The sequence below is a fragment of the Netta rufina genome, assembly GCF_964035555.1.
Source record: "Netta rufina genome assembly, chromosome: 1".
Taxonomy (NCBI): Eukaryota; Metazoa; Chordata; class Aves; order Anseriformes; family Anatidae; genus Netta; species Netta rufina.
This window is the reverse complement of record NC_140123.1, coordinates 11,276,925-11,421,103: the sequence shown is the minus strand read 5'-3', so window position 1 is coordinate 11,421,103 and position 144,179 is coordinate 11,276,925. Positions and strand designations below refer to the sequence as shown.

The 144,179-nt window shown below is 39.1% G+C and overlaps 1 protein-coding gene across 1 annotated transcript; it reads left to right on the top strand.

Annotated features, from left to right (window-relative positions):
• Positions 1-56,328: 56,328 nt before the first annotated feature.
• On the top strand, positions 56,329-121,120 carry SLC36A4 (solute carrier family 36 member 4; the record flags this gene model as incomplete). Its single annotated transcript, XM_084306119.1, has 10 exons — positions 56,329-56,447; positions 57,172-57,262; positions 58,484-58,572; positions 59,505-59,600; positions 61,959-62,043; positions 69,207-69,434; positions 70,590-70,688; positions 81,849-82,018; positions 86,904-87,073; positions 120,819-121,120. The coding sequence occupies exons 1-10, from the start codon at positions 56,335-56,337 to the stop codon at positions 121,118-121,120; spliced, it is 1,443 nt and encodes a 480-aa protein (XP_084162245.1). The 5' UTR covers positions 56,329-56,334.
• Positions 121,121-144,179: the final 23,059 nt, after the last annotated feature.

Here is a 144,179-nt window from a genome sequence, read left to right as displayed (position 1 = left end):
AGCTATTTTATTAGGCTTATGTAGCAAGATTTTGGTAGCAGGAGGCTGCAGGGGTGGCCTCTGTGAGCAGAGCCCAGCAGCTGCCCCAGGTCAGATCAGAGCCAGATCCAGACATCTCCAAAAGGGACCCACTGCTGGCCGGAGCCGAGCCATGAGAGATGCTTTGTGAGCCTCTGGGAGAGCAGAGTTAAGGAAGGGGAAATCTGCTGTGCTACAGCAGCTGGGAGAGAGGGGTGAGAGCTGAGAGAGAAGCAGCCCTGCAGCCCCCAAGGTGAGTGCAGCAGGAGGGCAGGAGGTGCTGCAGGCACAAGGCAGCACAAGTTCCCCTGCGGCCCCTGGAGAGGCCCCTGGTGGAGCAGGCTGTCCCCCTGCAGCCCATGGGTCCCACATGGAGCAGATCTCCACGCTGCAGCCCCCCCATGGGTGGAGGAGCCCCCGGTGGGGCAGGTGGATGTGGCCTGGAGGAGGCTGCGGCCCATAGAGAGCCCCTGCAGGAGCAGGCCCCGGGCCGGAGCTGCAGCCCATGGAGAGGAGCCCACACAGGAGCAGGGGGTCTGGGGGGAGCTGCTGCCCATATGGGGGACCCGTGCTGGAGCAGTTTGCTCCTGGGTGATGGACCCTGTGGGACGGAGCCGTGTGGGAGCAGTTCCTGAAGAGCTGCAGCCTGTGGCAGTCCCCACAGGCTCAGTTCGGGGAGGATGGCATCCCGTGGGAGGGACCCCATGGGGAGCAGGGGCAGAGAGGGACTGTGGAAGAGGGTGAATGGTGGGAATGTGTTTTTAGTTTGGTTTTTGTTTCTCTCTGCTCTAGTTTGTTAGTAATAGGTCATAAATTATATTAATGTCCCTGTGCTGTCTATTTTGCCCATAACAATAATTGCTGAGTGATCTCCCTGTCCTTTCCTCAGGCCATGAGCCTTTTTCATTGCATTTTCTCCCCCTGTACTTTTCGAGGGGAGAATGAGAGAGTGGCATGGTGGAGCTGAGCTGGCCATCAGTGTGAAATCACCACAGCTATATATATACACACACACACTATAGTATATATATATATATACACTATATATATATGCAATTAAATATTTTAAATTCATCTTTAAATTAAGTTGAAAAGAAAAAAAAAAAAAAGATTTAGAAGACTTATTTTCTTTTGTACTCTAAACCCATGTACTGACCTTCATTTCTCCAGTGCAGACAAATATTTTGGATGATGCTCATGTAACATATAACAAGTTAAACAAGTAGACCTTAAGCTTTGCTCCAGTTATCAAAGAAGCATACAGATGTTGGTGAGTAACCAGTTTCTAGATGAGATTTTCAGATGAACTGTCCATCAGAGAGCACTGACATTGTCAGGAAATGATGCGTGAAGTCTATGACACTGCCACTTCCACCTGTCCCCCAACCTGTTGGTGGCATGTGTGTCTATCCATGTGCTGTTTGGTAACGAGCCAAAGTTAAGAACCATAAATCATTCTGTTGCCGCAGCAGTGACAGGTGCAGGATAACAGATGCAGTCGCCAATATATTAGGAGAATGCCATGATTTATTTGCATTAAGGCAGTCTGGGGTTAGCAATCTGTGTGAAACTAGATAACCATATGGTGCATGGCTGCTGGAGGGGAATACTTGCCTGTAATAAAGTACCCTATTAAAATGCAGGCTCCAATATTTAGCCTTAGCAAGTGTCTCTTGACACCTGTGTCAGCTCCTTGAAATGCTTGAAGACTACATGATGTGAGTTAAAGTGCAGAAGTCACTAATCTTGTGACAGCGAGCTTGGCAATTGGGTGCAAGTGTCCAATATAGTGAAGTGTTTAAACATGCAAATTCTCCCGCTGGCCACTAACTAAATTGTGCATGTACTTAACAACCTAACTGAATAAGGATCTACAGAAAGATCTTTTCTGATGAAACACGGTTGTTGTACTTCTTAGTCATTAGCAAAGATGCTGCTGCTGAGCATATGGGCAAAGGCAGAACAGCTCTGTGATTAAGAATACAGAAATAAAAATTACCAAAAGTGTGGTACACACAAAAACATCAGAGAGATTGACGAGTTCAGATCAGGGAGAGTGCGTCATCTCCATTAAAGATTTCTCAAAGTCCTGAAGTTATTGGTCTAATAGCAGTGCTTCCAACACATATCTCAAGTCAGGGAAATCATGAAAATGCAGTGATGGTATTTAAGGATGGTTAAAAGTGTTATTTATGTAACTACAGGCCCATTATTATGGTCTCAGAAGTATGAGAAATTTAAGGACCTATTGTCAGGGAACAGGGAAGGCTGGCAGTTCCTGAAGGAGCTGGAAAGGATGGGTGGAGGCTCAGGCAAGGCTGATCAGGGCAATTAAGGCCTATTAGTGCCCTCAGGACACTGACATCTTAATGGAAAAAGAAACCTGAGAGAATGAAAAAATGGAGAATGAGATAAATTGCAGCTCGGGTTTACTGAATGTAAATTGCTTTTAAATAACCTGACTGTTCTTTGCTAGCTGATTTTCTAGATAAAAGAAATGCCACAGATGTCATCTGTCTGGTCTTCCATACCATGTGGGAAATTGCAGAGGATGGAAATTACCAGAGGAAATTTCAGGTGAATAAGGAATTAGTTAGAGAATAAACAGCAGTAAGTACTTCTGAAAGGGAATGCACTGTCTAGAGGAAAGTAGCCTAGTGACTGATTTTAAAAATATTTTCACTTCATTTGGGGATTAAATGTGGAAATGTGGTGACAAAACCTACCTATGATATTGTGTTATGAGAAGTGATCAATATAAAGGAGTCAGAAGACATAAAACAAGAAGCAAGTGGATGATCTTTATATTCAAAGTACTAGAAGTGGGGGAAAAAAATCAACAGCCTAAAATGCCAAGTCATGTATTTAAAGAATAATAAAAAGATTTTCTGCTGTTACCCAAGAGTACATCACGTGAAAACAACTTAGAAGAAGGGGTTTAGCAGACTACTTTTTCACAGAAAGACTATGAATAACCAAAGAAATGCAATTCTAAAAATATAATTCTAGGATGTAAGGCCTTAATTGCCTTAATTACCCTGATCAGCCTTAGTAGATAAAGATGTAGTGTCTTTAGTAGATAAAGTAACAAATAAAAATGCCTTGTACATGTGTAGCGTCCTAACTGTTGGATGAACTGCTCTTCAAGGAATCTCTCTCTCAACTATAGTGGGAATTTAGACTTTATAGATGGATAAAACAGGTGAAATAAATCACACTCATAATAATTATTTGGGAATCAGAAATGCTCCATTCACATCAAACGTATAAAAGAACAGGAACAGAACCTGACTGGATACTGCTCCACATATCTTCCAGCAGATTCCCTCCTCTGCTTTCACCAAGTTCCTAAATTTCATGAAATAAAATAAACTGGCATCATAGTGATCTAATTTTAGGACCTATTTATTCATATGGATTGTCAAAAGGATGGATTTAACAAAAAAAAAGACCATATGACATACTCTTTGCATCTGTACCTGACAGACTGCAGTGGGAAGCTGGTATCAACACTCTTTATCGTTGATAAAGAACTTGAGGCACAGAGGAAGAATATCTTGCCCCAAACCACAGGACGGGGAGATGTGCAGACAGAAAAGACCCCAGCAGTCCTGAATCAAGGTATAGTGCCTTGTCTACTGCTGCATGCTGCTTCCCACTGTAGCCTTGGTAAAGTACAGTAGAGGCTGGAGATGATATTAAAAATATTGCAGTTTTACAAGCATGCTTAATAAAGAAAGACTCTTTCCACATTCTTCATCGCCCAAATATGCCATAAGGAATTATTCTAAAACCATGTGCTTAAGGGATTTTGGGTAATAAAACAGTTTGCAGAGAAGAAGGGTAGCACTCCTGAGACAGTGGTGATCCCCCAGGTATCCTCCAGGCTGCTAGATGAAAGCGAGAGAGGCAGAGAAGCCATGTTTTTGAAAGTAGAAATATCTGTCTTAGAGATAAAGACACAGCATCTTGTGGATGAAATGCAAAAAGAAGAGACAACAAGAATCAAGATCTTTTAGGCTTGGTAGCCATTAATTCAGAGGAAATCATTACAAACTTAAAATACGGAAGCCCTAGGCACCCTATGCACGAGTAATAAATCACCAAAGTGAATGATTACCTCACTGTTCTATCCAACACCGTTCACGTGGATGTTTTATGAAGAGTATGTCTGGACGTGACTGAGGATATGATGATATAAAGAACTGAGGGGCATCAGCTCGTGTGGGAACAGACATTTCAGGCAAGGCAAAAAACCTACAAAGGGTGAAGAGGGAAAGAATGCCAGAAAAGGTGGTTCACACAGTGTTGGCAATGGCTTCTCATAAGAAATCCAATACAACAGCCACGACTGTGGTCCAGAACAGGGAGCGCAAAGCCAGGAGGATGTCAGCGCTTTGGATACAGGGGTATGAAGCTCTGCCCTAGCAGGTAAGAAGGTGACTGGCCATCCAGAAAAATGGCTGGCAGACTGCAGCATTGCAAGGGACAGGCTGTGGAGTTGCAACCAGAGAGCCCTTGGTGTTGCACAAGCTGTGGCATTCCTGTGAGTGGGGCAGCAGCAGAACAGTGAACCCCTTCTTGCCCTGACTCTTTCTGCTTGCTACGGTCAGGGAGAGACCTGGGCTGCTTTCCCTGACAATGATGCCTGAGCACCAAGAGAGGATGTTTCAGCCACCTCCTCTCTCTGCTCATCTCCCTTCCCATCTGCCTTGGCTTTTGGAAAACCATTTCTTCTCCTACAGCCTCCCTAAGGGGCACTGATGTTTTGCTCCCTACCTCACAGAAGAGCTTTTTATGTTAGCACGTGCTCAAAACTTTGTGGTTAAGGAATTGTTGCATTAGAAGACGCTCTTGCCTTGTTGTGTCTTGTGATGAGTAAAAATAGGGCTCTCCTTCTGCAGTCGCTACTGACAGAGCTGTGGGAGCTACAGACCTGCATTCAGGATTTACGTGAAATCTCTAGGTTGGAGGGTATGATTTGGTAAAAATAAGCAAACAAAAAAAGCCTGGGCCTATTTGTCTCATCACATTCATCAGGTGCTGGTAGCTGCAATTCTGCACACGTATCCCAAGTCCCCAGCTTCCAAACAGGTCATCCAGAGGGTAGAAGCAACTCACCAAGTCTCTGGCATATGATTACAAAGTCTTTTAAGGTGTGCAAGTGAGAAAATAGTGAAGAACATTGTCCTTTTAATATGACAGGAAACATAAAGGAGCTCACGGTATGAATGACAAGCAGTTGGCGTCGCACAGGTGTTGTTCTGGTATTCATAGATTCACAGACTTTAAGGCCAGAAAGGAGTCTTAAGTCATTTTTATTGACTCATTGCCTGCTGGAGGTTAATACGTTTCACCCAGAGAAGTGAGCAATTTCTTCTTTCAGGCTACAATGAATGCCATTGAAATACCTTTGCTCGCTATAGTTCAGGTGCTGCTAAAGCTATTTTTCTTGCACCAAGTTTCTCAGAGATCCTTCTGTTTATAATTCCTACAGGCAGCTAAAAGCACTAGTGAAATATGTTTGACCTTCTGATCCTTTGGCCACCTGGGCTTTTTTCAGATCTCACAAACGTTCAATCTCCTCTTGTTAGGACAATTTAAAAAAAAAATATATAAATGTTTCTCATTGCACTAACACAGTGTTCATTAAATTTCCACTGTTGTTTTTAATTAGGCCACAGAATTGCGTTACTGGCTCTGATTTCACATGCCATGGGAATCTACACAATGTTTGAATCTCAGTGGCATCCCATTAGCCATCACCGTTTTGGCTTGCCTTAATTGTGCTCACCTTCAGGGACAGCATATAAAAGTGATCATCAAATATTCTTCTGTCTCCAGTCAAGCTGACTAATGAGGGGCTCCTTGGCTGTCCATTTATTTTACAGTTAGTGCTGACCCCAAATGGCTCTTTCATTGCTGCATAGCTAGGCACAAAGTGCCTGCTTTTGGAAAGAGTCCAGTTTCCCTGAAATAATGATGGGCAGCAGAGATTTAGCATTTACTGCTTTTTTTTTTTTTTTTTCCTCAGTAATCTTTTTCTTTCAATGTCTCTGTTAATGACTGTCATCCTCTTATATTCCTTTTGTGTGTGTGTGTGTGTGTGTGTGTGTGAACTTGGATATGTTTTTGTTTTTTCCATCTCGCAGCATTCTTATAATCATCTCATTAATAGGACTACTTATGGTTAACATAAGGACAATTTTCAGGATGCAACACACTTTGTCTCTTAGGAGAACACAAATTCCTATGCACACCTTCGTTACACAAGACTTTTGATGTCAGTACATAGGAGCGTGTACAGCAGAAACACATGATTCAAGTCACAGCAGAGTGGTTTGGATGCCTGTAAAACTGCATGGGTATGAAGCTGGTTGTGTGACTGGCTTGAAGGGTGACATCTGTCAAGTTCTGCATCTTTACCAGCATTTGGAGGAGGTGATGGAATGTCCCCTCTTGACAGATTTACAGACGCCACCAAACTGGGGTAAGTGGCAAAGGCAAACATTTTTTTTAAGGAGAATTAAAGTGCAGGAGGACATCACTGGGATTCTTTTGAAACTATGAAATACTCCCAACAAGAGAGACTCTGGCAAATTGTTACAATGACAGAGTGCTCACTGTTCAGGGTGTGTGTATGTGTGTGTGTGTGCACATGCATGTACGTGTTTGTGAGCCTGTATACATATGCATACATAGGAGAAAAATTGAGATGGAATCGTCAACTCTACCCTTTTACTCGTGAGAAAGCCGGTGTACAAAACTACAGTGAAGCAACCAGTAATTTCAGTGCTGTAAAAAATCTCTGAAGTATTTGATAGTACCTTAAAAAATAAAAGCGTCATACCCAACCATGACCTTTGTGTTTTCACTGATTAGAATATATCTGTCTTACAGGCACCACTGACCTCTGCTAATGGCTAATTTTCTATGTGCTTCAAAAAAAGTTTTTTTACATTGCCAGCCACTCAGGGCTGTAAGGACCTCAGTGACTTTGCAGCCGGTCCTTGCTTTGGCTGTTCTGACCAGTTATATGGCACCAGCCTTGCCTACCCTGTTCTGCTGTTTGCAGTTGAAGATTGACCATCCTGCTGCTGATCACTGTGGTCCTCAGTGGCAACTCTTCTCTACTATTGAAGCAAACTCTTTCCTGTCTTTGAAACATTTTTTTTTTTCGTATGTGGTTGGAAATATGCAGTGCTTTCTTTCACATCTTACCACATGCGAAGACCTTCTGCATATTTTAGATCAATTAAGCAGTGAACGCTCTGTTATTCAGTGATCTGAGTTCTCTTTAATGTGTGTTACACAGCCAGAAGTAAATGAATGTTATTAAAATTGCTACAATAGCACTAAAAAAATAAAACAATGCAACCATAAGTCAGACCTTGTCCACCTGGATTGCTACATAGTTTTAAATTATCACATGTATTATCAAATATTTTTTTTTCTTTCTCTGCAGGACTTCAACATCAGCAATACAATATCACAAAATCACAGAACGCCTGAGGTTGGAAGGGACTTCTGGAGGTCATCTGGCCAAGCAGGGACACCCAGAGCAGGCTGCCCAGCACCACGTCCAGGTGGCTTTTGAAGATCTCTAAGGAGGAGACCCCACATCCTCCCTGGGCAACCTGTGCACATGTTCTGCCACAGCAGTGTTGCCTGGTGCTCAGAGGGAGTCTCCTGTGTGCCTGGTTGTGCCCATTGTCTCCTGTTCCATTGCTGGGCATCACCAACAGAGCCTGGCTCTGTCCTCTTTGTACTCTCCCTCCAGGTATTTGTAGACATTGATGAGCATCAATCTTCTCCAGGCAGATCCGTCCCAGCTCTCTCAGCTTTCCCTCACAGGAGAGGTGCTCCAGACCCTTCATCTTCTTGGTGGCCCTGCACTGGACTCTTTCCAGTATGTCCCTGTCTCTCTTGTACTGGGTGGCTCAGAGCTGAAGATAGTACTCCAGGTGCAACCTCACCTTGATTTTCCCTCATTCAGTGAGTGATCCTTATTCCCTATTACTGTAAAACATGAAAAACCTGCTCTAAAAAGAAAAACCATTAGTTTCCTTTTGAGATTTTCCGTGTTGCATTTTACATGTATACTGCTTCATGTCATTCAGTCATTTCCAAATGTCCATGTGTTTTTTTAGACACAAAAGTCTTAGGAAGGTGGAGTGCTGTTTGCATTTTCCCGAATGAGAACTGAGGACCAGAGAGGAGAGAAGGGGCCTGGTGAAACAAGGGACCCAGGTAGGACTTTCTGAACACCTCCGGCAAGCCTTATCAACACAGCCCTCTGCCTTTGAACAAACCACCAGGACAGGCTCAAGAGTTGTTTCTCCAACACCCAACTTATTTTAGACCTTTTCTTCAGCATGAAAACAAATCCCAGCCTTACTGGGGGAAGCCCAGCCCAGGTGGCTGGCATGGCAGGAGAATGATTGTGTAGAGGCAGGGATAGACTGCAGCTGGACAGGGCAATAGTGGGCTGCCTTGCCTTGAGCTCACCCTTCCCTGGCACTTCCCTACTAACAGTGGTCACCTCTCTCCTTTTCCCACATCTCTCCCTCTCTCACTATTCATTTAACAGTAGCATTTTCCCAAGAAATAAATGCTTACGGATGTATATTGTTCTCTTCCGTTTTTCTCCACTCTGACTTTGTTTTCTCATTTTCTCTCCCTCCATGCAGTAGCATGCACCGAGTTGAAGAACTATGCCCAGGTCCTTCAGTGCCATGTTTTCTGTCTCACTGGTCACATTCACAAGTGGTTCATAGCTATAAATGAGGCCACAAATTTCAGTGAGCTTAGCATCTCTCTCTATGACATCTCAGCCCCTGATTAAGATTGTAATAACACAGTCCTTAAGCCACAAGTCATTGCACAGCCTTTCTTTTGTAGCCTTACCCTGCTTTTGTCATGTGGTTCATGTAATCTCTTGGGAACTCTGTCACTCCCTTTACCATCATAGTCAAAAAACTCCCAGTTAAAGTACCCTATCATTCCATTCACAACATCAGCAGCTGTTTAGAAATATTTGGAATCTTTGGAAAATATTTGCAGTATTTAATGCAACTGGGAATCAGAAGGTACCAATGTTGCCATTTTACCTCTACAATCTTCTAACAAGTGGTCCATGAACCAAGGCTTGAGAAACTCTTTCACTTTTTTACTTATGACGTTATCAGCTTTTTATTTGGAAAGACTCTTAATATGCTCCTGAAAGTGGCAAAAATAATTATTCTTTTGAATAATAATTAATGAAGAATCTCTCATAAGATTAAAAAACAGAGATTCCCTTGCTTAGCCTGACTCTTCTTGCAGTGCTCCATGCGTTGGCTCTTCAAATCCACCAACATAGCTATACCCACATGGTGCTTATATATAACAGAGCAGATTTTCAAGTACTTTTCCAAGGCTGCATGAGACCAGCAGCTGTCACGGTGATGTTTAAGAACCCATCTAAAGGACTGAGGCTTCCGAAAAAGTTTAATCAGTTTAATTGCTCCTCTCATCTTAAAAGAGAAAGCAGAATAATGCTGCCAGAGCATTCTGTAATGGATTCACTGAAATCAAGATTGAGTGGGGAAAGCTGCATTTGAGGAGCAGCTTCTCCCCCATGCTGTGCTAAGTGTTTGTGCAGAATGAAGGGAAATATAAACTGTTGGGTTTGATGGGCTTGAAGCAATTGAGCTAATGTCTAAACAAAGTTATGTCGTTTTTTTCCCCTCTCCATGTCTGTTCTTTTGCTTTAAGATCTTTTCATGTTGCCTTTTGCTTATTTATTGATGCCGTGTTTTCAGCAAATCTGAATCCCTACACAAGACAAAAGGAAATAAAATTGACTACTATGGTACAGTAAACAGCTTGATAGGACAAGCTATCATAAGCTTACCTCAAGGGAAATAAAATAGGTAATATCTGGCCTGTTAAAGCCTCTCAGAAGGGCAGCTACTTGCTTTTCAGTAGGAACTCAAAAGAGCATTTCAGACATCAAATGTGACGTTTTTAGTAGAGCTTGCACCACTGAAGCACAGCTGTGCTCAACAGGCAGAGCAGCCAGGCTTGGTTCTTTCATTAAGTCTGCTTCTTTGCACTACTTGCTGAGCAGATGAGTTGGTCAGATCAAAGGTCCATGGCGCTCAGTATCCTTCCTCATAACATTTCCAGAAGTACATCCACAGGGAGTGGAGAAAGCACATGATGATTATTTGCCGAAATATTCTTCTGGTCGACAGCAGTTTGCAGCTTGGGGACTTCCTGAGCCAGCAATGATATCTAAGTTTTAAGTCATCCTCTAAAGCTTCTTTTCCATAATTGTATCTGTCAAGTCCATGTAAGCCTTCAAAAATATTCTAGAAAGGAATTTTGCAGTGAAACATCTTTTTTTGTTTTGAACCTGCTACTTGCATTTGATATTTATTGGCTCTAATATTGTCAGAATCAAAGGACAACTGAACCCAGTTCACGACCCCCATTTTACTCATTTTGCAGAAACCTGTATCACTCGCTTTTTTTTTTTTTTTTTTTTTTTTTTTTTTTTTTTTTTGCCAGGGCCCCTCGCTACAAGAAGGACATGGAGGTGCTCAGCCGAGTCCAGAGAAGGGCGACGAAGCTGGTGAGGGGTCTGGAGAAAAGTCTTACAAGGAGCGGCTGAAGGAGCTGGGTTTGTTCAGCCTGGAGAAGAGGAGGCTCAGGGGTGACCTTATTGCTCTCTTTAAGTACATTAAAGGAGGCTGTAGCGAGGTGAGGGTTGGTCTGTTCTCCCACGTGCCTGGTGACAGGACAAGGGGGAACGGGCTAAAGTTGCTCCAGTGGTGTTTTAGGTTGGATATTAGGAAGAACTTCTTTACTGAGAGGGTTGTGATGCATTGGAAAGGGCTGCCCAGGGAAGTGGTGGAGTCACCATCCCTGGAGGTCTTTGAAGAATGTTTAGATGTTGAACTTAGCAATATGGTTTAGTGGAGGACTTGTTAGTGTTAGGTCAGAGGTTGGACTAGGTGATCTTAGAGGTCTCTTTCAACTAGATGATTCTGTGATTCTATGCAGCAGATCCAGTAGGTAGATACTGGCCACTTTTTTCTCTGAGGATTAGAAACTTTGTGAAAATAGAAAATTTCAGTTATGCAAACTGTGAGGTCACATCAAATCTGATAAATAGTTGCGACTGGGAGAGAAAAAAAAAAAAAAAAAAAAGGATAAATTCTGGAAATGCCAAAACATTTCGTTTTAACATCTTCAGAATTAAATATTGTGTATTGCTGAAATACTCTGTTTTGACATTATCTATCTGAAACCTACAAAGTTTTTTTTTTTTTTTTTTTTAAATGGCATTAAAAAAGTCCTTCTTTTTCCAAACAAGAGCTTATGAAAAGTAGATAACAAGACCTATAAAAAGACTTAATAATAATAAAAAAGAATCAAATTAAACACTTCATTTAGTACTGAATAAGATTCCCACTTAGACCAAAACTTTTTGTCCCATTTTATGTAGTAAAACCAGTTGGACAGAAATGCTGTTATATTTTGTTTCAGACTAAATTATAGTTGTGATTTTTCCATATGGCTCTGGAACAGAGAAGTTTGCCATATGTCCATCTCTATTTACAGGGCTCTCGGCGGCTTTCCTTTTTTCCCAGTAACTCTGATCCTCATTTTCAACTATCATTTTTTATATCTGATAATTTATGTGTGTGCAATGGAAGGTAAGTACATTCTGGTTTTATATTACTAATGGAGAAAGATGTGGCAAGACTGAAGAATTTGGCTTCTTTAATCTTACAAACCAAAGGTCAACAAGAAATGCAATTGGCTAGGGAGGTGATCGTCCCCCTGTACTCAGCTCTGGTGAGGCCACACCTCGAGTACTGTGTTCAGTTTTGGGCCCCTCGCTACAAGAAGGACATCGAGGTGCTTGAGCGAGTCCAGAGAAGGGCGACGAAGCTGGTGAGGGGCCTGGAGAACAAGTCCTACGAGGAGCGGCTGAGGGAGCTGGGTTTGTTCAGCCTGGAGAAGAGGAGGCTCAGGGGCGACCTTATCACTCTCTATCACTCAAGGGAGGCTGTAGCGAGGTGAGGGTTGGTCTGTTCTCCCACGTGCCTGGTGACAGGACGAGGGGGAATGGGCTTAAGTTGAGCCAGGGGAGTTTTAGGTTAGATGTTAGGAAGAACTTCTTTACTGAAAGGGTTGTGAGGCATTGGAACAGGCTGCCCAGGGAAGTGGTGGAGTCACCATCCCTGGAAGTCTTCAAAAGACGTTTAGATGTAGAGCTTAGGGATATGGTTTAGTGGGGACTGCTAGCGTTAGGTCAGAGGTTGGACTCGATGATCTTGGAGGTCTGTTCCAACCTAGAAATTCTGTGCTGTGTGCTTTACTGTGTGTAAGTAAAGAGAAGGGAGAAATATTCACTGAGTGCAGATGATTTAAACCGAAAGACAAACTTGACAAAATAAATAAAAAAGAAAAAAACAACAAACATAATATGAAATAATTTAGGTAGGAAAGTTTCTAAGTATTGGAGAAGCAAATTTATGGAAACTAAAGGGAACAGAGAGAAGTGAATTTAGGATGGAAGCTGACCAGTTTATGAAAGATTTATGATTTATGATATAGCAGCCCAAAAAGCTGTTATATAATATATAGCAGAATTAGATATATATAATGGTATATATATAACTTTATATATATATATAATATATATAAAAGCAGAATTTGGTAACTTTTTTGTGCCTTGTACCCATTTCAAGGAGGTGTAAGGGTTCAGTTCTCTCAGTGCTCAACAATTGCTACAAAGCCAGCATTGAATGGGTCAAATGATCATAGCAGTACTGCCATGCAGCATGTCAGTAATGGTATGTATGAGTATTTTGCTGAAATGTATATTTATGCTGGACTGAATCCCTGATGAATTGAATCCAGGACAAATATGAACCAGAAAAGCTGTTCTGGTCTACTTGCACACATTGGCTGATGTCCAGAAAAGATCTTCATGCAATTTTCAGTCCTTAAAACCATGTTTTCTTCTTCAGTAGTGGCAATATATAATAAATAGTAGTATCCAAAGTCTAAAAAACAGAATTATTATTATTGTTATTGTTATTGTTATTATTATTATTATTATTATTATTATTATTATATTTGCTAATTCACAGATGTGGGGTGAGTGTAACTCCTGTAGCACACAGAAACCAGCCAGGCAGGTCTCCACATGGTACAAACGAGCAGAGAAGTTGCACTCTGCACGAACAAGGTGAGGTAGCAGAAATCCATGTGCCCAGAGGGAGACGAAGCAGACGAAGAAGAAACACTTGGTACTGCTGGTTCGAGCGCCCATGAACACGTTGCTGCAAAGCAGCTCAGCTTCAACCCACCACCATCACCCCACAGCTGCTCCTAGACTGATACCAGATGGCTATCTCAATCTATAGGCAATTTTAGGTGTGTTCATACGTACACATAAGGAATGACCCTCCCGACTTGAACTTCTCTCTGATGGTGACACCCTTTGCCCTTAGGTGCAGCGTTTCTGGCGAGCTGGATTCAACATCAGCCACAAAGGACATCTGCTGACTGCACCCTGCGGGGTCTCCATTCTTAGGACCACTGTCCCACAACTGAGGCTGGGTAAGGGTGATGAATTCTGAGCCTTCACGTTTGCTCTGATTTCCACTTGATGGCAGCAGAGCCCGCAGCACGGGAACGGCGGGGGCCGCTCCGGTGGGCATCCCACAGCTCTCCTCTATTACACACGCTCAGAATTATCTTAATTTTGATACTACAGTTTTCTGTTCATTACTGATGACAGAATGGAAACAAATTAGGCCTCACAGCGATGAAATGGCTTTTAAGAAGAATAATATAGTGTAAATATATTTCAGGCTCAAGCACCAGAGTCCTGTTTCCCAGACTGGGACACACAAATATAATGCCTTTTACAGGTGATGAAATCTCCACCACTGACACATGAGACCAGATTTATGCTAACTCAAGCCCATGTTCTTAAAAAAAAAAAAATGGCTTGAGGAAATATTTCAGATTTCAGGTGAATTTTGCCTGTTTTCAGTACAAATGATATGTACAAATGATTCAGTACAAATGATTTGCTTTGAATTCCTATATGCTATTGTAAATAGAGAATAGCCAAATGTTTATCATTTCTGAGAGAATAAACAGAGAAGTGCAGAAGCAGTATTTTCTGAAAGATAATCACTGCTCTGTATGCAAGCCGGTGCTTTGATTAGGTCTATATTTGCAGGTGTTTCCTAAGAGACAAGTCAGCTTTTGGAAGAAAACATTATCTGTTGTAAACCAGAGCAGTTCTATCAGCTGCCGTGACTTTTTCAGCCCCATCTCCTGCTCAGCGCCTGCAGGTCACCCGGCAGCCGTGGCGTGGACAGAACTGACCTGGCACGCTGCAAGAGCCGCAGTGGAGGCTGCCCTTCTGCCTTTGTTCCAAGGTTTTGGTAAGAGAAGTAGTGTAAGTGTTTTCAAGTCTTGTCAGACACCCATCTGAAAATGGGACTTACATGTAAGCATTAGTGTCATCTTCTTGGAAATGTTTGCTCTTGCTAATTAGGTGCTCTCTGTTTTCTTGCCCGGCTAAAGGATAGTTTTTAAAAAGACGGACTTAGTCTTCATTGTAAATATGTCTATTCTTGTGAACTGAAAGAAAAGGACAAAATGTCAGCTGCACTGGTCTCTGCTTGACGCACTCTGATGCCACCTTTTCAGGACAGAAACATCCTGGTGGACAAAATCAGCCCTTCCCAGAAAGCCCATCTACTGCTTTCCCTGGCAAGCCAATTTTTGAAGATGTTTACTCCTTGTGAAGTTAGATTCAATATGCCTCTCTATTATCTTGCATTTCTTCAAAAACACCCAAGCCCTAGGAAATAAAGCCAAAATAAAAAGGACTTTCTTATGGAAATCAAAGAGGTAAATAGATGGGCGTATAACTCCTTGTCCAGTTATACCTCTGTTTGTAGCAGGTCTTTGGTGTTTCACCTGTTGTAGAGGCCACAGAGGGAATTAACAGGAATAGCAGTGACATTCAGGACTGTAAACTATTTGCTTTTAAGCTCTTTATTTTTTAAATTATTTTTACTTTTTTTTTTTTTTTTTTTTTTTTTTTATGTTTATTTGTGGTTTAGTAACTTCAGCACTCTGAAGGTACCTGCTGTGCTAGTCACCAGTAACTCTGAATTGCTTATTCACTCTGTTGAGACAGGGTTATGAATAGGTTTCTGTGTGAGAAAATCTGTCCGTGGTCTCTTGGACACAGTTTTTTGACCTAAAAGTATTCTATGACTGCAGCGCACGATGAATTTTTAAAATTCCATGAATCATGATTTATTTCAGTCTTTGGGGAATCTGGAAAATGTTACAAGCCTTTGGCATGACTATCATAGCTAAGAGTGTCTGAGTTTTAAACTTGCCTAGGGCTTCAGATTCTCTTAATTGAGGGCTTATTAAAGGGTTAATACATTATTAATTGCTACAAATATATTACAGCTGTAAATCGAGCACAGGCACATCAAAATTGCTTGTATCCTGTAGTCATGGACAAGCTGTTCACCTACTGGAGTCACAAAATCCCCTCCCTTTTGGCTGAAATAACCAGTTATTGGGAAATTTATTACACACGTAGTAACTTTTACAGCCGTGCTTTGCAGGCAACTTTGGTCCAGGTTTAGCTTTTAAAGCCTGAACTTTCTTGGTAACAGCTGCTGTGAAACTTTGCATGAGGAAGTATTAATACAAGAAGTATTAACAAAATTAATGTGAGACTGCAGAAGGCTGTGCTCGTTAGGCAGCTGTGCTGGCTGTAGAGTAATGGGTTTTTCTAACAAACTATCCCCTGGAGCAGTGAGAGGCGTTCACCTTTGAAGGAAAGCTGGTGGTGTGTTCCAAAGGGTTATACCTGGAAAAGACATGTTTTTCTCCTCTGCTCCACTGCCTGGCTTGGTCTGTTGTATATAAATGATTTTTTAATGCTGCTGGCTCTATTGAAGTGTTCCTCTCACATGAATATCTCTTGCTAATTGGTGAATACCATCCTATTGTTATAAGTTTAATTACGCGTTAAGGCATTTAAGAGTTTTTCCTGGGAATAATCTGACTGTTATTTAAATCAAAAGAATGATATATTAAAGCTTCCCTTTGTTATTTAGAACAGGGTGCTTTAAACATAATTATTTCTCCTTATATATTATTGCAGTCATTAATTTAATTAGACCCTTCTGTATCTTCATTCAGGCATTTATGTGATCTTTGATATTATTTATAGAGTGGCAGCAGTCAGTAGCATGGCTAGATTTTAGTTACTGTTACTCACAAAGATTTGAAATTCTGGCATGAATTGGAAATGCCGAGGCATTCAGGTTAGATGCTGCTCTTCGAATGACTAAAGAAAATCTTATATATATATTTTAAATAAATACAATAAATCCACAACTTTTTTTTCCACATTAAACACTCAGGTCTCTTAAACCTTGTACGGTGTTTTATGGTTTTCATATTTGCAAAAATATATTGAGAGGTTTTTTTGTTTGTTTGTTTTTCCCTAAATTCAGTAGAGGAATTTAAATTCAGCTCGGGAACTGGGAGAGGCTGCCCTGGATCTCTGGGTCCAAGTTCTCATAGCACAGGAAGCCATCAAGCATCATCCTGGTTGTACCTGGCAAAACCAAAGGCTCGTTTTCCTTTCCTTCCATTATTAATCCTAACTGTGGGTTTTTACAGCCTCCAACATTCTTTCAATCTGAAGACTAAAACTTATTCACAACCAGTTACAGCTACACATCCTTTCTTTACCTTAAATATTTCTTCTGCTCTGCAGTTTAACTTCTAAGCCAGCTCTGTCTTATCTCATTGTGTTAATTAAGTAAGCTGAGGGCAAAACAAATTCTCTTTCCCTCTGAGTGAACTGAACAGAAATAAGGAGTCTTGAGGAGTTGGAAGAAGAATATAGTGTATGAAAATGTGGCAATCTCAAACTATCAGTCACACAATTCAGCTTTACTGCTAGAGCAATTCAAGAATAAAAGGGGAAGAGACTCTTTACCCCCTCAGTTGCTCGATAGGACCTGTAAATGGGTGATAAATAGAGCAATACAAACACCACTGCCTAATGCAGACTGAAATCCAGACTGTATATCCCTGCTGTCTCAGGGAACAAGCAATGAAATGGGACAAGGCAAGATGAGAGTAGCTCTGAGTAATGGCAATAGTTCTTATCCAGGGCTCTGACAGGCTGTTTTCTCATAGATGGGCAAGATCTGGACCTCACTGTCTCACAAAATTATATACTTCATGGCTTTCAAAACATTACATATGACATTCAGCTTTTCAGAACCATTCAGCAAGGCAAGCCTTGTATTTTTTAAGTCTTTCTTTGCCAAGTAAGCAATTTTCTTGTCAGATGGGAGTCTTCTTCATGCACACACACTTAGAAATCCCCTGCTGTGGGGTTACTTTCTGGAAAGAATTCTTGTTCTGTTTTCAGGAATAGCCTAAGTAGCCTAAACACTTTATGACTTACTTATTGTTATGTGGGAAGTATTAATCATCTACCAATTCCAGCATATAGGGCTGAAAAGATTTTGAGGTGGCTTTACAATGAATGACTGAGATATGAGAAACACCTAAGTTACGACTAGGAAGTTTTTGAAACTAAATTTCTTTTATTTGACTGCTATATGGGTTTTTATGCTCAAAGCCAGTATTTAATAATTTCTTGGTAGATTAAATGTTGAAGCTACAATTAAACACAATATAGACTATTTTCTGCTGATTGAAAGTCCTTTGCAAAGTGACTTATCTTTATATTACTCTAGCCAGAGAAACAGAAAGACTGCAAAGAATCCCTATATCAGCCTAATTTCTTATGGAAATTCTCAGCTGGATTCCTTCAGATCAGGGTGCTCTATCTCTCCTCAGGCACACTTTTATTGATATTTTAAATGAAGCAGACACTTATTTGTCCAACTTTTAAAAACAGACCGTGTTAGTAGTTATAATAGCTTGGATAGTATTTTCTTTCTGTCCTTCCCCTCTTTTGGCATTAGATCCAATAGAATGAAACTTTACAAGTTTTCAGTTTTCTCTTTTGCACTTTTTAACTTCAAAGAAAATAGAAGGAAAACAAAACAAAACACCAAAGCTTGGCAAGAGGGAAAGAAAGTACTGTGTGCTCTTCCAGGTACAGAGATTATAAAGTTATATAAATGAAAAAGAGAACAAGGAGAAAGAAAAACATTAAGAAATCCTGCACAGCTTTATTTCACTGGATCTTTTGGCCAGAAAACCAAAAATCTTGTCTTTCCCCACCTTCCCATGAGTTAAAAATGCTGGAAAAGAGAGTAAGGAAAAAAAAAAAGGCAGATAAATTAAAAAAAATACTTGTTCAGAAACCAGATATCATAAATGAATATTATCTTTCCATGAATAGCTAGATCTCACTTATGTCATTGGAAATCAGAAGGTGCTTAACTGAAGTCTTGTACACTGCCACAAATATTTTGTAGCACAGTTAATCTTGAGATCAGAGATCATTCAGAGATATTTGTCCCATCGTCAGTGTCTGGATTTTCTGTTAGGACCTAGGCTTTGTCTGCTAGAAGTAAAAGCTGAAATTCTCAGTGTGCATCTCAGTCTTTTTTCTACCTGTTGTAACTTCCAGATTTTTGTTTCATACATAAAGGGTCTCCAATCAACACACAAGAAACAGGACTCAGAAGGAATCTCTGTCCTACTTTTAGTGAGAAAGCAGGAACCCAGGGCTTCCAATGGTCTCAAACTTTCAAAACTGGGATATCCTTCTGACCTCCAGCTGCACTCATGAAGAGCAGGAGAGCCAGAGGATAAGATCCTTTGCCACTAGGTTAAAAAAGCTACACATGTCAAGAGATGTCCTGAGAAAATTATTCTCAGGCAATTCTAATTACCTACATTTTTAGATCATTATTAGCTTTTAAATCTTAATTGGTGCCTGATGTGTCCATCATGTTGCCTGTAATATCATCATGATGACAATTTAAAAGTAACATAATGGGGCATAAAAGCCTAAGATTAGAGAATACTTAATGGTACTTACTGTATTGATCTAAAAATAAGAAATCACAAGGAAGAAATAGTACTAGATGGGCTAGTTCATAAAAGACCTGTACTATCCACCATGGATATGTCTAGCAAATTGCTGTACTTCTACAAATGGATGAAAGCAGCAGCTGGTGTACATTAGGACAGGTCCAATTACTTCAGGGGAATGAATGGAGCTTTCCAATGGCACAGAATCTGACCCTGGAAACTTCACCAAAAACAAAATGAGAGGTGATTGCTACTTAGCTTTATTCATAAATGATACATTAAATCAGTAAAAGTAAAGGGTGCTACTCTCAATGTTTTATTTAGTTTATGTAATGCTACTTTTGATCTTAGAGTCCTCTCTCCAAACATAACCAAAACAATCCTCTTTGCTCTAGAGAGCTCTACCACCTGAACAAGGAATAGGTTTGAAAATAAAAGCAGTTAAACAGTGCAGAACTCCAAAACTGAAGCTGCAACCTTAACTTGGCAGTTTTATCATGCTTTATGATTCAATTGTTGTAGATCTTGCTCCTGCATTTCTTTTTTCCAAGTACTAACTAGAGAGTACACATCAAAGATGTCCTCAGGCTGTGAATAAAGCTGAAGTCTCCAGACCTAAATCTTGATGCCATCCAGACTGAGTGGTGATATCACATCTACGTGATTAGATGAGAGTGGGCCTTGACCTTGGGCCAAGTCCACACAGCTTGAGGCAAATTCTCCATCTGCATCCACACTCCCACGCACTTGGGCACAGTCTCCTCTGAATGCTATTTGGTGCCCCTCCAGCCCTCCCTAGAGGTTGATTTTCTGTTTATACAGACACCTTTTGTGTCTGTAATGTTGTAAGAGCTGTTTCTGAGCCCACTGGTGTGTGTTTTTTTACTCTTGGGAAGACACTTGGGAGGTGTTTCGTCATTCTGCAATAGTGCTGGGCAAAGGCAGAACTGGTGTAGTCTTACCCATGCTGTGTTTTGGGAGCTGCCCTGTGAGTGAGGTCGTCCCCAGAACAGACTCGAGTCTTGCACTGGAGAGAGCTAGCTGAGATTTTTCTGAATGTTTTTGGCAGCCCAGAATTAGCTCCATAATCAGAGAAATAACACTTAAAGCTTCGAGCTGCAGGAAAGACATGAAAATAAACAGAAAGATTCAAAAAACCTCTGCACTTGAGATGCACCCAAAAATACCTGAATATGTATTTTGAGCTTAAAGGGAAGTTAAGTTATTTTGAAAGTCTGGTCTTGTGTGCTAGATAATGTGTAAGTTTTGTGTGCTGGTCTTGTGTACTAGATACTACACAAAACAAAAACTGTTGGGTATTCACACTTAGAGTGACCACTATGACATTAAAATGTACGTTTTTTGGAAACTCCAAACCTCTCATACTCAAACTGTCTTCTTATCTATTTACTTGCTCTGCCTTTTGTTATTCCAGGCACTGGTGACTGAAAACCAGAAAATTGTTATTGATCCTGGGAGAGTTAGGTCCCATCATATTCTAATGGGAACTGATTTTAAAATTGCCATTAATTGTATTTACTAATTGGGTGACTTTAGTTAAAAGTGAAATTGATATTTCTAATTGTGTTGGTTCCAGTCTTAAAATGAAGTTTCTTAAACAGTTTTGTTAGGATAATAAATGAGGAGAAGAGAACTGCAATAATTAAAAAGACAGTCACTATGTAGCAGATGAGTCTCATTATCATTCTTAGTATGAACTTGACCACATATTTGCATCTGGAAATATTGCAGCTATCTTCATTGCATTTATCTTCTGATAATCAGCAAGATAACCCTTTTCCAGAACTAATGTTGGAAGAGTTTTAACCAAAAAAGAAGTATTAAAACCAGGTTATTTGCCAAGGTAATTAGGTGCTAATGGCTGTCCATTCTGGGATGATGCTCTGTGGAAACAGCAGCAGTAGACCCATCTAGCCAAAGCCAGGTGAAAAAATAAACTATAACAAATTTGCCTGTGGTATTTGTGCTATGCAGTTTCACTGTTGCATAGCCTACAGTAATTCCAGGTTCAAATGGGCTTAACGTGCCAGAAACCTAAATCTCAAAGCACATTTTCAGGTGCCTGAAAACAGAAGCAAATAACTATTGGGATCTTCAGCTGCTCTCAAATTCCTTATGCCTCTTTATTGACATGATAGCTGCAAATAGCTGGATGATATGTAGATGTATCTGTACCATATGGAATATTTAGTGTAGTGCAAAGTATACATTATATAGTATATATAATGTAGCTATACTATACAGTGTATAACACATATATAGTATGTATTATACACATGCAAATATATGCTACATATGTATATATAAAAATATAGAATCATAGAGTGGTTTGGGTTGGAAGGGACCTTAAAGATCATCTAATTCCACCCTCCTGCAGGGACACCTTCCACTAGATCAGGTGGAAATATATATGTATATAATCTAAACTGTTATATGATCTATATATGTATATATATACAAATCTCTCTATATTATAAAAGTAAGAGAATGGTTGCTAAGACAAATAGCAATGCACTTGCATTTGAGCATGGAAGATTGACACTGAAGTTAAAAAGAAGTATTTTGCTGGTGAGGAGGGTGAAGCACTGGGTGGGCTGGCAAATTGCCTTTACTCAAAGCCTGTAAGAACGAGACAGGTGAGCCCCAGGACTATCTTCCAACTGCATGATTCTGTGTTACTATAAATGGATGCTTTTGAGTTTGATTTTATGATACTAAATTGCATACAAATCATTTTTGATCGATTTACTCTAAAATATACTGCTAAAGTACAAATGTATTGAAATAGAAATTTTGCCAAAAGTGTTCACATAAGCAAAACCAATCTTTAAAATAACCCAACAGTTTCTGACTCAAAGTTAAATTTGCTGTGTTGTGAGAATTTTTGAATGCTTGATAGGATCCATTTTTTAGTGGTTATTACTGAGGGAATATGTTATTTATGCCCTTCATTTTTGTGGATGGGTTTTCAACATCATATGGTGAATAATAACATAAATATTATTTGCAATAGGAATATTAGGTATATTTTTGTTTCTTTTTGGCACGTGTATAGCATGGTTAACCATAGGCAAGGTTGGATTATTCTTATATACATATATACATATACATACTTATATACATACAAGATAAGTACAATTTTTGTCTTTTTAACAAGTCTAAATCTGACCAGGATAGTCATATTGGTGCTTTTCCTCAATGTAATTCTTTCTTCGCTAAAGATGATCTCTTGCATCTCTTTCTATGATATTGCATACATTTTTTAGTATTATTTATTGACTTACAGAAGTGTTTGTAAGCAAACAAACATGCTGTGCTGAAGAGGGTGGGACTGTGAGACAGAAGTGAATAAAAGGTGCTCTGGAAAGAAGTACAGCTGCGAGTGGGGAGGGTAAGCAGCTCCTGCTCTCTACAGACATGAAATCTCACCCAGCTGACATTTTTATAGCTGTGCTAGGCAGACTAACATAGTTTCTGGCAATCGTTTATTGTGTAGGAGGCCACGTGCTAAAAAGGGCTGTGACGTTCAGAGGGTCTGAACAAAACAACTGACGTCGATGTTCAGGCGAGCCAAGGGAATTCTGCTGATGGATGTTGGTTCTGCCATGAGAAACTGAGCTCGCTTAATGGATGGGCTGGGAACTGATTATAGTTATGGCTCTGCAAGCCATCAGGAACCACTGCCTGCAGCTGACACAAAGAGCAGAAGGCATCACACTGACTGTGGAGTGCCCGTTGGTACAGGCTGTACTCGTGTCACAGCGCCTGGGAAATGCCAGGTATCTCAGAGGGCTTTCCAGGCCATCCCTTGCGGGCAGTCTTCCACAAAATGCCTGCTAGCTTTTTGTTTGTGCAGCGATTTGTGGTAAGAACAACTTGCAGCCTCTCGCAGTGCTCTGGGGTGCTGCAGGCAGCCCCAGGTCATCCAGGGTGAAATGCACAGGACCCTGTGGAGACGGGGCTCAGCCTTCCCACACTTGACTCTGACACTGTGAGCCTTTATTGTCGGCCAATTTCTGCCATTCATCCGCACTAGCCAGGTATTGGCTTTGGTCAATCAGACTATTTTTGTACAGCTTTTTATTACAGAATAGATATCAGAATTCTTTACGGCCTGTTAGGCTATTATGAGATATATTTAGAAACACAATTAGTGATCCTAATTCTCCATTCCTCTATCCCCAGGGAAACTCCATTGAAATTGTTTCAGGTTTAAGCCTGTGCAGCAAAATAATATGGCTTATCATATGAGAAAAACATTTTGTGAAAATAAACAGAAATTTAAATATTTCCAGTGAAAACTGCATTCTTCTTGGGTACAGAAAGAGATATGATTATGTGGCAGGTGGTGTAATAAATGCATTGTTCTCCATAAATGAGGCAAGAACAGAACAGAGTTAAGCTACATGAGTACTTGTTTCCCATTCCACATAACTGAAAAATTATATTTTAAAAATAATTTCTGTCCAACTGGTCTTTCACCTAATTTCTAAGGAGTGTTTTGACTACTTCTAACATATAAGTAGTTTCCAAACATAATGCTGAGTGCTGAGTAGCACAGTGCACCACTTCAGTCCTCTATTATCAGTAATCTCTGACTTGTCCCCTCTGCCCTCTTTAACTCCAAATTGAGTCACAGAACAGAGGCAAAAGCTAGGTTATCAGGACCGATCTACTGCAGATCTGTTGGTGGACAACAATTTCTGTCATAAACCCAAGATTTATTTGTCCCATTTAATTTGGAATGACCGTTCCTGCTATTGAGAGTAGATTGGTGGAGTAGATTTCATTTTCTGTCTCTACAAAGTGTGTGAAAGACCCACCAGGGAAACATTTTTTCCAAAAGAATTTTTCTGTGTCATTTTTACCACAATTACAGTTCCTGGAAAGTTCTTTTGGAAACACAGAAGAGGTGGGATGAGCTCCATGAAGAAAGGCAGCACAGGAGCAACCTCTTCCCTCACAGCAGAGATGTTGGAGACATTTGTGATGCCTTAGACTGGAGAGCTCAAGATGGAACTAGGGACCTCCACCTGTAAAAATTCAGGAGCACTTGGGAACTGGGAGATTATAAGTGGTGGCATTTTTTCACAAATTTTTCATATTTTGAATGATCTTGAGGTCTCTTCCAACCTAGAAATTCTGTGATTCTGTGTGTTGCATTGCTGCAAGGTTGCCGGGTAAGAGTAATATAAAACATTATCTCTGGAAAGCCAGCTGGGATTTGTCACCTATTACGAAGTCCCTTACACAGCAGTGGCATGTGAAAGCCAAGTATGTAAAAAGTCTAAAATTAGTTGATTAAAGTATCCAGCTAATATCCCAGTCATAAAGCTATGACTTGAGCTGGTCATATGGGCTGGTGTATGTGTTACGCAAATTGCAAATTAGTTGAATGTTTGAAGGATAGACAGTTCCTGTGGATCATTCCTCAATAATATTTAACTTACCTCTTGTGTTTGAAATTCAGCCGTGTAATAGCTGTTTCTTGATTACAACAGCTAGCTTATCCTTACAGGACAGACTTTAAGCATCTCCACACACAACCATACACACATCTTACATATACGAAATCTCTCACAGGACATACTGCCTGCAAACACAAATGTTAAAGTTGATAACTGATGAAAAGAACTGTTTTTAAACAACAGGGTTCTGTTTTTATTTTGTTGTGTTTTGTTTTTAATGACTACTTAAATCCACCCCTCAGCTGCTTTTCCCAGTCATCTGAGGACAACTATTTATAGTGAAGCTGACTCTGGATGTGAGGACATGAAAACTGTAGATTAATTGAAATCACATAAATGACTGAAACTAATTATTAAATGACTTAACATCCTCTCCTAGTGTGAGGATGTGCATGCCAGGAAAGCATTCGATGGAAAACTATCTTTGCCACAGAGAGTGCTGTGCCTGTCCAGGGTGGGCTAGGCTGGCCAGAGCACTGGGCAGGAGCATAAATCAAACCATAACTAATTGTACTGGGTCTGGCTGGAATGTTAACTTTCCTGGCAGCAGCCCATACAGTGCCGTACTCTGTACTTGTAGCTGGAACAGCAGTGTTATCACACCTGTGTTGTGTCTACTGCTGAGCAGCAGTGGCACAGCATTGGGCCTTTCTCTAACCCTCCTAGGGGGTGGGCAAAAAAGTGAGGAGAGAAACATCACTAGGGCAGCTGACCTAAACCAAAGAGATATTCCATACCATGTGGTGTCACACTCAGCAATAAAAGGTGGAAACAGGAAGAAGATGGGAGGGGTGGGCTCTCGTTGAGAAGACGTCGGTCCTCCTCTCGAACACCGGCTGCGTGCGTTGAGGCCTTGCTTCAAGGACGTGGTCAATCATCGCTCATTTGTGGGAAGTAGAGAGTAATTTCTTTGCTCTGCACTTCCATATAGCTTTCATTTATTTTGTTTGTTTGTTTTCCTCCCTTTTTTTCCCCTTTCCCTTTTATTTCCCCTTAGTTAAATTGTTTAGTTCATAGTAGTCTTTATTTAATTATTATAATTATTTCCCTTTAATTAAATTATCCTTATCTCAACCTGTGAGTTGTTCTTTGCTTTACTTCTCCCCCTCCTCATCTAAAGGAGGGGGAGTGAGAGAGCAGTTGTGGGGTTTAGCTGCCCAGCACGGTAAAACCACCACACTAATATAAGTGACTTTGCAAGAGTGAAGCAAACTGAGGAAGGACCATAAGTTTTGAGATGTTATATGTTTGAGAAATTGAGGCTTTCTATTGAAAATTACTAATTAGCCATGTTTCTATTTAATGATCTGTTCCAGCAGGAAGGCAAGGATAAACAAAACTTCTGCTTAAAGGTTAGAAGGGAGAAAGGTGCTACATGAATGCAGAGGGATGAGATGAATTTGTATTTCTTGCTAGCTAAAAATACTAGATTAGTCCTGGCATTCCAAACATGAGCCACTCAGAAGTACTTTGCAGGCAGTAGTACTTTGCAGTCTGAAGACAGGGAATAGTCTGTATAAATCCTTGCACTCTGCACCTGTGCATGTGGAAGGCACCCATGGAGATCCTGATATTACTGTGAGTATGTGAGAGAAAAATGCGCAAAGTTAATGGAATTCAGAGTCAGGAAAAGTTCTTTCTAGTCTGCATGCTAAATATACCATCTTCACATTTATGGAGGAGATATTTTGATTTAAAAGTAGATTCTTCTACATTTTCATGAAAAAAAATGCACAAACGCTTTTCCTTAATGAAATAATATATATATATATATATATATAAACATGTATATATATATATTTTTTTTTTCAGTACACTAAGTATGAAGCTGAAAAGATGTTATCTTACCGTGGGTATTGTTTCTTTCTCTATTTCTGCTGATTTCACTGATGTAAGAGATAAGTTCCTTTCATTGATTTATTTGATTTTAGGGATCAGATCCTTGGAAAAGTTGAGGATCCTTTTAGACACTTTTAAGTAAAAATTCTGAAGTTGTGCAATGCTTCTATGCTCTCACACATGCAGTAAGATTTCCTTCATCACTGAAGTTTGCTAAAGCCTAGTGGAGCAATCCTCCTGTGGCACTAGGGAGGAGAAGATATCTAACCAGTTTATGACTGAAAATGATGATTTTGGGAATGGCATTAAATGATAAGATTGTCCCATGATTTCAGGCAGCCCAAATGTCCTGCTGGGTCCCCTAATCCATAAATAAACAAACAAATAAATAAAAAATCTAGAATCAGGAAAAAAAACGTGTCTTCTATTGACTGAGGTAAGTTTTGTTATGTTTCGCCACCTGCATCCCGTTAGCACTTCAGAATAAACTTGCGTGTACACTGATGATACCACTGCAATTACGTTGGCTGGCTGACAAGGGAATGGGGCCCTCAGTTACTCAGTTTACTGCTGTCACCAAATGTTATCGCAGAGCAATGCTGTTAGCAGCTGTTTTCCTCCACATGAGACGTTTGCCATTGTGCTCTAATTTGTACAGTTTAACTCCTGCAATGGGAGCAATTACAGTATTTCATTAGTAGTACTCCTTAACAATCAACTCCTCCAGGAGCAGAAGATTACCAAGCAGCCATAGCTAAGATCATAAAGTCCTACCTACTTCTTTGTACAGAGAATAAACCCATCAGGGTATCACTGGAGAACTGGCCTAGCCACGAGTGAACATTAATACAAAGCATGATGAACCACAGAATAAATCTTTACCTTTAAATAAATGCAAACTCATTTTATTTAAGCAAATATCATCAGAACCTCCGATTAATTTACTTCCAAAAAAGTAACACGGGCTTTGGAAACACTGTTGGCTTATATTAAAATGTGTGCTGTTACTATCCTGCCCCATTATATCTCAGCAGTATTTGGGCTCTACCTAGGAGTACTTAAGCTTTTTTTTTTTCTCTCTGTTTAGAAATGATCTCCATATTCTGTGCCCAGCAATTCTCTGAGATAGATAAAGACATAATGGGATTTTTATTGTTTATTAAATGGTAAGCCAACCATGTCTCACAAGCCCGAGAGTGTCTGTAACATCTCTGCGAGGTGTGAGCTGGCATAATTACTTCTAATACTGAGAGCTAGCTGCTCAATGGAAACTAATTCCAAGAGTAGGCAAGGCCTGATTTTTTTTTTTTATTTTTTTTTTCAGGGCTGCTTAAAATGAACTGGAGGGATATGCATGTACGTAGCAAAAGGATCTTTCTGTGTGACAGAAGAAAATATTTTATAAGGGATATAGCTAATTAATGCTGTTACTTGTCTACATAAAAACTCTATCTACTGCTCTGACTGTCCTTAGTTTGCAATGGAGCAGCTCAAGATGCAGAAGTGTACAGGTCCTTGATGTAGATGTTCTTTGCATAATGTGTGCATCCGAAGAAGGCTTCTTTCAGCAGAATAAAGGCACTAAGAAGGGCATGTCCGTACTTCTTCACACACTGCCTACCAAACCTATATTTGTATTTGCCACAGAATCATTGCAGGTAAGCTCCGTGTTTGCAAACAACACTGATAAGAACTCTGTTTTGGTGCAAAGTCCTGTCTTTTATGGGTAAAGCCTAAATCTCTGTAACATAGCAGAGGTGGCTGATGTAGCTGTACAAGACTTAATAATTATTCTGCAGCAGAAATCAGAATTTTGTTTTAGGGCTTCTCCTTCTCACTGGGATACTTACCCAGACTTGTGGTTTAACACATCTTGTGTCTACATCAAAATCTTGAGCTCACCCGAACTTGATTTCCTGAGCTTGATTTCTGGCTGTGAAGATGCTGGGCTGGTGCTCAGGAACAGAGTTCTGGTTTCCTGCATATCGCTACATGAATATGAAAAACAGCTGATGAAACAGCAGTTAATGATGCTGAGTTCACATAAAAATCAGTTCTGGAAACCACTCTTCTGTAAGGAAAATATTTTACTACATTGCCCAAACTCTGGATCACTTGTATATGACACAAAGTCTCAGATTCTAGAGGTTTCGCAGATTTCTGCTTTTTCTTCTCAGTTTGTTAGTCTCTAGCTTTAACATCTAAAGGTTAAAGGTTTAATTTTAAGTTTATAACAAGGTTTAACACCTAAAGGTGACGATTGTTTTGCTTGCTTATTCCAGGTGGAGCCTAAACCCATGAAAGCCTATGAGCATCTCAATATTTATGCCAGAGAAACCAGGTAGTTTCCTGTGCCAACAATGCCAGTGACTCCTGGGAATGCAATGTGAATTAATTGACAAAAGGAATCAAAAAGTCTTTTGAACTAATTGCTTAGAGGTTGCTAGAAAGGATAGCAGTATAACATAGTGATATATTTCCTCTTTCTCAGTGGGAATAGCATTGCTTGTCTATATTTACACTGCAGTGCACATCAGCACAAAACCATTATCGTCACTGGAAAATCAAGTACCATTCAGACAGGCATCAACACATAACAGACTGTGTGGTTTGGAGAGAAACTCAGTGGGCTTGATGTAAAATAAGCCTGATGGGTGCATGCTAGCCTTGTGTAGACATCACGGTAAAAACACTATTTTGCTGAAAACTGCAAGGATTTTGTATTTTCAAATCATTCTGAACACAAAACTACTGCCAGGGACAATGGGACAGCTGGGGCTTAGCAGGCAATAATGCTTCAAACTGTATCTTGTCACAGCATTGATCACACCACGGCCACCACTGTAGCATGTTGTCTAGAAGAACTCATTTTCTAGGAGAACAGGTGGTTTCAGTGCAGAAAGGAAAGTTTACCACAGCCATTTTTAACAGGCTGTTGAAATTTCTTCCAAGCACCATCTTTTCCTCACACCTAGATCTGGCTTTGGATTACTACACAGATTACCGACTTGTTTTTATTAGTGGAAACCTGATTCAAGAGTCTCGGGGCTCTAAGGACATTTTATTTAGGGGACTCTTCATGGAGTATCATTTATTAAACAAATCTGGTTGGCATGTATTATAGCAGTATGCTATTTCCCCAAACTTGCCTGATTACACGTCTGTCTTGGATCAGCGATGATGATATTTATTCCAACAGGATCTCATTAGTTGCAATGCAGGAAATTATTGCTAAATTAAATGGCTCAAAATATTACTTCAGTACATATTTACTCCTAGAGCTATTTTAAAAAATAGGTGGGCTCAATAAGTATAAAATTCTTCCTGAATTAAGTGATGCACCCATATTAGTAGCTCAGTCCTTTGGGTCTTCCACTATTTAGGGTCCAACACTCAACCTATTGAAGTTGTAGGAAAGTTTCTGTTATCTTAGATGAGCTTTGGATCAGACTGCTGTTGATCCTTTAGATAATGTTATATGTAAAAGAGAGTAAGGGTTGTAAGAGACTAAGGGTTAGTTTTATCCATTTACAAAGCTACCATTGAGCGTTGAAAGCAGAAATAGATCATGCAAGATTTGCAGAATGAAAAGAATGGCTGATTTTGGAATAAAATTTAACTAGGTAACTTCTTACAGAGTTTTAGAAATTTCAAAACAGCATTTTCAGCACTTTTGGTTCTTTTCTAGCCAACTCTACTTCAGGTGGTATTTTTAAAAGGATACTTGGTGCATTGAAGTGCAAATAAATAGACGACTTTGCAAATTTCCAACTCTTCTTATGTTCATTTATAATTGTCTGTTATTAGTTATTTATACATCTATGACACAACATTCACTGCTGCAATTCTCTGGGCAATAAGCCTGTTATTTTTACTGTGTATGGTCTTTATGAGGTATATAGCCTTTGCTATTTGAATTATTTTCTGCAGAAGGACTGGTTAAATATGTTGGACACATTCGCAGAGTTATTATTTAAACATCTTTGGAATTAAATTAACTGAATTGAACTGAACTGTTGGCCTTATAAAAGAAATACATCCCCATATCCAGAACAGGGCTCCTTACTGCAGAGTACTCACTGCCAAGGGATTTCTTGTCTTTTTTGTAAAGAATATCAATACAAATAAGAAATTAAATCTAAATTTAAGTTTAACTATTTCCTTACATTCTCAGGAAAGAGGAGGACATTTACATGCAACAGCTCCAAATGTTGGTAACAATTTTGGACTCTGCGGGCAGCTTGTTTCAGCAAAAAAATCAAATTTCTGCAATCCACGATGAGAAGAAGCTCTCAAAACTCTGCATTTATGTACGTAATGATATTATTTAATTTTTCAGTCTGCGTCTTTTATGTCCCAGCAGTATGGATGTAGCCAAGGGCAATGTCTGGTGTACCACATTAAATGCATCCTCCTGCACTGGGGCCAACTTCCAAACTCTTTTTCCCTCCCAAATCAAGTGACTGTTTAATTGAGAATGGTGCATGGCCTGTGCCAAGTCCTAAATTATGTCTGGGAGTTGTTTAGGAAACTTTGAGCATAAAAATACCCCAGGCACTACCTTAACAATTAAGTAGGATAAACTATAATTTGTTAGTGCCCTGGCATTGTTTAATTTACTGTTCTTGCTCATAGTGGTACATACTGGTGATACAAAGTATCTCAGATGATATCAATTCTGAGCCATGCTTAGATGCTGAATATAATTCAGCAGTGGATTAGGTCCTACATTGGAATAAACCCCAAAAGAGTTATTTCCTATTTAAGAATGAGAAACAGTTATTTATTAGCTATCATATTCTCACATGGGATAATTCCCTGTTTTGCATTCTGCCTGCTACACTCCTCAAGAGGGCGAATGCTTACTCTTCATAGATGTCTGATGAAAGTTGCATTCATTTGGGTCATTTTCCCAAGCAGATGAGCGCCCAGATGAAGTCTGGCAGCCAGGTCCCTGTATGCATGCAGCTACTTTCCAGGAGCATCCTTCCTGTGACATCCTCACCGTGGATACGGACTCAGGTCGGGCCTCAGCCATGGCACTTACGTGTTCAGATGCTGTAGCTGCATCTCTCTCCTTGGGACAGAGCTTGTGACTGCCAGTGTTGGAGGGAAGGATGCAAAGTTGAGAATTTTTGTGCACTTAAGCTTTAACTGTAGGTGTTTTAATCCCTTAGGTATTTTTTACACTCTTCTGGAGTGAATTTTCTTGACAAGATTTCAACTTTGCATCTTAAGATGAAAAGCAAGCTTTCTTTTTCAATGGTAGCAATGCAGAGTTTGTGAACACAGCTTGCTTAGAAGGCTCAAAATCCTGGAAGCAACAGAAGAAATCTACATTTATAATATATATATATATGTATATATATTTAAATCTCCTCACTTTCCCTCTCCTGCAAAGATGTATGGAAGAAACAACAATATCTGAATAATTGGGTTTATTGACACATAGCAAAGTTCTTTATAAAATTCTGAGAAATGGGGCTATTACACTGCCCACTGAAGTTATCCTATTTCATTTAGTTATTCATCGCATGCTCATTTAGTTATAGAAAAACAATCTAATTGTCACTTCTGCTTAAAATCACTTGGCCTACAGACAAAGTACTTGTTCAGCAAATTAATTAAAAAAAAAAAAAAAATCAGAGTGAAATATTTGGTGTGTGAATGTAGCCACTAGATGGGAGGCAAGGGCTGGTTAGGAACTGGGAGCATCAGCTTGGATGTGCTTCAGGAGCTCTCATCAGCTGCCACCGCCAGCTGCAACACGCACACTAATACATCTGGGACCACTTCTGTAAGTGTACACAAGTAGCTTATTCACTGAACTGGAAAGCTTATTTATTTATTTATTTATTAATAATAATAATAATTATTCTTTAAATGAATCGGCAGTGGTGGTGATGCATTGTTGAGGCAGTAAGGTATTTCAGAAATAACTGTGATAATTCTTTGTCTCCAAATGGCTTTGCCGTAGGAAATTCTCCACTTTCATCAGCCATGCTGGTTGATGTGAACATCCTTCACATTATCTCATCTACATGATGACTATTAAAGATACATCTGCCAAAAGCTTTTACGGAGCAAGAGTGGCATTAGTCTACGTGTTAAGAGAGGAGTTCAAGTCCCTACAGCATCACAGATTTCAGTGTAGCATCAGGCAAGCTGCTTTTTTCCTTTTTTTCCTCTGTATTTCAGTTCTTCCTATGCTTCTCTATTATTTTTCCACTATCTTTTTAAGTGGCATATAATGGAATTTTCTTTCTTCCCCAGTGGAGATAGATAGTTTAGAGATTGCACTTTCATAATGCTGTAAAACACAGAAATGTCTTTGAGTAATTCATGGATGTATTCTTAATAAGAAAACATCTGATTATTTATATATTTATTTGGTGTTGTGTGGCACCTTATATTTTAACTTTAACCAGGATAAAATAAATTTGGCCCAGGCTGTTGCAGCAGATTAAAAGGCAGATTTAGTCCAAACCCTTTGCTGAAGTTTTAAATATACAGAGACAGACAGAAAGACGTGTAATCTCTGACAAATGACTTCTGTAGAGTCCCAATAGGACCTTGAAACACATTGAGTGTGCATTCACAGTCCCAATTTTGGGAATAACAGTAGTATCACAGAGACAGAAAGAGGGAACAGAAGGATCCCTCAACTCCCCCTTTGCCAACTTTGGCAGTGTCTTGACATTGGACTGGAAAGATTGAAATTTCACAGATCTTGGATTCCTGCTGTTGGAGTTATGATTTAAATACGATACATGGGCGAGAAGGGTTGTACCTTGGAGAAGCAGGAGCATGTTTCTGGCAGACCAGAAACAAACCTGGGCTTCTAAAGTTCAGTCCCCCATGATGACACAGTCTTTGGACGAGCAGTTTCCCTTTTGCTTTGGCTCTAACCTCTCTAACAGACAATGAAACATAACGCTGTAGGTTCGTTGCAGAGATTGACTACAGGCTGGTTTTTAGCGTGATGTTCTAGTTGTGTAATGTGTTAGCTATACTGCAACCATCAGGTAGGTCAACCAAATCTGAACCAGAAGGTTGGCGACCTCAAAGACATGAACTTTATTCCAAAAGAGGAGGCATTGATAACATTGTCTGCGTTTTCAAAGCTTATCTTCTGCATCATACCGAGAGTTAGAGGCTAGCCAGCTCTGGTGTAGCAGACGGACACAGAAACAAAGGTCAGAGTTTCCTGCATCCAGTTCTCCCTGCCAGTACCCAGTAACAGTGGCTGTAATGCCTCCTTTTTTTTTGGTAATAGCTTGTTCCACGGCACCTGACTTGGCAGTAGCCAGACAATGGCAGTCACTGGTGAAAATAGGTCACGGTTATTTTTATGTTGGTCTGTTCAGACAAATTAAGGTGGTATGGGAATAAAAATGTTGGCAGCAGACACTTATCAGCTGCTGGTTCTGGTAGCACAGCAGTGGGAGGCTCTGAGGAAAGCACGGATGTGATTCCTGCTGATTTCATCCGATCTGGGTCAATCTCTCCACCCCTACAGAGTTATAATTACCAGCCGTTCAATAGCATTTCACAAATGAAAGTGTTTAGCAATTTTCTCCCCTATTCAGCACAGCACTTTTGCTCTTAAGGGACAATCCCAGCCACGAAACAACCTGAGGCTCCATGAAGAAAGGCTGTCACTCCTTGGGGAACAGAGGGGGGAGAACCAAAGAAGCAAGGTCTCATTTGTATATTTGTATTCTAGGTATGCAGTAGTTTGTGGCATTTTGGCCTGAAGCCAATAAAAGGTTGATAACATGGGACAGGGAGGGCAGAATCAGAGGAGACAAAATATGGCTGGGCTAAGAGATGGTCCTGGACAAATCATTCCTATAGGGTGTAATGAAGCTGGTTTAGAAACCAGAAGGAGAAACAAAAGGGTATCTTCCTTCCTCGTAGCAGTATACGAGGGGTTTACGTGCTATTTAGTCCTCCATGAACACTTTGAATGAACCTCGGTACTGATAAGAGGGCACAAAAGGGTTTTCAATGTGGGTAAGGCTCCTGTGTTAGCGGCACAGTGGTCATGTAACAGAGTTGACTTCCTCCTCTCTGGATTTCACAGGCTCTGCAGGGGACATCAGCTCCTTTGGGACATTTCTGTATCCCATTGACCCAGCTACATGGGAGAGGAGGTGGTCACCGCACTGGTAAAGACAATGCCATGCAAGGTCAGTATTCCAGAAAACAACAATTGTTGTTAGTGCATTCTTCTGCTCCTCTGAAGGCTTTGCTTATGGGGTTTGGGACACACAGTTTTATGCAACTAATATCCAGAAGTAAGCATTACACCAAGAATTAGAGCTTTAGGTTCAAAAATATCTGTGACAGGACGTAGGAAGATTTATTTCTAATTATAGTGCAGCACTACTTTGTGAATAGAAGACACCACTTCATTGTGTTTACACTGAAAGTTGAGATGATGGCAGCTCACCTGTAACACTGGCATTTCGTGAATCAAATGGGATCGCTATAACATGAAAAGTGTGTGAATTTTCTACTGCTCTCCTCCTCCCTGTCCCTTGTGCACTTCCATTCATCCTGTTCTGGCTACCAGTATTTCTTACATACCTTGGATGTCTTTTGATTATTATTTTTGATAATGTTTGCTTCAGTGCAGCTTTATTGATTCCGTGAGGTTTACCTTCATCTCATGAAGGTAATGAGTGAATGTAGGTGGACACATCAAACTGGTCAGCATGCCAGTGAGAGAGGCTTCTACAAGTAGCTCCAGTTTTTGAAAACAGGATCAATACATGAGTAAAATCTTGGATTAAGGTCAGCATAAGGGAAAGGGATTGATTTGGTTGGCGGTTGCAGGAACTAAGGTAGAAGAGTAAAAAACATTAATAAATTTCCATAGCCTATTCTCCTTTCCTACCTCCACAGAACCACAGAATGGTTGAGGTTGGGAGGGACCTCTGGGTCCATCTGGACCAACCCCTGCTCAAGCAGGGACACCCAGCAGGTTGTCCAGGACCATGTCCAGGCATCTTTTGAAGGTTTCCAAGGAGAGAAGACTCCACAACCTCTCTGGACAACCTGTGCCAGCGCCCTGTCAGAGCACTCCTTCAGGCATTCTCGTTTGAGTGGTGGATATTATGAAAATTTCTGAGCACACCAGGTGTGTGGACTCAGCACTACCTACACCATGTGAAGCAGAACAGCCCAAAACCTGACCTCCAGAGGTTCCTTCCAACAGGAATGAAAAAGGAACAGAACCCGAATCAGTGCTTATGCACTGACAAACAGGAGTGTGCATGCAAGGAGAAGAAGTGGTGGCTATTCTTGATTATATTGCAGTGGTACAGATGGCCTATTGCTTGCTCGCAGATTTAATACATTATGCAGGCAGAAACAGGTCATCAATCATTTTCTGAATTACTCACACTGGGTCTGGCTATAAAGACAATGTGTGTGATTGATTTTTACCCTGTTTAATAGAAAAGAAATTTAATAGAAATTCTGTGGATAGAAGTACAGCTTCTAAATGCTTCCTGATGTGTTGCTGAACCTGAATTTCTAAAATAAATGCCAAATGGTAGATTTCTTAGTTTTCATTGAACATTAAATAAATCTAAGAGCAGATAAAAAAGAGTTGGATCACCATGTTCACTGAACAAACCAGTGCTACTGCAAGTCTTGTACATACAGACCAATTTCAGAACAGGGAATGCTGATCCTGGAAAAATTCTATAGATGTGCTCAGCGCAGTGCTCAGTGTCTGATTACAGATTTCCTAGGATTTTCCTGGCTCTTTCCAGATTGCACTAAATAGTTGTTTGATTGTTTTGTTGTTTGATTGGATTAATTTCTTCCTCTGAATTAAATGGAAATGATTTACATAGCCTTTTTTTTTGACTTTCTTTTATTTGCATTTCCTGCAGCTTTAAAAATATTTCCAGTAACATCTTTTAATCATTAACAGGCTATGATTTTATAGTGTTCTCCAACTAGTTTTTCTCCAGGAAGCTCAATAAGGCAGATAATCCTCTCTCCCTTCACACTCCACTTTGAACACTACTTCAGAGGAATACAAGGGCCATGAAAGCTGAAGAGAGAATTCCCACAAGATGCATGAAAGGAGTCCCCGCAGCGCACGTGGCGGTGTGGATTTTCAGTTGCTTTGAGCTGTGGTTCTCTGGAGGTTTTCTAAAATTAGAGCAGACTCTGAGAGTAATGCTCCGTGCCATAGGCTATGCTAGTTCTCAAAGCAGACGCGAATCATAGGAGCACGAGGGTGGCTGACAGCCACCCTGGGGCTCTGCTGCTGGACCACGTCTTCTTGTGATATCACAGCCGGCGCCTACAAAAGAGTTCTGGGCTTATGTATTGTCTGGCTCTGAAAACTAGGAATAGTGGAATTCCCTTTTAAAAAGGGAGAGATTTGTCATACAACACCGTGATTCCTCTTCTTTCTTTTGTCATCTATTTTCCATTTTTGTATATGTATTAAATGCTCAGGGAACACTGCATGAAGATGTGCTTGAAGGTACAAAGGCTGCTGGAGTAGTGTTGGGGGACTGTGGAAATGGGGATTATTGCCCACAGTGCTTTTTGGGAGCAGGCTAGAAGAGAACTGTCCCTTGATCAGTGCCTGGACATAGTCTTCCAGAAATCTGATTAGAGGCCCAGAACAAGACCACAAAATAAGACCTTCCTGACCACTTTTATTAAGGAGCATGGATGCTCCCAAGGTTAGAGTAGTACAAGACATAACCTACCACAATTTGGAGACTGATGTCAAGGCCTAAAGTGTCTCTAGTTACATACAAGATTTTAGATGCTTACATAATTTCTCAAGCATTAAGGTAGGTCCATACAGATGTTCAGACTAAACGGTGTTATACTTCTAGGACACCTGCAGAGCTCAAGCACTCCTCTTCAGATTGTAACAAAGGCAAACTTAGCAGGATAGTGTGGAAAAGCATTGCAAATCTGAGAAACTACCCAAAATTATCATATGATCTCCTTTAGTGTGACTTAGTAAGTTTGTCATGCACTGTATCTGGTTATCTTTATTTAAAGTATTTAAGATGAATGATATAAGAACTTAGAAAGATTCACAGGCATCTAAATATCTGTGGTATTTTCCCAAGTGATCTACTTTCTTCTCAGAAAGAGCAGTCAGGCACTGGGACAGGTTGCCCAGGGAGGTGGTGGAGTCACCGTCCCTGGGGGTGTTCAAGGAAAGATTGGACGTGGTGCTTGGGGTTTAGTGGGTGACACTGGTAATAGGGGGATGGTTGGACCAGATGATCTTGGAGGTCTTTTCCAACCCTAATGATTCTGTGATTTTATGATACTTATTGAAGGGATGCTGCACTTTGGCTTTGAACAGTACGGAAAGGAAATTGACAGTGGCAGCCCATTAAGTTAAACAAGAAAAGAGAACCTTGATGCTGGCAACGCTTGACTGATAAGTCCCAGTATATACAGATCCATATGCAAATATAGATCTTTTATTTTCATTAAGTGACAGAAAAATATGTTACTTAGGCCACATGATGATGATTCACATTGGGATAAATCCTGGTGGCTTTCTCATATGTTCCTGGTATTTGAACTGTGCTGAGAATTTCTATTTGAAGTGTGAACCACCAACAGCACTTTTGACAGCTGCAGCATCTTCTGTAATCATATTTATTCTTCATCAAAGCTCAAAGAGAATCAACACACACCAGGCTTTTAACAATTTGTTAATCAACAGCTGTATTTTACAGATTCCAGTGGGCTTCATCTAAAATGTTGTGTTCATCTCAGCTGTAGCAATCAAATATGAACAGTAGTTTGGGAGTTTTAAGCATAGCTGTTGACCACAGTGGTTCCTTTAAGATTTGTGTTGTTAATTGGTGACACTGACAACATGACTGCAATCTGCAGCTACAAAGTACTTCTTGTACTACTCCTCAGTACAAGAGAGACCTGGATATGATGGAGAGAATCCATCAGAGGGCAACCAAGATGATGCCTGGAGCACCTCTGCTGTGAGGAGAGGCCGTGGGAGCTGGGGCTGTTCAGCCTGGAGAAGAGGAGGCTTGGGGGGGATCTCACCAGTGTCTGTAAAAACCTGCAGGAGGGTGGAAAGAGGACGGAGCCAAGCTCTTGTCAGTGGTGCTCTTTGCCAGGACAAGAGGTAGTGGGCACCAACTGGAGGACAAGAGGTTCTGTCTGAACATCAGGACACTTTTTTACTGTGAGGGTGACCAAGCACTGGCACAGGCTGCCCAGAGAGGTTGTGGAGTCTCCCTCCTAGGACATACTCAAACACAGTCTAGATGCAGTCCTGGGCAATTGGCTCCAAGTGGCCCTGCTTGTGCAGGGTGGTTGGACCAGATGACCCTAGAGGTCCCTTCCCACCTCAACCACCTTGTGATTCCATGAATCTATTAAATGCAATGGAAAATCAACCTCCAGACTTTCTTCCAAAAACCTTTTCATGTTGAAGAAAGGCAAGCTGCTCCATGCATAGCATGAAACTTCATAGCAAGAAGGTGTAACAAAGCAGTCCTTGAGGCAATACACATCAAACTAACTTCCCCTATAAACTTCAGTCTGCTATATATTCCTTTTTTTTTTTTTTTTTTTGAGTAATACTGACCTTTAAGATGATGACATTTTCAGACAGTTTAGGATTTTCAGTGCTTGATATTTGTACTGAGAAAAAGCAAAAATAGGAATCCTTGGAAATGGGCCTTTAAAGACCAGAACACAGAAAAAAATAAATTTATGAAAGGAAGCTCACGTTTATGAGCAGGGAATTTGAAAGAGGTAACTCTTTCTAAAAAATATATGTATACATATATTTTTTCAGATCAGTGATAAAATGACCAGAGATACTGATTTTTGATACATGGGTGAGCAATAGGCTGTTTGGGATCTGATGAAATGGGGATGCAGTATTCGTATTCAAGGTGATTTCACAGTGTGCTCTTAAATATGAAACAGTGATATGAACCTTGGAGCAATGCCAACCATTTGCCAGTCAGACAGGATTATAGTCGACTGGCAAACAGATGGCAACATAATAGAAGGCCACCAATGGCTCATTAAAACATCATACAAAGTAATCACCTTGTAAGTTAGCACCTGAGCAAAAGTTAAAATGTGAACTGTCATAAAAAGAAGTAAGAAACAGTCAGGTGCAGGTGGAAAGCTTTTTAGTCTGTTTGTATGTTTGCGCTTTTAACATCCCCAAATGAAAATGAACACAGAAGATCTAGAAAAGACAGAAGAAAGGGACAAGAATAATCAAAACCACTGAATGGCTTCTTTGTGAGAGATTAAATAGACTAGGAGTCTGTCTGAAAAAGAGATAGCAGAGAGTACATGATAGTGATCTGTAAAACCAAGAATGACTTGAAGATAAACAAATAATTATTTTTTATATTACAAAACTACAGGTGGACTGTTAAATACCAGGTAACAGGTTACCTGATATTTATGGGAGAAAAGTCCAAGACTTAAGAAGTCTCTAACCTAAAGCTAGTTGACATTTGTGTGAAGGGATTGCATACAAAAACAATACATTTCTGTCTACTTGTTCTGTTCTTATATTTTTTTCCCCTAAAATTTTTGGAAGTTCAGCCAAAAATTAAATGTGGGTTTAGAAAGACCTAGCAGAGCAACTATTCTAATAAAGAGCATTTTGTAGCCGAAATTTTTCCTGAAAAGAGACTTTGAGGATTTCAGGGTTAACTTTGAATAAAAATAAATAAAAATAAATTTAATGCCAAGAAGCTGCATATCCTACTCCACCCAGCCTTGTTCTGAACCAACAAAAATGACATGAACGGAATCTGTGATTTCTAATAGGCAAGTTTCATAAGCTAGGGTAAATAAGCATTTGGTGGCTGCAATATTCACATCATGAAGTAAATTTGCACTGATGGATGAATTACTAGAAATAAACCAGATGTTTGCATTAAAGCAAATCTTCCTGTCCTTTCTAAAGAGGAACAAGACAAATATTATAAATTCACGAATATCCATCACAGCATAGACTCGTGAATTTTCTGAATGTTTATTGATCACCACTGGCTACTCAGGTACTTGATGCATTTATTGGAGCATACTACAGAAATCTCCCTAAACAGATTACAAACCTTTTCCCTGAGGAGTGATCTCTGATGCAAATAGTGGCAAGTAGTAGAAACAAATGGTTTTCCACTGGCTAGGATGTGAAATAATGATGTATTGTGTCCTTAAATCGTTTCAACGCATATGAAGGATTTATTGTGTTCCAAGTCCTGAAATGCAATGACAAAGTAGAAGGAATGAAAACTCTTAGCTGAATACACATTTTTAATATAGATTAATGATTGGATACACTTTTCTGCAGGCAACAAACTTTGGTGGTGTTAGAAACAGCAGAGAATATAGAATATCCATGAATACAAACAAAAAAATATATAGTAAGTAAGTGATTGACTCCAATATTGTAATTAGCAAGCCAGTTCCTTAAATCAATAACGTGCAGTCACAGACTGCCTACAGAGACCCCTTTTCCAAAATAAATTTGAGGAAGCCAATAGCTCACATGCACAGCTCATTTTTGTAATGAAACTTTGGAGAAGCATGATACTATGAAATAAACATAAAACTGAAAAAAGGAAAGTCAATATTTTCCCTACTGAAAGGTATACTTTGTAGATAATTGAATTAATGATGCTTGTATGAAGACATTTGAAGCTTCCAAGAAGCTTCAGAAGATTCTTGCATTTCTCCTAGGTAGGAAAGAAAAAATACTAATTATTTCGTTGTACACTCCCATTGCAAAAATAGTGCTTTGTTTTAGGAAACCAGCAGCTGGAAACTTTATTACTTAAATCATATCAGGCATAGATACAGGCAGAACTTTAAAAGTTGTGATGAAAAAAATACTGATGGGTTGTTCTGGGAGCAACTGGCATGAAGATGCTAGTTAAAGTATGGGAGCCAGGCTAGTGGGAAATCAGTCTCCATGTGTTGAAAAGTAGCAAAAGAGTAAGCTTGGCTGGAGAAAGTTTTATCAAAGGCTGTTCTTTTTAGTCTAGACGGTATAATTTCAGCTGAACATCACTTGGAGTTTTATGTTTTTTTTTTTTTTTTTTTTTTTTAAAGGTAAAACACCATACCTTCCTTTCCCTTCTTCTCTTACCTCTGTATTCTCAAACAGCCTTCAAATAAAAATTCATGGAATTATAGAAGCTTTTATTGTACACTGCTTAAAGTGCATAATTTCAGAGTAAAGGTTCAGGGAGCAAGGATTCTGAATGTTACTTCAGAGTGACCTGGAGTTCTGATTATATCTTTGATTACAGACTATGGTTGAAATCTGTTTTAAAACCTTGAAAAACTTGTTTTCCAAAGATTAAAAAAAAAAAAAAAGAAAAAAGGAAAAAAAAAGCTATTTTGTTTGGACAATAATAAATATTGCAGAAAATACTGTTTTCTTCTAATATGGCTAGAAACATTTAATATTTTCCTAAAGTGTGCTGCTTCAAATTGTTTCACTCTCTACGTTTTCCTGAAGTTTACTTTACTTATTGGTAAAGCTGTTAGGAAATCATACTCTTATCTACAAGAGTGCACAGAGAACATGTACTATTCACGTATTCAAGAAACAATTGCTTTTAAATAACACATCATATCAGAAACTCTTTCCTTGTTCCAGCTGTTGATGCATGATTAACAATGATTATTCCAAATGTCCTTCTTTGGAATAATTTATTGTTTTCATATAGGGAAAACTATTTGAAATTTTTGGAGCGGGTGTGCTTTCAGGAAGCCAGATCACAAATTACCAACAGATCTGTTAAGCATTACTGAGTTCTTGACTCCCACCTTGTGTTCAGTCTTTGCTTATTAATTTCAGCTGGGTCATGACAGTGCCTTGTCTGAAACTGGGCTCCCCCGCCTCACAGAGAGTGACAGATGTCACCGTCCCTGGGGATGTTCAAGGAAAGGCTGAATGTGGTGCTTAGGGACATGGTTCAGTGGGTGACACTGGTGGTGGGGGAATGGTTGGACCTGATGATCTTGGAGGTCTTTTCCAACCCTAGTGATTTTATGATTCTGTGCCAGCAGGACTTCATGGGGCCACCAGACCTGGGACTGGGGCAGACACAAGAACCATCAGGCAGCCAGTGCTGGCCTAAGCTAACTCCTTAAAGACTATGAAGGAGATTAAAATGGATGCAAGTTAATTTTGAAGCATTGGAAGGGAAAGCAATGCTTTTAAGTGTACAAGGCATTGTGTACACAAGGGGCGAGCTTCGCCTCAGGTTGTGCCGCCCTGAGGGCTGATCACAAGGTGGAGACAGGAGTGTGGGGACTGAGAGGCCAGGGAGGCTGAGGGAAAGGCTGGGCCAGCTGTGAGGGCCATAAGGAGGACTACAGCAGCACTGACCCCTGCTGCAGCTGACCTGCAGCCCAGCCCACACAGGGACAAGCCCCGCTTCTGCAGATTGAAGAAACTTGGGTATTTTAAAGGGCAGGAGCTTAGCACTCAGGGCAGGACTGGTGTGCTGGGGGGGGGGGGGGGGAACAGAGACGACAAGCACGGGGCGGGTGCTTAGCAGGGCACTCGGTGGTAGGACCTCATCAATGTGTATAAATATCTGGGGGAAGGGTGTTGAGAGGATAGGGTCAGTCTCTTTTCAGCTGTGCCCAGTGACAGGATGAGAAGCAACAGGCACAACCTGAAGCCCAGGAGGTTCTGGCTGAATATGAGGGGGCACTTCTGTACTGTGAGGTGACAGAGCACTGGGACAGGCTACCCAGAGAGGCTGTGGGGTCTCCATCTCTGGAGATATCCCAAACCCGCCTGGCTGCCATCCTGCACAACGTGCTCTAGGTGATCCTGCTCGGCAGGGGTTGGACTGGGTGATCTCCAGAGGTCCCTTCCAACCCCGGCCATTCTGTGACTGTGTGACTGATGTCGTGTTGGGGCACAGTGACAAGTGCAGGTGCTTAGCAGGGCACTCTGTGGCAGCCCTGGCGCTGTGTTTAGCCACAGCCACAAGCCGAGGGCTGAGGAAGCGCCATCCCCGCTCTCCCCCCCTCAGCTCTCGCCCTTCCGCCGGCTCTCCGCGGCTCGCCCCCGCCACCCGGGCGCATGCGCAGCGGCTGTGGGCGCCGGCCGGCTCCACCGTGGCGGAAGGAGAGGAGAACCGGCACCGAGATGGACGCCGCCGGCAAGGAGGAGCTGGGTGAGCCGCGCCGCGCCGCCCGCCGCTGGGACCGGCCTCGGGGCAGCGGGGCGGCAGCGGGCGGCGGGACGGAGCGGGGAGGGCTGCGAGGAGCCGCCGGCCGCTTTCCTCCCCGCTCCCCCCGGGGGCGGAATGGTTCGGCCCGCGGGGGGCTGCGCTCGGCGCGGCGGGGCGGGCGGGTCGAACCATCCCACCCGCGGCGGGGGCGGGAAGGGGCTGAGGGGATCGGAGCGGGGCTGGGGGGCTGTGGAGACTTGGGGACTCGGGGGGCTTTGGGGGCTCGGTTCCCGCAGCCAGCAGCCGGGCTGAGCCGGTGGGAAGGAGCCTGTGGGGGTGTTAGGGGAGCAGGCGAAGGGGTTGGGAGCCACTGGAGGGGTGGGAAGATCCCAGAGCCTTCTATCCCCTAAAAAAAACCCCTCCCCAAAGCCTCCCCCCCTCCCGCCCCCAAGTCTCCAAAGCCGGCTTCCCCCTCAAAGCCCGACTCCCCCCCAGCCTCCCCCAGCTGGTTTTGGAGTTCTTTGAGAGGTTATGATCTCGGCTAAAAGTTTATGGGAACCCTTTCCGTTCACTGCTTTAATTTTTTCATGAAAAATTCTTGTGTCTCACATGTCCGTGTGTGGGTATTCTAGCTGTATGCCTTGCAGGTTGCTCCCCAGACCCACTGTCAGTGTGTGTGGGTACCTGTACCTTCATCTTTTTACTTCTATATTCATAGATGGAGCTGGTTTAGTGCCTGGTATTGCTGAATTTCGGTTGGAGTGGGCATGCTGGAGGTCTCACCTCAAGTGTTTCACTGTAATCTGTAGAGTGCCTGGAGACTGACCAGATTTTATATACCCTCAGGCTGATCCGTCTTGCAGCGAGGGATTGCTGCCTAGGGACTGAACCGAAAGGAGGAAATTTTAGCTTCCCTGCCAGCTGCTCAGGTTCACAGACCCACCGGAGGTCGTGGAATACCCAGAACCAGATTATTTTTATTTTACAGGAGTACCTGTTTAAAAAATGGAGATAAACACCTGATAAGAGTTCAGAAGCTTTTTACATGGTTCCCTCTTATTCATGGCTTAATAGAATTTAAGTTCCTGCTGATAAACTATCAGTGAACACACTCCATCAGACTGCCAGTTATCAATTGGCAGTGTGTTAATCATGTAGAAATGTGTAGTTTGGCCTGGGCAGGACAGTGGATTATTTAAGACTAGGCTTTTTCCAAATAAATGATCCATTGTAGATGTGTTTCTCTAAGAGAGGAGAGAGCATAATAAGCTATGAAGGCCTTTGGCTTTATAATTCAAGTGTCTTTTTCTAGTCTTCTGGATTTTGGGGGTTATGATGCAAAAGCAGACAGTTCTTCCTGCCTACTGAGTGACATTATTGACTTCTCAACATTTATTGACGTTGATAACTTTTAGTCACAAACAAATGCTATCATAAAGTTGGATAAATTGACTTTATTACATTGCAGTCTGCCATAATAAAACATTGCAATAGCTTTAGAGTTCATGGCAAACAAACAAAGCCAAGGAACGGTAATGTGAAATGTTATTCTTCTGGAAAATGTATCTAGTGGTACTTTATTGCAATTAAAAAAAAAAAAGTTTATTTTAACACAGATGAGATTTCCTTTTTAATTTTCATTCTGGAAAATGCCTTTTTTTTTTTTTTTTGAAAATAAGAGGGAGATGATTTGTGTGCTTGAATGGGATTATCTGTTAGCTGCCCCTTGAGCTAGAAATAGACCCAAAATACTTCCAATCCAGGCAGTCATGCCCCTGGCACTGCCATTCACCGTCACTTCATGTTGATCAGGAGTTTCTGTGTCTGCTGTGGGAGCACATGACTGAGTAGCTGGGTACATCCCGTGGGAGTCCAGTGTTTGGGGAGCACTTTACAGCTTGGCTTCTGCAAGAAGTGTTGTGAAGGTCCTTCATACATGTAGGTTGAATTTTGGGGAGTGGAGGAAAGTATTTGTGGTTAAAGGATTAACTGAGGGTTGTATTATGAGTTGCTTACTGAACCAGCTGCAGTTTCTGGAAATAATGGATGTTTGTAACTAAATCTTGAGAGCCTTGGTTCAGACTGCTGAAAATTGAAGAGCTCTTCCACAGCTTTTAGATGATGAATTTACCATCTATAAACTGAATGGAGTTGCTGAGCAAGCCAAGTGCCTCATCTTTTCACAATGGTGGCTGTTCCCTGATGTTGATCTGTCTTCTGTGTTACAGACCAGGGGAGCTCACTGCAGGGCATCAGCTGCTCAGAGACTTGGTCACGAATCTTACTCTGTAGAAGCCTGCAGGTTTGGTTAGGTGACAGCACCTCTAGGCATGCATGTAAGTTACGAGTATGGCACTCTATGCTACGAGAAAATACCAGCATAAAGCCCTGTTGGAGTTAGTATAAGGCTCTGATTTTCACTTCTGTGCAGCAGTCAAGGCAACAGCAAATTAAATTGGGTCTGTATCCCTCTTAGAGAGGTAATAAACCTTTCATGGGACTGAATCTTCTGTTGTGTTTCTGGCCGTGTTAGCATGTTCTCGTGTAGAAGCTGTGACTAACTGAATTATCTACCAGCCCCCCTTTGATTAATGCTGTAGCAAAACCTTTTGCACATTCAAAGTGCTGCTCCAGCAAGATCTGTCTTCCTTCTCCCTTAAACGAAACAAAACCAGCTGGTGTAAGTGATGATAAGCTGTATCCTGTCCCCCAAGCACTTTATACTTATATGTCAAATCCAGTTCTTCGTAAAATCGTACTGACTTCAAAAGCCCTCAAGGGAAAAAAAAGAAAACAAATTGCTAAACTGGATTTGGAAACCAGGTTTTAGACAGGAATTTGCCTAGGAGGTGACCTTCTCGGAAGGAACAATGGCAGATTGTATTTGACTGGTTTTAGTATTTCCTTTGTCTTTAACTTGTGAGGCAGTGGTGGCAAACTGCTTCATCCTTTCATTTCAGCCCAAAATGACCGAACCTAGTTTTTTCCCTTGTGATAATAGGTTCAGATAACTTTTGAAGTGCTAATTGCTTGAGCAGTACAGAAAAACCGAAGTTCTCAGTGAAAATTAATTTGCTTGCAGAGCTTTCCAACCAAGGGGTTACTTGAGTATGCTATGGCCAGCTTTAGAAGTAAGTACGTTTAGTTACAGTTCAACAATTTCTTTGTCAATATGTCCATAAAAAGGTTGGCAAGGTGCTGTCAAATTCTAGGGGGCAGGAAAATATACTTGAAGATAGGAAACTGGAAATATTGGTCAGAACAACTTAAACATTATAGCTTAATCTCCAACTATATAACTAGGGATTGACTCATGACTGAACTTCCACAAGACGTCCTTGAGTGTTGTGTGATTGTAGTGTGACACGTATTTGTAATGGATCAGTGATTTCTCCAGCGTGTTAAGGAGTCAGTGTAATGTTGCAGTGCTAATTTGTGGAGAAGTTGATATGCATTTTGTTGCCTCGCTGATAGTAGTGGTACTCGTAGAGGTTTTTTAGCATCCTTCTTAGGTGGGTGTTTGCAGAAGAAAGCAGAAACAATAACAGATATTCAAATAACCAGTAAGGACAATCTGGATGGATGATTTTGTCTGAAAAGAATTTTGTGGTAGCACAAGGAGAAAATAGATTTGTATGGGGTGAAGGAGAGATGGGGTTGAAAATTGCTTCGTGCTTTGGCTAAGTAAAAACAAAAGTATGCATGCATGTGAATTGCCTCATTCTGAGTTGTGGTGAATCACAAAAGATGATGCACATCATGAAATCATAGAATGGTTTGGGTTGGAGAGGACATTAAAAATCATTTATTTCCACTGCCATGGACAGGGACACCTCCCACCAGCCCAGGTTGCTCAAAACCCCATCCAGCCTGGCCTTGAACACCTCCAGGGATGGTCCACAACTTATCTGGGCAAAATTTTCAGTGAATACCATAAGTCGACTGGATCTTTAATAGTGCTGTTTGTATACATTTGGGACAGCTTGGTGGAGCATGGACCTAAGGTGTGTGCTTTGTGAGACAACAGCCAGCTTCACCTCCGATTCAGGTATGGCATGCTTGTGCTGCTCTTGTGGAGTGTAATAGCCTATTTATGTGTACTGGACCTTTCTAGGAAGAAACATAAGTGAATGTGTGTATTCCATGCTGATTTTCTGGCTGTGGACTTCTCATAACAGAAAGTTTCAGGCTAGATCCAAGGATGCAAAGCACTTGCTCTTCTCCTTTGTGGGTACGTACCTCCTTTATGGGGCAGAGAAGCCTTAAGCTTTCTTAGCTGGCATGCTCTGGACCACAAGGTTGAATTCATTAAATCTGGATGTTATGCAACTCTGGATGTGAGTGGGAGTACAGATTGTGCAGCTGGGACACAGCTGCAGTATCCCAACAGTTGAAATCTAAGCAAATGAAACCCATGCTCAGAAGTTGCATGATTCCAAATTTATATAACATCCCACCACTGTTACTGTTAACTGGTTCACTTACTTAGGTCCAGGGTATACGCTAGTCATGGGATAAAGGACTAATGATGGGGGAGAAGAGGTAATTCAGGAACATTTATATTGTGTAGAACAGCGGCCAAATATTTTTGGCGTGCTTTATGTAACATAATATTTGCGGGAAACCTGTAGTAGGTGTCGTCACCACAATGTGAGTTGGTGTCTATTGCTGTTACCTGGGTTTTAAATCTCCTCTAGTGGAATTTATCCTCAAAGGGGTTATTATATTAGAATAGGACATGAACTGTCAGCCTGGGTGTACAGATCAGAAACAGATGTTGTGAGTTCTCAATTCAGCTATTTATGAGAACGTGGATGAATAATTGACTTGATCTTCTGCAGTTCCCTTGGTATCTGCTGCCCAGTAGTATGTTAAGGGATGTTTGAAGACACTTCAGCGTACTGTTATCATGGTTATGAATTGGTCCCACAAGACAAAAAATGTACATAACTAAATGTACACAAAGATGTAGATTTGAAAGTGCTAATTCTTCTGTTGAGTTTTACAGATGGTGTTTTAGTTGGTGCTCTCTCTAAAATCTGATTCTTCTACTCTAGATTATATTTTCAGAGGCTAAACTTTATGTTCTGGATTTTTACTGTTCTTTTCCTCTCACATGTAGATATATGTGAGAGATTTCTGTAGCTGTACACAATTTCTCAAACTTCCTATGAGCTATATGCATAAAGGACACAGCTCTGTCTTGTGTGGGGAGGGCCATTTAACGATAGTAACATTTTTCTTGATTGTCTACATTGCCAATGTCAAATTTGTTGCTTTTAACTTCTTTTTAAGAAAAGATTCTCTGTTTCCAGGCATGTGCTCAGGCTAATAAATGTCTGGATAATTGGGTTAAAATATCTTGCCTCTGGTAAAGGAAAGCCAGTCATAGAAGGTAATTAGTTAAAGCCTCCTACTGTGCTCCAGTTGTGTGCAATCTTCTTGTGACCAGCCACCAGCTGATGGCAGTGGCCGTGGAACTTTGAAAAGCTTAGTTTTATTTTTGAGATGCATTAGATGAACTTCTTTTTAGGATTACCAGTTTAATCTGCATTTAAGAAGTTTTGTTTAGTACCGCAGTGTGGTAAACTAATATCCAAATTAGTTGCAGAACACAAATAGTATGAAATCTATCAGCAGATATTATCTGCAGGAAAGAAACATGTACAGATGTTTGTTTGAATTTAATAAAGCTTTACATTTTTTTAGTGGGATATTTGGGAGATTATCATCTCCTTTCTGTGGTCAACTAAACTGATTTTCAACGTTCAAGGTGAAATCTCTTCCTTTCTCTAGAACAGCTGGTGCTATATTCTTCAGAAAAAGAAAACCTCCGTAAGAATACTGCTTTGACACTTATCAGCTTGGAACGTGAATGTTGGCCGGCTTCTGGTGGTGGGATGTGTTTGGAAGAAGCACGTTTAACAAAATATTTATCATCCCATCATTCTATTAGCTTTTATTGATATTCAAGTCTTCCTTCATATCATCTTCTAGGCTGGTGACGGTGGACAGGTTAGCATGAGGAGCACTGGAGGCAGAATGTAGGTGATGTATTATGTAGCAGGATGTGCTACGTGTGCAGAAAAGGACTTTTTTTTTTTTTGTCATCTTGTGACTGTAGAAGAGCAACCGCTCCTTGCAAACCAGGTTCTGCGCTATTGGGACTCAAGTTTTATGTGAAACTCTTTGCACTGTACATCCAGACACTTTCCCAATAAAACTTTTAATGTGTTTTTCAAGGTAAATATTTTTTTTTATGATGCATTTCTTTTCTGTTATCAGCAATAGTTCACAGCCTTCGGTTGAGAATGCGACAGACTATGAAATTGGGGTGTTCTGTTGCGTAAATGACATGAATAAAATAGCACAATAATGTGGGAGAACAGGTTCTAAAAAAAGCTGTTGTTTATACCTCCCTAGGATTTGGAAATAAATAGTGAAGTCACCGTGATAAGTCACTGTGATAACTGTATTTACACATGTTTACACACCACGTTTTCCCTGAAAGGATGGTCACGTTCTTTCCCTAGCTAGTTAAAATCTGGGGGCTGTACAGTACAAATACAGTACAAATTCAGGAAAAGAAAATTGTTCAGAAAAATAGTGCTTCTGAAGCTGAGGAGAAATACAGGGGCTTGGAGGCAAGTGTACAAAGGTGAAAACAATCTAGGGACTGGCATGGAACTGAGGCAGGGGAGGGTCAGGCTGGGGGTTAGGGAAAGGTTCTGCACCCAGGGGGTGGTCGGGCACTGGGACAGGCACCGAGCCTGACAGAGTTCAAGAAGCATTTGGACAATGCTCTCAGCCATGGGGTCTGATTTTTTTTTTTGGGTGGTGCTGTGTGGAGCCAGGAGTTGGACTCAATGATTCTTGTGGATCTCTTTCAAGTTGGGATATTGTATGATCCTGTGAATCAAATCTGAAGTATTTGTGTTATTTTGACTTGGAGATAATTTAATGGATCCACAAGAGAATGCCTGCAAGAGAAAAATAACATGTAAAAGTTGTCTATGCTTGAAGATCGATAATATGGAAAATCTTTTCATTAAAAGATTAAGAAATAGCACAATGAGGAAATAATCCATAGCAAGAATTCAGCCCCAGAGGCTCTCTGCTGCATCATCCCGAAGACAAGGGCTGTACGGTCACATCTCTCCTTTTTGGACAGCACGACGCCTCCACCTCGCCTGCTCTGCCTGTCCCTCCTGAACAGCACTCCAGTTGTGGGACTCATCCCACCAAGTCCCACTGATACTAATGGTATCGTAGCTCTGGGAAACGACCAAAGCTTCCCATTTGTTCCTCATACTGTGTGTGTTGGTATATGAGCATTTTGGATGTGCTCCTGAACCTTCATCCCTCCCTGGAGCATCATAAATGCTCCCATTAGCCTTGTCACCCTCAGGCAGTGCTGCACCAGCCCTTGGCTTAACCTCGCTGTTCCTGATGGTGTTCCCTTCCCCATCTATCCTAGTTTCAAGCTCTCTCTATCAGTCTTGCCAGGTTATGAGCCAAGAAACTTTTCCCTATTGAGACAGGTGGGTCCTCTCAGGCCCCAGCAGACCTTGAAGTCTTGAAGACTCTTCTGTGATTATAAAACCCCAAATTCTGGTGGAGACACAAGTCTTGGAGCCAGGCATTGATGACCTGGGCTCACCTGTTTATTTCCCCATTGCTGGAAGGGTTGAGGAAAATGCTCTTCTGAACCCTTTAGTCATCTTCCCAGGGCTCCAAAATTTCTTGATAGGCCTCAGGCTTCCTGTAGCTACATCCCTGGTACCGATATGAAAAAGGAGGAGAAATGGGTAATACTCCAAAGGATGTTTAATGCTCACAAGGTTCCTGGTAACGTCCCTGATCCGAGCCCCAGGGAGGCAGCAAACTTCTCTGTAAAGATGCCAGACCTGCAGGTGGGAGCCTCTGTTCCCTCCAGGAGGGAGTTCCCTATGGCTACAACTGTGCATCCTGGAAAGCACAATGGTTTCCAACCTTCCAAATGGCAAAGGATTTTTTTTCCCCTAAGAACTACTGTATTGGGGGTGGCGGTGCATGAACAGACTTAAACGTGGAAATACGTGAGGGCAATGTGAATGGTGTGAAGGATGGAGAGGCAGGAACAGGATCCTCAGCTGGGAGAGGCTGATGTTTTGGAGTGGGTCATTGGTGTGAACTTCACAGTGTGAGCTTTCTCCCTGCCTCTTTCAGAATGCTTACCTTCTCGTTACTGCCATAGGACCAGTCCTGAATGGAGGTGAGGTAAGTCAGACAAAGAAAAGATGGATTAATCTGCAAAATGGAGGTGCTGTCTCTCCAGAATATCTGACATCCTGTTCTTCTGGGGCTTCCATGACAAATACAGTGAATTTAAATAAAAGGAGAAGGTATATTTTGTATGACCTGCATATATCTTCCTTCTATTCTGTTAATTCTTACATCTAAAAAGCTTTGTTTTTTGTCAATATCAGTCAACTGTGGCATGGGACAAATGGGTTTGTGAGCAAACCTGGGGAATAGGAAGAGTGGCTGGGACACAGGAGCTTAGGGCTCAAGAGGTTGACCAGGGGAACAGAAGGGTCGGTGACTGCTACAAAGCACCAGGTGAGGAAGAAGATGCAGGTGAAGCTGCCTTTAAACAGCTGGAAGAAGCCTTCTGCTCATAGGTCCTGGTCATCATGGGGGCCTTAACCATCTAATACCTCCTGGGGAGGCGATGTGGCAGGGCCCAAGGCACTGAGGATTTATCTGGAGTGCTTGTGTTGCTTGCTGATAAAGATTTTGATACTGAAATCTTACTCTGCAGTACTTTAAAAATGTTTTAAGATGTTTCTGGTATGAATTAGATTACCAGTTGTTGCAAATATGTGTATCTTGCCCTGGGCTTATTTTGTGTGATATTTCCTATGTTTTTGTGGAACGTACTGAAATAACCATGACTTTTTTTTTTTTTTTTTTTTTTTTAACATAGATGATGAAATAAAATGTAAAAAACACTCAAGGATTTTTTTTCTTTATTTTTGGAGCATCCTTCAGTAAGGATAACTGCATCACACACGCAGTTAATGATGGTTAAGAAAAAATCCTAGCTAGACTGGAATTAATTAGATTCTAAACTCTTTAAGGCAAAGGCTTTTTTCTTTGTGTTTCTGTGGAGCGGTTGCTGGCCCGCAGTTAGCAGTCAGTTAAGCAATTATCAGGGCTTTGATAGCGATAACATCGACTCTGAGATTGCTTTAGGCAGGGACAAATGAATTTTCAAGGGAAAAGCTTGTTTTAGAAACATTCTCATTTAAAAAATGAGGGGAACACTGGAGTATGTCTAAATCTGTTCTTAATAAGTGTTTGCAACCAGGAAAAAAAAAGAAAAAAAAAAAAGAAAGTTGGGAGAAAAGTGAAATGGGATGTTTATAAAATTTGCAGTCATCTGGGAGGGATCAGGTCCCAGAGAAAGTTACGTGGTGAACTCTGTGCGTTCATCTCTGAAGTTTCAGTGTCGGACTGGAATGGAAGAAGAGAAATTCACTTTCTTCCCCTGACTGAGCAGTTACTGACATTCACCTGTGCTGTCGGTCCTAAAAGTCGTGCTGGCATCTGGAAGGTAAAGAGGCAGAGCTGCTTACACCAAGGGCATGAAAGATGCTTGACAATCCCTGAGCATAAGAAATATATTTATATTTTCATTGGCATACAATACAGGATGTGACCAAAGGTTAAAAATACAACTATAATTCATGCAGATTGAAGTGATCCTAGCTGCAAGGGGATATCCAAGAGTTTTGTGTTGTCTCAACACCAAGATTAAAACATTGCTTTGTGCTCTCCTGCCTTACTCGTGGGGGATCCCTTTATCACCGTGTGGCAGGCACAGAGGATGTAAATGAGCTTTTGGTTGCCAGAGGTGTTTCTTTCAGGATTACTGTGAAGGAGTGGGCTTCTGAAAGTACAAAAATACTGTTAATTAATTACAAGTCGGGTGAGCTTTCTATCAACTAGAAGTGTTTCCTCAAGAAGGGTGGTTGTGGCAGCATTGTTCCTGAGAAAAAAAGCATTAATGGAAGCCTCCAATTCTGGAGGGCTCCCTGTTGAATACTCACGTATTTCCCACCTGTGGACCTTTGTCCCGGTCAGCCAGAGGGGGGAGCAGGATGAGACTGGTGCTTTTTGTATTTTTTCCTGTGCAGTCAGCCATGTGCACGTGAATATGTGTACAGTCTCCACTTTTCCACACCGCAGGTTGTGGAATCACATCCTCAGCATTGCCACGTCCTCCTAGGAAACGTGGAACCTGCACCAAAGCTACCAAACTCCAGGTATCACCAGAAGTCAATAGCAGCAGTGTTCCCCATCAGTAGTTTTGCTAGATTTCCTCCAGGCACCTGCTTTAATTGTATTGTATAGGAGCACACCACAGGCTGTTAGGGTACATCCTTGGAAGTGGTGTAGCAGGGCAGCGCTGGGAGGCTGCTGTTTGCCTCCTCCCTTGCTGCAGTGCTTGGAGGAGCAGTCCCCAGGGAGGCTACCCCCAAAAACGGGCAGGCAGTGGAGGGGGAGAGGCAAAAGAGACGTGGCGAGACGACAGCGTTGCAGCACAGGCTTCTTGATGAAAGCAGGTATGCAGCCGGACCAAAGAGATGATCAAAAGCAAGAAATTCTTGGAGGAGATCCCAGGGGTGATGATAGAGTTTGATGCCATCTGGAGCTGCTAGAAAGAAAGTGAAAAAAAGGCTTTACAAACACTTTTATCATTTTTTGGTTTTATCCAACCAATTCTTAGTTATATCTCTTTTAAGAAGCAAGGTAGCGAAATGTTCTCATGATCTGGCTTGTGAGTTTAAGACGTCTTCCGTGTATTTCTGGGGTGCTTGATTTAAAGAAGAAAATGAAAGCAATTCTATCTCAACACTGTTGGGTCCATCGTACTCCCAGATAGGAACCTTACCTGTTGCACAAGCTGTCACTGTTGCTTAACTTTGCAAACACTGCTACGAAATGGAAAAGTAAAATTAATTAATGCTGATTTATTCTATATGTTGTTGAACCTCATGTGATCACAGACTTTGCACACTTTTAGTTCGTTCTGTTCCACGTCAAAACATTTAATCTATCTCAATTTGTGTAATTGGGATATTGCTGAGAGTAAACTTGACTTACGCTGGACTTTCTGGTTGGGTCTCTGACCTCTGATGTTGTGTTCCACTGGGCACCTCTTGCTTCTGTCAGGGGCTTTCAGCTTTATCAAAACTTAATTCAGATGATTTGTTCCTGTCTTAGAATAGTTTTATCTGTCTTCTGGATAAGCCTTCTTCTGTTTTATAGGATATATAATGCTTATTTTGTGGTTGTTTTGAAGTTCCTATTGCTTATGACTATTCAGTGTCCTGCTGCTGCATTAGACATCGTTAAGGTTTCAGTGTGTTCTGTATTTCTGATCAGGTTTTGTGCACGTATATTGTTTCCACAATAAGTAGTAATTTTATTAGATTGGACATGAAAAGTCTGCAAATAAGCATTATGTCTGCTTCTGTCTTTTAAACGCTTCTGCAGTCTCACTGGTGTTACAAATTTCACACCTGGGAAGTGAGCATCCCTATTTTTCTTATGAAATGGATAAGCTTAGCATGACTAAGGTATTTAAAGTTCACTCAAACTGTTTTTTTTTTTTCTTTCTTAAGTGAAGCACGTTTTAATACAATTAATGCTTATTTAATGTTTTCGGAGTTCTGTAATAATTAATGTGATAAATCAGTCAGATGTGCTGTTGCATTCTTAGAAATTCTCAGTAATTTTTAAAATAGGTAGAAAAAGTTAGAAAGGCAGCATAAAATCATGTAAAAATAGGATTTTCTTGTGTGTGTGAAGACCACAGAGGTTGAGATTTTTCAATTGATTTTATGAATGGCTACTGCAGAAGGCAGGTAATCTTTTTGGTTTTGGCAGGATTTGTTTTACAGAACTGTAGTCATTTAAAAATGTTTACAATTTAATCAACATTAAACTGCAAAAGCTGCTAGCTTTGCCTGAAAGCCGGTTTTGTTCACTGCTTGCTGTTGCTTAGCTCTCTTACTTAGCTGGATAGCAAGGCTGCATTTGTTGACGGCAGAGGCAGTTTATGCAACTTTAAAAAGTTCATGAAATTGCAGCTCAAGCATGTAGCATAAATCAGTTGTCTTGGTTTTCTCACCAGTAATGGGAGACATCTTCTGTTGTAGCTCTCAGTTTTAGGATGGGATGGCTCTGGGGGGTGCCCTTGCTCTCCACTGGTAATAGACTAAGTGCTCAGCATTGAAACAGCTAATGGCATCTAAGATGAATCTAATCCTTTCCCAACACTGGATGACTTTTCCGTTTGACATTGTATTAGCTTGCAAAATGGTCTAAACCATCAACATTTTGATGTTTTTTTTCCTTAGTTGTGTTTTTCCTAAGTTGTTTTCCTTAATGAAAAGCTTTAGGGTTTGACCATAAACCAGTCTGGTTTGAATAATGCGAATGTGTGCCCCCGGAAAGCGAGGCAGAATTTCTTGTGCAGGCTTCTGCTGTAACTATCTGTGTGTTTAAATCAGCTTTCTACTTAGTAACACAAATAAATCTCATGAAATGGCAAACTAATTCAAAATCACCTTTTACTTCTAAACTGTACGCTTGTTTCTAATTCTAAGTTGTGTTAACTCTCTTGTATAGATTTGGAAGTAATGAAGCCTTTGATTGATGAACAGAATTCAGAAGGCGTCTCAGATGAAGAGCATGAAAATGATATCCTGCCAGTTGAGAAGCATTACCAACTTGAAAATGAAGAAGGCATTACGTATGTATTACTCTTAAGTATCAGCTTGTTAAAATTCCTCGCCTCCAACTTGTTTTTCATGAGTAGTTTACTGAACTCTTAGGGGGGTTACATGCAACCATGGTATGGTTTTATAGTGTAGTTCTATTTTAGGGCTTTGCATACTTCTACCAAAACCAGCACATTTTGAGTAGGTTCTTTGGTTTTTGGAAGCTAACAATATACTGGCTGTAAAATATTCCAAGGTGACCATTTATAAAGTGATTGAATCGGTCAGAATCCAGGCATTGTTTACAAAGGGGTTTGATTGATTTTGTATTTTTTAATAAAGGAACTTAAGAAGACTTTGGAAATAGATTGTTACAGTTGTACTTAAAAGAGGTTTTTTTATTTTTTTTTTAGGGGGGGGGGTAAAGCTTTAGCTGTCAGCATTGTGTTTTGTAATTGGTAATTGTTTTGAATGTTATTGATTCTAAAATAGCATTGATGAATCTTTGACATTTTCTGAGGCCAAAAGACAATAACATTGCACAGAAAGTAGCCTTTCACAAGCGGGGAAAAGAAGATGAAGATCAATCAGACCTGTATGTTCCATCTGATGGAAATCATATCTAGAGGTTAATAAGAACGTCCTGTAAATGTGCGGGACCACTTCAAAGTTGTTACTGCTCACAAATTGTTCCTGTGTGTTAGTGAATTATAGAGGGTGTGCTTTTAATGGGACTTTTCCTGTTTTTATCGTCAGGTTTATACAAACACTTACCCACCTCCTCAAAGGAAACATTGGAACTGGGCTTCTTGGTCTTCCACTTGCAATAAAAAATGCTGGCATTGTGGTAAGAATGCAATTATTTTTCTTAGTTTAGAAAAGTTACCTGGAAAGATATACAGATACGTGACTGAACCTGAAAAACTAAAATCTTGATACCAGCTGGTTGTACCTACCTACCTTGAATTGTGTTCAATTTTTTCTTTTCAGTCTGGTGAAGTTATTGCTGAAGGTTGAGACAAATTAAAAAAAACAACCAAACATTTTTTCTTTTTTAACTGTGTCATTCTGAAGACTTTATAGCATGGTTTGTATTTTTGCTTAGCCAGAACGTTTTTCTGTGAAAAACTTTTTTTTTTTTTCTGAAAACAGAAAGATTTTGATTCATTCAGACTCCTATGATGGCTCATGGGATTCTTTTGTGGGTTTATTTTATCTTTGTCCAGACTTCACTATAGCTGGATCATGTCATAGGATGCACTGTCATCTTAAATCAGTCTTTTGTTTCTGGGGGAACAGGGTATAGAACAGTCTAATAAACAAATAATGTTTATAAAGTTTATTTATATTTATTTATATATTTTAAGTATTTAAGTAATAAACAAAGCATTTCCTAAGGCAATGTAAATTTCATTAACTGAACTTTTAAATTTAAGACTAAATAAATTTAATTCTTTATTACAAGATGTTTAGTTTAAGGCTGAAAGTGACAATGTAAAAAGCAAGTACTTTCTGTGAAAAAGTTTTGGTTTAACTTCTATTCTAAAACAAATGATTTAATTCGAAGATTATCTGTTAACTTGTAAAAATAGGGTAATGATTATTTATTTTTTTATTTTTATATGTTTTTTACTATACTGAACATTTTCAAGTATTCTAATGTAATGGAAAGAAGCCTTTAAAATGACAGTGTTGATGACAACAAAGGGATCCAAACCATTGCTTGGAAATGTGCGGTCTTCTGTCATGACAATTTTTTGGCAAATATCGTAACGAAAATGTTCTGAGAGTGAAATTATTTCATGCCCACTTGCTATTTACTGCTCCATCACCCTTGAGAAACCTTCAGTTGAGCAATCAATTAGAAGTAAGGAATGCAGCAGAAATCTGCAGCAAATCTTCCTCCCAGGGGAAGAAAAAGTTTCATAAAATTTTAATTCCTATAATTTATGTATGCGCGAAAATACGAAATTTTTGCATGTAAAGATTTTTCCCCAGCATGTTTTCATGAAAAAAAAATGTTTATATGACTTCAGTTGCTTTGTTCTCCCTTTTTTCTCCACACCAGATTGGACCAATCAGCCTTGTGTTCATAGGAATTATATCTGTCCATTGTATGCACATCTTGGTACGTTGCAGCCACTGTCTATGTCAGAGGTAAATGTGGAACTACTCATTTTGTTGCTGAGATTTTTTTTCTGAGTTTTGGCCTACAGAATGACACAATGCTGTAGCAGTTGCTTCAGGTCAGAATCTTGTACTTCAAAGAAGGAATACATGTTCTTATGGTGCAGCTAGAAATGATAGCTGTGCTTTGAGTAACAGTATGTTAATACAATGAAAAAATATTTCTTCTCTGGTCCTACAGAAAAATAAGTTAGTTTAACTTGTGTTGTCCAATATCCCATTCCCTGTTGTAACTGAGAAATAATCAGGTCTTTCTCACTGCAGTTTTGGTTGTTTATCTTTGGTCCTTAAGTACTTTTATATCTTCATAGCTTCTGAATCTTCATAGCTTTGAAAAGCATTCAGTTTATAAATTGCCAGTTTGTAAGTACTTTATAGGGCTACAGAAACAACCAAGAATTGTTGTTAATGTCTTTTGTGATTGTCTCTTTGGATTGTGACAACTCGATTCTTAAAAATTGTGGTGCTAAGGAATGTGGTAAGATGATAATAGTGAGCAGATTAATGCTAGATAGTCTTTCAAGTAAGACGTACAATAAAAGTGCAATAAAAGTTCTTTAAAAGTGCAGTAAAGTTTCTGAACTGAACAGTAACATGAAGCTGTTAGTGTCCCTGTAGCTGGAAAAACTATTATTAAAAACAAAAACAAAACCAGACCTGATTTAGTACTGTTGAATTAGTGAGCAGCAATTGTGGTTTACATGCTTGTAGAGTGCTGAATATCCCTTCCTCCAAGAAAGAAGCCCAAGAAGCCTAAACTATACCTCTAAAATTCAGCAACTGTGGAATGGTGTCACAGATGATTCCTTATAAGCCTGTGAGGCCAGCAGCATTTTCAGGATAGAGATGTAGGCTCTGATAGTTTCTAGTAACTCCATTCTTTCTTCACTTTTTGATTTCAGGTTGAAAAAATCCTCACTGGGTTATAGTGATACAGTTAGTTATGCCATGGAAGTGGGGCCTCTGACTGCTCTTCAGAAAAGATCTTCCTGGGGAAGGTAAGTCTGCAGTCTAGTTCTACAGTTCATTAGTAAAAATTATGTCTACACTTGGAATGGTTAGGACATTTACTTTTTAGTAAGATATTACTAGTTTTCAGAGGATATTCTCTGTGCTTGAAATAACAAGTAGCACCACATAAAAATATTTCCTGGGGTCAACTAGTGACGCTGGGGTGGACTGGGGAGTGTGTGTCTCGGTCAGGAACATCAATTTTCAGGTCTACAGGAGCTGTGAAGAAAAGAATTCTCTTCTATAATATAGAAAGAGATGTTGTATAACCAGAAGTGCAGTCTGTATTGTGTAATATAAGTTTTTGTCAGCTTTTACCACAAACACATTTCACTGCATCAGAGTGTAATAAATGGCTCAGTCTTCAAAATAGGACTATAATCAAAGTTTATGATTTATTAAAGGAATAGAGGTAAGCAAACAGCGCTGGGTGCACCAGGAGTCTCTGCTCCACCAAGACGCACACCAGTTACATCAAGCAGCTGATTTTTATGCTCCTAGGCTGATACATACTCATTACTACTTCTAAAAAAAACAGGGTTATTTTAATTAGTTTCTGGAATCCAAACCCTTCTACTGGAGCATGCGCATCAGTCTCCGGTGGTCCCTCTGGGCGTCTCTTGTGCTGAAGGCTTCCTCCCTCTTGTCCTTCTCCTTTGTCCAACTTGGCTGTATGTCAGAGACTTGTGCAACATCCCCTGCAAGCTTTTTCTTTTAGTTGTTCTTCAGCTCTCCCCGTCTCCTTAATCTCCTGGCCAGATATTAGAGACTTGCATGGTGTCCCATGCAATAGTCATAATAGCTAGCAGTTATTCTGAAATCCCCCAGATATCAGAGACTTCAAGGAAAAACCTACAAATACATTTCCCTTGAAGCTCTCTATTGACATGAATTGCTAAACCATTCCTTTGCAAGATACAAGAATTACGTACATTAACCACATTGTTTTTCTTAGACTTGTGGTTATACAAGGGTATGTAAGACAGAAGGTCACATTCATCATACCATGCGGCTCTAGCATTGTTCCATACTGACACGAATCAGATGAACGTATCTCACAAGAGTTCACTCTCTAAGCAGACTGATACTGCAAACATAAATGATTTTATTTTTTTTTTTCTGAAAGGAAGCAAAGCATTTTTTGATTTGTTGAAATATCAAGTACAGATCATGGAGAAATACTTACTAGATTTTTGCAATAATGACCTGCAGATATTAATAGCTTGTTGTAGCTCTTAAGTGCTTTATCCATCTTTTAAAAAAGACTATTATGTATTTTTTGCCATCTGTTGCTGTATAGCGTTTATGGAGCTTACAGTATGACTGCATAGTGATGAAACTGAAAACCTGAGATGTTGTTCAATGTTAACTTTAAAGTTTTTTTTTTTCCTCTCTTGAGGAAGAGAGTATTTTTGCCCTGTTATTTTCAAGGATACAGCATCTTGTGTCATTTGTTTGTGGCTATCATTTGGTTTCAGATAAGAAAAAGATGAGCTAGTATTTTAAGATATTTTCTGATGACTGTGTAGGAATGGTCTGGAGCTGTACTAGAGGGAAAATTTTTTGTTTGTAGGAAAGTAGAATGAAAATACTGTAATGCACCAAAGAGTTATAAGCCATAAACAGCAATTCTATTTCCTGAGGCATTGTGCTATAGCAAGATTGTTCTCTGGGGCAGTTCTCTGCTGAATGTTGGACTAGCGAGAGGGTTTCATTATGATGCATCTTCAGGTCACCATCATGTGTATTATTTATCAAAAACAATATGAACCATACTTCAGATTTTTTTTTTTTTCCAAGAGATACAGTGTCTGAATGTGTATTTGGATACATTCACATAGAGCCAGTTAGCTGTGAAAATGTTTTTTGTCTTGAATTGCTGGAACTTAACTTAAACTGTGTGAGACATTTCATCTCTGGTCTCAGTGGAAAATGGCTATACTAAAGTGCTAAATTACTGCAGCAGAAGTTATTTGCACATTGAGTATATATGTCTGTTGTTTATAGCTGTTTCACATTGCTGTCTTTGAATTTCATTTTATGCGACTTTAAATGTGATATACCTTTGTTTTGGAGAAACTTTCATACCTATATACTGTTACCTTAAAAAAACACCACTACCACCACTATCACCAAAAAAAAAACCACCAACCCACAAAAAACATAAAATCACCTTATTTTGACAGAAGAGCAACTTTCATTCCAGTGTTCATGAGATTAATGTGATATTTGAATCTAACATCATGACTAGTATGAAAAAGAGTTTCAATTGTGTATTAGGTAGAAATGGATTAATCATTTGTATCCTAAGTATAATGTACGTTTATTTATTTTTTCTTCCTCAGGTATATTGTGGACTTTTTCCTAGTGATAACGCAGCTGGGATTTTGTAGCGTTTATGTTGTGTTCTTGGCAGAAAATGTCAAACAAGTGAGTAAAGATACTGTATGGAAACAGTTATGGTTTTAGATTTGTTTTTCCTTACTTTTTTGTTTCCTTGTGAAGTGCCAAAGAACCTGTAGAACATGAAGTTGAGAGATGCACAGCATAGGTTCTGCCATGGTTTACACAATACAGCTCTTGGAAAAAGGAGCAATGTGCAAGGTGATCTAAACTCACATCTTGAGGAAGTGTTTATAGTTTCATTGCCTTCTCATTTGTTCATTGAACTTAAAAATTAATTACAGAAATTATAGGAAACAAGGTTGAAACTGGTCTGGGATCCAGTTGTCAATGAACATTTCTTTTTGCCAGGACTTGCTGCTGACTTATTTATTCCCTGACCTTCTGAGAATATTTTACCCTTTTTGTGTCACAGGAATCTTTTGAATCTGTTCTTGTTTAGCCTCTTCCATTTTTCAGAATTGTCTCACAGTTACTCATCAGTGATGGGTCTCTTGGGCCCCCAGAGTACTGTGTGCAGTTTTGGGTGCCACAGAATAAAAAGGATGTAAAACCACTAGAGAGTGTCCAAAGGAGGGCTACAAAGATGGTGAAGGGTCTGGAGGGGGAGATGCACGAGGAGTGGCTGAGGTCCCTTGGTTTGCTCAGCCCAGAGCAGAGCAGGCTGAGGGGAGGCCTCATGGCGGCCTGCAGCTCCCTCAGGAGGGGAGCGGAGGGGCAGGCGCTGAGCTCTGCTCTCTGGGGACAGCGACAGGACCCGAGGGAACGGCATGGAGCTGGGACAGGGGAGGGTCAGGCTGGGGGTTAGGGAAAGGTTCTGCACCCAGAGGGTGGTCGGGCACTGGGACAGGCTCCCTAGGGTCATGGCACTGTACCTGCCAGTGTTCAAGAAGGTTTTGGACAACTCACAAACATATGGTCTGATTTCTGGGTGGTCCTTTGGGGACCCAGGAGTTGGACTCAATGATCCTTGTGGGTCCCTTCTGACTAAAGATAATCTGTGCCGTTCTGTTTAGTTTTGATGATGAATATGGACCTCTGTCTGAAAACATGTTTCTGTAATTAGTGAGACAGGTGAGGAATAAGGTATGGCATGTTACCAAGCATTAATCATCCATATGGACTTCTGACCAAAAGATAGAATAAAGGTGTCTTTGAATAGCTTAATTTATGTTATTGAGGAAGAAGTTTCCCCATGGACAGTCAATATGTAGTGGGCACATTTTTTTTTTTTCTCCGTGTGAAGTGAGTTTTTGTATTATGTTTAAAAAGTATTCTGAGTTACAAAAATGTCAAAGTGAGAAGAAACTGTGTATAGAGAAGCTGGATACTCTGTAATTTGTGTACTGGGAGGTTATGACAGTCCCACTGTCTACCTCAGTACCTGAAAATCCTATTTTCTATATGATGTCCTTTTGCTGGCCTTCTGAAGCAGGAATTTTTATGGCATCCTTTGTAATAAAAGTTTGAATCAAAACCTTTCCCATTGAACAAATATATGACCACCTAGTCATTATATATATGTTTTGACCTTAAGAAAAAGCAAAGATTTGTTTGCCTTGGCTTTTATAAATTTCAAAAAAAGTGAAACCTATTCAGAAAACCCACTGCTGCTTTCTTGAAGAATTGAAAGCTGGGAGCAGAACTTATAGAGAAAACAACTTCTACAAAAGTAGTAGCTGCAGAGACCCATGGCATGTACCCTGTGAATGAATTGAAGTCATTAGCAATTCAGAAGAGAAGTCCTATTTGCAAGTGTATTTGATTTACGTTGCCCTGTGCACTTTGCTCTGGGAGGGAGGTTGTTTCCATCTGGGCAACCTTATAATGCAGAAATCTGTCCCGTAGAGGGCACCAAAGAACACAAGTTGGTACAGCTTTAAATCTGTTTTGGGCAGTGGAAGGATGAGGCGTATGAACGGAGGGAATGAGGGAGTGGAGAACTAAGATAAAGGAAAATCATGGTAATAATGTTAGTAAGCTTTTCCAAAGGAATACTTTCCTGGCCCACCAAAGAAACTCAGGTTTGTGTAGTTCTGGATATGGGGTCTTATTTATACATATATGTACGTATATATATGTATATATATATAAAAGGGGTTTTACAGGTAAAAATGACTAGAATTGGAGAAGAATGATGAAACTGGAACAAAAATCTGAAGTTTGGCTGCAACAAGTGGGACAGACAAACAAATCTGCCCAGAAGATGGTCCCCTTTCTTGTCATAATTACTTCACTTTTCTTGCATGAGGAGTAGAAGATCTTAAGTCAAGAGTCCTGGCAGCTATCTATTTATTCATGAATATTTGCTGAGTTCTCTGAAAATGTGTCCTTTTCTCATTGTTTGCTGATAAAGCTAAAATATGAAAACATACTCTTGCTGTGTTGTACTTTATTAGATCTTTGACACTTTGAATGACCCATCAACTGGTTGAGCCATAGTGGATATAATGGAATTTTTATTTTTATATTTTTTGGAAAAAGAGAGGGGGGAAACACCTCTAGAAAAAAACCCTAGGCCACCACTTAGGCAGTTGTACTCAGACACAGAAGTGTTACAAATTTGTAGTTTGCAAAGTTGAGTACTGAGTAATAATGAAATACCAGAAATAAACTAATGAAACATATTTTGGGCCTTTTCTTTATAAATTACAGGATTACAGTATAGTCACATATACCTGATCACACACAGTTTTGGTGCTCGATTGGTCCCTGTGTATTGTATTGTATGTTGCTCTGAGTTGAATAAGGAAGGAATTACAGGAGCTGATCAGCTCAAGGACTGCTATTTTGATCCTACTAGATAAAAAGTTTGCAGACTGACAGATAGAGTAGAGTTTGGGATGTAGGCAAGAGTGGTCTTGGTTAAAGAGACTAAGGAAACTATTCCTTATTGCTTCTGATGCATTTCTTAAATGAAACACGTTCATCCATTAAACAATTTTCTGGGTGCCTGATATCAAGAATCTAATAACCATATTTACACAAATGTGTGATCTTCATGGATACAGCTGAAGGCGGTGGATGCTGTGCTTGGGGTATGTAAATGAGACATTGAGTGAAGCACTCCTGTAAAGGAAGCAGTTTCAGATATCACACCGTCATGTGAATTAGTGCTTGAATAACGAAAATGACTTTTGCTGAAGTCACTCTGTGAATTCACTAGTCTTTGTAGTCAATATGCAAGTAGTAGTCACTACTTGCTTTCTAAAACTGTAGTGATATTTCCTTGTGGTTTAGGGAAATGTTTGTGGAACTTGCAGCTACAGTCATGGTAGGCACAGAAAAAAATGCATGTAGTGTATTTAGATTAGAAGTTGCTCAATGTGCACTGAGCCCTGTTACACACAGAAAGAACAAAATACTGTGTAGCAGCTCATGGAGTCCTACACAGACTTTATTACATCTCGTCTTTTGTCTCTTTTGTAGTCAGTGAGTAGAGGCATAGTAAAATTTAATGACTGTTCTCTACAAATCAGAATTACTTTTATAGGAAGACATTCTCCGTTATGGGTAAGAGAGGAAGCCGTGATTCTTAAATGGCAAATGTACATTTCCATGTCTCAGATCTTTAGTGGGAGGATCTGAATTACGATTGTTTATAGAATGCGTTTTTCAAGCACAGATGTATTGATTGAGTAAGTGAAAACATTTGTCTAAGTTATCTGATATTCAGATAGTATTTCAGACTGCTTTGCTTTCTTCAGAGGAGAGAGAAACAGCATGAGAAACAGCTTTTTATTTTTTATTTTTAAAGACACTTCGGCTGCTTTACATTGTTACTTGTTAGAATGGTTTTCAACCTGTTTACTAGTTTTTTTTAACCTAGTAAAATACTTCAAAAGTGATAGCAATGTTAGTTTGCATCTGAACAAATGAGTGTAATTTCATCTTCATTAGATTTTTCCTTTGCTACTCTTTAGCATCAATCCTCACAGAGCCAATTGATCTATCACAGGCAGAATTGTAATTTTGGGGGGTTAATTTTTGTATTTTACTTTCAGACTTGGTTTTCTTCCACTCACTGGCCTCTCTTGCCTGTTATTTAGCTCTCCCATAAGATTACTGTATCTTGTTTGATGTGCCTCTTCTGAGCCAATGTATAGAATCACTCTTCTGTCATGCCACAAAATCCACTTGTGTGGTGTAGAAGTTCCCCGTGGTCTTGCCCAAACCCTTAAGTGGTGCTTGACACGGTGGTTAGATTGTTAACCAATCTAATATGGATGCTGCTTTCTTGGTACAGAATTGATTTATAGGTGTATATATATCCGGAAAAGGGAATAAACTGTCTTTCTGTGCTTTTATATCTGCATAACTGTATCCATTATATCAATTACATGGTGTGTATATGTAAAATTCACCCCCAAACACATTGTTTGATAATGCAGAAACCTGTGCATAATGAACATAATAAAAATGGCTTGGCAGTCAACAGTTGAACTGAAATGTTAATTTTTTTTTTTTTCCTCCCCCCATAAAATCATAGAACAGTTTGGGTTGGAAGGGACCTTAAAGATCATCTAGTTCCAACCTCCAATTATTTTTCTTAAGTAACAGCAGTTTCAGACCTGAGACAAAGCAAAACTTTAGGCCAGTCGAATATTGGAACAGGTTGCCCATAGAGGTTATGCAGTCCCCATTCTTAGAGGTTTTCAGGAGAAACAGCCTCATTTGACCTCATATTGATGGAGCTTTGAGTAAGCTGTTGAGTAAGTCATGAGGTCGCTTCTAACCTGAATTATTCTATGGTTCAGTGAATCCCAACCTCCATTTTTGGATAATGTAATGGAGAATATATCAGGAATATAATGTTTCTCTTAGATAAGAGATGACAAGGTAAAGTGACTCAAATGAGAAATGGTGTGGAAGAGGAGCTTTTGAGTTAAAAATGTACCAGAAATAGGTGCTTTTTGTAGCTGGGACTGAGACAGCTGTGACTGCAAATCTGTTTACTCAAAACATAAATCTGAGTGGAGCAGGTTCAGAATTGCCTTTTAAAATTTTTTGTCCTTCCAGCTGGAATCTTTTTGCCCTGGCTTCTGCCTTTCAACTGTATTTCACAAAACAGGATCTGATGAGACTCTTATGAGTAATAACATTTTAGAGAATCCATTTAGCCTCTGTTTCCTTCCCCTGGTGAATACTGGGGCAGGGAAGAGTTTGGCGAGAAAGGGTACCATATTCACTGTGTTGTAAAGTGGCCTACAGTGTTGTAGTTTGTTACAGAAATACAACTCGTGTTTGAAGCACGCAAATGGGAATTGAGAACCCAGGGTAGGGGAGTCATATTTTGATAATTTTAGCTGACTGCTTTTTACAGATGTCTGTCACCTGATGTTGGTGGTGCAGAGTTTGTGAGCAGTCATAGTGTGTCCTTTCTCAGTGCCTTCCTCAGTATTTTTGCGAAAATAAAACATAATTTTAAAGGCTACGTATGACCACTCTTTACTTAACACAACCTGGAGGTGTGATGTGGTCGTCGTGGCAGCTGTAGAAATCACAGTAGATCTGAACTCAAATAGAATTGTGTCCACAGAATTTTTTTAATAACTCCCTCTACCTCCTGGAAGTCTCAGTCCAAGTGATCCCTTGATTGCCTACTGTATCTCCAACCTGTCCCCTTCTCTTGTTCCTCAAGCTAGAAAATTAATATCATATTAATACCACAATAATTTTGTGCTGTTTGCTCAGGACTCTTGTGTCTACATTTAAACTTGTATGTAATAGTAATACTTGGCCTTTTTATTGAAGCAGCTTCATGTGTTTGACTTTTAAAAAGAGGATCTATGATCTTGTTATTTTCACTTGCACAGATAACTGGACATTCTAGAGAGCAAACCACATTGAAATAATTGCCCATAAATTAACCAGTGTCAGTATTAGGGTCAGAATATCATCTTAAGTTGCTTTGATATATATTGATTTCTCATTTTAATTTAACCTCTTTATACTGTAAGGAAGCATTGTTTTTTTCCACTGTCTAGGTATCTTTTCTCATCAAGCCAAAGGCTTTCTGTAGTGTGAATGAATTAAACAGTCATATACTGATTTATAAGATGGCAAATAGGATCAAAGAGGAAAAGAGAGTATACCTTCCTAGGGAAAAGGCATAAGATTTATAACAAGTGGGTCTGAACTGTTCTCATTTTGTAGCAAGCAGTATAACTACTAACTCTTCATGTGTTGGTCATGGTGTACACACAGCACGTAATATATTTGCATAAAACAGATTTTGGCAGTTATAGAATCATAGAATATTCTGAGTTGGAAGGGGATTGACAAGGATCATCGAATTCAACGCCTGGGTCTACAAAGGGCCACCCAAATAAACAGACCCTGTGTCTGAGAGCGTTGTCCAAACACTTCTTGAACTCCAGCAGGCTCAGTGCTGTGATCACTGCCCTGGGAACCCTGTCCCAGTGCCCGACCAATTTTAACCACATGAACATTTTTCCAAGAGATGTAGTGGGAGTTGTGAATAGTCCCAAGCTCAGTCTTCTGAATTGCACCATGGGCAATTATGGTAATATTATATACAAGATATTTAGTACTTTTACACATTGTGTACTACTATTTATCTACCAGTATGAATTTGTATTGATTTAATGGATAGAGCTCTATGCAAACTCTCTTCAGAGCTCATGGTTTTAAAGTTGAGTTAAAGGTGATTAATGGAAAAGTGAGGTTAAGAATAAAATCATTTGAACTAAAATAAAGACAGGTTCTTATTTTACCACCATTTCTGTGTTTATGTTGACATGATGTGGATTGCAAAGGCGTAAGGTTATTAGGCACTGAACCTTCAGAGAATAGTACTTGGTCATCTGAACCCATTCCTTACTTTTAGGAAAATTCACACTCCAGTGTTTAGGCCTAGATCCATCTCGCCCACATTTGTCTGACTGAATGCTTGCTTTCTAAAAGGCTGGTATCTAATCGAAACTGATCGTGGGGATTTCCTCCTTAGTCGATGGATTAAAGACAAGGTCTTTTAGGGCCCAATTTCATCATTTCACAAGGAACACTTGCCGTGTGCCTTGTCTTCCTCTCTGCATTGAGACCATAGGTAAACCAAAATGCCTGACATTCAGCAGGTAAAGTGAAGAGGTAAATTCCACCGTAGAGAAACAGCAGTGTGACCATATCCAGACACTCAGTGCTACCAGTATTTATTTATTTTTCTACAGGTCCATGAAGGATTCTTGGAAATCAAGTCTGCTTCTATAAATGTCAGTGCCACCAGCAGTTCTTCCGAGAAAAGGAGTACGGATTTACGAGTGTACATGCTGTGTTTCCTGCCGTTTATGATCCTCCTGGTCTTTATTCGTGACCTTAAGAGCCTGTCCGTGCTTTCACTGCTTGCCAATCTGTCCATGGCTGTCAGCCTTGTGATCATTTACCAGTATATTGTTAGAGTGAGTATAGCAAGTTTATAGTTTGTTTTGATCTGACATCTTAGTGGTTGCTTGGGGTAGTTTTGGGGTCTCTGAAACATACTGATTGACAATTGCTGAAAGTCAGAATTATCTTGTAATGTGAGGTAAGGAGATGTCTTAATACTTGAGGCATACTTTAAAGAGACCTCTATGGTATTTTTTGAAAACAATGGCAATATTACTGCGCTTAAGATACAGAGCATACAAATTTTGAAGTCTCTGAATCCTTGAGTGAGTAGAAGTTGCACCCAGAAGTTCAAAGGCTTCATCCGTGACCAGTCATTTCATTGCAACAGAAGAACAGTTTCAACAACGTTTGTTTATAGCATTTTTCCAGTACAATCAGGAAAAAAAAATAAATATATTTATCTTACGTATTTAAGAATAGATATTGCATACTTCTGTCTCCTGAGAAGTTGAATAGTTTTTACGTTTTCTGGGTTGCTGCTATTTTTAACAGTTGGAGGCATTTCAGAACAGAACAAATTGAACTGAAAGCTGAAAAAAAACCACATACAGAAACTTCTACATTTTTTCATTCTTACGATTTTTGAAAAGTATAAATGGCAAACTGTTGTGTGCACAGTATCTAGATACATGGTCACTACTGATATTACTGATATTATTTAGAGGTATTGGCTATGGGAGGAGGTAAAAGTTACACAAAACACATTATGGGAGTTGAAGAGCGATTAATTGTTCTGCAGGAATTCAGCTTGTGTTAAAAATACTTTTTTTTTTAACTATCCCTTATGGTTATGAAGAATACTTATAAAGTATGAAGAATAAGATGTTCTCAGGAGAGCCTAATTTTTAGAAGGTTACGCTTGAGTTTTCCCTTTCATTTTAATTTATGCTCACTTATATATGCCAGAGTAACACTTTAAATATGAAAATTTCTAATGTCAGTAACGAGAAGCTAGAATAAATACATCTGCAAGTGTCTGAGTGAGTGGGAAGGAAGCTATAATTGTGTGTGAGGGACTGTAAGCTTGTGGGGAAAACCATGAAGTGTAACTAGCAGTGTATACTCTGTTGTCAACACCTACAGATTTTTCTTTCCTAGACAGCAATTAAAACTGTAAGAACAGCTGACATTCTTTATATAGCACTGTTTTGCTTTGATTTCTTTAGGATATAGCAGATCCTCAAAAACTGCCTCGTGTGGTTGGCTGGAAGAAATATCCCCTGTTTTTTGGGACAGCAATATTTGCTTTTGAAGGAATCGGTGTGGTAAGTCTTTATCATTGACTCTTCAGAATACCTGGGTTTGTGACAGATGATGAAATGTAGGCAGTTTTAAGTTTGTTGGTATTTACTTTTTTCTTGGTGAAGCACTAATCTCCCAGTCATGACATGTGTTACTTCATCTAAGGCAAAAGCTGAGGACAGAACATCCTTGTCAAAGGGTATTCTAGTGAATACTGATTGCTACTTGAACACTTAGCACCTTCCCTATTACAAGGATGTCTGTAGTTCATCGAAACAGATTAAAAATAGTTTTAAAATAGATTAAAATCATAATTCATTATTCAGCTAATAATATGATGATTCTGTAATTATGATGATTCAGCAGCTCAGTTTGAAGTGATTAGTGAAGAAAAAAAGAAACGTATTCAGCATCTTTCTTTTCCTTTGGGATCACAGAGGACAAAAATGATTTATCAAAAAAGTATTGTTCTTCCTGCCTCAAACTTTTCTATAGAGATGGCTTCATAGCAATGGTGATAAGAAAAAGGCTTGAAATTCCAGAATATTGTTTTGATTCGTAGATTTCAGATAATGAACTTCCATTCCTCATTGTTTCCTGAAATAAGTCAGTTATTTATCGCTTGTAACATTTTTTTTTTTTTTAAGTGAATCTTGTTTTAATCTCTTATATTCGTATCCTACTCCATCTAGGGGTTTTCTGATTGCATCTCATAGTAGCAAAGTTTGCAAATTAGTTACCACTTTTGTTTCACGTTACAATTTTAAAAGCAGCCAAAGAAGCATCTGGGAATGGTAGGTCATAATGTCTTCAAACTGTTGGGAAATAACTATATATACACTTTATTTTGTACTAATGTAACCACATACTTCAGCAGGTGTTATGTGCCTAAAACTAAAGCTAAAGAAACACAACAAAAACAAATAAAACAAAACAAATCAACCCTTTCCTTGCACACCAAAATGCAATATCCCCAAACCAGCATGCACTTCATCTGAAGCAATTATTATCTTTCATTGTCATAACATGTTTTGAGATTTCAAATATCTTTTCATTTCTGGAACTGTCAGCTCTGAATCAAGGCAGTGTATTTGATCCAGCTGCTGTATTACCACTGCCAGGAGAGATGAAAAGCAAAAGGCCTAACTCCTAGTATGTTACGAAACTGTTTTCACAGACAGGATGTGTGGGTCTAGTGGCAGTGAATCTCCATTTCTCAAATTGTTTTCAGTGGTTTCTCAGACTGTGAACTGTAGGTGATGTAGTGTTTAAGCTACCATATATTTGGTAGTCATTTAGAAGTGTGTGTGTATATATATATGTATATATGGCAGCTATTTGGTCATCTGGAAATTCTTTCACAGGAAAATGGCATGGGCTCTTTGATGCCTGTAGTTCTTGGGCAAAAACAAAACAACCCAAACCATGCTCAGTGAATCTGACAGGTCGGGCTATGTTAAATTTGTTGCTCTTAAATTGTATGGTCCGTCTGTATACCCTGTTTCCCAGACTGCACATACTGTGTGTGGCTGAATGCAAGGCATATACAGTAGGTCTGATAAATTTATATCCTGGTTGTATTGAATCTGTTGTTGAAGATTTGCGTGGGATGTGGGTATATAATTGTAGCCAGGAAATGTGTAAGTCCTTGCGAATCTCAGAAAAATGTGGAAGGCTTATTATTTGGTAGCTGTAGCTTACTGAATTACAGATAGCGAATTGATTTATGGTAATTATTTTTTGGCAAGTTAGATTCCATGTTTGTCAGCTCCTTAAATTTACATCAATAGTAATAACACTGATTACTAATGTAAACCTTTAAGGAACTTTAAGGAATGCCTGGAGCATTGCACTTGATTGAATCCCTGGTTGTTACCAATGACATTCTTAAGAACTGAAGACCTTTTTCCTTTGTTTATTCAAGAGCAGGATTCATTCTTACTGTACTTCTAAAACATGAAAATATTGCTCAATATTATTAAATATTAGCATTGCATAGTTTTTGAGTATATTTCTGTATGATCCATCTCAATTACTTGATGATAATTTACTTTTCAAAGCAAACAAATAGTGCATTTTAGTTCTTTCACTTTGTTACTGATACTTAGAAACTAATGTTTATGTTCATTTTGGTTTGATATTCTGTGCGTGTACATCACACACAAGACCACTGAAAAAACATGCATGTGTTTACAAATTAGAATTAATGTCAAGGTCCCTCTGGATGGCAGCACGGCCTGCTGGTTCACCAAAGGGCCATGCTGCCTTCCAGAGGGACCTTGAGAGGCTGGAGAGGTGAGCTGACAAGAATCTATTGAAGTTCAGCAATGAGAAGTCTGAAGTCCAGCACCTGGGGAGGAACAACCCAGACACCAGGGCATGCTGGAGAGCAGCTCTGCAGAAAAGAACCTGGAGATCCTGGTGGATACCAAGTGGAAGACGAGTCAGCAATGTGCCCTTGCTGATAAGAAGACTACTTTTGTTTAAGAACCTGGATGTTTTAGGCCAAGTATCAACAGCAGGTCAAGAGAGGTTCCCCTCTGGTCAGCATCAGTGAAGCTGCACCTGGAGTCCTGTGTCTGGTTCTGAGCCACACAATACAAGAGAGACCTGAACATACTGGAAAGAGTTCAATGGAAGGCTACCAAGATGATTGTGAGACTGGAGCACCCTCCTCTGAGGAAAGGCTGAGAGAGCTTGAACTGTTCAGCCCGGAGAAGAGAAGGCTCAGGGGGGATCTCATCAATGTCTGTAAATACCTGAAGTGAGGCTGCAATGAAGACAGAGCTGGGCTTTTTTCAGTGGTGTCCAGTGACAGGACAAGAGGCAGTTGGCACAAACTGGAACACAAGAGGTTCTGTCTAAACACTTTACTGTGTGGGTGTCAGAGCACTGGCACATGTTGTGGAGTCTTCTCCTTGGAGAACTTCAAAAACCACCTGGATGTGCTGATGGGTAACCTTCTCTGTCCCTGCCTGAGCAAGGGCTGGATCCAGATTACCTCTGGAGGTCCAATCCAACCTCAACCATTCTGTGGGTGTTTGGATGTAAAACTGAAAATCTAGAGTGTAAAGTATTTATTTCTTATATGCAGAATGATACTAATATGTCTGTGTTTCTCAGGGATATTTTGAATGTGCATAATGTGTACTGTACATTCCTATACTGTAGTTGCATGCACCATAGCGAAGATTTGGAAAAAAAAAAAAAAAAAAAAAGATTTTATGTATGTGAACAGCTAGCACTTCACTTAGTACTAGACAAGTTGTTTAAGCATGAAATCAAAAAGATGAGCAAAGCAAATCGACACATTTCCACTTAACATAATTAATATTTCATACAATTCTTGGTCATTGATTTAATTAGCGATTTGTTATTACAGCTCAATAAGTCACCATCAGAGATGAACTGTGATTTGTATGTGTGTTTGTGACCTCTTGCGTATGTGAAGTGAAAAATGTTAGCTTAAAATTCTTTCACTGAGATCTAAGATAATGAATTTTGCTCCAGTTTGCAGTGGATTAAGAATACTCACATAGTCAGTTGCTGTAGTATAGTTGATGTGTGATAGATAACCTGTTACTCTGTGTCTTAATTACTGGCCTTCTGATACTCAGATACTGATATGGTTGAATTGTTCTGTTAAGGAAAAAGCAAAAAACAGACCAAAACATTTATTAAATTGTCTCTTCTGATTGCAGGCAATCAAGATTCCTTGATACTGGTTTTTATTTTAGAGACATATTAGATTTTATTCTGGAATGTCTTGCAAGTAATATTTAGTTCTGTGAAATTACCTGAACATTGCATTATAAACAGAAGCCTTAATGTCTTAGTTTCATCAGATAAGTTTATTATGGTTGATTCCTGTTATGGAATAAATTAGTCTTAAACAGTTCTGAGGCCATAATTGTTTTTTTCTTTTCCTTGGCTTGAAATATGCATAACGCTAATTTTTACTGTATTCATTGGAGAGCAGCCAGATTATTAATGGTATGAATATTGAAGCAAAATAATTTATTTTATTTTTTTTTTTTGGCAAGTTCAGTCATCTTAAGTAGAACCTGACAGGAGAGGAAACATGCCCTCCATGTGGTTTCTCTACCACTGTCTTTCTCTGTAGAATGGTCTTCCTTCTAGGAATACATAATGATAAACTTTTGAATAGAGGAATAAATAATCTATAAGGTTATAGAAAATAAAGTTAGGAGGATTTATTGTTAAAGACACTTGATTTATTCTGCTCTTAGTAGCAGGGAAGTGGCTAATGTAGAAAGAGAATAGTTGTAAATTCATAATGACAATACACAGTGTGGAAAGTTCTGTTTGTGTGGTTTCTTTGAAACAAGTAATAGACCGTAGGGGAAATATTCTAACACTGATTTGATTGAAATTGGGGTCACATCAACTGGGGACCAAGGAGTTGGATGCAGTGATCCTTGTGGATCCCTTCCAGCTTGGGATATTCTATGGTTCTAACTCTCAGTGAACCTCTTTGTGGACAGTGTCCTGCTGGGGATGGGAGAGCATATGCTGCTGCTGCCTTCCATCTGTGCTTTAGCTTCTCTCAGGCTGTGGTTCCCTGTGCTGGATGAAGCTACCCGACAAGTCACAGGGTTGGTGCGCAGACCACAGAAGAGAAGAGAGTACTAACCATACATATTAAATACTGGGCCTGCAGGTGATGCATACAATGAATGTGTTCACAGAATGTGTAAAACTGTTTTTAAAGAGCTGTGTTTGAGAGCCTCTTTCATATTCCACTGGTGAATAGGTCTGTTTTTATAAAGAATGTGAGATTTTTGTGATTGAATTAAAAAGTAGCTTCAGACTGTGCTGCTGAGTGGGCCTATCATGCAGTTAAAACTTTTGGACAAACTTTTCAGAAGAGTATGAAAATGGAGGCTTCAGGCTTGGATATGTCTGTAGCATTACTGTGTGTAGGTGATTACTTTGCATAATGTTTTATCTATTCAATCACAGTTATAATTAATAATTATTTTGCTATGAAATTCCATTTGACTTTCTTACTCGAGGTATAAAAAACAGATCCAAAAGTGGAAGTGATATTTTAATACAAGCTTTGGGGGAAGGAGGATAAATTAGATACATAAGGTTTTAACAAGGTATATAATTTGTCTTCTGTATTGCATATAAACTTGCTCAGTTAAGTAAAATCATAGGATTCAGTACATTCATTTTTCCTGTTGAGTGCTGCAGACTGATTACCCTAGCAGAGAGAAAATGTTACTTAACATTAACATAACTTAACAATTACTTAACATTAATTTCAGGTTTGTAATGTAAGGCTTCTGATATTTTAGCCTTTTTCTTGAAGACATCTATTAAAACCACTTTTAAACTTGGATATCAGAGCTTTGCAGTAGGAGGTAGGGTTGTATTTGTATACCAAAAGACAGGCTCTAGAATCCCATTAGGCAGCATCTAACCAATTCCAGGAGATTTAAAGTGAGAAAACTAAGTGGATTATCATTTTTAAAATGTCACTATTTGGACTTTGAATGTGATGCAGAGGAGCTTGTTAGGTCTGTGGTTTTGAGATAAAAGCATCTCATTGTCAAAAATTCTTTTGCCAGATTATTATTCTTTTAAAAAGTTAATGAAATCTAATGACACTCTTCTGTTGTCATTAAGACCAGGCTGCTTTCGACAGAAACAGACATTTAATGGGTAACATGACATCATCTAAATCTACTTGGGGCATCTCTAGATTGGGGTGCATAAATTTAATTGCTGTTCTTTTGAGACATTTCAGATGCAAAGGCTGTATCATCAGAGGATGTTTTTACATTTGGGCACCCAAATGTAGGCAAATGGATTTGTTGACTGTGAAAATGACCTGTTTGTAAATTTACACGGTAATTCTGGTCTTTAAATGTCAGTGAGAGGTATGTATGCCTCATGCTCCTGCGTGGGCTCCTCTCCACAGGCTGCAGCTCTGGCCCGGGGCCTGCTCCTGCGGGGGCTCTCCATGGGCCGCAGCCTCCTCCAGGCCACATCCACCTGCTCCACCGGGGGCTCTTCCACAGGCTGCACCGTGGAAATATGCTCTGTACATATAACAATAAATAAAAATGAAATTAAAAACAGTTAAAAACAACAGTTTAAAAAAAAAAAGTATGTGATTTTACTATATGGCTCATAACATGCGGTTTTGTCAAAGTATTTCTAAATTCAGTGATCTTCTTGAATGTTCACTGAAGAATAGAGCTCCTAAATCCAGAACTTTTTATCAATACATGTTTTGCTGGAATACGAAAGAGCCCTAATCATCCACTGTTGAACACTTTGTCATGCTTTGGCATTGGCTCTCTTATAAACTTTCTGCCTTAAAAGTTACATACTAGGAGAGGAGATTTGTCGGGAGCAGTAGAAGAAAATTGTAAGGGGATGTGGAAAAGAAAAGAGTCATAATGCCGAAGGCATTTGAGAATTATACTAGAAAGTTGAGTGTTGTGTAGTCCTAAACTTGTATTTGAGCTGTTTCAGTGCTTCACAGAAAAAAACAGCTAAGTAGTTTAGATGTCAAGGTGCTGTGCCATCATTTCGAATGGAGGCGTATGATGCTCTGTGTTCTTCTGAGAAAAAAAAAAGGGTCAGTGTCTTCTCTTCCTTCTCCTATTTCAGGTGTATTGATTTTTCAGAATAGGATCATTACTCCTTTTGATGATTATCATGTTAAAATGTCAGGTGTGATTCACAAAAACATTTATATTGCTAGGGCTTCTGTGCTGGGGTCCTGTCAGTTTTTAACTGTCTCAGTCATGGAGCCTGCACAGCTGTTTTTCATGCTCCTTATCCCTTTTTACCTGCAATACTTATTAAAAAAATATAAAGGAGGAGGACTGCTTCATTCTTGTCATTTTAGTGGCAATTTGTGAATGAAGGGAAGATGAGCATATATATTTAAACATTGAGCACATCTGTTACTGAGTTATCCATTAAAAGATTAGTTTTCAGCTGCAGTGACAATTCAATCAATGTGCTTATCTGCAGGCTGAGTTATCTTGTGCTTGTAATTTTGGGTCTGGTAATAAAAAATGTATAGTAGATATTTCTAATTAGAATTAAACAGTCCCCTGGAGCTTACGTCTAAAAAGCAGTCTAATTGTAACCAGGATATTCAAGGCAAGTAATGAGGAGACAGCATTGTTACCGGGGGGTGGTCCCAGGTACTGCAAGCAGCTTGAAATGAAAGGGGTGGTACTTTAAATGATTTGTGATGGCAGAGAAGCCAGGTTATTTCAAAGATTAGACTATGCTGCTTTGCCAGTGAATTACGGGCAGTTTTGAGTGGATTAAGGGGAGATGGATTTCTTCTAAACTTACTTTCTGTTAAATTCAGAAACCAAAGGTTGATGGTTACTGAAGGAATCAAGTATTAAGGTCTAAGGAAGATGATAGTAGCAGCATGTGCCCATGTCTCAGAAATGATAGGAATATCTCACTGAAACAGGTGACAGAAAAAGATGGAAAATTTATCAGCTGAGGAGAGAGAAAAATGATGAAAAAAAAAAGAATTTTTGAAAATGATCAGGTTTTGGTTTAAAAACTAATTTCATAGGTGTTTAGAGCTATGACAGAGAACTAGTGTGGACTGGGGGAGAAAGAGCATGAAGGAAGCAGACAGAGCGTGGAAATCATAGGCAGAGAAAAATCCGCTCAAAATAAATCCCCCAAACTCTGAAACTTAACTCTTCTTCTGGACCTCATGGTTCTGTGTTCTGCCTCTGGTGACCTTGCTTGGGAGAGAACATTATTCACTGCAGTTATCCCTCAACGTAGTATTTCACATCACTAGGTTGTGCAGTAGTTATATATTTGGTGATTTTTTTATAAGTCTGAAGAGTGGAAGGCATTGGACTAGGCTGATGATGCTGCCTGTTAGAGCAGAGGTGGTTGTTTGAATGAGCAAAGAGCAGCATCGAAATCTTGGTGTGAGATACTGGATTAATGCAACATCTCTCTTGAGAGAATATTTTCCAATGCCAGTCTTGGACAGAATTTTGGAGGTGTGTTTGTGTTCTTTCAAAGCCATTCAGTCATCTAATTAGGCTTTTAGCTCATTAAGAAAATATTTTAAAATAATTGAAGAATTAAATTAATTTCTGGCTCCAGAAAAAAAGGACAAGAAAAGTGTTCAGCTTTGGTGGTCCAAAAAGAAAGCAAAAAAAAACCTGGAAAGCATTTGCAAACAGAGCCATACCTCTACTGCTGTCAGTTAAAAGGTTAGGCTACATGAAGTCATTGCAACTGGGGCTATACAGGCACTGAAAGGAAATTCGGAATGAAAAATCTCTCCAGCAGCTGCCCAACAGTGGCATAGAAAGAACAAGCCCTAGCTCATGTCACGCCTCCTTCAGTTTCTGCCTGCTTTGGAATCACTTCATGCACCTTCCTCACGCTCTTTTCTCTGGACAGGGAATGGAAGATATTCTACAATTTAATGTAAAGTGCTATATATGTGTGAAATGTTATTACTAATGATAGTTATTAAAATCTGTTGTCTTGGACTGCTCAGTCATGTAAACGTCTTTTATTCTTTTAATATTCTTCATAATGGCCATAGCCAGCGTTTGCCATAAACATACAATATTGTGCTATTTTATTGAAGGTATAGCCAAAAAGTAAGACGTTTATTTGTTTCTTGTATTCTTTTTATGAGTAGCCTACCAAAAAATCAGCATGGCTTTTTTTTTTTTTTGGTCTGAACGAAGGCATCATAATGAACAGTCCAGTGGTGCCAGTAAAAGGTCTTTGATTTGAGCTCCCTCTGACAGTGAAGCCACAGGATTTTTTTTTTCCCCCCATTAGCAGTCTCCTACAGATTGCTTTTGCTGCCCTTCCTGCCAGCAGTCTTGGTGGGAAACCACCAGGTTTTTCATGCCTGGCATATGTATTGGAGTTCAGTGCCCTCCTGCCAGGAACATAGGAAACGAATGCTGGAGCCCCTGGAAATTAAATCTCAGGGCCTGAGAACTTATTAAGAGTCTCCTCATATTTGTAAGCTGGGCAAGGATTTGCCATTAAAGCTCTTCAGGGATGATGTAGCTTGGAATAAAGTCTGACTGTAACAATTTATGCTATTGGGACTCCTGGAAGCTGTAGGACATGGCAGAACTTAGGCAGAAAATATTTATAAATTGCATTTATAACCACCAGAGAATTAACAGGTATGCACCAAACGAGATTTTTTACTACTTGTTCAGGCCCAAATGCAGCCTGTTGATTCTTTGTTTCAGAATGTTTTGTGGGAAGTCAAGAATGGGAAATTTCCAAATTAAGGGGAAATTTCCTGTAATTTGAATTCTTCAAAGTTCTTAATAAGGTGATATGCTAAAACAATCTAATCCCAACTGAGGACAAAAGAATCTGTCTGTCCTGCCTGGCAGTAAATTTAATACTTATAGCCACATCTCCTCCTTTTGTGTTTTTCCTGCTGCACACCACTGTCATTTACAGCGCAAGCACATCCTGCTTACTGGAGGAGAAACTTCAGCAGTGGAAGCTCTGAATTATAAAGAAGATTCTCAGTTAAGGTGTTTTAACTAACCGAGGATGAACAGAAAATTTGGAAATGCCTCCAAATGGGCATCTTTTTAGAGATGTGTTCATTCCTAAATGAAATGACTTCTTCAGTTTATGACTTCCAGTTTATGAGAAATACAGGATGAGAACATACAGGATGGAAAAGCAGTGGTGATACTCAGTGATAGGTCAGGAAGCGTCAATGGGTGAACATGAGGAATGGATTGCCCTGGAGCCATATGGGGGTAATTCAAATATAATTTGTTTGTTTAATTAGTGGATGAAACTTGCTATTTTTTTCATTATTTATTAAATTGGAAACAGTAAAGATTCAGTCATTTCAAAAGCAGTTTGGGGTGAAATGGAGAGTGGCGTTTATAGGGCAGCCCTGATGCACTGAAACTGTTTTGTCTGCATTAAATCTCACTTCAGTGGAAGCCAGAGGTTAAAAACTAGTTTCATTACAGTGCCATACTGTTCACAGAATATAAGCTATATGTCTACTTAAAGTTAAGCTGAACTGCAGTCTTAATTCCACTGACTATACCAACTAGATCTTCATTACCAAGCTTAATTACAGAAGCTTAGATGTTTTACTCACAGGCAGACATAGAGGATTAGCTGTTGTACTCTGGGACTGTATCCCATATTAACTGGTTGAGATGAGTGTATGGTTCTGAATGACATGGGGAAAGTGTGCTTGTCTAGGAAAGTCTGCATACTTTTGGTCTGCATCTTCATTAAGACATTAAAACCTCCGTTACATTGATGAAACTCAAGGTGAGAGTAGCAGCACTATTTGCTTCTTATTGTGACCTTGCTGCTTGGATTTCCTGTCCTGCCTTGAAATTCTGTGTTGGTGACTACAAGGTTATGTTGGAGCTTACTACACACATTTTTCTATGCCCTTTATAATACACGTAAAAGGAATTTCTCCAACAAGAGGCACACAGTAATGGTTGCAGTGCCTATTTCTTCACTTTGAAGTGATGGCAAGCCCAGCAAGCTCGCTTGGCTACAGTTCAGGCTCAAAGCACCCACTCTACATTTAGGAAAAGCACTGCTTAGTATGCCTGGGCGCACCTGTGTCAGCAAAATGAATAAGAGCACTAAGAGCACAGCTCCATATTCTAGGAGCTCATACACTCAAGCTTCCCCTCCAGGGAGAGCTAACTGCTCAGCATCAGCTTGTGTGTTAACCACCTGCATGATAGGTTTGTGATGGAGACTGACAGCACAGACCTTCCTAATAGAAACTGGGGAATTACTCTGGGATCCTGAGCATAATCCATTACAAAAACTTAATGGTACTCATATTGTGTATGCGTTTTCATCCAGGCACCATAAGTTTCTCTTGTTAGTTTTCCTAACCCATAAATATGGCTTCATATCTTCAAAACGATGCTGTTTTCCAACCATTTCTTGGTTGGTGCTCTTCAGTAATTGACTGAGCATTTCTATATGGCTTATAAAACACGGTGATCTTCCAGGCTGTAAAACATTATTGTAGAGTAATCTTATTTATTAATAACAACCCCTTAAATTTCAGAAATTAACTTTGAAAGGAAGAAGAAAAATATTCTTGTTCTGTACCGTGAGGACATAAAATGTGACTGCTCTCCCTCTGTTTCCAGGTACTGCCACTGGAGAACAGAATGAAGGACACCACGCGGTTCCCACAGGCACTGAACATCGGCATGGGGATAGTTATGACCTTGTATATCTCACTAGCCACTCTGGGGTATCTGCGCTTTGGGGATGAAATCAAAGGCAGCATCACTTTAAACCTGCCACAAGATAAATGGTAAGTGAGAATGTGACTTTCAAATCCTTAATCTAGAAGGCAAAATGAAAAATAATAATAAAAAAAAAATGCATGTGGTGAAGGGTTTATTCAATGCATCCCTGCTTAGCACTGATAGGTGCTTAGACTTTTAAAATTGCACTGTGTGTACTATCTCTGTGCCTTCCAAGGCTTAGCAGTGACCCTAGTCAGCAATTGCTTGCACATTAGAAGGAATTGAGAATGATCAGGTCGATTGTTGTAGTAGAGGATTCCATCTCCAGCAGGAGCTAGTTCCCAGGGTACAGAAGGATGATGCATACAGTTTGCATATACAGTATATTATATTTCTGAAACCAGCTAGTTTTAATGTGGATATCCTGGTGATATAGTGGCCTTTTTTTTAGAGGAATGACTGAGTTTAGAAGGCAAACAACTGGAATAGAAGACATCAAAGCTGAACAGGTTCATAGTTTAGACACAAATTTGTGTATAAAGTATTAAAACAGCTTCCTATAAGGAAAATGAAGCTTATACTTGTCAGTGTCTTGGGGTTATAATTTTTATTTACCTTTTTTAAAAATGCTATGGGAGCTCCACATGTCACATGCTGAAGTGCTAAAGACTTCCATCTGCTTAGCATTTTTTGTTCTGTATCCATCTACAGATGCATGCATATGGTAGGTATTAAAGTCACTGTGCTATTTTAGTATTTTTCAAAAGTTTTGTTCAATTGCCTGATTCCAGTAATAAATACATGAGATGATAAGAAAATGTGTCTTGAAAGATTTTTTTTTTGCTTGTTTTTTTTTTTTTTTTTTTTTTTTTCCAGTTTGCTAGGATTCCTATTATTAGTTTGTTTTGTGTTTGGTTGGGTTTTTACTTTATTTTGTTAGAGTTGTTCTGTTTTGAGGTGTATTGCTTATAATACATATTTAATTGTGACCTTTAATTCAGCACACATAAACATTAAAAAAAAAAAAAAAAAAAAAAAAAGCAATCAAACAAAAAAAATACAAACAGAAGTCTTCAAACACTTACTGCATCCCTTTATGTCTATGTGATGCATCTGAAAGGGAAAATACTTCCAGTTATGATGTTACATGGTATTGCTCATTATTGATAAAATTAGTAAAAAGTTTGTTTTAAATGGTAGCTGTGGGTTCCTGTGTCACAGCCCGAGGCAGCAGGCAGGTCCCTTCGATAGCTCAGCTGGTAGAGCGGAGGACTGTAGAGGCACTGCCTGTGGGAATCCTTAGGTCGCTGGTTCGATTCCGGCTCGAAGGAGACATCATAATTTTAAAGGTTTGGACCTGGTGCTTGGGGACATGGTTTAGTGGGTGACATTGGTGGTAGGGGGATGGTTGGACCAGATGATCCTGGAGGTCATTTCCAACCCTAATGATTCGATGATCGTATATGCTGCGAGAAGAGGAATGCAGAATAAAGTTGCTCACCATCTTTCTCAGTTGCATTTTGTTGAGCTCATGCAAACAGGGTGAGGTTTATGAGCTGCTGTCTAAATTCAAATATGAATTTTCAAAGAGCTGTTGGCTACAGTGCAGATGTGATAAGATGGCATTTATCCCGATGCCTTTATAGACGTAATGCAAAGAAAGGGATAATAAAAGAGATGGAAACTGGTGCTCTATAAGGTGGGGAATTGGCACTATAAGTTAATAACCTCAGAGCAGTTGCTCAGTACACATATGTAGAGATAACAAATAGTCTGTTTTCCTCTCGCCCTGGATGGGACCCCAGAGCCCCACCCAGAATTAGGAGCAGCAGCTCAGTGGTACACCTGTGGGTTATGATGCACGACGCCATCTACAGCTTTGCGATACTGAGGGTCTACTTGAAACAGCATTGCTGAGCAAATGTGTGCAATTAGTTGTGCTATCAAAACAAATTTCCAGTCAACTGTGTGTCAGCATTTTGTTGTTTGTTCCTCACATAAAAAGCCAGTAAATGGCAGGATTGGATTAAAGAAATGCAAGGAGCAGACAAGTTTTCAGAAGAAAGTGATTGTGCAAGAGAGCCTGGGATGTAGCTAAGCAATGAAATTTGGCTTCTGTGTTTATTTCCAGATGGACAATCCCTGTTTTACAAATAAGTCTTTCCTCATAAAGAAAAATAAAATTCTGCTGCTGTGCTTTTTTTTTTTTTTTTCCCCATAAAAGAATTGATCAGAAGGCATATACAGGCCCTAGACCAGTTAAGTCCTTAAGTTTCATTTAAATAGAGGACTGTTCCTACTGCAAAAATAATAAAGTCAGAGCCTTGGGATAAGAGATTTGCTCCAGTTCTAATTTAGAAAGTGTTTTGCAGAACAAACTGTTGGTTAGCATAATATCTTAATTAGAATATGTTGAAAATTGGCTTTATGAAAAGAGAGTAGTGTTCAACTCTTTTTTTTTTTTTTTTTTTTTCTCCTCATCTGTAACAACAATAACTTTATGAAAGCATTCTATTTTACTACATCAAATATTTTTTCTTTCTTGCATCCAGTTATTTATCTGGTTTGTAACATATTTGTAATAGTTTTGCATATCCTTATAATTATGCAGAGGACCTAGTTTCCAATTTTCATGTTAAGAGGTTCAACAAAATCTAAAATGTAGACTAAGGAGGGGAGGACCTTTTTTTAACTTCTTCTAGCACATATAAATGATTTAAAAATTTTAAAGGAGCTATCTTTTCCTGATTAGAATATAATAGCAAATTATCAGTGAGGTCAATTTAACAATGTAAACAAAGATTTCTTAATTTGAGCCTTAATTTGAATCTTTGTAGAGCTAAAAAAATTAGTGTAATGGAATCACTTGCTTTGAACTACAGTGTTTTAAAGCTTTGAATCCTGTATTTGAATTTCTGTCATTATTATTATTATTATTGTAAAGTTTTGGGGTGATGTGAAGCCTGAGGATTAAAAGCTAGTTGGGGGTAGCTGGTAAAAACCATGCCAATGTACCAAAACCATGCAAAACCATGCCAGTGTACCAAAAGCATTCCTGTGTTTAGCACGTCCGTCAAAATGCTGAATGATGGAGACTGTAACCCTGCAGGTAGTCATCTGTGACAGCATTTCACTGTTCTCTTCTCTTTGAGGGCCATTTCCAATACTGAACTAAGCCTCACTTGCTGCTATTTAATCCTGCTATTATTTCTTTTGTTTGGACATGGAGGACAGTGTGCCAACCTTGTAAAGCAATCTTTTAAGTATCTGAAGATCTTTGTTATAACTTCCCTCAGTGTCACCTTTTCTAGACTAAACACCCCTCATCTACAAACTTTCCCAATAGGTCACATTCTCTAAACCTCTGTTTAGTCTCATTATTGTTCTCAAATACTCTACATATTTTTAAGTGAGGTTTCATCAAACCAGGACATTCTAAGTGCTGAACATTTCACATGTATTTTGGGTATTATTCCTTACAAACATTATGAGATATTGTGAATAAGGTGAATATAACAGCAGCGTTGTTTGTTATCCACCCACCTTTTCTGAAGGTTTCATTTCAAGTTAAGGATAAAGACTTACACATCTCCTTATGGAATCAATCTTTTTTTTTTTTTTCAGACTTTTTCTCTGATTTTTGAAGGTCATTCTGAATTTGAAGCCCATCTGTTCATAGGTGTGCTGACAGCTGTGTATGGTTACTACCCAGAGATGTGTGATACATGTTCTTTGTCATGGGTTTCATTACTAAAAGAGTTGATTAGTAACAACTGCAATGCAGATCTGGGAGGAAAAACATTGCAGTTTTCCACTCCTGATACTGAACCTTGTATTATAGCTTAGAACAAGCTCTAATTGCATCAAAGATGCAGTTACCTTGCATATGGCTCACTGTATACATATAAGGTGTTGATTTCCAGTCCCAGTAAAGTTTATTTTATTAATGCATGCAAGGTTCCTGATTAGTTATTGGGTTTGCAGACAGGTTACAATACAAGCATAGAAATCTCTAGGTCACAAGGTACCTGGGGAGGTTTTTATTAAAAAAAAAAATATAAAACATTTAATTTGATCAAACTAACTTTCTTTTCCATAGTAACATATACTGTTAATCCACTACTGGTGTAAGTTTGACACAGCTTGGAGCAGTAGAACTTGGTACTCCTTTGTGTTGCTATAAACCCTATGAAATTCTGTGACAGATGATACTTTGATACAAAACTGTTTTTTTTCCTACATTATTGACTCTCAATATCAGGGCCATTTCTTACACTTGCACCAACTCATAATATATGACACAATACTAAGCTGAACTTCCTCAGTGTTATTTCTCTTTTCTGCCATGGCACGATAATTTAATAGTGTTCTGTATCTGGTGTGTTTGAAGAGGAGGTTGTAGACAACAAGAAAATTACATTTACAGATATTTTCCAGCTTTAGAAGGAACTTCTTCAAATCTTAATAAGTAACATTTCCTGAGATGTCCTCTCTCCAGTGTGAAAAGTCTTTTTAGAAACAATCTGTCTACAACTTCCATCTGTTTGGAGGGGGATGTTTTATTTGTCGTGTATTTTTTTGATATATACTTTGAGAAAAAAGCTACCATCATTAGTCAAGAATAGCCCTGGGGAAGTAAATTATAGTCACTTTACCAGTGCTTTTAGTTAACAACTTAACAACTATGGAGACTTTTTTGTAAAACTTACAGAGAAGAGAAAAAAATTCATTGAGTGCATTTTGTTAGGCCTAAAAGCTTGTTAAATATACGGAACTTAAATATAAGATAAAGAATTTGGATGTAATTAAAAATATGAGGGTTTACTTACTTAACTATTAATGAATTCTCAAATTCATATGTTAGAAAATTACCTAAAAGAAAAAAAAAAGTGAGATATTTTTAATGAAGAATTTGCAACTTACCTGAATGTGTGTAAATGTTTTGAACAGGTTGTATCAGTCTGTAAAAATTCTATACTCCTTCGGGATTTTTGTGACCTATTCGATCCAGTACTACGTTCCTGCAGAGATCCTCATTCCAGCCATCACCTCCAAAGTGGAACAGAAGTGGAAGTTACCCTGTGAACTTGCGGTGAGAACACTGTTAGTCTGCTCAACCTGTAAGTATGTACAGAACACCCATAAAAAGCTTGCTATTGTGTGTTGCTGAGGCCTGCTTGTGTTTTACATATTTTGCTGGAGGCTAGCAAATACGATTTTTTTTTTTTTCAATGATTCAGTATGTTTTTCATGAACTTGTGAATCTAATGGTGTATTATGTTTTAAGCACATTTTTCTTAGTAGGTGTGACGTATCTTCCATCAATAATACTCTGCCAATAATTGTTGCCAATAGGAAAATATTTTTTTAGAATAACATTTTTGAAGAAATACATATTGCTATTTCGTGTCAACATTTCTTTATGTGATTTTATATGTGCTGCTCACAAAGAAAACCTTTTTCTGTTTTGTCAGCCTCAGGATTAAGCCTGTGGTGTGCCGCCCTGTGCCAATAAACTAGCACTGGCAAGTATAGATATTTGATCAGAGTTCATGGAGGGCCAGTTACTTTCAATGACAGTGCTCTAAAGTAGTTTTGCATCTCTGCCCTCAGTGTCTGTTACTTCTTTCTACTTCTTCCCATCCCTCCTGTTGCACCTGGGCTTCTCTCACACCTAGTCTAAACACTGGAGACAGCAGTAGCCATGGTGAGCATGAATGGTGAGCACGGTCTCATTCATGTCAACCTTTCTGAAGGTGATGAACTGAGGAGGAAGTTAGTTCTCTACAGCTCTCATCAAAAGTGCTGAATAACATTTGAAGCTTTTCTCAGAAGTGATATAAAAAATTGTTTCCAGTAAAAGTTCATGACTCCACCATTTTTACTAAAACCAGATGCTTGTTTCAAAAAGAATCAAAAGCTACAGTTAAGCAAAAAATGCTAAATAATTTTTTTTTTCAGGGGAGAAAATATTGATGTAAAGGGCAAATACAGATTTTCATTCAGTTCTCTTGGTGAACACTAAGCAGTGGTTAACACACTGGGCAGCATCGAATAATTCTGTTGTCTAAGGAACCTGAACATCCAGTGAGACCTTCTTACAGTTAAGCCTGTTGAGAGAAGCTGTTTAATGTTGGTGCAATTGAATTACTGCAGTAAGCAAAGGGAAATGTCATTGTTCTAATAACTTGCTGCTCTGAAAACACATCTGTTATGGGCAATACATTAAAAAAAAAAAAAAAAAAAGTGAAAACTTTCTTGAATAAGGAACTGTAGATTTCCTTAAGCATGATGTAGCCTATATGATACTTAGTGTTCATGGTGTGTAGTGGAACTCTTAAGGTTTTAAGATCGAGGATGGATGAACAGCTCTTGTAACACTTGAGAGACACCTTGATCAAAATGCTTCAAGCTCCAAAATGTTTTCTAGTGTCTTTCCACCCCAATAAACTCCCCAGCCATAACTATATCTTGGTGTCCTGTAGCCCTCCACTTCCACTCATTCTCTATTGCCCTTTATGTGTCCCTTATAGCTTTGCTTGATAAAAATAGGATGGTGTATTTGAAAAGCTAAAATACTTGCAGATCCAAACAGTTGTTTACAGCTGTAGGTTTTGAGTGTTTGTAGGTGAAGGATGCTCTCTGAGGTGCAAGCAAAGCCTGTGGTGAATAGGTTTGTACATTTGTCTGTTCGACTTGGGGAAAATTATAAATGACTCCATGATAGTCAGCCCTATTTTTTTTCCAAGTTTATTATTGAGCTCTGTTATTAATGCGTAATCTGGGAAGGCAAAACTGGGGAACAATCTTAAAAGGAAGTAAAAAAAGAAAATGAATTCACTTTAAAATCTGGAAGAGGACTCTGTGAAAGGTAAGAAGAAATAGAAGCAAATAAGCGTGGGGTAACCTTATGAGCTAGACTTGAAAATTGAATGGTTGCCTTTGGGTATAATTAACTACAGTTGGGTAAATCATGACAGGAAGAATCCAATAAAGCATGGATTGTGGTGGGTCCCTTTCTCCCAGAAGTATGTAGGTATCCTTTTTCTCTTCTTATTTTTATTTTCAGACAATTGTCCATTGTGATTTTTTCAGGTACTTGATTGTTTCATTACAAGGCAGCAGCTAATAGTCTTTCTTTTTTGAGATCAAAATGAATACTTAAAAATGATTTAATATAATGTGGGTGCTATATCTTTATTTCTTTAAAAAAAAAAAAAAAAAGAAAAAGAAAAAAAGAAAGTATGCAAAATTGGACCCAATTTGTGTAATTGAAACTTATCTGTGATGCCATTCTGTAAAACGGACCTGCTACAGATGTTACTGGGATATCTGAAAGTATTGAAGTGTTCACTGCAAGGCACAGAAATGTACAACTGAAAGCTTACTCTTACATGTTTAATATTTACCAGGCTGTTGTAGGGTCTGTTGTGTTTATCCTAGCTGGCATTTCATTTTTTACCAAGTGGTTTATACAGATTCTACTATTCTGTTTCCCCCAACAACATTGTGTGTAAGCTCCCCTTCTGCTTCTCATTTCTCTCTGAATTTCATTTTCATTGAATTCTGGTTATAAACCAAAACTGATTTAAATAATGCTTCACTTTCACTAAATGCAGAAGATGGTTCCTAATAAAGTTCAGGAAGTGTTTCTTTATTTAAAAAGCAAACAAACAAAAAACCCTTTGAAATTGAATTTTAGAAGAGAATTCAGTGATACATCAGTTTCATGTTGGTGACAGAAGATGTTGTAATGTCTGGACTATTCAGAGGTCATGCACTGATGAAAGGGACTCTGCCTGCTTAAAATATACAAATTTATTTCTAAATAGAGAAACTGTAGCTGCATTACTAATAACACACTAGCCTATAAAAAGAAGATTTGAAAAATCAGTTGATATTTATTGCTAATTTTTTTTTTGGGGGGGCTGCATTTTTCAAATAAAAATCAGTGAGGTCATGGTTTTATTATTGCAGTATGTCATAACATTTTCTAGGAAAAATCATACTCTGAAGGTTTTTTTCTTTGTTCTGGTAAGGTTTATTAGAAAGAAAGGACTTGACAAATTGCTAGAGAGGCAGTGTGCATCCAAAAATTTTCCTTTTGCTTATGGTTTTCCATTATTTAGTTGATCATTTCTTGACACCTAGTACTGCAGGAGGATGGTCACAAACATGCTTTGTGTTTTTAGGTTTGTTCATTGTGTTTCCTCTGCTTGTGCTTCACAAAAGAGATCTTATCTGAAGTGTGCAACATACACTTCACCCCTAATGTGGCCCATATGAACCAAACCTTCAAGCTTGGGACGGGGAAGAACGCAGCTGCTGGGAAGTGCCTGGCTGGGTTGGATGCTGGTCACTCTGGGAGCAGGTCAGCCTTGCTCTTTGCAAACTGAGCAGCTCCTGATGAACAGTGAGATCACCTTGACTCTTTCTAGACAGAATTGGTAATTAAAGCTGTTTAATAAAAGTCTTTTTTTATTATTTTTATTTTTTTTACCTTTTCAGAAAGGAAGCTATAAATAGATTTAAAAACAATGTTATCTGTAGCTATCTGAAATTTCAGATCTGTTCTTAGCAGCATTTTTGAGATTGACGCTATTATTCAAGATAAAAGCAAATACTAAGGAGTATTTTTCCTGGGAGAGTGTCAAAGGCATACTTCTCCTTTGGTTAAAATCCCTTATTTTGCTTTTTGAATGATGACACAGTGAGTGCAAGTGACTTGACAGACCTTGTTCCCTACTGCTTTTGTCCTTTCTTCCAACTTAGTTTAGTGTGAAAATAGTATCTAACTGCATGGGTAAAAATGTAAGTCAGATACTTCTGAATTTAAATAATTTAAAGATTTCCACTTCATTTGATATTGAACTCTTCTCTCCATTTCATTTGCAAGAGACGTACGTCTCCTCATTCACCATGTATGCTGTCACAAGTTGAAGGATCACACCACGCTGCATAAATCATAATACTAAGGTGCTCTTTTACAAACTCAAATGAGCACCTTGTGCATTGGCAGGCTCTGGAGGGATGAGCTAGACTTCAGGTGAAAGTCCTGAGTGGAGATGGAAACTAGATTTGGTCGCTGTTGAAAGCAGGTGGGAGCTGGGCATGTGGATAGGTAAGCAGAAATATGACTGAAAGCTGGGCTATGCATCACTGCAGTGGGGTGAAGTTAGAAGTTAAGAACAAATACAAACAGAGGTAGTGGGATGAGAGCCCACACAGGACTGGAAAGCACTGAGAGCAAACAGGGGGGCACAGTGTTGTGTGGATTGCCCTCACCTCATGCCTGGAAGGTCATCACGTCCCTGAGGATCTCCAAAAGCTGCCTGCATTGCAGCCCCTGCCTGGAGACTGGCCAGCTGTTGTCCTTTGGTGAGTCAGTTCAGCTCATCCGTGATAGTTCAGGGACACATCTTGTAAGACATAAAAGGACAGAAAATCTATCTGATCGTATTCTGATCGTACAACTGCACCCATCTAGTTTCAGGAGGTTCTGTTGCTGTTTCATTTGTATTTTTATTTGAAGTGTAAATGCTTTTTATTCATTTTTCTCTTTGAAATATTTGCTGGGGTGGAATTTTTATAACGTGAAAGTGCTCCTGGTGATTTTATATCTTTAAAATGCATCACGAAGATAGCTTGGGTCTGTGTTTGCTGTATCTGCTTGGATAAAAGTTGAGCTCCCTGCCCAAATCTTTCCATAGTTTTGCTGAGCTTCTTGCGTGATGGGATTGCTGCTACTGGACATTGGGATTGATTGTATGAGTGTGAAGCCTTTCCGTTTGTTTCTGAAAAATCTGGACTATCCTGGCTGAATTTTAAAAAGCTCTATAATTCCTTTTAGTATCTTTACATAGAGTTGTAAAAGTTTTGACAGACCAGTTTGTCTGGAAGAACAAGACAAAAACCTTTTACCCAAATGAGTCCTGTGTAGTGAATGGCTTGAAATGAGTTGCTGTTATATCATGAAAGTATTTAACTCTTCCATTCTTACCTGGTGCTAAAATCATGGTAATTTTGGCAGGGGGGCAGTTTGGAGAAGTTTTGTGGAACCTTACCAGGAACCTTACGTTTCTCTTGTATTAATAACTAGAAAATAAGCTGAGCTCAGAGATGGGAGACCTTGAGATCATCTGCTTCAATTGCTAAGCATTAGTCAATATTGATGATAAGAGCATCAAACTTATTGATTTTAAAGACTTTTTTTGATACCGTCAAGACTTTTATTGATACCTCTCTGTTTAAATTGTGATTAATAAATTTAGGATAGAGCAAACATACACATTTTTTTGATTAATGTAAATGTAAATTTGTTGCCTGATGTCTAGGAAAGTTTTAATTCTGTATTACCTGGGAAGGGTATTAAAGATTAAACTGTGCTTGCTGGAGGTGCTGGAAGAATTACAAAAAAATGAAGTATTGAGAAAATAGTTTTCATCTGGATCATAGTATTACAGAATATCCTGAGTTGGAAGAGACCCACAAGGATCATGGAGTCCAACTCCTGGCTCTACACAGCACCACCCAAAAATCAGACCATTTGCTCAGAGCATTGTCCAAGTGCTTCTTGAACTGCATCAGGCTCTGTGCTGTGGCCACTGCTCTGCAGAGCCTGTCCCAGTGCCTGACCACCCTCTTGGTTAAGAACGTTTTCCTAACATCCAGCCTGAACCTCCCTTGTTGTAGTTTCATGTTGGTCCCTTGGTCAGCGGTGGCAGCAAATCCATGAAGAAGTGAAGGAATAAAATAGAGAAGAACAATTTAAGTAGTACTTAGTTTTTAAAGAATAAGTTGCTCTTGATTTATTTTTAGGTAGTAGTGAGATATATATATATATATATATATATATATATGTATATATATATATAGTGATTTGATAAAAGCTGCTGAAAAGCATCACCAAATAGAATGGATAAAGCTGGAATTGAGAGGTAATAATATCTCTCTTTCATAGAAAAAATAAAGATATTTCTTGTATGTCCGGCTTAATTTAGGGCTATATTCCAGAAGCCATGGTGCTCCTGTAAAAATGAAGAAATACTGCATGTGAATATGGATGTGGAGATATCGGTGAAATTGTCAGCTGTTTTGAGTATTAGCTTGAAATGAAACAAATTTGAATGGCTGATCCAGCTGAGTATGAACTGAGCTGTTAGAGAGCTTTTTCCATTAAAAAAAATTTGCCTGAGCTTGCTGTGTAATTTTAATAGGAATATAAGTCAATTATTCACTTGAATTTATCAGTCGTGCCTGTCTAAATATTTCCCAATTTTAACTCCACTTGGCTTTAGAAAAGAGCAATTCTAGATGCAAAACAGCTAGGCACAAGATAACGTGACGGTTACCAGATCTGTTACACTGTTTAATGGCATGGTGCCAATAAAATATTTAGAATAGCTGAAGCGTAAGTAAAATGGAAGAATTTTAAGATCTATATATACATATTAATTTAAAATATTTGTAGTTACTTATGCTACAGTAACACTTAGTGTGAAGTGCTGGTTGAAGATCCTTAATGCCATTTACAACATAAAACTAAGTGATGGTCTGTGCTCTAAAGTTTTTAGGTGATACATGGCTTAAGGTGCAAGGTGCTACATGAGTTGAGTCATCTTTTTTTAACATAAAATAATAAAATGGTCTGGCTTGCAAGGGACCCTTAAAGATAATCTTGTTCCAGCCCCACTGCCACAGGCAGGGACATTGTTCACTAGCTCAGGTTGCCCAAAGCCCCATCCAGCCTGGCCTTGAACACCTCCAGGGATGGGGCATCCACAGCTTCTCTGGGCAGCCTGGGACAGGGCCTCACATCTGTTCTCTAGACCTCTGCACCTGAAATGGTCATCCTAGCTAGACTCCTTATAAGCAAGGAAGGGCACAATTCGTTTGATCTATTTTAGATATTTCCTTTTGGATGAGTTGAATTGGGCCAAAGGAGTGCTTCTTTCTTTCTTTCATTGGTTTGTTGAAAGATGAGAAATATATCTAGCATTTGTTGTGATGAATCTTTCTCAGGATGACAGAGGAACAATGCCAAATATCATGCTCAATTACTGGCAGTTCAATCCCGTTTTCCCTGTCTAGCAATAATTTTAAAATGCATTGAGCCTGCTTTTGTCTTTTGTTCCACTTCATCATTTCCCACCTGTATGTTTACAAATAAAATGAAATGGTGATATGTCCTAATAACAAATACACATATATAAAAGTTCTTTAGCAGGAACTGCGGATCAAAACTCAACTTTTTAAAGTATTCATTACTTTGTTATTTTGGCCCATCGTATTAATATGTGTAGTATGATTCAGAAGGGAATTTAATTTATGAGGTGCCTTCTTCAACAGGAGCCAGTGATTTTCTGTCATGTTCATTGAGTGGAGTGGCTATTTCTCCATGTATTCCTTGCCTGTTTCACATCTGTCCAGCAGGTCACAGACTTGAAATCTCTGTAAGATACAATTCCTCAGGGTGAAAACAGGGAAAAGGCAGGTGGAAAAGCATCCCTTTCCTAGCACTCAGTTCAGAGACAATAGGTAGGTAAAGGTGCTTGACATTGTCAAAAATCTCCCCATTATTTTCAGGAAACTGACATGTTTTTCTTCCCCCCTTTTGATATGCAACAACACACAGTTGACAAGGTGTATTTTGTTAATTGGAACACCAAAATGTTCCACAGTGTAGATACTGTGATAACAAGCCATGTTTAAGTACAGTTTAAGAGCTGTATCACAAGTGATATCCCATTTACTTTTTAATCCTTCTGTTTTCAAAATGATGTTCAAGGATTTATCTGTTTGATGTTCTTTCCTGTTGCTGTGCATCAAAAAAAATCTGAATAATCCCTAATGTAGGAGTATAAAGCTGCAGAGTTTGGGAGGCGCTTGAACATGGAACAAATGTAATGAATAATTTTGAGTCATTGCTTTATTCTCACTGTTAATTGCTTATGGCTTTGAGGCATTAAGTACATCTGCAGTGACATGAAGCAGACTTGAAGGGTTGTGAACTTACTTGCTCACAGAGCTGAACTTGTGAATCGGAAGGAAAAATAACACCAATGAGGCTGCTGATTGACAAGTTACTCCCCTAACTGCAAGTGCACTGTATGGATTCCTCCCTGCTTGTACCTATAGCTGGCATATCCATTGGCAGTGTTGTTGCTTTGCTGGCATAACTGCTCATGGATCATGCTGTGAAATAGTTCAGGGAACTGATCTGGCCTAAAAGTATCCTCATTTTTTTTCCCGTTTCTCTGCATTTTTTCTTCTTAATCTGGAACTTTTCCTACACATGATGTGCATTGTGGCACTCAGACCTTCATGCAGGTACAATCAGAGGAGCAGTATTTTATGGTGCAGGAGATGGAAAGAAGAACAGGAATATCCTTATAGTATGATTTTATGATACATGAATCAAATTAACAGCTTACTACTTACAAACACAGGATATCTTACTCTTTTCTCTGTCCTACTGTGGCATGAAGTGCTTCCATCTTCTTCCTTGTGCTGGCTCTGGCATTTCATCAGAAAAGAACAGATTGGATTGACTGATCAGCACAAAACCACACATTTTGTATTTAAATATTTTGCATATTTTGTGTTTCAGCAATTGATAGAGTGTATTGTGTTTTGACTTGCAGTAATTACTGATCCTAGCTATTCTGCAACACATCAAAATATAAATTCTGTGTCTTGTTCTGCAGAGTTAAATTGCTTTTTCATGTTATGTAGGCTTTTCTGGTAAGGTTATCGAGGCTGTATTTCTTAGTGAAGTGAAAAATACATTGACTCATGTTACTGTTGTGTAAACTGGTAACTCATTAGCAAGTCATTTCTCTGGAAGAATAAAGTGTGCATAGGCAATGATTAACCCATAATTATACGACATTAGGCAGTCCATTCTTAATTGTGTGCTTGAAAATTGCAACAGGCTCCTTTTGAAGTTTAGTATATTCCACAGTGTTTCAGCTGAGCGACCTACTTACTGATACCTCATCTTATCAGAGGGCAGTTTTGATGAAATGTCTGAGGACAGAGCACCTGCAGATCGGATGTCTGAAGCACTAGAGGATTCCAAAAGATGCTTTTCTGTAAATTTCTGCTTTGATTCTGCATTTGAGGTTCAGGTGCCTTAAATTTTGTACCATTTTGGTTGATTTTGGGGGTAATGTTTCACAGAGACTCTGTTAATGGAGCTTAAATGAAAACCAGATCAGAAGGGGAAGTTGCTCTATGCAATGGAGGGGCTGGACTGTATAGAGCCTGCAGTTAGCAGTGACATAGTTGAGAGACTCTGGGTAAGGATTAAGGGACAAGCAAATAAAGAGGATATCATTGTGGGAGACTACTAAAGGCCACCCAGACAGCATGACGACACCGATGAATTATTCTTTAAGGAACTAAGAGGTAACCTCTAGATCAGCTGTCCTGGTCCTTATGGTCACCTTTTGGTGACTGGTAGTGTCCATCTGGGCCACAGAGACCATGAAGTAGTCAAGTTTAAAATCTTTGGTGACAGAAGGAAAATTTTGCCCCTGGATATGGTGAGAGCAGACTTAAAGCTGCTCAGGGAACTAGTTAGGAAGGTTCCCCTGGAAAACTACTTTTGAAGGTGTTGGGGTCCATCAGTACTGGTCACTTTTTAAGTACCACCTCTTAAAAGCACAGGAATGGTCAATTCCAAAATACTGGAACTCAAGCAGGTGGGGCAGAAGGATGGTTTGGCTGAGCAGGGGTCTTTTAGTAGAGCTCAGGTGGAAAAGAAATGTGTACGGATGTTGGAAGCAAGGCACAGGAGGACTACAGAGATGTTGTTTACCACTGTAGGGAGAAAGTTAATGTGGCCAAAGCTCAGTTAGAGTTGAAACTGGCCAATACCATGGGGGATGACAAGAAGGGCTTTTTAAAGTGTGTTAGCAACAAAAGGAGGACCGGGGGAGACATTGGTCTGTTACTTGATCAAGTTGGTCAGCTTACAAACAGGAACATGAAGTAGACACATTTAAGGCCTTCTTTACTTCTGTCTTTTAATGCCAATGATGGGCCCTGGGACCCCTGGAGCCCTGAGCTGGAGGACTGTGACTGTGGGAACGATAAACTCCCAGCCAGTTCCAAACGTGTGCAGGATTTGCTGCTCTAGCTGGATGCACATAAGTCTATGGGGCCCAATGGAATTTGACTCAGGGTGCTCAGAGAGCTGGCTGATGTCATTACAAGACCTCTCTCAATTATTTTCAATGTTTTTGGGAATCTGGAGAGGTCCCAGTAGACTGGAAGTTGACAAATGTTCCGATTTTCCAGAAGACTGAGAAAGGAGACTGTGGTAGTTACAGGGCTGTCAGTCTCACTTCAATCCCTGGTAAAATTGTGGAGATTAGTCTGGGAGTTACTGAAAAACACTTGAAAGACAATGCAGTCGTTGGTCACAGAGTTGTTGGTTCATGAGGTGAAGGTCATGTTTAGAAAACTTAATTTGCTTTCATGACAAGGCCACCCACCTAGTTGACCAAGGAAGACAGTTGATATAATCTTCTTGGATTTCAGCAAAACTTTTGATATTGTCTCTCACGGTGTCCTTCTGGACAAAATGCCCAACATACATGTCCAAAACATGACACAATGGGTGAACAATTGGCTGATGGGTTGGGCTCAAAGGGTTATGAATTTTAAGAACCTCTTCCATCTGAATCAGTATAGATGTAATGGTAATGCTTTTTAGATGTAATGGTAATGTTTTAAGGAATTTTTAGAAATAATTTATAACAGGCAAAGAGGTGAAAATTCCATGTAAAATAAGTGTTATTTATTGCATATAATCCAATACCTGTGTAAAATTAGAGATGAGTAAGTGTGCTGTACGTATTATTTCTCTTGAGTTATTTCAGCTGTCTGCTGTCCTTTTCAGTTGCATGTACACATGTGCGTTATTATACCACTGCAATACAATTAATAGATGAATCGGTATATTTGTATAAATACTCTCTTTCTGGATAATAAAATCTTTCATTACAATGCTATGCTCTGAATATAAAAGGAATTATGTGTGGATTACCATGATTCCATGAAATATTTATTGGTATTACCCACTTGGAATTTTTGAAATAAAATTGGAGACATTTAGTTTCAAAATGTCTTTTAAGAATTTTCTAGGTGTCACCTGGTTTCTTTTGTATGACTGTGGAGTGGCTTTTTAGAAACACTACACAATTTCTGTGTCTCAGCTTACTACTTTTTTTGACATGCTATAAAGAAGAAAATTCAACTTGTTCAGGGATAGAAAAGGAAACATACTTGGAAGAATTATAGAATCATAGAATATCCCGAGCTGGAAGGGACCCACAAGGGACCCATCAAGTCCAACTTCAGACCATATGATGCATTTTTTTGTTTGGTTTCATGATTTTGTGGAACTTGACAACCAGTTAAGATATTTGCAGTAACATGACAATTGTGGGATGTAAAAGGAGTTGTATGTCTAGATCTGTAAATACTTGTGCTTAAGTTTTGAGAGGATAACCAGCTTTTTTAGTGTTAGAATCGGTATCTTAAGTTTTCTTATTAAACTAACTCTTCCATTTATCTTCTTTTTTTTCTTGAATTTTGAACTTTGTAATCTTGTAAATGTAAACGATTTGCAGAGGTGATGACTTCCTGCCAGTTGCATTTAACTTAAAGTGTCAGATATTAAGTTTCTGCTTATTAGAAGCTTATAAAAATAGTGAAGAAGTAGAAGGATGTATTAAATGCCAAAGTTGTTTTGTACTGTAAAGAAGAATCCAGGACAGATAAACTGTTAAGCAATTATTTGCTGTAGAATCACTTACCTCAATTCTAATGAGCTATTTCTATTTTAGTTTGCTTCACTCTGTGAAACAATTTAATAAAAAATAATCTTTTTTTTTTTTTGTCATTTTTCAAGGAGAATATGTCAAATAAGATTTAGCTACAGGTATGGACTGATTAGTTTGAGACATAATTTCATACTGTTGAAGACTAGTGGGTGTAAAGGTAGGTTTCCTAAAGAATTAAGTGCATAAAATTGTTCCACCTATGTACCCCCTGTAAGCAGCATTTAAAATCATAGATTAATAGATAAAATTAAGGTTAGAAGGGACCACTGAAAGTCACATAGTTCAGCCTTGTGCTCAAAGTTAGACTAACTTCAGAGTTTTCAGCCACTTCTGAAAGAAGGATGCTGGTCTGAATAATGAAGAAATTAATGCAAACTTTTCATAAAATTTGTCTTAAGGCTGGAGAAGTGTGTGCTTCCAGTGCAGGAAAGACAGGTGGAATTTGATGCTGTGTGCTCTGTTCAGCATTAGCAGTGCTTATTTTTGTAGCTTATTTTTGCTTTTTAAGCTTATTTTTTGCATTTTTAGCTTATTTTTGTGATACCATATTCTGAATCAGGGTATCTCAACAGACAGGGGTGGTGCCTCATTAGCAGGGAGGTATTGCATATAGGCCGCTTACTGCAGCTGCCATTTCTGAGATCAGGGAAGAGCAGGATCTTCATGCATCTTTTTAACCTTTTAACTGTTCTGTGAGTGTGGCAGGTCAGGAGCACTGGCTAAATCTACAGAGCTACCTCATTACCTTTTTGGTTACTCTTCCACCTCTATAATCTGATGACAGCTGCTTCTAGTAGGAGTGCATCTTGTGCAGCTGGGACTTACTAGATCTTTTTCGAACAGTTACAGCCTAGGGAGTGTGTGTGTATTTATGCATATATATATATATACATACATAATGTATATGTAATGCATATATTTATGTGTTATATATAAAAATACATATTAAAAATAGAATATAGCCATTCACAGAATGAAAGCAATACTCTGCAATATCATAACTAGCACATATATATATATTATATTGTATTATATGCATTGTGGTATGTATTCAGATTTTTGTTCTTCCTTTGCTAATTTTCAGCCTTTTGTTTTGTATAGATGTGATTTCAGATATATCACAAAAAGTCTAATTGCCCTCTTGTTAGGAATAAATCCTTTTTTTTTTTTTTTTTTTGTATTATGATGTCATACTGACAGCTCTTCCAGCTCTTCTTCCTTGGTTCCCAATGATGCTTCTCTTACAGTAGGTTAGGAGAAATCTTGTCTTGTCATGCGTCTTCCTTTGTAGCCTCTGCTAGATCCATCTAACTTTGCAGGTTTAGGTTCAGATGCTACATTTTTGTTCTTCCGCATATCTCAGCAGTATTTCTGTCACCTACTGCTTTTTCACTCTCCTGGTACTGCTTATGGTCTTTTTTGTAGCATTCTCCTTGAGCTTTCAGATCTCCACCTACATTTTTTGCAACTTGTTGGAAAAGCCACTCCATCTATTCTGTGTTAATCTACTGCTCATAGAGTAACTGGAATCCTTTTGTAACTTTCCTGGGTTTAACTTATTTTTTTCATCTTTATTCTTATGCCTTTTCCTTTATGCTTGTCTGTACTTTAATTGGATGTCATAATTCATTGCAATATCAGACAAGGGGCCAGGGGATTATTAGTTTGAATGCATGGAACGAGCCATTATTATTATTATGTGACATGTAGGCAGCTTGACAGACTATATTACAGATCTGAAGTCGAAGTGGCTTGTCTAAGAGCGCTACAGTTACGTGGTTTGTGTTTCCTTTAATTACCCCTACTTGATAGTTGCAGAATATATTTCTTACTGAAATATGGAGGCAAAATGATTGTAAATACTTGCTGCAAGTGCACCACTGAGACTATGGTAACAGTTTAATTTTAGGACATGGTGCTTAGAAATATAAGCTAGGCTAAAAGAATTTACTTTTCAGTTAAACGTAAAATGATAACTGTATTTGAGGTCTGAGTTAAAATTTTGATCTTCTTTCTAGGTTGTCACCTAGAAGTTGGATATTCTCTGGACATATCCAGTAGAATGAAAATGCTGCTTAGAGACCTTAATGAGTTTTGATTGCATAAGTACATATTCCAGATTTGTTACTCTTAGTAACAAATGTTAGTCATTTTTTTAAACAAATTAAATCTGAAATAATAGTTACTGGACTAAAATTGACAGGCAGCTAACTGAGGTTAAGGAGAAGTTAAAGTGTTATGAACGAAAACTAAAATAATTCAGTTTTGTGACTTTGTTGAGCTGGATGTCTTAGATCTAATTCTTACTCAATTTTGTGCTGAATTATCTATGGATAATAATTATCTACTGTTAAAAAACCTGCCTCCCGGGGGTAGAGCAGCCTGATGTGGCACTATTGGAAACTGAATTGTTTGGCAATGTTAACAGTTGTTCAGCAGAGAAAAGGTGACCAGGATCCTTCGTGTTTTGGCTCTTGTGCACATTTCGATGAGTCAATAAGTGTTTTAGAAAGGCCTTTTTTTCTTTATAGCTCTTTCAGTATTATCAATAGAAGGAGCCAACGTCCTGTGTGACTCTGGTCTGTTTCAGTGCAGGGAAGAAGAGTTGAAGTGTCAAGCATATCAATCTCAACTAAAAAGATAATTCCAGTGGCTTATTACCCTCACTGTTTTGTTTGTATATTTAAAATCTTTTATTTGCTTGTGTTACATTTATTGAGCTTCAACTTTGAGTCACTGTGTCTGTTTATCTTTTATCTGCTAGACTTCAGCATCCTTTTTTAACATTCTTTCCCCACTTGTTAATGGGAGCAGACTACAATTAGTTTATACTTTTTGGTAAAGTAAATAGACTGATTGTAGGAAGCATTTTCCCATCCTTATTTAAGAGGTTCCTTTTTGTGCAGGCTATAGGAGAATTCTTTTTTAACACTCACACAATCTCTTTCACATCTGCCAGATCAGAAACAATTTTCAGTACAGTGCAATAACCTCCCTATTTTAATAATGTTCTCCCATACTTATGGCTACATTATCACTTTGGGTTGTAATATTGGCCTCACGTTCACCTGTGTAGCTGCCCAGGTTCTCAAGGCAGTAAAGCAAAGTCATTCATTCCAGCCCCACGTAGCTAGTTTATGGGTAGTATGTCCAGCAACAAATTGTACTTCTAACCCATAAATGCATGTTTGTCAGGAGTACTGACCTGATACATGTCTCACATAAATGCGGGTAAGAATTGTGCATCTCTCACCATATTTTGTCCGAGAATAAATTTTCTTATGCATTCCAGATATATTCTCAAATAATGCCCACTGTCAATGTTTCTTAATTAATCGGTGGCATAAATAATCATTACCAAACATCTATTGGTGACAATTACTTAAGAGTATCAGGTGTGGTTACTTATTTATAGTGTGAAAAAGAATTACTGGTGAGTTAGATGTGTTACTGCTTTCCAGAAATTTCATCCTATCAGTGGAACTTAATGACAACTCTAATTTACTCTGACTGTTGCTGTGCTGTATTATTGTGTTTAAGACTCACGTCAAGTCTGTTTTGTCCTGTCAGATGTTCCAAACTGGTTTTATGCTGCCCCCAGGAAAATGTAAATTATTAGATGTGGCTTCTCAGCTCCGACATCTGCTAATACATTTATAAATTTAATTCTTGCACAGAGGCCTATCTTTACAGCTCAATTTTATGAGATGCTAGGGCAGAATAATGAGAATAATCCTATTGTCTTTTTAAAAATGGTATTTTTATTCCTATTTTATTCTTTTTGTTTATGATGCATTTAATAATACATACTGCAGAATATGGATAAGATAATGTACTGCTTGCCTGTCTTGCAACTATAGCTGTTGCCTTTAGCTTCCAATAAGCAAGTTAGTAGAAGCCATGCCCTATGCCAGACTTCTGTGGTCTTTCTGGTAAACAGACCTGGGTAAACATTTTACTTCTGTTGCATGGGTAGACTCAGTCATCTCTGATTCTACATAGGTACCTTTATTTAACACAGCTACTTTTAACTTCCTTTCATCACTCTTGGAATTTTGACATCAGAGTTTTCCACAGAATATTTCCTTCTTCTGGGGAATAATGTGGATGGAGCTTTATTAACAAGTTGCAAATCCATTTCACATTAAAATGTAGTCTGGAAACTAAATCATTTTCAAGGTCTTTCTATTTACATTAGTTTTTAAATACATTGTGATGTGTATTCAGAATTTAGTATAGGGAAAGTGAATGATGGGAGTTAAAGTAGAAAACCATATTCTGTGGTTGTAAGTGCCTAATTTTAAACATGTAAGATATGATTTTTCAGAATACTTAGCATTGTATAGTGGAATAGAGTACCTCATGTAGGTTCAAAGCAGATTCCACTGGCATCAACTGCATCAGAAGCTGCTCTGAACTTGTGTGATCTCCCCCCTTTCTCTTGAAGTGCTTTTGTTGTTTGTTTGGCAAGTTCTCATGGGCAGTGTCTGTATCATCTTGTGCATGGGTGCAACACTTAAGCTCTGTCTTAATTCATAAGAGACTAAAGTCACAAGGGAAGGATCATATATAACGATATACGTTACAGTGGCACCCTGAGTACCAAGTAGAAACATTATCTGTCCCGTTTGCCTAAGGATGGCATTGTTAAGTTCCATATCCCAGCAAGTAAGAATGCCAATACTCAGCATTGTGAATTGCTTTGAACTCACTCCCTGAATGTTACTAGTTTCGTGGCTTTCAGATGCAAGAACCTGCAATAGTCTGCTGCACCAAGTGCCACATGGCCCATCATAGTTTTTTTTTTTTTTTTTTGCATAAACATATCACACGATGTTTTATTATATTCAGCCATTTGTTACAAATAACATGAAGATTGATAATCTTTAGTGAACGTAAAATGCTGCCCTGCTACTTTGGTAACCGAATCAGTAGCAATGTTGCTTTATTTTGCTATCAAGCACTTTGTTCATATTTAATCACAGCAATTATTTCTATTGTGCTTACCCCCTGTTATTTTATATTATGTAGGATGACAGTTATTTGCACTAAAACAATTGCTCAAAATATTTTCTGTGTTTACTCTTATTGTGATTACTGTCATTCTGGCTCTCTCACTGCAAGAGCAAAGCATTCAAAAGTATTCATGTACAGACCATCTAATACCTAAGCTGTACTTTTTCTTGGGATTCAACCATCTACATAAGAAAAAACAAAAACAAACAGTGCAAAAAATGAAAAAGCAAACCTCTCTTACTTGCCAATAAAAATTATAATAGGACCTTGAAAAATGTTGCCATATTCTCCATATCTCCATATTCTTTTTTTTCCTTGGAAGTATCAGGCCTTTTTTTTTTTTTTAATATCTTAAATATATTAATATATTTAAGAATATCTTTTAATCACAGAGCTGAACCTAGGCTGAAATCTCCCCTTTTCTGTACTGTCTCTCACTCCAGAACATTCTTCTCAAAACATAGAGACCAGAAATGCACCAGAAATTAAATTGTGGGGAAATGAGTTTTACGTGACAGCAAAATGATGCCTTGTTTTCTGACATTTTAATTGGCCTTTTTGTTGCCAGTACCCCAGTTTTTGTTGCCAGTATGGTTTCAGAAGCCTGTTGACAATGTCTCCAAGATCCCTTCTCATGTTTTAAGGGGTACTTCGAAGTCCAGCACTATGAAAGTGCTACTGAATTATCTTCCCCATGATGCATTACCTAACATTTATCTAAAATGCATTCAATCTGCCAACTATTTGCCAGCTTCTCATCTTAGTAAGGTCCTTTTACCATTCCCCACCAGTGACATGGCATTCAATTACCCTCAAGGTCTGATTTCCATCTTCATCCCTACTAGACCCTTTCTATACATGTAAGTTCTATTGACAGCTGGCCAGACCAAAGACACACAAGCAGTTTGGCACTAGTTTACACACAAAATGAAATGGTTTTGCATTTTAGCACTAAGATTCCTCAGGATTATTGGGTGCATAGAGTGAATAGGGAAAGACAGGTCTACAGAAAGAAGCTAGTTCACCTCATCCCATAGAGTAAACCTTAGGTAAATACCTTTAATAAGAATTGTACCATTCTTGCCAAAATCTGGATGCCTAAAAACAAGCTAGTTGTGTAGACTCCATTATATAAGGCAAAGATCTAGTCAACATTGTAAATTAAGTTTTGGGCTAAATTCAGCTAATCAAATACAGAATTAATCTTCAGAAAGCAAGACACAATTCCCTCATACTCCACTGACAGGATATTTTCACAGTTTTTGATTGCCACCGTCCTGCAACTGCTACATCACACATTGCATTCCTCATGGTTAAGACATAACTAAGCAGGCTTAACATGTTGATTACACCTTGTCAAGCATTTCAGGCTGCTCCTCTATACTTAACTAAAGTAGATGTTTTCTAGAAGTATGGGTCTCCAGCAACAGCACTGAATTTCGGACTGTGTTAGGTTTTATTTCATAACATCTTTGACAGTAGTATTATACAGGAAAAGATTTTCTTTAAGTTGATTTTTGCTTGCTTGGATGGAGAAATGTAATTGTTTTGGATCCTTTTCAATGTCATCTCTCAAAGGTTTCATTTTTAATGTACCGTTTTATGGGCAGCTGAATAATAATGTAGAATAGACTGCCTTTTTACTTCTGGCACTGTAATGCAAGTCTAACAAAATGTAAAAATGCTTAGCATTAAAGCAGGCAGTTATTTTTGTCCTGATGTGCTACTACGGCATTGTATTTTACCTACATATGTTTGGTTATAAAAGATTCTCCATCGATTTTATCCAGTGATAACATTAATAATGCAATTGGCTCCTTCTTGCAGTCGTCCCATGTTTCTCAGATATCTATTTAGAAGCAAATTGTTCTGAAGTCAAAAGGGAGATTCTCATTCACCTCAAGGCACAAGATATTTGCTGAAAGGAAATAGTCTGTATGAAATAAAATCGATTGTGTTTTTATCTGGCACTTAGCAGAGCAAGCTCCTGCCATAGTTAATATTACAGACGTCCAAATATTAATCATCACAGTGTCTTACCTTACTATTGCATTCATTATTACTCTGATATTTCCTTTCCCTGAGAATCATTACTTTTTCTTCTGTTTCACCTCTATCCATCTCCATTTCTTTTACTGAAGCTAATTCAGAAAAGCTGCATTAGAGCCAAGTACCAGAATCAGTCAGCGCACTGTTGTTTTCCACTACTCATAGTGATATAGCTTTGTATCTCTTTGATTTAGAACATTGAACTGAGAGTGAGAAGTTTGTAAGTATTAAAACTTGTGTCAATTCAGATGAAAAAGTGAAATAATGTCTCTCTACTAGCACTGAGGAAAATTTGAGCAGAAAGCTATTTAAACTGCAATAGAGCTGTATGATTCAGTGCTCGACTGGCTCTCTGGGTGCATCATCTTTCTGCCTCTGTAACTCCCCTCAGATGTTTTCTCCTTGCATCTTCTTTTGATTGCATATTGCCTAGGGAGGACATTCAACCATGGCTTTTATCACATTCCCTTAAATTTTCTTCAGAGAATTTAAGCGGGCTGCTCAAAGACATATTGTTGCCCACCTGTAGCTTAAGTGGATGTGCTTGGTTTTGGAAATCTGGCTGCTGTGTTAGAAGCCTAGTGCAACTTTTATGGCCTATTTAAAGATTTAAGTTGTCAGTGATTTAGTCTGTAAGAAGAACTCTTTTATCTGTGTCTCCAATTGAAAAGTTGTAATTTTGTTTGCAGTGTGACAAATAAGAATAAGATGTTCAGTCACTTTGAATAAGTATCTGACAGATTCTATTGAGGTCCCTGCTTGAGACCCATACCTGTTTATTAAGAACCTCTGAACTCTTCCCATGACATAGCTTTTGAGTAATTGTGTAACTCATTATTTCCTTTATTAAAGCCTGGGCCAGTAGGTCACAGTTTGTGTCACCTGTATGTACTTCTCAGGGTCACTGCGCTCCTGCACTGTGTCTATTCTTTTATAGGTGTTCTGGGTTTTGCAGTTAAATATTTGGGCTTATCTAGGAACAGAAAGTAATAGGTTTAAAAAAAAAACAAAAACACAACCAAGAACAAAGCATGGAATAAACATATAGGATTTGTAGTTTTTTTGTTGTTGTTGTTTGTTTGTTTGTTTGTTTTTGTTTATATTTGTTAGTTTAAGTCTACCAGAGTTATAAGTTGGTAATTGTTGAGCAGTAAGTTGTCATTAATTAGAAGAAATAAATATTGTAGCAAGAGTTAAAGCCATTCCAGGGCAAAAACTTGCTCTGTCATGTTTAGCAGAGCTAAAGCACATGGCTCAAGGGGAAGTTGTGCTGAACTGTTTGGTGTGGGCATTAAAGATGAAAATGTAAGACTTTAGTTTTCTAATGCAGAGGTTTTGAAGAAATGCTAACATTTGGAGAAAATTAAACTGTCATTAATAAGGATAAAAATACCATAATAATGGAAACAAAAAGCCAATGAAAGAAGTGTAATCTGAATATAAAGATATCATTGTGGTAATATGTCTTACATAGTAACACCTTACTTTTAGTATTTGAGCAGCAGCCAGCTAAAATGATAGCTTGTCCATGACAGAAGTCCTCCTTTAAACTTTGTTTTGTTTTGCTTTGTTACCCATTCCCAACTGCTTCATTATTCTTTTGGTGGAAGTTTACATTTCAGAAATTCTTAAAAATTCATTTGCCTTTGACTGAAAATAGATTTTCACGGAATGTGCCCATTTCTTTGTAGAGGCCAGTTTATAAGAAATGACCAAATGAGCCTGTTGCCTATAAGGTGACTTCTCTGTTTTAGAGCTGTAAATGAAATAAGGCTGCTTTTTTAAAAGGTGTCTTGTTAAAGAAAACATACTTTTTTATTATTATTAATTCTCTGCATAGCAGAAAAGTTTAAAGAGTTAGTTTCCCAAAGTTACGGTAATTTTAGGGATAAATACCCTGCCAGGGGCTGGTTTATCTCATATACCTTTACTCTTTCTGACTTGTGCTGCTGAGTTGAGCTGTGGTTCTTGCAGAATCTCCTTACAAGCATGGCTTAAGAAAAGGGAAACACAACTTTCATGTCGTTCCCTCGTTCCATTGGGATTTATCATATTTTCTTCCCTTAATTATGAAGTTACATTTGCATCCTGAATAGCATCCAGTCAGTCTGCTGAAAAATATTCAGCAAAACCAGCCACCCAGTATTTGCTCAAATAAATTCCTCTGACTAATTGACAATGAAGTTTAGCAAGACTCAGCAGGGAGTCTTAAGATGTTATTTAATATACTTTTGAAGGTCACTTAGGTACAATTCCAAGTTGTTTCCTGATACATGTTATAAATAAGACCTAGTAAGCATGCTGCTAAGCAAAGGAAGTAATATGACTGGGGAGCAAAGTAATTCTATGTGGAAAAGAAACTGAAATGTACTATCAAAAACATGGAAGGTATTTATGTTTCCCCTCAGGAATATATAAAACGTGGGGCAAAATGCTAGGAGATACCATTGCTACCAGTCTTTGCACTTAAATAAATAAATAAATAAATAAATAAATAAATAAAAACCATTTCTGCTTTGGAGTAGTGCTACTTCAAACAACGAAAAAAAGAGGAAAAGGGACCGATAAAGCACCTCTTGTCTATAGGGTTTCATTTGTCTTTGGATGTGCTGTCCTCACAATAGGCTTGTGAAAGAAAATGAACAGTAATGCTAATGGATGAGTGAAATGCTTCAAGCTATGATGTGCAGCACATGGAACAAATTTACTGCAAGGCAAGAAAAAGCTGACTCTACTCAACATACCTAGGTTTATCTTCGGTTTACAAATTATTGGCAGTTTGTTTTAGCTTTCTAGTGGTACTTATTTTTCCAACCTGTGAGAAGACCAGCGGCAGTTCCAGTAGGGGCAGTGTGGTCCAGTGAATTCCCTGCTATGGACTCTACACAGAGCTTACTGAAGAACCAACATTCATCTATGCATACAAGCATGTGGCATTCTGGATATCACTCAAATGACAGCATTTAAGTAAGATCTTATTCAAATGGAAGAGTGGCAGGGAGCAGCAGTACTTGGTACAGAGAAAGCACATTCCCAATCAGCATCTCAAGTTGATTGCAGTCTTGTGTGAGTTCATGTAAAATGAGTGAGAACTCTTCTTCACCATCAGTATTGCTAGGTTAACAAGAAAGAGCATTTAAAATTTAAATAGCAAAATAGCACATCTAATAAATATATATATATAAAAATAAATTGATTGTCAATCACTTAAAATGAGCCCCAGCATGATATCTGTTGCTAAGAATGGGGTGGTTTAGCAAAACAGTTGCAACTAGCAGGAGGTCCTGAATGCAGATTTCTAATTAGAAAAGCCCTTTATTTTCAAAATAATTTCCTAATTTAGAGATAAGGAAAAAGCATTTATATGCATCTGTTTAGAGAGCCAAAAGTGAAGAGTTTTTCTTTCAAAGTGCTAGAAATTATAGGCAGATAGGAGGTAAGCCTTTGAAGACTGTAAAAGATAAAGGCATCAACAGTGTATCTTGAAAATATTTGAGAGCTTTTTCACTTTATACTGAAAACAATTGGCAATAAAGAAAATACTCAAGGCCACCAAACTATGGCTTTTCTGCCATTTAATGTACTGGCATCATAGTGCTGCTTTTTATTTTCAATAGAAGTGAAACATTGCTTTGAATTCTTTGCTTTTAAATTCTTTCTTAAAACTTTTTCATAACTGGAATTAGTCACTCCAGGCATTTTCTTTGCTGGTGCTTCAAATAAGCATAAGAGCTAAAATATTAATGATCCCTCAATGTTATTCATGATTAGTGGCTTGATAAACTGATCCTCACAACAGGCTTTCAAATGTCTTTCTAATGTTTTATAAAGGTTTGAAGAGGAAATGGCTTGGTGGTGGTAGTTTGTTGTTTCTTCTGAACTGCTTTAGGTCAAAATTAGCAGTTTTATAAGTTTTATTTGTTTCATTTCCTATGCCCCCAACATGTACAATGAGAAGCAAAATTGACTTTGAGTCTTGAGATCCATATGGAACCGTATGAGAATGAAGTCCTCCATGACTTAACTATAATGTCTTCAGTAGCCTGCAGGAGATTTAGGACTTTGAAGATCTGTTGTCATAATGAAGTTGTGTTGCTTTAACACATCAGAGTAACCAGCGTGAAACTACCGTTTGTTAATAAAATTATGAAAAAATTTATAGCATGTTTTAATCTGCTACATCCCTGTGATGTTACTTTTTCAGATGAATGTTTTATTTTCATTTTACATGATTTTTCTTTCTCTGCCATATTTAAATTTTTTGAAGTATTCCTGAAAAGGAAAATGCTCACGAGTGACTGTATCATCTGCTCAGATGGATGTACTTGATAAATTCATGCTATAAATGGAAGGGATGGATAAGACTTTGTCATGTAATTAACTGGTTGAAGCTGTGCTCCAAGTACTGTGCCATGACTGAGGAAAGGACATAGTCATTATGCTTTTCAGGCAGAGGAATGTTCATCTTAATAACAATATACAATATAAAAAAATGATGAAAAATATCTTTGATAGAAGGAGAATTATGAAGTTCAGTGTGTTATGTGTAGTGAATAGTTAGGGGACTTCTGCTAGTGGTTAGAGCTTTGATCATCAAAAACAGATACCAAGTGTTACTTGTCTTTAAGCTGAAATCACACTAATTCATATTAAAATATTGGAAAATGCAAATTTTCATTGATGAGGGTAATTGAGCTGGCTCACCTGTGGAGGCAGCACATCCTCTCAGCAGGGGTAGCGTTCAGCACTGTATGAGCCTCTTAAATTCTTGCTGAATCAGGTATCGGTGCTCTCACACACAGTTTTGCATGAATGAGTGTGTGGAGTAATTCCATTTGTGCTGCATCTGCCAGTGCCAGGTCAGCATCCAACATGCAGCCTCGGACATCAGGGGACTCACCTTGGAAGTCACTTTGTATTTTGTATTTTCATGATATGTATAAAAAGAAGGAAGATGATACTTCTTTCTCAGCCTGGCCTGATGCTTGGCAGTCTCCTAGGGAAAGGGAGCTGGCAAGCTTGACCTCTCTGAGACATGGATATTGTGCTGGACAGCAATATAGGAAAATGTTAAGCACCATCAAAATAAATCTTTCAGAGTCTGGACAGGGCACAAGCATGGAGGTGACTAAATTCAGGATTCCAAATCCCCCTGAGAAACCAGATTGTAAGTGCTCAGGTCAGTTACACTTGTGGCTTTGTGTGGTGGAAAAACAGCTGCTCTTTTGGGATTTTGTCCCAGCTGACCAGGATTTCACGCTGAGCGATGCTGTCCCTTGGTATCACCATCACAGAGCTTTTGGGTAACAGTACTTTATGTGATGAAGAATGATTGTCTTTAATTGTCTGTTTATTTCTTCATTATGCAACTAAGTAAAAACATGCTACCTGATTTAAAGCTTATTTAATTATTTTATCTGAAATTGCCTCCCTTTGATGCCTATTTTTTGAGAATGAAAGGAAGATTGACTGATTAACCCAACAGCAATAGGTGGGGAAAAATAAGAATAAGAGCTTTTTTTTTTTTTCCTTTTTTTTTTTTTTTTTTTCCCCATGTGGGAAGTTAAATAATGATTAGACATCAGTACCATGCTTAACTCTCATCTTGGATAAGCTATAACTGGAGGCATGCTTGCTAGACTTGCCAGGTTTTCATATCTTTATTTGGAAGGCTACCAGCAGGCACCATTTCTGCTTTGTGTAACTGATACTTTCAAGGACGATGGCAGCAGAGATTGCAATACCTGCAGATTAAAAGATGGTGTTGTAATACAGTAATATCTTAGTATTGCCTTTTATCCTGTGGGAGTCCGTACTGCTTTACAAAGTGTATTTACTCACAGCTGTTTCATTGTCCACATTAAAGCATTACAAGAGCATTATGGTAGAGTTTGGAAAATGTAATCCCTAAAATTGAATGCAAAGCATCTGAGGATAGCCAAGGAAGGTGTCTGATTCATGTAACAGGAGCTCAGTTCCTTATAAACCATGTAGGCACATGGACAAATAGGAGTAATTCTCTTTGATATTAGAGTTCCAGGGGAAGCATTAAAGCTCTAATAGCTACTGCAATGATATTAAAGTTCATTACTTTCATATTGTTTTTTATCTGTCACTGTCAGGGTACCTTACAAAGGAGCTCACTATCCTTACTGCCATCTTGCAGATAAGAAAGCCAAGGGGTATGCCCAAAGCTACTAAACAGACCTGTGCAAGTGAAATATGCTGAAAACAGGTTTACTAAGCACAGATTTAAAGCTTTATTTCTAGAGCTATAGTGCCTTCCCTTTGCTTATGGAGCCACAAAATTCCAGGAGGTACAATCCTGAGCCATGGGGGATTTAGAAGCTGTTTGAGAGATTATGTTCTGGTACTTTTATAGTGTTGAAAATCACTTTCATTGACTGTTTCTTTAGACCAGTTGCATTCCTTGTCTCCTCAGAGACTGAGAATATTCATTTTCCTGTCTAGGGGCTTTCTGGTTCTTTGCTGTCTTTTCAGATAACAGAGCACCAAACAAGCCCTTATTTTTGAACAACCTGACCATATCTTACACAGATCTGTCACATCACTGGCTCTTACAAGGACTTTCTTCAGGAAAGATATTTAACTCATCTCCAGACAATTTATGGCAGAAGTAACAGTGAGGAAACTAGGGATGGTTTAAATTTTAAACTTAAATAAAAAAGGTCTCATTTAAACAATCTTCTCTTTTTTTTTTTTTTTTTTTACAAACATGATAATGTTTTTGAAACCTGCTCTATTTACACAAGAATAAATGGTAAAGGAACAGTTACCTTGAATACTGTTACATACCTTAGGACCAAGACTAACACAATATAAAGTCTGTAAAATTTGTCATTAGAAATTGGATTATTTTTTTTTTTCATCAGCCTTAGTGAATTTATATTTTTCCCTATCATTCTGAAGTTCCAAAACTGAGTTAATGGATATTTTTCTTTGAAAAGTTGTGGCGTTTAACAGCACCTATGTTTTTCGTAAGAGATGATGGAAGTTGCCATAAAGAGAAAGAATTCAGGATTAAAATGTTGTCTTGATGCATTCAATTCACTTTCATGAAATATACAGCTAAAGGAATTTTTTTTTTTTAAATATAGATAATGAGAACATTATGCTTCAGTGACCTTGCTGCTTGTTTGTTTCCAAGTGTAAATGAAGTTGGCCAGTTACAGAATAGGTGTATATATTTAAGGTGCATTTGAGTAGTATAATTGTGTATTTTCAGCATAACCCCTTAGATTTTTTTAATGAAATGAAATATTAGAATTCACCTTAATGCAAATAATTAAGTGAATATAGACTTCAAAAGAAATTACCTAAAATAAGATGGCATACCAATGATGTTGTACCTGTTAGCTGTTTGTCACATGATAGGTCATTGGCATTGTCAGCTTAGTAGGCATTTTCTTCTTAAACACTAATTATACTGGAAAAATGGAGGAGTCTTTGCCTGGCTTTTGAAGTAAGTAAGAAGAGATAATTTTGTGAGAAAGATAGTAACTACTAAAGCACAACGTAGATAATTAATATATTCAAGGATTTATATTTATGATTATCTTTTATTTCATAGGATACATTCTATCTTTTTGTATTCTTCTGTCTTAATGCTAGAATTTCTATCTGTGAAATTTTGAAATGGGGAAATGCAAGTACCTAAAATGTCAGTAGTCATGAATTAGACACTGATTATTAAAAAGCAAACAAACCACAAAACAAAACAGCAAAGCAAACACACAGACAACACACGGAAACTCTGTTTGTTTGTTCTCTGTTCTGATGATGATAACCGGAATATGCTGAAGTTAGGGGAGGGGAGGGAGGAATCAAAAAAAAAAAAAAAAAAAAAAATCCAAAAGAAACACCAAATCTCAGGAGGTTATAAATGCTGATAGGTTACTCTGATGCCAGTCCATTTCTCAAGGGTCATATGTCCAAGGCTTCTGAGGTCTGTGAAGAGTAACGTTTGCATTTCCATGGAGAAAAGAGTAATTATATTCCTAAATGCTTATGAAATGTTTTTTTTTTTTTGTAAATAGTTTTTTGTTAATACTTCTGTTATTGTGATTTTCTATTCAAGTCCTAACAGATGATATGATTTTCTTTAAGAAATTTCTGTTAGTAAATATGAGTCACTTAAGGCAGCTATCTGGAAATTTATTGTAAAACAGAAATGAAGCTTACCTCTCTTTACGTCATGAAACTATAGAATTAGCTGCATGTGCAGTGAGAGGAGATGTACTGTAAGGCCCTCAACATGCAGGTGTACTGCTCTGGCCATGCCTATGCAGGGATTGTTTGATTCAGAGGTGTCTGCTCAAACACAGCGCTGCCTCTACCTTTGGCCAGTTTTACAAGGGGTGGGTGATCAGAGTGGAAGGTGATGATAATTTTGATTTTTCTTTGAATTACTATTGTATTATTATTGAAAATCCTACTGAGAACTCCAAATGAGACTGTAAAAGTGAAATTCACCTCACCAAACCTCAACCATCTGAAATTCGGGTACCAGATCCAAATAACTTCAAGAAACAGATCATCCTTCTTCAACTCTGGAGGAGGACAGAGCTGCAGACACAGTGTCTGTGTTTTGATGTGGGGGCAGCCATGCATTTGGCAGCCAGGTTTCCTCACATGATGAAGCAAGCTGTTCTCTGAACTTCACCTTGTGAGGTGAAATGTCAACAAATTAGGATTAAAAGCATCTGTAGACGACTGCATTATGGCCTGTAAGCCATAATTTAGTACTTCATCTGCCTAAGCCTGTGATCACAGCGAGCTGAACCTGCACGTGGTTCTCCCTGTGAGGCCAGGGCACTTGGCAGCTCGGTCTTTCTGCATCATCAATCTACACAGCAGGCTGTAACTGGCTTGTGCCTGTGACACCAGCTGTTGCAAAGCATTGTTTTAGAAATACGTTGGTTGATGGTTGTCTTTTTATGGCCATAATTCTCGAATTTAGTTTTAATATGCAGCCGTGAATTCACAAGCTATTTATGTGCATGTCAGTAATAATGCAGAACACTCGTGCACAGTAGACATTGATTGTACCAAAAAATTCTCAGTTTTCATACCCCCAAAATAAGCAGGCAAATTTGGATACTTAAAAACAACATGAAAATCCAATCATTTGCTTCATTACTGCAGCACTGCTGATGTCCACACTGCTGGGTGAACACATCTTCTTCCCTGTAGAAATGAGCTGAAGTGATGTAACAATTCCACAGAAGCTCTACATGAGGAAGGACAGCCATGTCCGTTCCCATGATGACATTCCCAAATCCTACTCAATGTCAGAGGTTACCACAAAGAACTGTATTTTGTTAGTTTTAAGGCTTTGGTCTAGAAACTTAGTCTGTACTGGAATGAAACAGATACCTCTGAACCTGGGGGGGAGGAGAAAGAAAAATCAGGAGAGTGAACACTTTGTGCCTCAGAACATCTCTGTGATGATCCCTTTTGCCATCCTCCGTATGAATTTCTCACTCAGCCTTTCTGGCATCCAATGTGTTTGGTCTCACACGTGTCCTGTAATCATACACTGAAAACCGGGTTCTGAAGACAGCTATCAGAAACTTGAAAGCAAATACCAGCTTTTGCTCAGTTCATGCAGTAATCGGAAGGTATATAGTAACATTATTATTTTCAAGGGTGAAGGCAAGAAAAGCTGCTTTTTATACAAAATGCATTTAACGTATTACTTCCCAGGTCTTGTTTTTGGCATAGATGGCAAAGTACCCATGTGTCACAGCCCACCTGCGGGGAAGGGGGGAGCGACCCTGATTCACAAATCCCCTTGATATATACGTAGTGCAGCCAAGAAAAAACTGTGGAATACAGAGTGATGGCAGTGAGGGGAGGGAAATACAATTTTCCAGCACCACTGGAAGCAGCATGACTGATTCTTCAAGGCTTTGCTGCTGCTTCCAACTCACTTCTTTACCTCTGCTTCCCATGACAAAAACATGTCTTGTCCTTGAATGAGCAACATTCATTTTTGCTTGCACTGTTGGGAGCCCTTCAGCTGTCTCAGAGTAGCAATTTATTTTAAGAGACTGAAGTAGAGGGGACAGTTTAATAGCAAATTTATTTCTAGTGGATCTATAGGATCAGATGCCTGAAAGAGACTGATCGGCAGTAAGAGCAGCGTCAGGACTGTAATTGTATCAGATCATCCATTTGGAGCTCAATATTAGTATTCTGCTGTATGCTTTACACTCATTTGTTGAATCTAGCTGCACATTATACTTGTTTAAATTGTTGTGCTAAAGTGCATCTGAAGAGATTTGTAAGTAGCAGTAGCAAAGCTGAAGTAAACTTACTGCAGAGACAAATGAATAAATGCAGCATCTCAAATCTAACAGTCTAGCCAGGTGTCGTTTGTGAGCCCATGGGTTATTCTTTGCTGAACATTGAAATACTTTTGCAGGTAATTCAGTGTGCTGTGCCAAGCACCTGTGCATGTTGGCTTTAGGAAGACCACTTGGTGTTGCAGTTCTGTGCAAATTGCAGCATGAGGGATTTGTAGGGCCTCACAGCCTGGTTTGCTTTCCATGCTGGCATCCAAAAGGGTGAATAAAAGATGAATTCCACACCTTTGAGATACGGATGTGGAGGGCTGGGGGAAGGAAGGGATCCCCTGCACTGAGCAGGTTGTTGGGGCTCTGCTCTTTGCCAGGGCAGTGTCCTTTATTACCTCTCATTGTGAAGGGCACGGTTATTCAGCCCATCCTCACTTGAATGACTCTAGGCCTTCCAAGTAGTATAAACCAAAGCAATCATAAACAGGGAGTTGTAGTGAGAGGGCAAAGGGAAGGTTAAATGAGAAGGACCTTATCATTAGTGATAATGGTCATGCTTTTCACTCTAAAGGGACTAAAGCCCAACCACACGATGTATGTGATTCTCCTGCATGCGAGCTGCCTCTTTTTTTTCTCCAGTGTGAAAATAGAATTTGATGCTTTGTAGTACAACTACAATTTATTTTCTCCTTTGTTTTGTTTGATTTTGGTTTTGAGATTGAACTGTTGTTTAGAACCATGCATTTAAAGAACTTGTGTTATGCAAATTACTTTTTTTGTTGTTGTTGTTGTTGTGAAAATGCAATCAATGTTTAAAAAAAATCATTTTCTGTATGTCTCACAGTCTTCTAATGTCTCAAAGAACAGCTAGGACAAAGAGCACCTCAAACCCTATGTTAATTAACTTTTTTACCCAGAAAAAAATAATTTTCTAATTCATGATTATGTAATAGCAGGATCTTTATCTAAATCCTTTTTTCTTAAACTTCACCCACCAATGTGTACATTTTTGCTAACTGCGTTCAAAGCCCTGAAAATTATTCACAAAAGCTTTAATTATTTGCATTAGACAGTTTCTCTTCAGATTAATAACAGGTTTCTGCTTGGTTTTGTATTCCTTTGTATATACGTATCAAAACAGTTTCATTTCCATTGTGGAGCTCTCGAGGAAGGCATTCTTCATATGAGGGGGGAGCACAGGCTGGGATATTAAAATAGCAAGGAGGATTCAGGCTGGTATTTTACAGTGTTTTTTTGCCTGCAGACATAATTCTTTGGCAGACATTTAATTGTAGGCACTTTTTTTCTGCCTGAAAGGGACTCATTCCTTGACATATCATAGGTTCCTGTCTTGTTAAAAAACACAGTTTTGTTTTATGTTTTTAGGGCAATTTATTTTTGGACAATTGTCCTGAAAACGTATGTCAAGCACCCATTTCTAATACATCAATTCTCTTGGAAAAGCAGTAGTAAAGAGGTGGTAAAACTTTTTATTCCCCACAGAGATCACACTGAAATTAGTTCAGCATGCAAGTCTGCCTAGTAGTATACTGACTCTGTAATGGAAATTAGTAAAAGAAGCACTATAAAATGAACAGAATAAAATTAATGCTATCTTTCCACCGGCTTGATATGTCCCTTAAGAAAATAGAAACATTCTGCTATATTTCCCCTGGGTCCCCAAAAGCCCCAGCTGACACAAATGTGTTACTACATGATAGAGACAGGCTAGAGAATTCATTAATACTAGTTTTTGTGAAATTAGGAGAATTTAGAGTAGAAGTAATGTGTTACAGTCCTTTATATCTCTGTGAGATGCTATGTTCGTATGGCTCTTGCTCCCAACTCTGACATTAATATTGTAGGGCTTCTGTTTTCAGTTGGGATTCCCAGGGCTTCCAAACCAGAAAGTTTCATGACTATTGATAAATGTTCAGAATTTCTTCTTGACTTGGTATTTTGAAATCTATATATGGCTGGGAAAATCAGGCTCTGTGCCTGTCAAAGTGCCCCTTGTATACTTCTCCCGGAAAACGGGAGAAGCAACTGGCCCCATTCTTAACTGTTGAGGGCATTTTTGCTAGATAATAAATAGGGCTTGCATTTCCCTTGGATTGTTAGAGAATACATAAGATACACAGAGAAAAAAATACATAAGTCCTTGAAAAAGGTTTCCAAACTTCCTCACACAGCAATACCCAGATTCATACAAAAACATGTAAGCCAAACATTTGACAAGATTCAAACCAACACACATTTTGCTTTCCATAATCCAAAGCAATTCTAAACTGTAGTTTTTCTCTTTTTCCAATTAAAAAGTATGAAAAATATCCACGTTATTTGTAATAAAGCAGGATGTTTCAAAGCAAACAACTATAAATCAATCAGTACCTTCTAAATTCTGGACAGATGTAGACTTGATGTTAGTTACAAAAATCTGGACAGATGTAGACTTGTAGGTCTATTACAAAAGTTGAAAATCTATGTTTGATGAATATACCAGCAACTCAAATTGGCAAGATAATAAATGTGTAGCCCTCCCCTATGCTTCAGAAGATCACATTAAGGATATTACCTAAGAGTCATTGCAAATATACTTCAACTGCAGTTTCCAGTTACTTACTTGTCGTGCATTGCTGTACAAGTATGATGTACAAGTATGATGGCCTGAGCAGAGTTATGGCCACAAAAGTTATAGAGGTGGGTAGTGTGTGACTTCTGCTAACTCTGATGTAATTCCTTTGTCGTTCTATTCAGCTTTGTCCTAGATGAGGTGTAAACATTTGATATTTCCAGTCTATTAGTGTCATACTCATGCAGTGGAAGAAACTGTTATTGAGTAGGTCTATCATAACAGTGGGGTAAAAATTTTGGCTCATCAATTTTTGAGTGTTGTGGTGTTCTTAAGGGTTCCCAAAGGACACCTCCGTCTCTACCCAAGCTCATTGCGTCTCTCAGATCTCTGTGGAATCACAAAGTGTTCATGAACTATAGTCAAGGCAAGCAAGGGCAAGTTAATAGGGTTTTCTTGCCAGATCTGTGCATGATATAGTTCTTTCAAATAGGATGGGATGGAGAATCCTTAATCCCTCTGTGGTCTTTTAACTTCAGCCATGCCTCTTTTTTAAGCGTTACCTCTGTAGGGAGGGTTTTTATTAAAATGCGTAGCAAATGGTGCCTTGTGGCAGCTACCTGGTAACAGCAGGTAACTGTTGTGTTGTGCAAGTGAATTTTTATTATATTTTCACAAGACAGGACTGAACTCCTTCTGCTCATGATCATTTCAAAATTGGAAGTGCAGAGAAGTTTGGTACACTCTTAGCAAAATAAGTGGGATGATGTGTTGTACCACATCTGGAGCCAAAATAGTTGCTACTGCACTGCAGTATGAGCATTTACTAACCCGTGTCTCTGTTGTCACAAGTATATTTGCCATTGCAGATTTCCTCAAGTTGGATGTTCTCAATGGAGGACATTAGCAATAACATAATTTGGCTGTGTTGCCTTCCATAATCAGATTTCTCAGAATTTCAGGTTGTCAGTGGCAATCAGCCCCCAGTGAAGATGCTCTGCAAATGGAAAGTTCAGCCCCAGAAATTATGAAGCCAATACACACTTTCTGGTTTACATCCCTACATGTTATATGAGGATTTCCTACCTGCTTGGGCCATTTGTTTATCACCATAAACGTTATTTCCAGAATATTTAGTTAGTGGTGGAGTTGCTCTAAAGCCAAACATGTTTTTGTTATGGCTTAAGAATTAAGAAGGGAGGTAAAAACCATATTATATGCTATTTTTGGTATTCTGGTATTTACAGACGTTTTCCCCACTCCCCTTCTTTCCATTTGCTTCCTTCTCCTGATCCTTCTCCTGATCATACTGGAGTCTGTGCTCAGCTGGCCTTTGAAAGCTGTTTTCTAACAGAGAAACAAAAACAGTACATGCATTACATGACAAACTGGCATAGTGGGCCTTGGTTTCAGAGTTGTGTCTTGGCAGAACTAAATTCTCATTCAGCTAACTGTGCAACTAGTACGGTGGCATTTCTTACATTGAATGCAGTTGTATAGACCAAGATTTTTCAAGAGACGAGTCTGTAGATAGGTGATGGAAATGTTTGAGACTGCCGAGTGGCCAGTAGGTTTTGTGTCCTTTTTGAAGAACTTTATGTAATTTTATGTTATTAATAGTGATGTATTTTTTACCAGTATCTCCTGAGCACCGTGCACCATCTCCTTCTACTGTTTTGCCTGAACTTTATTCTTTTGGCTTAAAAAAAGCATAAAAGAATAAAAACATCTCTGTACAATTTCATATTTCTCATTTCTCTGTAATTTGCAGGCCGAGTTTACGTACCATGTAACTACAAGAAAACTTTAACTTAGAGCTATGCCAACTCATACAGAAATTAAAAATTAAAACTGAGTATCTCACATGAGCATGAAAAGGTACCCTGCTCAGAAATACATACATTAATCTACACAGTGCACACCACTCGTATCTGGAAACATAGTGAACGATAGAACTTTTTTAAAAGCACGAGTCCCTAGGTTATGTGTTTGTCACAGTTTTATTTTTCATAAGGATGTTGAATCTGCAGCCAATATTGCTCTTCTTGTGTTTTAGGTGCTGTAGCAGTTCTGATCCCTCGCCTGGACCTGGTGATTTCTTTCGTTGGAGCAGTCAGCAGCAGCACTCTGGCACTGATTCTGCCCCCTCTGGTTGAAATCCTCACTTTCTACAAGGAAAACTTAAGTTTGTGGACGATATTCAAAGACCTTTTCATAGCTGTCATTGGAGTCGTTGGCTTTTTAACAGGGACGTATGTGACGGTTGAAGAAATCATTTACCCTGCATCCACGGCTCTAACTAACACAACTGAGAGCATCCCTGCTGATTTAAATGCTACAAACTTGGTGGTTGGCTAAAAGAAATTACCAGATGCCATGAACTATTTTGTTCCTTAACGAGAATCCAGGATGGATGGCAGACCTGCACATGGGTCAAATTCCAGTGGATTTTAAATGAATTCTTGAAAAAATGCATGCAGCCCTTTCTCACTCTGTTATTTGTTCATTCTCTCATTACTTCAGATCTGCTACCTGAATTAACCTCTTTGCTCTCAATCTTCTGTGCTCATCTAGTGAAAAACTGAATTGGTGTCAGGATTTAAAATACATAGAATGATACAGGAAGGTGAAGTGATCTTAGATTATTTGCAAAACAGAAGAAGGGTTTCCTAAGGAAGTTAAGTTGCTTTCCTCCTCAGAAAAGGTGTAAGTTAGTCCATCCATCAGATCTCTACACAAAGCCTAGGCACTCCTGTTTTCCCTCCAGCTCTGTTTTAAGGGCTTGTGTGGGAGTTCAGTGATGCACAGACCTTCTCTTGGCTGTCTCTAGTGGGTTGCACCCCAGTGAGCCAGAGACACTAGTTATAGAAATGAAGACCTGTGTTTTTTATTTCCATTCTGGGGACTGTGATGTTTGCCTTGGCAATACTTTTGGGTGATTACAGTTGTGTAGCTCTGGTCCGTGGGAGCTGGTTTGACTGGAATTATGGTGCATTGTGCAGAATGACACCCACTCTTCTTCAGTCTTTCCACATTGGCTCCAAGGGGAGCTCTTCAAGCAACTGGAAGCACCAATCCCTCCTAATACAGTTTGGTAGAGCAGACTGTGGTTGGTGGGTTACATGACAGTGAGCATAAAGGCACTTTTTCATGCTGACAGTCTGACTATTTAAGCTGAAAAATACACAAGACTGATAGAGGGACAAGGCTTAAAGACTAGATCCTTTATTAGAGCAAAAATGAGCCAGGTAGGAGTGCTTTTGACATCTTGCATGGTCTGTTACTACCTGTTTCTGTACCATGAGCTGCTCAGCATGGCCAGACCCTTGCTCCAGGGAAATGGCATCCATGGAGCTCTGCAGAGCCATGGGGGTAGGGCTATCCCAAGCAGCTTCAGGTTTCTTGATGGTAACTTTTTTTTTAGAAAGAAAAGGACGAAACACTACTTTCTAGAATGGAGCTTATGCCATGCTTTCACGCATATAAGCTGTGGGTTATCTGTGAAGGAACTTGTAATTCACAGCACTGTGAATTGCAGGGGGGCCCAGAGGGTGTCCGCTTTGAAGCCTATTTTCCCTAGAGTGCCCCACCTGCCTGCAGGCTATCTGAAGGTGTGGGTTGTCTCAGGACTTGCTTTCGACTACTGGTACTGTGTAGAAAGGTACAGCTTATATGAGATATAGGGCATACATGTGAAAATGATATTTTTTTAGCAAGTAATTATTTATCTCCTTTGGATTTTGAAGGAAATGTTACAAAATGTTGTTTATTAGAGCAATATTACTTTCTTCAATGAAGCAAAAAAACACTTAACACCACAAAAGATAAGCAGTTTATTTTTGTACATTTTGGTAGCTGCTGCCCTAACCCATTTTTACACTATTACTTTATCCTTAATTTCAACTGTACAAATGTATAAAATGGTATTTTTTCCTTTACATATTGCTATGTACATATTGCTAAGTCTGTAGACTAACTATATTTCTACTGGAGCATATAATAATTATTTTTGCATGCTTATGTTCTGCCTTAAATAGGATCTAACATGCCCTTTACTAATTTTTGCTTCTTTTGTCCATTTTGCAAGGAAAAAAAGAACATGTTGATGAGTTGGTAATTGGGTAGAAACAAGTTCTGTTCAGCAAGCCTGCGTGCTGAGTCCCCAGCCAGAGTCCTGATTTTCAGGGCTCATATTTGACTTTTTGGCTCACACTGCAAAGATGACTTTCACTCCAAATGCCAAAGCTATATTTTTGGTCTTGTTTCCTAAAAACACTCTATATTTTGTAAAATAATAGAACTCTGTTTATCATAGTCCTTTCTGTTATGAAGAAATTCCTTTTTCTAAGGAATATATTTAATTATAATATACCAAGACATATGGTATGCCAAAACCTCTGTGTTATATTCATACAAATGAAGATAAGAATATATGTAGTATTTTGGTTGCTTTCTGTATATTCCTCAGAAATTTACCCTTTGGCAATCTATCATTTTGCATTACAGTGCTAAAATAATATAGAGATAGATGTATCTGCATTTATATTTTCTCTTCAGAATATTTCTCCAGTCATCTGCAGTGTGGTGACTGCATATGAGCACTTTCATCTCCACTGAAGGCATTTCTGATAGGGATTTGTTACAGCATGCAGTTTGAACTGCGTGTCCTTGTTCAAGCAATAGTTCTGAGCAATGTTCTTATTTTAATTTTAGCGTGGACGAAGTTAAATACTTCACAGGCGCTTTGAAGGGCTGAGTCTCAGCCGGTTTAATGCTATGGTATTAACCTGTTGTATGAAAGTGCCACTGAGGAGCAAACACAGTTAATTATCGGAGAGGCAAAAGGTAACTTCAGCTTTTTGTCTTCAAGGCTTTTCAGTCTTTAAGCCGTTTTGAAACACATTGAAGATAAATGTTTCAGTCTGCTTGGTAATACACCTGCTGTGTACATAAACCAGACACTACGCACTGATAGCGTTTCTGCGCAGCATATTTTACATGATACTAAATATTTCTACATGGAACATTTTTAGTGAGACCAATAGGATTTAAATTAAAGCTATTTTTTCCAATTTGCATCTGTCTACCCACATGTGTTTGGAAAATAAGGGATGGTCAAGTCCGTTCGTATCATCTGTTCTTCAGTGATTGTGTCCTAGTGAACACCTCTGAGAAAGTCTTTCTGCCTGGGTGCAGAAGTTGGCCAGCTCAGAGTTTGGTGGTAATTTTTGACAGGTGCAAGTGAATACTGACATGAAGATTTGCTGAGATGGGTCCCTATAGCACAGGTGAATGCAGCAGCTTTTTGAAATTCAGGCCACCTGTTTAGAAGCTTGATAGGTTTGAGGAATCTAATCTGAGCCGTCAAACTTAGGATAAGCTGGCCTGAATACAAAGCCTTACAGATCTTTCTACCATGTCTGACTATGGAACAGCCTGTCAAGGGGCAGATTTTCAGGCAGATGTATTGCCATTCATTGATTGACCAGGTATGAAGTAGTGTTTTTATGCAGTGGGTCACTGTTGCCATATCTAATGGTGTATCTTTTGCATCTTTAAAATGTTTATTAATATATTTTATACAATGTTGATTTTCTCCTACAATGTAGGATTTTCATTATTTTAACACATACAGGGCTTTGTGTGGCCTGCTCTTTCAAACGGAAAGAGTGAGGAATCAGAATATCTTGCTCTTGATGCAACTAAAATGTCGCTAATAGAACTAGAAAAGAACTACTACGTCTGAATAATAAGAGTGTTCCTGTGAAACATTGCCAAAGATTTAAAAGATGGGAAATCTGACAGAAACCTCTTCTGAATAATAGAGTGTTCATTCAGCTTTTAAAGTACTGTAATAAAGTTCGAGTTAAGATGCAAGGAGTGAAACTCCAGATTTAATGGGTATGGTTTACATTAATATATATTTAAGAAGGAAATGTACTTTAGCACAAGGTAAATTAAACTGAAGAATGTGATTGGCTTATGTTCTTGGCAAGGAACAGAAAGCTATTGTATTTATATACTGAACATGCACTTATATTTTACAGCATGATATTGTTAACCATTTTAATGTAATCATTAGCTGCACTATAAGTAACTGGGTCATTTCTTGTCTGTAGCTGTTCATCTTCAAATAGTGGGCGAGGAAGAGGGTGGCTTCACCTAATGTTCTGTAACTTAAATCTTCTGTATCAATAAAGAAAACAATAATAATCCTCTGCTAACTTACTCTTTTCTGGGATATCGCCACATTACATCATTACAAGAAATAGCTGCCTTAATGCAGAATTTACCTTTGTTTTTATTTTGAAGTTATCCAAGGCAGGCAATTGACATGGGACTGTCAGGCATGCTCAAGAGGTGAAGGTTCATTGATAATAAATTGCACTTCAAAGTAATGTGGGTGCTCCTTAGAAATCCCACTTCTGCGCCAAGGTTATTCACGAGACAACACTTAAAGTTAGGTTTCTGCGTCTGTTCAGAAGTGCTTTAGTAAATGAGATGATTTCTAACTAGAGAAAGGCAGCCAGGAGTTTCCACTGAAATTCCAGTTCATTTCTGAAAACTGCAAAGAAAAAGCCTTTTTAAAAAAAAAAATAAAAAAAAGGCTGAACCCTTATCACAGTTGGGTATGTACTTGGCCTTAACTGCAGTATTAGCCTTGCTTAAGTATTGAGTTTTGGATAATTGGGTATAGAAGAAATCAATCTGAAAGTTTTGTACTTTCTAAATAAAACTGAAATTACTAGTTGGAAACAAAACCGAAGTATAAGCTTTCATGTGCTCTCCAATTGTCAGATTCAAATCTGGAGATCTGATTTTGCAAATATACTTACGTTCCCCATTATTATACAAGGCATTTCAAAGATGTGCTCAGTTAGGCATCCAGAGTCATTCAACCTATTACTGACTTGCCTGAATAAACACAATTTAGACAGAAGCTGTGTACAAATGTCCCTGGGAGTCATCCACCAAAAAGAAACAAATTGTTTTATGAGAAAGACATCTGGAATATTCTGAAGCTCCCTTCACACCAGCAGAGAGACTGGAAAGACGGATTTCAAACTCCCTGCAGTGAGGAAGAATTTGAATCCCTGTCTCCCTAAAGGATAAGCAAAAATTCTCTCCTGGGTCTAGCTGTTAGTGATGTGTATTTCTAGAAGTCGACTTTCAGCAACACTCCTACCTCTGAGAGTCCAGAACTTTTAGTTCAGGACTAGTCAGGACTTTAGCCTGAGTTTTCAGTTAAATTTTATTAGCACTTAAAATAATTATGTCTGTTTATTTCTTAAAAATATTGGCCCTAGATGACTAGTTATTGAAAACACGAAATTCCTTTATTCTCCTCTAAGATGTGGAGAACAAGCAATTCCAAAGAAATGCACTTTATAGCCATCAACTGTTGGATGATTTTGGATTGTTTTGTATACCTCAGATATGTGAGACAAAACCACTGCGTCACAAGTGTAAAACATGAGGTGAATCCAAGAATGCAGATTTCCTTTTTCAAGAGTTATTTATTAAGATGAAAATCAATATATACTAACTTCACTATGTGGGAGGAAAATTAATTTCCAAGATATGAAAGTCCTCTGAGTTTATTTATTTATTTTTTGCATGTGACTGAAGCAAAATCGATGGACTTGATGATCTTGAGGTCTCTTCCAACCTAGACAATTCTGTGATTCTGTGAAAATCCAAAAGGAATAAAATCATTTAATAATTTTCCTCTCTCTCCAGTTTGAAGCCCTAATCTTGCAATGAGCTTGATGCATAGAGACAAAGTAGTGAAAAATTGTTGAACAGGACTTAAGAAGTATCAATACAAATATTCAAACATAGGATCTTTTGCCCACACATGGCATGGCCCATTTTTTCCAGGACAGATGCCAATAGTGAATCTCCTCTAATGTTCACACAGGGGTAGTGCCATGGTACTGCACACATACCTGTTCTTGCACTCAGCAAGGAGAGCAAGCACAAGCTTTAATTCCTGGTTTGATTAATCTGTTTATGAGGGCATGAATTCAAATTACTGAAGCCAATTAACTCCTTTCCGATCTGTTATAGCACATGCACACAGAAACAAAGTGTCATTTTGGGAACACCCCTATATGTATTTGCCTTTTTTAATGCTTGATGCACAGATGCTTAGGGAAAATTGAGTGTTCTGCATCCTAGCAGCTTTCCAAAATGGTATTGCAAGCACCTCAAAGTTCAAATAAAACATATTTTTAAAGTATCTTTTCCACTGAATGTTGGCATAAAAACACATTGGAATGTTCAGAGTTTATTGATCCTTTTACCACTTTCATATCTAATATATTTGCTTTGCAGAACAGAACTGTTTGTTTTTGTTGTTGTTGTTTCTTCCAATTGCCAGACCTGAGAAATCAGAGTCCTGGGAAGCCAAGGGCAGTTCTCTGCTTTTCAAACTTCATCATGGTTAATAAACTTGTTGCAAGGATTAGGTAGTCTCTTAGCATTGTTTGTGCTACACCATCTTCTTCAAAGCCCATGACGCTATTGCTGTTAATGAGTTCATGTTGATGCAATTTAATGGAGCGACTCTCTTGGTTCATGAGGGAAAGGATCAGCCTATTCCCATAACTGGGCAGGCTCTGGAGGATGTCAGCCTGGCTTCAGCAGACTTATTGTCACTGAAGTGATTAAATATGATGCAGCTGTATGTAGGGAATAAGTCTGCCAAGGAAGAGCTTGACCTCCTTCATCTCATCAGTCTTACAAACCACACTTGAAAGGGTACCCGGTATGTGGCTTTTCCTGTGTATGCATTAGGTTTTACAACACAGGCACTACTTTACTTTCATCTCTATAACTTCTATCAGACTTCTCAAAATATGGATATATTTTAAAATATATATTATAAAATATGGATATATATGGATAGTTGGATCAGATTCAGGTACTTGCTTTTCTCTCTCACTTTACAGCTCTTTGCTATCCCAAGCTTCTATCAGAGCAGGTGGTGCATAAGCTATCACTGCAGGGTTATTGCATAAGAGCGCTTGCACTCCTGAGTCCCATGAGTCTACAGATACTTTTGTGATTTCCCATCACAGTGCTTCAACTGTCAATTAGCTAGCCCTTATTTCACTATTTTTTAGCTTGAATTCTCTGCTTTTCAAAGTTCCAGATTTCTATTGTTATTGCTGAACTCTTGTTGGCTCACATGAAAGGTTAAGCCAACATGGGTTCACTAGGGGAAAGTCCTGTTTAAAGAACTTAATTTGCTTTTATGACAAGGCCACTCACCTAGTTGACCAAGGAAGCCAGTTGATGTAATCTTTTTGGATTTCAGCAAAACTTTTAATACCGTTTCTCAAAGTATCCTTCTGGACAAGATGTCCAACATACTGTTAGACAGTTGCAAAATATGATGGGTGAACAAGTGGCTAATGGGTCGGGCTGAAAGGGCTGTGGTAAATGGGGTCACATCAAGCTGTCAGCCCATCACTGGTGCAGCTCCTCAGGGGTCCATTTTAGGTCCAGTTCTTTTTAATGTTCTCATAAATGACTTGGATGCAGGACTCGAAGGTTTACAAAGTAACTTTGTAGACAATGCTTAACTAGGAGGAGCTGTTGACTCTGCCAAGGGTGGAGAGGCCTTGCAAAGCGATCTTGACAAATTAGAAAGCTGGAAAATCACCAATATCGTGAAGCTGAACAAGAGCAACTGCCAGATTATGCACCTGGCATAATATTACTGTTTTTATGTACAGATTGGGGCACAAGAGGTTGGAGAACAGAAAGGGATCTGGAGGTTCTGGACAATGGCAAGTTGAAAATGAGTCAACGTTTTGCTTCAGCAGCCAGGAGGACCAACTGTATTCTGGGGTGCATCAAGTACGGTGTTGCCATCTGGTCAAGGGAAGGAACTGTTCTGCTCTGCTCTGCACTGCTGCAACCTCACCTCAAGCGCTCTGCACAGTTTTGGGTGCCACAATGTAAGAAAGACATAAAACTATTAGAGTGTCCGAAGAAGGGCTACAAAGATGGTGAAGGGTCTGGAGGGCAAGACATATGAGGAGCATCTGCGTTCCCTGGGTTTGCTCAGCCCAGAGCAGAGCAGGCTGAGGGGAGGCCTCATGGCGGCCTGCAGCTCCCTCACGAGGGGAGCGGAGGGGCAGGCGCTGAGCTCTGCTCTCTGGGGACAGCGACAGGACCCAAGGGAATGGCATGGAGCTGGGACAGGGGAGGGTCAGGCTAGGGGTTAGGGAAAGGTTCTGCACCCAGAGGGTGATCGGGCACTGGGACAGGCTCCCCAGGGCAGTGGTCACAGCACCGAGCTGCCAGAGTTCAAGAAGTGTTTGGACAACGCTCTCAGACATAGGGTCTGATTTTTGGGTGGTGCTGTGTGGAGACAGGAGTTGACTTGATGATCCTTGTGGGTCTCTTCCAACTCAGGATATTCTCTGGTTCTAAGAGTTTAATTTATATATGTTTATATATATATATAAATATATGTATATAAATCTTTCATTTGTATTTATTAAATTTCTACATTTTCTTCCTGTCAAAGCAATTTTCTTGCAAGTCACTGCTATGTCTGCATCCAGTGCTATTTCCTGGTTTAAAATGCAAGGCTTGCTCTGTCCCTGGCTCTCAATTTTAAACTGTCACGCTGCTTGTCATCCTGCTGTGTGCTGTTATTTATGCTCTGCTTTGTTCATTCAAAACACCTATATATCATAAGTCCATATCTGAATTAAATGTCTTGCAGAATCTCAAATTTCTGTGTATTTTGTTGAACTCAGTTAGTGCAGCTGATTTTAGAAGATGAGAATCAGAGGAAGTTTGGCAGTTATGCTAATAAAAGAACGTGCTCACATTTGGTGGAGCTATCTAAGAAACAGGGTATGTTCAATTGTTGTTGTGGTCCTGAACCACACGTACCCTTTCAGTTACAGTGGTGCCAAAGATTACACTAGCAATGGTGTCGCAAAAATCATGAGAAGAGCATCTCGTTGGTCAGTGCTCACAGTCTCGGGCATTAATGGCTGAGGTCCCCAGGCATTCCCCAATATTTGTCTCCTTTCATTTACTCCATCTTCAGGATTTTCCCCACTTTCAGGATCATATCTCCTGTCTGGGTCTTCACCTTCTTCTGTAATCTTATCTGTTATCAAGATTTACATCCAGCCAACTTGCAGCAATCATGTTGCAGGCTTCTGCTTCAGAGCTCAGAAGCTCAGTTTTGCATATCCCTCCCCCTCCCCCCCCCCCAACACACATAGATACATGCCTAATTATCACAGAATCACAGAATTTTCTAGGTTGGAAGAGACCTCAAGATCATCGAGTCCAACCTCTGACCTAACGCTAACAGTCCCCACTAAACCATATCCCTAAGCTCTACATCTAAATGTCTTTTGAAGACTTCCAGGGATGGTGACTCCACCACTTCCCTGGGCAGCCTGCTCCAATGCCTAACAATCCTTTTGATAAAGAAGTTCTTCCTAAGATCCAACCTAAAACTCCCCTCGCTCAACTTTAGCCCATTCCCCCTCGTCCTGTCACCAGGCACGTGGGAGAATAGACCAACCCCCACCTCGCTACAGGCTCCTTTGAGGTATCTGTAAAGAGCAATAAGGTCGCCCCTGAGCCTCCTCTTCTCCAGGCTGAACAAGCCCAGCTCCCTCAGCCGCTCCTCGTAGGACTTCCTAATTATCTTCTCCCTGTATTCACAACTAAGCTACTAAATGTCCTACCAAGTCCTAAAGTGTTGCACAAGGCACTGGACAGGAAAGATAACATCCTGGCATGCCCTGAAATAGCCTGAACTGAGCCACTAATAGAAAGTTTGGCTTGGACAGCCTGGAGCTCTTCACCATTCTTTTGATGCAGTTAAAATGCATGGTGACAGTGCATAAAGACTGTACATTGCAAGACCTGATTTGCTGCTGAGAATACCCTATAGCAATAAGGAGGTGCCCCAGCTCTTCCCTAAAGTGTTTACAAGCTGTTTTTGGACTCCCTGTCTTTCCCACCTTTTTTTTTTTTTTTTTTTTTTTCAGTCTTAGAATACACAGTTTTGCTGCTGCAAACTCATTTTCCCATTTTGAATCTTGCTTCATCCACAGAAATCTGCATTGAGCAGTTAAACTCTTGTTCTTCCTGCGATTTCCTTCCCTATCTATTCAGCACACATCTTATGTTTTCATCGGTTTTAGCCAGTTTGGCTGATTATCTTTTCTCTTTATAAATGTATTTCTGCCATGTTACATTTTATTTATGTAACATGCCTTGCCTTGGACTATCGCATGCAATGCCAGATGATATCTACAGCCTGTATGCTTTTGTCCTATAAATGTTGGCATTTGTGTGTTTTGGAAGAAATATTATAGTTAGTAAGAAGCTTGTCAAACATTTTATTAGAGTCCTGGACCTTTACATTGGAGATGTTTTATTCATAATATGGAACCGTTTTCCATTGTTAAATTGTAAGTGCTACATTTCTTAATTAAAATACAGCAGGGTGACCTTTCTCAGTGTCCTGAATTATAATGCTCATCATTTCTTTGTACAGAACAGAGGTATGACTTTTGGAACTGCTGGAGACAGCCATGTTGTCCAACTCAATAAGAAATAAACCCTCACAGACATTGCAATGCCAGCAAAAGTTGTTGATATTTGTACCTCTTCTAAAGTCTGGACTATTCTCGTCTATAAACAGCTTTAGTTCCCTGTGAATTATCTTGAAATCTCTGTAGAATGAATGTCCAGGATGCTGTTATTGCAGGATTCAGATTTGTACTTGCTTCAGTGAGGGTTTGGCTTACTGTGGCAGTTAAATAGTTAAGAACAACCAATATCTTTCCCCTTCCTTCCCTTCTTTGCTGCTGAAGGAAGACAAGAATAATAATACAATATATTCCTTTCAGAAGATCAGGGGTAAAGGGCAATTACCTAGAACTGTCTGAAGCAGAGTCTCTTTTTTTTGCAAAGTCTCAAGTCAGGCACCCAAGCAAGATGCTCAAGTCCTCTAGTTACTTTTGAAAATTTTTGTCTCATACTGACACAGTTTTAGTTTGGAAGGGATAGTCCAGCACATAATTATGGCAGATGTTCAGTGCTCTACATACATAGATGCAGATATGTGTGGCTCACTTCAGGCAATCTTTGCCGTAAACTGCAGGTATTTATTTGCTTTTCCTTTCCTTACACAACAAAATTTCCCAGTAAAAGTTAACATGAGCAGTTAACTGGGCTTGCTGTCTACTTAACTCATGAATAATCAGTGCTCTCTTCAGCCATATGAAGAGCTCTGGCTTAATTATAGATTTTGAAATGTGTAGAACTTCAACAAGTGCTGCAAAAATAGTGCACTACAACACCATGGGCTCTAAGCACAGCCCTCAGCATATATGGGCCAAATACCTGCAGAGCTCAGCCTGTCCCTTTCTTTTTCTCTGTACAACATACATGGCAGACGCAAATACATGCATTAGGAAACAAAACTTCCAGCTAGATCATCCTGAGGAACCATCACCTTATGTTTCCATGTGTCAAACATTCCCTTCTGCTGGCTTGATTAGTCTTCATAATCCCAGCCAGGACTCAGAACTTTTCACCTCGTTTTATTGCAATGAACAGAGGTAATGCAAGAAGGGCACTGTATCTTTCTAACTTACAGGTACTTGGGTAAGTAGGTGTTTTGTTTAGAACAGTTGCACTTTAAAGCATTTTAAATCAAGAAAGCTCTCCTGCAGCATATTGCAGGACACTCCACACCATGAAGTATTGGTCAAATGCTGGAAGAATGAAAAATCTAATCTATATATCATTTCTTGGCTATGTGGGCTTTATGTTCTGCGAAGACATGGAGAGAAGACTCTGGAATTGAAAGGTAATATCTGAAGGGTAGAAAAGTGTAACAGTCACAAGCAGTTAGTTATATTGTTCATTATCCATTACTGCCAAAGAACAAATTACAAATTTTGCTTTTTTCTCTTTTCTATTTTTCTTTCTCCTTTCTCATAAATATGTATGGCCTCCTAAGCTATTAATTTTGAGCAAAGTAAATTTATTACCTATGGGTGAGTTAAACTTTCTTTTATTTTGCAATTATCTATGAGTAATAGCTGTTTAGATGCATTCACTGGTGTACTGGGTCTGGCTGGAATGTTAACTTTCCCGGCAGCAGCCCATTCAGTGCCGTACTCTGTACTTGTAGCTGGAACAGCAGTGTTATCACACCAGTGTTGTGTCTACTGCTGAGCAGCAGTGGCACAGCATTGGGCCTTTCTCTAACCCTCCTAGGGGGTGGGCAAAAAAGTGAGGAGAGAAACAGCACTAGGGCAGCTGACCTAAACCAATCAAAGGGATATTCCATACCATGTGGTGTCACACTCAGCAATAAAAGGTGGAAACAGGAAGAAGAGGGGAGGGGTGGGCTCTCGTTGAGAAGACGTCGGTCCTCCTCTCGAACACCGGCTGCGTGCGTTGAGGCCTTGCTTCAAGGACGTGGTCAATCATCGCTCATTTGTGGGAAGTAGAGAGTAATTTCTTTCCTCTGCACTTCCATATCGCTTTCATTTATTTTGTTTGTTTGTTTTCCTCCCTTTTTCCCCTTTCCCTTTTATTTCCCCTTAGTTAAATTGTTTAGTTCATGGTAGTCTTTATTTAATTATTATAATTATTTCCCTTTAATTAAATTATCCTTATCTCAACCCGTGAGTTGTTCTTTGCTTTACTTCTCCCCCTCCTTATCTAAAGGAGGGGGAGTGAGAGAGCGGTTGTGGGGTTTAGCTGCCCAGCACGGTAAAACCACCACAACTGGGTTCTCAAATACTGTCTTTCCATGTGGCTATTCCTGGCCTTGTTTGGCAAAAAGTATACACCTTTGTGGTTTATTCAACTGTTTAGGATACGGCTGCTTCAGAACTGTAGTATTTTCAGCATAATCTCTACATAGGATATTACAAAATCCTTAGCAGAAAAGTGGCTCCATGATGCATTGATGGCTTTCTTTGCCTTATGTTCCTGGCAAGAAGTAGTTCCTGTGTGAAAAAAAAAAAAAATGGTGTAAATATAGGAGAAATAAATTACAGAGGAAGAAATGGGGTACCCAAGAAGCAGTTTCTGGGCCTGGATTGTGCAAGCAAAAATTAGGTGCAGACACAGGTGTCTGATAATGTCATTAGTATGCTGCCCTCCACCTGTGCTATGTGCTCTGCAGAGGTTTTGTGTTCTATTTTCTCCACCTAGGTAGGATTTCTTCTTGTTTCAGATCCAATGCGAAGCCTGCACATTAAATTAAATCTTATTTTTAGGGCTTAATTCTTAGCAAGATCACAGGTTATTTGGGGACACTGCATTTTGTTTTGGCAATGCCTCACCTTTCTTTACCTCACCACAGAGAGATCTTTTCTGTTTAGTGTGGTCATTTTTCTGGACTCTGCTGTCACCTTGGAGACATTTGAAGGCTTTTGTGGAGCTTTTTCCTGCCCCAGCTGAAGAAAGTATTGGGCATAAGCTTATGAACCTACGCAATCCCATGTCTTCAACATGATCTATTAATCTCTGCTCCTGAGATGCTGTTTTTTCCTCCTCAGATCTCCTTTTTTCCTGTTTTCACCAAATGAACTAGTAATGTCATATGTGTATCCAAATATTGTTTGAAAGAAGAAAGAGAAGGAACATAAGGCATCTAGCTTAACCGTGCCAGCAGTTAAATGTTGCTTGTATTTACCCCCACTTTGATTATTTTAATATTAAATATCTGGAAGCTGAAAGTTTGGAAGCTCTTACATGTATTCAGTCCTATACATTTTTTCTGTCAGCTGCTCCTGATTAGGGTTGGTTGAGTTGATCGTTGGGAATATATTCTGCTTTTGAGTTAAACCTTCTTTTTCCACCTCCCTGATAGTGAATCTCCCAGCACCTCGCTGAGCACTGCTGCTATCATCTGCCTTGTAAATCATGTCTTTAATTGGAGCTTGAGAAAGAGGAATGCATTCAGATTCCCCAGTAATAACAGTATTACCTTCATCTTGCAAATGTAATCTTTTTTTTTTTTTTTTTTAATTATTATTTTATTTTAAATGCTTCTGTTAAGGCTATTTTGATTGGTATCACAATACTTTTACATACAAATACCTGCAAGAAATAATGCTGTTCAGGATAATGACGTGCTGCTGTAAAGCCTCCCAGGCAATATAAAAACAAACAAACAGCAACAACAAATTGTGAAATATATTTGTGAAAATGCTGTATAAATATACAAAATAAACTTCTGTTTACTTGGTTTCACTTCATACTTTGCAGACTTTAACTGGTATGTGAAAAAAAAATATGGAAAAGTGCATACCCAGGAGTAGAATTAAGGAACTAAGCCCACTTCTTTTGTTCATTACTGGAGAACTTGACTGTTGCAGCAGAAATAGATGTATTAATAGATTTATTAATAGAATATTAATAAAATAAGCACTGCTCATAGTAAGGCTAGGCAAGAGGTTTTGGATTTCTCAGTTTGTCTAGAGACTGGAACAAGAAAAGGAGCAGCTACAAAAGTGTAAAGGCAACAATATTCACATATTCATAGAGCTGAGAGATGAAAAATGGATCAGATCAGCATACCTGAGGCTCATGCATTACAGAGTGTTACTTGACATCCAGTAACCTCAGCCCTTAAATAAAAAGGCATCAGTCATTATGTGAGAACATCAAAAGGATGAAAATTCAATATTTCCTGTGGCATTATGTTCAAGAGTTTAGTCTCCCTCACTGCTAACATTTTGGCAGTAGCTTCATATTTTTGTTTGTCTCTTTTGTGCTTCCAGGCATCTTTTTGTTGTTGTTTTGTTTTTCCTTTCTTATTCCCTTCTGTACTAAAGGGCCATTCAGGACTTAAGACATTGTATTTTCTCCTAAAGTAGTGTTATTACATTTGAATCAAATGGTTTATTGATTATTTTTGAAAACAGATTGAACCCTTACGTCTCTCAATGAACCTTTTGTGATCTTTTATTTATGCAGCTTTTCACAACAGATCTGCGGTGTGTGCTCCCCTGTCCTCTCTAACCCTCACAGATTTTACTGTTTCCCCTTGGTGCATCACTGCATTTCCTTTTCTCAGACATACAAGTTTGCAGTTACCTCACAGAGTCACAGAATGGCTGAGGTTGGAAGGCATCTCTGGAGGAGGCCTTCTGATCTAACAACCTGATAAAGCAGGGACACCCAGAGCAGATTGCCCAGCACAATATCCATGTGGCTTTTCATTTGAATGAAATCACCTCCCCAACACCAGCTTGCTCTAAGTGATGCCCTTTCTCCACTACTATTTTTCACATTTTTTTTCCCCCACCATCAGCTTCATGAAAATTATCTGCAGTGATTTGATATTTACTTTTTGATCATTGTTGAAAATGTTGAATAGTGTCAGGTCTAATATTCATCCCCAGTTGTCACAGCTAAAGCACTTTTATGCTGACAAGGCAGCAAGAAGCTCTGGATTGTTTGTAATAAGGCCCCAGTCAGGAGATTTTGGGGTATGTATGAAGAAGCCGGTGAGAAGCAGCCTTGGGACAGTGTTACAGGATAATACTGCTGCCAAAAAACAGGGAGTATTGCTGCATGGACATTAAGGTCTTTGGTGCTCTCCCAGAGCCACCATTACAGACAGAAGGTCTAAGGGATTTCCAGCAATATACTACCAGAAAAGGAGTCCAGAGAATGTGATTAATCATCAAATCCAATACTGATCAGTGGGGGAACTTTGGATAAATTTCCTATATCCCTTGTTCCTTAGGTTCCTTGTAGGAAAAAAAAAGAGGATATCCACACAGATACTCAAAGCACTTTGAGTTCATAGTCAGAGTGCCTTTGACTATGGCCACCACAGGAGAATTTTGAACCACTGTAAGGTCAAAGTAGGGTAAACTGGCTTTGTGTTGGCACCATTTTAAGCCTTGGATGTTTACATGGACAAGTGCAATGACACAGAATCCCTTGTGAATATGAGCTCTTTGAGAGAAATATTTTTTTTTTTTTTTTTTTGTATTTCTAGATGTGAAGGCCAAAATACAGCCTTACTACAGTCAAAATGACATTTAGCATAACATGGAAGGTCATGCATACCCAGTAATTCCCACAGCTGGCCTTAGGAACAGTAATGATTCTTGGTTTAAAGCTGTGTTAGAGAATTTGCCTTCTCAGCACTGCATCTGCTCTGAGTGCTATGTCAATTGCTGTTTTTAAGCTATTTCTCACTGCTTAAAAGCTGCGTTTTATTTCCAACATAATAATCCTTGCTTCAGGCTGTAACCTTTGTGTCTTGCTACAGTGTTCATCAGTCATAGAGAGAACGCTTTGCGTCCATTCCTCAAGGAGGTGTGAAATAATCATGTCTGGATCATCACTTAATTTTCTTTGATACATAAATATGTAAAGTTTCTATTCTCTCTCTGTCGATTATATATAGACTTCACTATTTTCTCTCTGGTGAAATTTTCATCTGCAAATTTTGAGATTTTTAGTCTGTTATGCCAAGACAATAACTTACACAGTTGCACACGTGGATATTTGCTTGCCTTATCACTTTTGACTAACCTTGACACCTTCTGGCTAATTCACCAGTCTGGCAGAGGGCATAACCATCACTAGTTTGACAGTCTAAATTGTTGTCAAAACTGTGACTCTGGGAAGGAGACTCAAATGAATCCTGTGTGGGCATGATCATCACCTACTCTGACAAACCCACTTCCCCACGAACCTTCCCTCCCAAACCTTGTAAGCAGCTACAGCTTAAGACATCTTTTGCTTCTTTAATATCTTCATCGATGATCTGGACGAGGGCATCGAGTGCACCCTCAGTAAGTTCGCAGATGACACCAAGTTAGGTGCGTGTGTCGATCTGCTTGAGGGTAGGAAAGCTCTGCAGGAGGATCTGGATAGGCTGCACCGATGGGCTGAGGTCAACTGCATGAAGTTCAACAAGGCCAAGTGCCGGGTCCTGCACCTGGGGCGCAATAACCCCAAGCAGAGCTACAGGCTGGGAGAGGAATGGTTGGAGAACTGCCAGGCAGAGAAGGACCTGGGAGTGATGGTGGATAGTCGGCTGAATATGAGCCAGCAGTGTGCTCAGGTAGCCAAGAAGGCCAACGGCATCCTGGCTTGTATCAGGAACAGCGTGACCAGCAGGACTAGGGAGGTGATCGTCCCCCTGTACTCAGCTCTGGTGAGGCCGCACCTCGAGTACTGTGTTCAGTTTTGGGCCCCTCGCTACAAGAAGGACATCGAGGTGCTTGAGCGGGTGCAGAGAAGGGCGACGAAGCAGGTGAGGGGCCTGGAGAACAAGTCCTACGAGGAGCGGCTGAGGGAGCTGGGCTTGTTCAGCCTGGAGAAGAGGAGGCTCAGGGGCGACCTTATCGCTCTCTATAGGTACCTCAAGGGAGGCTGTAGCGAGGTGGGGGTTGGTCTGTTCTCCCACGTGCCTGGTGACAGGACGAGGGGGAATGGGCTTAAGTTGAGCCAGGGGAGTTTTAGGTTAGATGTTAGGAAGAACTTCTTCACTGAAAGGGTTGTTAGACATTGGAACAGGCTGCCCAGGGAAGTGGTGGAGTCACCATCCCTGGAAGTCTTCAAAAGACGTTTAGATGTAGAGCTTAGGGATATGGTTTAGTGGAGGGCTGTTAGCGTTAGGTTGGAGGTTGGACTCGATGAGCTTGAGGTCTCTTCCAACCTAGAAATTCTGTGATTCTGTGATTCAATTTTGGGAGATGAATGGGGAATTTTGCTAAAGAAAGAAGGAAGCAAGAGGCCATGAGTGTCATTAAGCACAGACCTGAGTGATATCAGGCTTCCCTAGATTTGGTCTCCATGAAGAAACCTGCTCACATGGCAAACACCAGCTGTGATCAACTGAGGGGATGAGGTGGATTGTTAGTTTATTAATTAGTTTAGCTGGTGTTTTTTATTGTTCTCACATCTCACTCCAGAGTTCATCTGCATTTATAGTCTTTCATCTGAAAAGATGGAACGGCTATTCTATAAAATAGAAAAGCGTTTTTCAGAGAAAAAAAATATGCCTGGAAAAACATGAAGGCACCTCATTATTCTTAACCTTGTTTTGAAAATAAAAGGAATACTGATGTTGGTAATGTCAGGGCTTTGATCTTATTACCACAAAACCAGAAGAGAAATGTGGAGAAATTTGTCAGTGGGCTGCAGCTGTTGAAGTAAAAGTGACTGGTTTGTGCCATTAGTTTCACACATGCGGAACAAATTGTTGGTGGTCTTTCTTCTATTGGCTGATATAAAGTCTAGAAAGTCTTCTGCAAGTCTAGTGATGTTTGCAGCACAAAGTGGTGGAATGTCTTTGGAATGTTGCTCTTAATGGGAAGGCCAGAGGCTGGCAAGTCTTGTAGGCTTGCCATTAGTTAATTAAAACAGAGCAGGCTTCATGTTTATTGGTTGGTTTTCTATGAATTAAGGTTATTTTTCAAATGATGCATGGGAATAAGGCATATTCCACAATGTGACTCAATGGCAAGAAGTATCAACTCATAAATGTAAACTCTGTGGCATAAACATTTAAATTTTATGAACAGACAAAATTAAGCTTAAAATATATCTATATATATTTCTAGCATCTGTTTTAGCAGCTTAAAAGTCATATACTTGATTTAGTTTATGGCTGTGTGTATCATATCTTTCCCTTGCTCTTCTGGATAAAAACTCTCCTCTCAGAAGGGGCTGGGAAGGTTCAGAGTAGTTTCCTCTTCCTGAGCAGAGGTCATCTGTACAGTCACCTTTAGAAGTATTTATGCAAATATCAGATAAAGAAGAGAGCTTTTGTTCTGAGATTAATGTACAGCTCCCAAAAGGTGTGTTTTGCATCAGAGCAATTATAGCTTAATTTACTGAAACACATCTAGTCTGGATTTGATTCAAGTTTGGAAGATTTCTTTGTATTTTTGGAGTCCAAGGGTAATTGGCAATTTGAAGACAAGGATTTAGAAGACTTGTATTGGCTGGTTAAAATGGAAGAAAAAGCACCAGGAAAAAACACACAAACTTCTTATCCTATCAAGTATAAACTAAAAATCACGACTGTTACAGTGTGTGTATTTTGCAGTCATACATGACCTACATGGCACAAAGGGGTAGGTCGTATTTTGAGTAAGGCTTGTATTGCCCAAATGTTATCTTCCTCGTGTTCCGTATTTCAGTGATTTATTCTGGGATAACAGCCCATCCTGAGTCTGTGAAGGACAAAATATAGAATGATGAAAAGTGGCATTTCATGTGTTAACAACAGTAATATAACCACAGCTGAAGTATAATAATTTTCAATAGGGTAATAGAAGGGAGGAAGAAATAAATTATGCCTATGAGGCTGTTTAGTGGTATGTTCTTCACTAGCACTTTATCTGAGAGTTTAATGTACAGTAACATATTTTTTCTCATAATACACCTTAATGATAGCGAAGCTGTTTTGTATTTCAGGACAGTGAGTTTACACAGGAAAGAGGAAAGTTTGTATTTTAAAAAAATTGTTAGTGCTTCTGTGTATCTAACGCAAGTGTCAATAGTCTTGCAAAAGAGATCCAAGATGTATCAAAATGTGTAGCCAAATTCCAAAACAAGGAAATGTCAATATGGAAAATAATGGAAAAAAATGGTTAAGGTCATATAAAGAATCTTTGACACAGCTGAATATCGTATCTGGAATTTCTTGGCTATAAAGAAGAAACTCTGATAAAATTTCTCATGCAATGTTGGAGCAGTGTTATTTACTTTGATGTAATATTCCAGCCAAATAGAGGAATAGGTAACTAGCCTAATAGAGAAAATATTTTGGTCTCCAGAAGAATGAGGATGAAACTGAATATGTTTATAAAAAATAAATCTTGCTGGATTATTTTTTCCCCCACAGGATTTCTATAATAATAATTGAAAACAAAGCAGTTGATCTCATTTATTACACTATTGAGTTATGTCAAATCATTTCATTAAACACTAAGCATGAAATAAAGTGTCTCAAAATCCCACACTCAAAAAGAATTCAGATAAACCTGAATGTGAGCTCTCTTGGGATTGAAAATGAAATGAGGAACATAAAAGGTTAGGACTAAGGGTGATAGTTTTAGCAGAGCAAGATGATAAGCCAATTTCTTTTGTAAGTAATGTCTTCCTTAATGATGCAGAAGGAAAAGAAGAATGTGTGTTAATGTGATTGAACATTCTAAACTGAGAGGAGGTTGGTGAAGACAGAGGTGCTGAAGATGGAGGTCAGAGTGACAGAACAGAAGAAAAAGTTATTCTGGACATATTGTGAGGGAGGAGGAAATGGAGAAAATATAATATTGGAAATAAAACCTGCTGAAGGCTAAAGATTCAGTTTGAGGTGGTTTGAGGCAGTTTGAGGCTGACAGACTATGTGTCAGGGCACCAGTAACTGTTGTGAGAAGTTAGGCAATGAAAAGATGGTCCCTGCCTTCTGAATCCAGCTGCTGAAATACTCAGAAAATACAAAGAATGAACCCACGGAAGATACATACATCAAAAGATGAGCTGGTAGGGAAGAAGACCAGCCTGTCTGAACAGAGAGGTTTTGCTACAGCTCAGAAAGGAAAAGAGAGTTCATGACCTTTGGATCAATGGGTCAAGGCCCACTGTATGAGGTTCAACAAGGCAAAGTGCCGGGTCCTGCACTTGGGGCACAACCCCAAGCAGTGCTACAGGATGGGAGATGGGTGGCTGGAAAGCTGCCTGGCAGAAAGGGACCTGGGGGTATTGGTTGACACCTGGCTGAATATGAGCCAGCAGTGTGCTCAAGTGGCCAAGAAAGCCAACAGCATCTTGGCTTGTATTAGAAGTAGTGTGGCCAGCAGGGCTAGGAAAGTGATCTGTCTGTTCTCTTCCACAACCTGAATACAGGGAGAAAGAAATGGGTGTCATGATTTGTGGACCAGCCACATCAAGTTTCAAAGAGGAAGCACAAAATATCTGCCCCCCAAAACTGCAGAGTGTTTCATAAAGGGATGAAATATTTTACCAGAATCGAGTGTGTAACTTGGAACAGTAGACATATTTTATCTTTTTACAATCTTCGTATGAATTGCTAACAAACAAACAACAACAACAACAACAAACAACTTGAATAATAAATAAACCAGGACAGTTGACTTTGCTCCACTCCTTGTGTGCGTGAACAGCCTGGAAGGAGCATTTTCTTCCATTATTACATTTATAGTCAATGTTAAGAGGATAGTGTACAAATCAGAAGATGGAAACCTTTGACAGACAGCTAGAACAGATAACCATGTGAGGCCTCTTTCAAGTTTATATTTTTTTCTCTCTTTTGGTATTGGGGTGTTGCCCAAACACCTCTTGAACTCCAGCAGGCTCAGTGCCATGACTGCCCCAGGGCAGCCTGGGGAGCCTGTCCCAGTGCCTGACCACCCCCTGGGTGCAGAACCTTTCCCTAATCCCAAACCTGACCCTCCCCTGTCCCAGCTCCATGCCGTTCCCTCGGGTCCTGTTGCTGTCCCCAGAGAGCAGAGCTCAGCGCCTGCCCCTCTGCTCCCCTTGTGAGGGAGCTGGAGGACGCCATGAGGCCTCCCCTCGGCCTACTCTTCTCCGGGCACACATATATGGACACATCCATCCCTCCCAAGCTGCCCCATACTCATACTCTGACCAGAGTACTCATAAAATCTCCCAAAAATGCTGTTGTAAACATTTCTCCATTCCTCCCTTCTTCCTACATTTTTTTCCCTTTCTTTTTGTCTTGTCCCTTAAATATTTGAGGCTTATCACTTTCTGAATTTTCTCTTAAGTTCAAATCATCCCCAAATTCTTTTAAAAAGGAATACTTGTAAAATGCTTGCTTAGAGGAACGTTTTAGAAAGCACTCCTAATTTTCTTGCTTTAACTGAACCTGACTTTTATACCAGTGTCTCTGAAACAAGGGAAAGAATGGTCATTCTACATTTGCATAGAGCTGTGACCCTGTGTTTGCAATGAATTTTGATTTGAAGCCTTTGAGAAATATAACCCAGATTTGGATCTTGCTGTCCTGTTGCAGCAGGAACCTGAATCCAGCTGTTTGAGAAATATAGATAGAGCTAGATTTTGGAATAATTACTAGTTAGTGAAAAAAAAAAAAAAAAAAGCCCTGCTTTAGCTCAGGAAAAACAACAAGTATGCACATCACCTTCCAAAATCAGATCTAAGATGTGTTTGGACCGTTCTAAATCCAGTCCTTGTGGTTTCTTGGCAGAACAGTTCTTTCAGCAGTGACGTGCTCCAATAAAGAACATTTCCTAAGCTTTTCTGGCATCTTCTTTTGGAGTATTGCTTTCACTGGACTCTCATTGAGGTACCGTATAGATATAGTTACTCATTAGCTAAGAAATATTAATTCTTTATTGCATGGGCCCAGAAAGACAGACTAGCTGAAGGCTTGTGGCCAAGTAATACTGTTTCTTTTAACTACGAGAAGTAATCATTTAATCTCCCCCACCTTCTCATGTTTGATGTCCTTTCTATTTATACTCCCTTGGTCTATCATGTCTGAAGTGTGATATTCATTGCAGCAGGGAGAAGCAAAAATAGGTGATCAGACCAGCTCCTCCCTGTACTGCCTACACCTTTCCCACACAGAAACTGAGCTCTAAGCCTCTTTTTCTGACACACTTCCAGCACTGTGCATCACCTCATGTCCTGCAAGCCAAGGGCTCTGTGGCTGTATGCTCAGCTGATGCAAAGTTGCTTATCTCTGCTGTAGCTACATGGGCTCAATGGGTGGAATCACCTGAGATCCACATATTTTTTTTTAAATCACATCTTAGACAGAAGCATTTTCTTTTTGTCATTTCAAAGGTACAGTGCACAAAATATCTTAGGTGTTATCCTGCAAGTACTGTGTATTTGTGTACTAATATCTCAGTAAACCTCTGAAGGCACTTTAGAAGATGGGAGGTTTGTGTGATGCTTTCAAGGGACAGCTTCTGGCAAAACCTTCCAAATCACAGAATGATTGACGTTGGAAGGGACCTCCAACCTCATCTAGTACAACCCTCCTTCTGAATGGCAGCACAGCCCTCTGGGTTATCAGCCACTCCACCCAGTTTTGCGTCATCTGCAAAGCTGCTGAGGGTGCACTCTCTTGCATCATCCAAGTCACTGATTAATAAGTTGAACAGAACTGGACCCTGTACTGACCCCTGGGGGACACCACTAGCTAGAGGCCTCCATCTAGACTGTGCCACTGAGCACAACCCCCGTGAGCTCAGCCATTCAGCCAGTTCTTGATCCACCTCACTGTCCTTTCATCCAGGATGCACTTCCTGAGATTGTCTATGAGGATGTTATGGGAATGGGAGACAGTGTCAAAAGCCTTGCTGTAGTCAAGGTAGACAACATCCACTGCTCACCCCTCATC